Source organism: Moschus berezovskii, chromosome 15, assembly GCF_049115385.1.
Source record: "Moschus berezovskii isolate FMDL1 chromosome 15, NW_MosBer_1.0, whole genome shotgun sequence".
NCBI lineage: Eukaryota > Metazoa > Chordata > Mammalia > Artiodactyla > Moschidae > Moschus > Moschus berezovskii.
In genome coordinates this window covers 23,050,279-23,160,417 of record NC_142474.1, presented here as the reverse complement: position 1 = coordinate 23,160,417, position 110,139 = coordinate 23,050,279, and the positions used below count along the sequence as shown (strand labels likewise).

At 49.0% G+C, this 110,139-nt stretch overlaps 3 protein-coding genes across 13 annotated transcripts; 2 read left to right on the top strand and 1 right to left on the bottom strand.

Moving 5' to 3' along the window:
* The first annotated feature begins 19,007 nt into the window (after positions 1 to 19,007).
* ID1 (inhibitor of DNA binding 1) lies at positions 19,008 to 19,996 on the top strand. Its single transcript, XM_055425382.2, has 2 exons — positions 19,008 to 19,548; positions 19,725 to 19,996. Exons 1-2 carry the CDS (start codon positions 19,126 to 19,128, stop codon positions 19,764 to 19,766), a joined length of 465 nt encoding a protein of 154 aa, XP_055281357.1. The 5' UTR covers positions 19,008 to 19,125; the 3' UTR covers positions 19,767 to 19,996.
* A 15,056-nt stretch (positions 19,997 to 35,052) lies between these two features.
* COX4I2 (cytochrome c oxidase subunit 4I2) lies at positions 35,053 to 44,226 on the top strand. 7 transcript variants are annotated; one of them, XM_055435037.2, is made up of 8 exons: positions 35,054 to 35,353; positions 36,021 to 36,670; positions 37,363 to 37,399; positions 39,094 to 39,129; positions 40,231 to 40,312; positions 41,653 to 41,817; positions 42,617 to 42,748; positions 43,987 to 44,226. In XM_055435037.2, exons 5-8 carry the CDS (start codon positions 40,231 to 40,233, stop codon positions 44,121 to 44,123), a joined length of 516 nt encoding a protein of 171 aa, XP_055291012.1. In that variant the 5' UTR covers positions 35,054 to 35,353; positions 36,021 to 36,670; positions 37,363 to 37,399; positions 39,094 to 39,129; the 3' UTR covers positions 44,124 to 44,226. The 7 variants fall into 7 exon arrangements, with proteins under 7 accessions (XP_055291058.1, XP_055291050.1, XP_055291012.1 ...); XM_055435083.2 differs by lacking the exon at positions 37,363 to 37,399 and having other exon boundaries at positions 35,053 to 35,353; positions 36,021 to 36,550; positions 40,189 to 40,312; XM_055435075.2 differs by lacking the exon at positions 37,363 to 37,399 and having other exon boundaries at positions 35,053 to 35,353; positions 40,189 to 40,312.
* Positions 44,227 to 59,368: 15,142 nt separating this feature from the next.
* Positions 59,369 to 109,770, bottom strand: BCL2L1 (BCL2 like 1). Of its 5 annotated transcripts, none has more exons than XM_055434999.2 (3): positions 109,638 to 109,770; positions 107,538 to 108,231; positions 59,369 to 59,916 (listed from the first exon to the last, which is right to left on the bottom strand). In XM_055434999.2, the coding sequence occupies exons 2-3, from the start codon at positions 108,099 to 108,101 to the stop codon at positions 59,779 to 59,781; spliced, it is 702 nt and encodes a 233-aa protein (XP_055290974.1). In that variant the 5' UTR covers positions 108,102 to 108,231; positions 109,638 to 109,770; the 3' UTR covers positions 59,369 to 59,778. The 5 variants fall into 5 exon arrangements, with proteins under 5 accessions (XP_055290974.1, XP_055290987.1, XP_088700006.1 ...); XM_055435012.2 differs by having other exon boundaries at positions 107,538 to 108,213; positions 109,638 to 109,656; XM_088843880.1 differs by lacking the exon at positions 109,638 to 109,770 and adding an exon at positions 108,523 to 108,873 and having other exon boundaries at positions 107,727 to 108,231.
* Positions 109,771 to 110,139: the final 369 nt, after the last annotated feature.

Below are 110,139 nucleotides of genomic sequence, written 5' to 3'. Positions count from 1 at the left end.
ATTTCTGAGTCGAATAAAGGGTGTCAAGTAAAAAAAAAAAAAAAGAAGAAGACCTTAGTATTTCAGGATAAAGGCAGCTTTCTCGTTTTTTCACAGCTGCATGTATATATTCTGTTATATAGAGAGAATGGTCTTTATTCAATCCTCTAGTGATGGACAAATGGGTTTTTTTCCAATTGGTTCTTCTTCTTGGACATACCTCGTTTCACACGTTGAGTTTGTCCTTAGTATACATTCCCGAAAGTGGAAGTGCTGTCTCATGATTTCCCAAAGGCCCATGGTATTTCACAGTGAATTTAGCTATTCTCCTTTTGATGGATATTTAAATTGTTTCCAATTGGGTGCTTTTATGAACAAGACAGCTATGAACACTTTATACTCCTCACAGACCCCTTTGGCAATGTGTTAAAAGCTGTGGATCTTTCCCCCACAAAAAAATACAGTTAATTTACCCAACAATGAAACCCATCCAGGAGCCTCAAATTAAGAAACTCTGATCTAAACCAACTGCTGTCATCCAAACAGAGAAACACAGGGATGGAGATGAGCAGGGGCCACCCCGCAGTACAGGGATAGGAACCTCACAGCAGCTGGATCAGAGTCGTTGAGATTCTGCTCAAGGAGTCAGACCACCATCCTCCTCTGCTCAAAACCATCCCAGGATCTTGCCTCACCAAACTCCTCACTGTGGCCTCTGAGATCCAGCTATGCCTCTGCCCCCATATCTCCATGACCTTCACCTTCTAGCAGCCTTCTCCTTGCTCACTTGGCCAGAGTCTTATTAGCCTCTTGAACATACCAGGCACCTTTCTGCCTCAGTACCTTTGCACTGATTTTGACTTCTGCCTGGAATGTTTTGTCCCCAGTAGCTGAAGGAAGTGCAAGAACAACTTCTTTACTGAGCTACCCACCTTCCCAGAGAAGATTTTTGCCAGCCCCTGAGATTGCAACCTATTCCACCCCTGGCCCTCCCTAACCCCCGCCCCCTTTCCTGACTTATTTTCCTCCATAATATTTATCACCAGGAGAGAGAATATATACTGCATTTACCCTGCTCTTTGTGTGCCCTTCTCCCCTAAATATAAACTCTGCAGGATAGTGACTTCCCTCTGTTCTGTTCACTCTAATATCCCAGTGTGGGCCCAGAGCCAAAGGTGTAGTAGGTGCTTCACAAATATTGTTGATTAAATGAAGAAATGAGGTTGGTAAAGCACTTAGCACACAGGAAGGTAAAGGAGGCATGATATATGGGAACCCATAGGCTTTGAGAAACCCAGACTTCAACCCTAGCCTTGCTAAATTCTTCTTTGACCTTCACTAAGTCACCAGTCATTCAGGACCTCTGTGTTCATCATCCCTCAACTGGAGTTGATGGTTAGAGCATCTCTACTCAGAATGGCTGTGAGAATTCATGAGCTCCTGAGAAATCTGTATGCAGGTCAAGAAGCAACACTTAGAACTGGACATGGAACAACATATTGGTTCCAAATCAGGAAAGGAGTATGTCAAGGCTGTATATTGTCACCCTGCTTATTTAAATTATATACAGAGTACCTCATGCGAAATGCCAAGCTGGATGAAGCACAAGCTGGAATCAAGACTGCCGGGACAAATATCAACAACCTCAGATACACAGACAACACCACCGTTATGGCAGAAAGCGAAGAAGAACTAAAGAGCCTCTTGATGAAAAGTGAAAGAGGAGAGTGAAAAAGCTGGTTTAAAACTCAACATTCAGAAAACTAAGATCATGGCATCCAGTCCCATCACTTCAGGGCAAATAGATGGGGAAACAATGAAAACAGTGAGAGACTTTACTTTGCTGCTGCTGCTGCTAAGTCGCTATAGTTGTGTCTGACTCTGTGCGACCCCATAGACGGCAGCCCACTAGGCTCTGCCATCCCTGGGAGTCTCCAGGCAAGAACACTGGAGTGGGTTGCCATTTCCTTCTCCAATGTGTGAAAGTGAAAAGTGAAAGTGAAGTCGCTCAGTCTTGTTCGACTAGTTTACTTTGGGGGGCTCCAAAATCACTGCAGATGGTGACTGAAGCTATGAAATTAAAAGACGCTTGCTCCTTGGAAGAAAAGCTATGACCAACATAGACAGCATATTAAAAAGCAGAGACATTACTTTGCAAGGTCCATCTAGTCAAGGCTATGGTTTTTCCAGTAGTCATGTATGGATGTGAGAGTTGGACTATAAAATAAAGAAAGCTGAGCACCGATGAATAGATGCTTTTGAACTGTGGTGTCGGAAAATATTCTTGAGAGTCCCTTGGACTGCAAGGAGATCCAACCAGTCAATCCTAAAGGAACTCAGTCCTGAACATTCATTGGAAGGACTGATGCTGAAGCTGAAACTTCAATACTTTGGCCACGTGATGAGAAGAACTGACTCATTTTAAAAGACCCTGATGCTAGGAAAGATTGAAGGCGGGAGGAGGAGAGGACGACAGAGGATGAGATGGTTGGATGGCATCACAGACTCGATGGACATGAGTTTGAGCAAGCTCCAGGAGCTCGTGATGGACAGGGAAGCCTGGCGTGCTGTAGCCCATGGGGTCGCAAAGAGTCGGACAAGACTGAGCAACTGAACTGAACTGAATGATTTAAAGCCCTGATAAGTGTTTAATAAATGTCAGCCAGTATTACTGCCGCTAGGATGATGAGAGGCTTCCCTGATAGCTCAGTTGGTAAAGAATCCGCCTGCAATGCAGGAGACCCGGTTGGATCCGTGGGTCGGGAAGATCCGCTGGAGAAGGGATAGGCTACCCACTCCAGTGTTCTTGGGCTTCGCTTGTGGCTCAGCTGGTAAAGAATCCACCCACAGTGCGGGAGACCTGGGTTCGATCCCTGGGTTAGGAAGATCCGCTGAAGAAGGGAAACGTTACCCACTCCAGTGTTCTTGGGCTTCGCTTGTGGCTCAGCTGGTAAAGAATCCACCCACAGTGCGGGAGACCTGGGTTCGATCCCTGGGTTAGGAAGATCCGCTGAAGAAGGGAAACGTTACCCACTCCAGTATTCTGGCCTGGAGAATTCCGTGGACTGTATTTTCGTTAGGCTTCCCTGATAGCTCAGTTGGTGAAGAATCCGCCTGCGACTGAGCGACTTTCACTTCCCTTCTTCATGATGATGACGGTGGAGGTGTGTGACGGAGACGGGGGTGTGTGCTGACACCTCGCCCCCTAACACCGGAGGCTTGGGGAAGGAGGTCACATGGGGGAGGGAAGTTCAGCCCGGATTCCTGAGCTGTCTTACTGGTACTTTGCAGAAAGAAGACGGAACTTTCGGGGTGGGGGTGGGGGTGGGGGTGGGGGAAGCTAGGGGTAAAATGCTCCCACCAGAGAGCCCCTTAGACGCTGTCGCGGGCTCCCCGCTTCCCAGCTGCCCCTGCCGGTGGCTACACCAGCTGCACCTCGCCCGCCGCCCGCCCGGGGCCGCCTTGCGGGGAGAGCGGCGGGAAGGCAAGTCGGTTTTTCCCAGAGTAGCCCCCCTCCCCCGCGAACATCTGGCCGCGAACATCTGCCCGTAGCCTTTGTCTCCTGGCCCAGGCCGGCCTCGCACCCATCTGCCGCCGCCCGCGGCCTCCGCCCATCTGTGCGCGGCTCCCGGCGCCCCCGCCCCCGCCTGCCCCGTCGGTTCCCACGGGGCGCGCGCAGGAAGCGGGCGGCCCATCTGCCCCGCGCGGCGCTCCCGCCGCCAGGCAGCCCCGAGGGGCGCATCGCCCTCTTTCAGGCAGGTGCGCGCCCCAACAAAAGCTGGGGTGCGGCGCCTCTGCCCTCCCGCTCACCCCGAAGTCACTGCCCGGGCTGCGGATATGAAGGGCGCTCCGGCAGCCCGCCTCTTCGCAAAGCGCTCCCTTGCAGACCTCGCGCCAACCCTGCACTCCCGGGGTCCCCCGCGCAACTCTCCACCTCCAGCCCCCCAGCCTTAAACTGGACCGGCCCTTCTGTCTGGAAATGCCTTTTTCCCTTCTTGCTTGCCTAACATTTTACTTAGTGCGGTGTAGAAATGACGGCGAAATATAGCGATTTACGTTCCCAATACCTTATTCCCACCACCTGGAGCTAACAACCCAGCAGTTTGCTATCTTTGTTCCGCTCACATCTTTTAAGTTTTTTCCCCCTCCATTCCACGGCTTGCAAGATCTGACCTGGGATGGAACCCACGTCCCCTCCAGTGAAAACGTGGAGTCCTAACCACTGGACGCCAGGGAATTACCCCTCCCATATTCTTTAAAGAATAAAACTTTACAGATGCTGTTAGCTTTCCCCTGTAGTCAGTGCCTCTGCCCTTTTCTCCAAGACTACTTGCCACCTTCTCCACTTCCCAGTTGACATCACAAAGTGGCCATGTTTCTTCCAGGCCATGTGTATTTTTTTAAGATTTATTATTTTTGGCTGCTCTGGGTCTTCTGGCTGTCCTGTACCTGGGCTTTCACTAGTTGCCACAAACGGGGGCTACTGTTTCCTTGCCCTGCCGGGCTTCCCATCACAATGGCTTCTCTTGTCGTGGGGCACAGGCTTTAGGCGTGGGGGCTTCAGTAGTCGCAGTGTACAGAGTTGAGTTACTCCAGGGCCTGTGGGATCTTCCTGAACCAGGGATCAAACCCATGTCCCCTGCATTGGCAGGTGGATTCTTAACCACTGGACCACCAGGGGAGCCCTCTTATACTTTTAATTTATTAACAGAAATTTATTAACGTTGTTTGTGGCTTTTTAAATTTACACTTAAAAAACAAATTCTTCTGCATTTCCCCCTAAGCAGCATCATATTTTTGCAGGTATCCAGCAGAATACATACAGGTCTAGCTCAATCCTATTTACGAATGTCTACCACTCCACTCAATGGGAATGAATTTGAGCAAACTCCAGGAGATAGCAGAGGGTAGAGGAGCCTGGTGTGCTGCTGTCCATGGGGTTGCAAACAGCCTGACACAACTTTGCAATTGAACAACAACCACTCCACCATTATTTCATTTCCCTGTTCTCCTGTTGTTGAACGGGTGGGTAGTTTTCAATCTGCTCTGTTGTCGGCATAGCTGCCGTGTTCCTGCCCCATGCCTTTGGCATCTCCAGGGCAGGATTTTCAGGGTATGTCTGTGGGAGTGACCTGCTGGGTCATAGGGAGTTCCCATGTTCACTTTTACTCAATATTGCCAAACTGAGCTCTCAAGTGATCATACCAGTTTACATACCAGTGGCGATTGAGGATTTTTGTTTTCCCACACCCTCACCAATTTACATTATCAGACTTTGAAGTTTTTGCAATTTGATGTGGCAGTTGTCTCCTGTGTACATCCCAGACGTACAGATGTTCAGGCTCAGGAGCCTCTGCCTCGCTCTTCCTCACTTTTTTCCATCTCAGCTGGCATATTACCTTTTCCTACAAGAAGCCCTCCCTGATCTCCCTTAGTTGACTGGGGTATCTCCCAGGCCACACCTTCCACAGCACTTTGTGCTTCCCCATCAGAGCTCTGGGAACTGGGGGGTGTCTGCCTGACCCCCAGGCAGGGATCAGGTTTGCAGGGCCGTTGAGCAGGCTACAAGGACCCTGCAAGTGCTACCGAGAGCACTCCTGGAAGGTTCGTTCCTCTCCAAAGTGCCCCCTTTGGAAGGGCAGTAGTTAACTTACTGGTGGCATCTGGGTCCCCAGCATGTGGACACAGCATCCAGGAACCAACCGCCTGGCTCCCTGATGGCATCAACTTGTACCTTGTTCTTTCAATGCTGTGCCTAGAGTTGGTGTGTGCCAATTACAGTATGAATGGTTGGCATTTCATGCGACCCCATGGACTGCAGCACACCAAGCTCCTCTGTCCTCCACTATCTCCTGGAGTTTGCTCAAATTCATGTACATTGAGTTGGTGATAATAATAATAACTAGTGTCTATTGAATGCCAACTTTGCTAGGCACCGTTCTAAGCTCTTTATGTAACTGAACTCATTGAATCCTCATAGAGAGGGGAACTCCTGTCCCCAGTTTCACAGATGGGGAAACTGAGACACAGAAAAAATGAAGTGACATACAGACTCGTAGCTTATAAGCAGTAGACGAAGATGCAAATCCAGACCTCTTTTCACCTAGGAAAAGGGCCCCTTTCTCCCTTAAGTGTTTCTGAAACGTCAACTTCTTTTTAACCAGAACAGTTCTGCTTTTGCATCAGCAAAAACTAATGAGACTTTTTAAAAGACCTGAGAGATTGACCTGAGTCACAGTATTTGAGGTGTATAGCCCCACCCATGACCTGAGGCAAGGGTGCAGTCAGAGGGTACTTAGGGTTGGGGTGAGTGGAGAGGGTGGAACTGCTTCAGGCTTTTGGGGTGGGGAGGCACCTGGGCAGGCCCTGAGAGACACACCTTCAGCCATTTCCGGGTTCCGGGCCCCAGGGTAGGAGGGGGTACCAGGTGTACGGGGCAGGTGAGTCAAGGGAGGGCCCTCTGCTAGGCACCAGGCAGGAGCGGGGATTTCTGCTTCCGGGAGGGGGAGCTCTGGGGCCACCAGTGCAGTCCCAGTGGGCATAGGGGGAACTTACTAAAGCCCGGCACCAGAAGGCCCTTGCCCAGTCTCCCTCCTTCCACCTCCATGGGCCTGCTGGGCCTTGCAGCAGGGGAGGTGGTATCTGCAAGCTCTGCGGACGGTGCCCTGACTTGGGGCATCCCTGGCGGGTGGCATCAGCTTCTATGGCTGACAGGATCAGACCAGCTCTCATGCAACTGCCCTTGGCAGAGCCCAGTTCTACATTCTGAGGCATGAGTTCCTGGGCACTGGGTGGGCATGGTTGAGTGCTTGTGTGTCCTCAGGACTTATGCACAATACTGAAGTGTCTGTGTGTATATGTGTGTGTTGCAGGAGGTGCCTGCATGCTCAGTGGCTTCAGTCATGTCTGCCTCTTTGCAACCCAATGGACTGTAGCCCATCAGACCCCTCTGTTGATGGGATTCTCCAGGCAAGAATACTGGAGTGGGTTGCCATGCTTTGCTCCAAGGGATCTTCCCAACCCAGGGATTGAATCTGTGTCTCCTGCATTGCAGGCAGATTCTTTACCCACTGAGCTATCTGGCAAGTCCTGTTGGGGGAGGTATCTACATCTAAAAAGACTATGGGGGAATTTCCCTGGCAGTCCATTTCACTTCTTGGTGGCTCAGATGGTAAAGAATCTGCCTGCAATGCAGGAGACTTGGGTTTGATCCCTGGGTCAGAAAGATCCTCTGGCTAAGGGAATGGCAACCCACTTCAGTATTCTTGCCTGGAGAAGTCCATGGACAGAGCAGCTTGGCAGACTGCAGTCCATGGGATTACAAAGAGTTGGACACGACTGAGGGATTAACACTTTCTTTCCAGTGTTTAGGACTCCACGCTTTCACTGCCAAGGACGCAGGTTCAACCCCTGTTTGGGGAATTAAGATCCCTGAAGCCACCCGGTAGGCCAAATAAATAAATAAATACAACTTTAAAGGCTTTGGGGGACTTCCCTGGTGGTCCAGTGGTTAAGACTCCATGCTCCCAAGGCAGGGGCCCCAGGTTCGGTCAGGGAACTAGATCCCACAAGCCGCCACAACTGAGAGTTCACATGCCACAACTAAAAAAGTCCTGCATGCTGCAGCTAAAGATCCCACGTGCCTCAACTGAGACTTTAGGAGTGGTAGGAGGCAGTATGGGGTCTTTGAACTGGTGAAGGTGGTGCTGGTTGGGCATGTACACTTCGGGGAATCAGTGCCTGGGGAAGACGGCTTGTGGATTTGCATTTGATTGTTTTCTGTAAGATGTGGGCACTGTGGGAGCTGTGTGTCAGCATCTTGATGTGAGCAATATTGATCTGGGTGTAAGTGTCTGCTGTGTTTGGTGAATGTGTGTTGTGGTGTAGTGTGTATGTCTGGGTTGTGCTTTTGAGGGTGCTGTGGTGTAGTGTGTATGTCTGGGTTGTGCTTTTGAGGGTGTTGCTTTGGTGTGGTTCTGTTAGGTGTGACAGTTGGGTGTTTCAGTGTGTTGCCTCCATGGTCTCTGTGTATTTACTGACGTGTTGGTTGTACAGATTTGGGTTTTGGTTGTGTGCTCTGAGGCCAGCGTGCTAATTGTTCTTATCATGTGGTACTGTGTTGTGCATTTGGCAGGTTGCTTTGTTGGTTGTGTGTTGAGGTGTTGCTGTCAGTCAATATGTCAGTCATGGTGTCAGTTTGCGCACATGTGCTGTGTTTGTCATATAAGTATGTCACTCAGTGTGTGTAGCTGTACTGGTGCAGCTCTGCAGGTTTGGCCTGTGCTAAGTGACCTAAGATGGAAGGTCCCCGGGATCTGACTCTGCCCCTCCCTTTGGTCCTAAGACTCCAGGGCAGCAGTGGTCTTTTGTCAGGTCACAGGAAGGCCCCACCTCACTCCTCAACTGCAGGGGACCCAGGGAGGTGCCCAGACTGGAAGGCTCCAGCCGCCTGTTCATTGTTCTGGGGCCTCTTTGGAAAACAGGATGAAAAGCAAAAGGTGGACTCAAGCCTGGACCCCTGTACTCTCCAACATGACCCAGGAGTCCAGCACAAAACCTCTAGGATGGAGGGGTGGCAACAGGCCTCATTTTATAGATGTGGAAACTAAGGTCCAGAACGGGAAAGGGACTTGGCAGAGGTTTCCACAGCTATTAAGGACAAATAGCTTGAAGTCCCCACACCCTCATACACCCATCCACAGTCTCCTGCTGGTTTGGAGGATTGAAAATTGAGGACCCTGGAAAGACACAAAATTGTGTTCTGGCTCCCATTTCTGAATGTTTTCCAACTGACGTGTCATAACCTTGTGGATTAAGTTCAACTTTTGTCTTCATTTTGCACACGAGGTAACTAAGGACCATTAGGTAACCATTCATCCGACAGATATTACTCTAAATATTACTCTAAGTACTATGCTGTGTGACCTTGAGCAAGTCGCTTGCCCTCTCTGGGTCAAGCCCTGTGCTCAGCTCTAGGGACACAGCAGTGACTGAAGGAGCTCACAGCCTGGAAAGGGTGTGGAGAAGGTGGACAATTACCAAGAAAATGATGATCATTTCAGATGGCAATAAGGTCTATGAATGATGAAGACCAGGAGAACAGGAAAGAAAGTGAATAGCCCAGGGAGGTTTTAAGGTCCCTCAAGAGGAGACATCTGACCTGAGACTTGACGAATGAGCAGTCTTATAAAGATCTGGATGGGCCTTCAAGTCAGAGGGAACAGCAAAGGCAAAGGCCCTAAGGCAGGACCACACTAGGTAGTGAAGGAGGCCCCAGGGCTTGTGAGACAAAGGGAGGGGCAAGAGATGCGTTTGGTGGGGCTGGTGGGGCTGGTGTTGCTGGGGAGGGGCTGCGGGCCTGGAGGAGCTTGGATTCTCTTCTCAGCATGATGGGCAGAGAGGAGTGTTGGCTGAGCACACAGTTCTGGGGGTAGAGCGTGCAGGGGACGCTTGTAGTCTCCCATTACTGGGGGGTGGGGAGCTGGGGACAACCAGAGCCAAAGGTCTCTCCCCCACAGCTCCGGCAGCCCCAGCCCAGAGGCGCCGGCCTGGCGGCTGGAAGGCTGCGCTGTGGGCACATCTGGGGAACAGCTGCCGGGCCAGGGCCAGAGCGTGTCACGTGGCCCAGGCAGGACCGCCCTGGAGCCTACAAGGCCAAGACTCCTGGGAGGGGCCGTGGGGAATGTGCTGGACATGTACACAAATCCATAAGGAGGTACCCTGCAGTGTAGACACACATGCAGTGTAGACACACATGCACTCAAACCACTCAGCCCCTCACAGCCACTCTTTTAGGAACCAGACCACTTAGGTTCAATGCCACATCTCAGCTGTGTGATCCAAAGCACTCAACTTCTCTGGGCCCCAGTGATCTCAGCTGTAAAGGGGACACAGTATTACCACCTAAATCATGAGTCGTTTTTCTTTCATCAACAAATACTCATTGAGTGCCTCCTGTGTGCCAGGCACTGCGCTCTGCTTTGGGTTACAGCAATGACGATGACAGTTGTGGTCCCTGCCCTCCTGAGCTCCCTATCTTAGGTTAAACTTGGAACCAGGCCTGACCCAGAGTGAGCACTTAAGAAATGGGAGCCATTTGCCTTGAGCCCTGGAAGCCAGAGGAAGGATAGTAAAGGCAGAAAAGGAGCCATGATGACAGAGACATAATAACAAAAGACCTTGCCATTCATCACTTCCTAGAATAGCTTGTTTCATTCTCATAATCGCTCCACAGAGACAAATGAGGGTTAGGTCCAGTTTACACTTGGGGAAACTGAGGCACAGTTTATCAATGGAAGAGCCAAGATTTGAAGGTGTGAAGGGCTGGGCCCTTCTCTCTGGGCCCCAGTATTCCCATCTGTGAAATGGAGTATTATATTCACACAGCTGCTGCCAGTCCCAGAGAGCAGCTGTGAAACTCAGAAGTGTGTGTAAAGGCTTTCTGACGGACTAGTGACAGATTTATTTTGGGGGGCTCCAAAAGCACTGTAGATGGTGACTGCAGCCATGAAATGAAAAGATGCTTGCTCCTTGGAAGAAAAACCATGATCAACCTAGACAACATATTAAAAAGCAGAGACATTACTTTGCCAACAAAAGTCCATCTAGTCAAAGCTATGGTTTTTCCAGTAGTCATGTATGGATGTGAGAGTTGGACCATAAAGCAAACCTAACACTGAAGAAATGATGCTTTTGAACTGTGGTGCTGGAGAAGACTCTTGAGAGTCTCTTAGACTGCAAGGAGATCAAACCAGTCAATCTTAAAGGAAATCAGTCCTGAATATTCACTGGAAGGACTGTTGTTGAAGCTGAAGCTCCAATACTTTGGCCACTTGATGCTAAGAACTAACTTATTTGAAAAGACCTTGATTCTGGGAAAGATTGAAGGCCAGAGGAGAAGGGGATGACAGAGGATGAGATGGTTGGATGGCTTCATCGACTTGATGGATATGAGTTTGAGCAAGCTTCAGGAATTGGTGATGGACAGGAAAACCTGGCGTGCTGCAGTCCATGGAGTCTCAAAGAGTCAGACATGACGGAGCAACTGAACTGAACTGAAGGACTAGTAGCGGAACCCTGGGGTGGGACTGTTGGGGGGTCACTTAATGGGTCCTCCAAACTTTCTGGCCAAAAGAGTGGTCTGGGTCTGTTTTCCTGAGCTGGCTTGGTAGTGGGGTTGGGAGGCAAATACTCCCTTAATTCACACTACCAAGGAGAGGGACCAAAAAATGCCCATTTGGCAAAAATATAAACAAGCAGTCTTTATTCCAACTCCTTGTCAGACCTTAAAAATGCTGGAGATAAAAACCAAAGTCTGGAAGTACTGAAAATTTTCTGGAGTGAAATGAAGCCAGATATTTTTGACCCACAGGCTTAGGTGTGTGTATAGGGGAGTGTCATTATTTCAACTGGCAAGTTTGAAGGGAGCACAGTGAAGGGAACATTTCAGGGGATCTGAAAGCTCACCTTCCAGAGTTCACTAAAAACTGCTGGGAGCTAGGACTTCCCTGGAGGTTCAGCAGTTAAGATTCTACGCTTCTAATGCAGGAGGCATGGATTCGATCCCTGGTCAGGGAACTAAGATCCCACATGCCCTTTAGCATGGCCAAAACATTAAAAAAAAAAAAAAAGGGAGCATAATTGCAACCAAACGGTTCCCAGAGAGCCAGGCCTAGACTTGAAAAGATGTGTTTACTGTCTACTGTATAGTAAGCATCTAGTCTGTGCCAAGACCACAGTAGGAGCTTTGCAAAGCTTAATCTCAGTGACTCCTAGAAATAGCCTAAGGAGTTAGGAAGTTCTATCATTTTGCCAATGAGGAAGCAAAGGCTCATAGAGGTGAAATGTCTTGGTCCAGGTCACACAGTATAACAAAGATTTGAATCTTGAACTGTTGGACCCTAAGCCCTAGCCCTTTACACTATTCTGTAGCCAACTGTCTCTCCTCAAATGATCAGACCTTTACAGGCCCCTTAAATGTCTTCATTCAGGCCTTATCTCCTTGTGCTTTCCCTCATAAAGTATCTAGAGGATAAGTCACCTCCTTTCCTCCCTGATTTCCTCCAAATAGGACTTATCCTTTGTGTGGCTAATGCACATAGCAGGCAATTTGCATAATATAGTCTTGATACAGCTAACACAGGACCTGTCAGGAGGTGGATGCTCGTGAATGTGGGGTACACTTAACTATTGGTAGTCCTAATGGTATGTTGACTTTCTCTCCTCTGTCTGCAAAGGATCTTTGAGATTCTACCTCGTCCTAATCAGCAGTCAGGTCAGAGGGAGATATACTAAACGTTTGGAGGTGGCTTTTTTCTTACATAAGGTAGTACATGAATACACTTCTGTTTAAAAATATATTCAAGGGGACTTCCCCGGTGGTCCAGTGGTTTAGAATCCACCTTCCAATGCCGGGGATGTGGGTTCAATCCCTGGTCAAGGAACTAAGGTCCTATATGCCATGAGGCAACTAAGCCCACATGCCACAAGGAAGACCCACCCCAGCCAAAAAAAATATATGTGAAAGTGATAATCACTTAGTCATGTCCAACTCATTGCGACCCTATGGACTGTAGGCTGACAGGTTCCTCTGTCCATGGAGGACATATTCTTGTTTCCAGGCAAGAATACTGAAGTGGGTTGCCATTTTCTTCTCCAGGGGATCTTCCCAACCCAGGGATCCAACCCGGGTCTCTCACATTGCAGGCAGTTTCTCTACCATCTGTGCCACCAGGGGAGCCTTATATAAGAAAAACCTAGTGTAATGGATACATAGACCTAAAGCTATAAAACTTCTGGGAAAACAAAAGAGAAAAGCTTTGTGATCTTGCGTTAGGCAGAGATTTTTCTTAAATATGACAAAAATGCATGACTCATAAAATTAAAAATTGATAAATTGAACATCAAATTTAAAGCTTCTGCTCTTCCAAAAGTATTATTAAGAGGATAAAAAACCTAGACACATACTGGAGAAAACATTCATAAATCATTTATCTGACAAACAATCTATGTTCAAAATTTTTGAAGAAGTCTCAAAAGTCTACAACATGAAAACAAACAACCAAATTAAAAGAAATGGACAAAAGATGAAAGGGTGGCATGAGGGAGCCTTATGATGGAACTGCTCTGTGTATTCACTCTGGTGATGGTCACACAAGTCTACACATGTAATAAAAATGCACAGAACTAAATACACACACATTAGTGCATGTTCAGTTCAGTCCAGTTGCTCAGTAGTGTTTGACTCTTTGCAAACCCATGGACTGCAGTACACCAGGCTTCCCTGTCCATCAGCAACTCCCAGAGCTTACTCAAACTCATGTCCACTGAGTCAATCTCATCCTCTGTCATCCCCTTCTCCTCTGGCCTTCAATCTTTCCCAGCATCAGGGTCTTTTCAAATAAGTCAGTTCTTCGCATCAGGTGGCCAAAGTATTGGAGTTTCAGCTTCAGCATCAGTCCTTCCAATGAATATTCAGGACTGACTGGTTAGATCTCCTTGCAGTTCAAGGGTCTCTCAAGAATCTTCTACAGCACCATAGTTCAAAAGCATCAATTCTTCAGTGCTCAGTTTTCTTTATGGTCCAACTCTCACATCCATACATGACTACTGGAAAAACCATAGCTTTGACTAGATGGACTTTTATTGGCAAAGTGATGTCTCTGCTTTTTAATAAGCTGTCTAGGTTGGTCATAATGTTTCTTCCAAGGAGCAAGCATCTTTTAATTTCATGGCTGCAGTGCATGTAAATCAGGTAAAATCTGAATCTCACCAGAAATCAGGTGAAATCTTGCTGTGATATTGTACTGTAGGTAGGCAGGTTTCCCATTAGGGAAACTGGGTAAAGAATATAAGATGTCTCTGTTATTTCTTACGACTGCATGTGAATCTACAGTTACCTAAAAATAATTTATATGAGCAAAAGAAATGAATATCTACATCAAAGGAGATATACGGGTAGCATACAGGCATATGAAAAGATGCTCAATGTCTTTAGTCATTCAGTTCAGTTCAGTTCAGTTCATTCGCTCAGCCATGTCCGACTCTCCGCGACCCCATGAATCACAGCACGCCAGGCCTCCCTGTCCATCACCAACTCCCGGAGTTCACTCAAACTCATGTCCACAGAGTTGGTGATGCCATCCAGCCATCTCATTCTCTGTCCTCCCCTTCTCCTCCCGCCCTCAACCTTTCCCAGCATAAGATTCTTTTCCAGTGAGTCAACTCGTCACATGAGGTGGCCAAAGTATTGGAGTTTCAGCTTTAGCATCAGTCCTTCCAATGAACACCCAGGATTGATCTCCTTTAGAATGGACTGGTTGGATCTCCTTGCAGTCCAAGGGACTCTCAAGAGTCTTCTCCAACACCACAGTTCAAAAGCATCAATTCTTCGGCGATCAGCTTTCTTCACAGTCCAACTCTCACATCCATACATGACCACGGGAAAAACCATAGCCTTGACTAGACAGACCTTTGTTGGCAAAGTAATGTCTCTGCTTTTTAATTAGGAAAATACAGATTAATACCACAATGAGACACTGCAACTCATCTTTTGGAATGGCTTTTAGCTTTTATTAGCCATTCTCATAGACCAGCATACAACTCTTAGAGAACCCATGGAGGAAAACGGATGGAATGGGATACTGATGGGAATGTAAAATGATGCAACCACTGTGGAAAAGAGTTTAGCAGTGTCTTTTCTTTTCTTTTTTTGGCTGCAAGGCTTGTGGGATCTTAGTTCCTGGACCAGGGACTGAACTCATGCCCTCAGCAGTAAAACTGCGGCATCCTAATCACTGGACTGCCAAGGAATTCCCAGCAGTTTCTTATGAAGTTAAATAAATATCTACTATGTAACCCAGTCATTTCACTACTAAGTGTCTACCTAGAAGAAATGAAAGCATAGATTCATAGAAATACATGTATATAAGAGTTCATTGCCACTTTATTTGTACTAACCAAAAACTGTAAACAGGGACTTCCGTGGTTGTCCAGTAGTTAAGAATCCGCCTTGCAATGCAGGGTACACAGGTTGGATCCCTGGTTGGGGAACTAAGATCCTACATGCCTCAAAGCAACTAGGCCAGCAGCTCACCGCCCTCGCACAACTAGAGAGTCCGCAACCGCATTGATATAACAAAAATCCATCGAAGATTCCCACCTGCCCCAACTAAGACCAGAAGCAGCCAAACGCAAAACAACTCAGTAAACAACTCAAATGCTCATCAACAGGGGAGCATTTGGTATATCCACAGCCTACTTACTACTCAGCAATAAGAAGTAATAAACATTCTCAAAATAATTATGCCAAGTTGGAGGCCTGGCGTGCTGTGATTCATGGGGTCGCGGAGAGTCGGACACGACTGAGCGACTGAACTGAACTGAACTGAACTGAAAGAAACTAGGCTGAAAACATTTTTAAGAAATTAGGGAATATACTGTGTACATTATATATTGTACTTGGGTGTATAAAATTCTAGAAAATGCAAACTGATCTATAAAGTACTTGGGCACTGGGTGGAAGAGGCAGGAGGGAGGGATTTCAAGGGCAGATTAAAACTTTTAGGGGTGATGAAGCATATAATTTTCCTAAACGTGGTGACGATGCATGGGTTTATGTGTATGTCAGACCTTATCAGATTGGACAGTTTAAATATTTACAGTTTGAGTATGTCAGTTATACTTCAACAACACTGTTTTAGGGAATTCCTTGAAGGTCCAGTGGTCAAGACTTGCGCTTTCACTGCTAAGGGTGCAGGATCAAGCCCTGGTTGGGGAACTAAGATCCCAGAAACGAGTGCTACACCACAAACAAACAACAAACAAAAAACATTGTTTGTGGGTTTTTTGGTTTTTTTGTTTTTCGCAAAAAAGGATGAAATATCTCTGTGAAGATTACAGTGAAATTATTATTTCATATTGCTTCTCTTCCCTTCTCAGGTAATCTTAATAATTTAGTGTCTACCCTAGTATTTTTTTAAAACTTTCTTATATTTTTTTTATTGAGGTGGAGTTTAAATACAATGAAATGCACAAAAGTATATAATTTAAAGTATTTTAACTAACTCATACACTGTGTAGCCTACACCTGTAACCTGCATGACATGGACCATTTCCATTCCTCTAGAACGATTCCCTAAATTCCTGGCAACTCTCACTCTCCACTCACAGAGGCAACCACCATTCTGATTTCTTTCCTCTAGATTAACTGAGCCTATTCTAATCTATTCTTCATGTAAAAGAAATCGCACAATGTTGTGTTTGAATTTTTTTTCTGTAGCATAATTTTCTCTCCTGTTTTAAATTCATTTCCAGATCCACATGTACTTGGGATCAGTAAGAGAAGTCCTGCCTTGACCCCTGGTCTGAAACTTGCTTTCTCCACCAACAGTAGAATCTAGAAATGTCTCAGAGCCATGCTTCCCACCTGCTGCACAGCCAGGTCACGGGGTCGATGTCTCATTCATAATTTCTATCATGTTGATGGACATTTACATTGTTTCAACTTCCTCCCTTGCAAGTAGCACCTCAGTGAAACATGTTGAACAGACATCCTTTGTGCCCATGTGTAGGTTTCTCTGAAATTGATTCCAGCAAGTGGAATTGCTGGATCAATTAATAAACACTAGGTAATGAAATTCTAATTTCAGCAGCTTAGCAGCACGTAATGAATAAATATTCTAATTTCCTCTGGTCGGTCCTTCCAATTCTTTAGCAATTCTTTTGCACAGCAAAATGTTCTCTCCAATCATTAGAGGGGGTTCCAGGTGGCACAGTGATAAAGAATCTGCCTGCCAATGCAGGAGACACAGTTTGATCCCTGGGTCGGGAAGATACCCTGGAATAAGAAATGGCAACCAGGTCCAGTATTCTTGCCCCGAAAACCCCATGGACAGAGGAGCCTGGTGGGCTACAGTCCATGGGGTCACAAACAGTCGGATGGGACTGAATCGCTGAGCACACACACACAAACAAGACCTAGGGGGTTGGGAGAGTTCGGTGGTGGTGGTGGTGGTGGTGGTGGTGGTGGGGTGTTAAGGGCATGGATGGAGGAGTCCAGTTAATTAATTAGTGATCTCTCTCCTTTGAAGCTGGTCTCAGGGATCAGTTTTCCTGGTTTCCAGATGTGGAGGCAGGGGGCCGGTTTATCAGCCCCTCCCCCGAAACAGTGGGAAAAGGAAACTTGCTGATACTTGGTGAATTAATTGCAGGGGGAGAAGGGGCCATAACATCATCCTCTCCTTTGTGAGCACAGAATTTTAGCCTGGCTAACTCTGTGTGACTTAGGGGGGGCTATTCCAAGCCTCAGTTTCCCCTCCTCTAGCCTACTCAGGGTTCTTGAGACGGACTGCCTACCCTGGCAGGAAGGCAGGGCATGGCAATCAAGTGCCCTTGTTATCATAATGCAGCCATTACAACAGCTCAGGCTCCTGGGAAGCTTTTTGAGCCTCAGTTTCCTTCTTTGTATAAAGAAACCAAAGGTGTCTCTGGTAGCTCAGCCATAAAGAATCCGCCTGCCATGCAGGAGACCCCAGTTCCATCCCTGGATGGGGAAGATCCCCTGGAGAAGGAAGTGGCAATCCACTCCGGTATTCTTGCCAGAAACCCCATGGGCAGAGGACACGGCGGGCTACAGCTCATGGGGTCACAAAGAGTCCGACACGACTTAGCAACAACAACATAAAGATGCCGGGGATCGGGTAAGGTTGATAAAGCAAACTCTTCACACAGTGCCTGGCTGGAACGGAATATTATTCTTATGAACGGAATAATTCATCACCTTTATCATTACCTAAATACCAGGCAGACATTAGGGCTCAGAGAGGGCCCGAGAGGGTTACTCAGCTAAATTCACCCAGAAGCAAAGTTGGAATCCAAAGTCTTTCTCCAGGCGGGAACTGGGAACTAGAGAGGTGGGGAGGGGGGCGGTGAAGAAACCTCTCAAGCGGCCGAGCTGTGGGCCTGGTGGAGAGATTCCCAGGTGTGGGGCCGGGAGGTAAGGTGACCCTTGCTCAGCGACCGCGCCCGCGAGGAGCGCATTCCCAGGCTTCCCACCCGAGGTCTGCAGGTGACTGGTCGGGCTGGGGGTAGCTAGGGAGCGCTGAGGCCCGGTTTGCCGTCTCCATGGCGACCGCCCTCACGGCGCCAGCCTGACAGCCCGTCCGGGTTTTATGAATGGGTGACGTCACGGGCCTGGCGTCTAACGGTCTGAGCAGCTTGTTGAGACGCTGACACAGAGCAGCCCCGGGAGTGGGGGTTTGGGGGAGGGTGGGAGGGGGACGACGAGAGCTCCGCAGCTGCCGCGCCGTGGGAGGGAGACCCTGATCCCAGCGGTCTTGGGGGGGAAGAAAGCCAAAAAGGGAGAAAAAAATTTACTTACTTAATGATGCAGTTTTGGGGCTGCAAATTCAGGGGAGAAATCAGGGAAGACAGCCCACTCTGGGTGCCTTTTTCTTGCTCAGGTCCCAGGGGCCCAAGCCAGAATTAATTGCTCCCATCCTGAGGTGCATGGGTAAGCCAGCAGCGTTCTCTGGGAAATGGGAAAGGAGAACGTCCCCCTCCCGGGGAGGTGAGGGGGCAGACAGAGTGTAGAGGGCCAGCTTTAAATATCAGCTCAAATATTGGGAAGATCAGAGGCCCAGAGGTAATCTTCCAGTAGAGTCCAGATGCCCAGGCTGCTTCTCCATCGGGACCTCAGTTTCCCTCATCTGTAAAATGGGGCCGGAGAATTGAGACCATATCCCTGAGAAAACATTCTTGGAATCTTTTCGTGATCAGTAATAACCGGTTTCGCCTTCTGGGCAACCCTCGCCTCCACGAGCCATCTTGTCCCCCGCCTCCCACTCTCTCTGTTCTTGCGACTCGAGTCACTTTTCCACGCGGGTGAGGGTGCTCGCGGGGAGCAGGAGGCGGGACCCAGAAGCCCTCCAGGCCACGCCCCTAGGCCTTCCATTGGCTGTTTTTGAACATCTGAGCCCGCCCCCCGAGGAAGGGGCGGGGAGGCGCGCGGCATCTTTATAAAAGTCGGGTTGGGGTACTCGAGTTGCGCTTTTGCACGGCAGTCCTTCTCGCGTTCGCGATTCTTTTCCCCACCAGCGGCGTCCTCTTCCTCCTCCGTCCGCTTCGTTTTCTCCGGACGCCGGCATCATGAAGGTCGCCAGTGGCAGCGCCGCGGCCGCCGCGGGCCCCAGCTGCGCGCTGAAGGCCGGCAAGGCGGCGGGCGGCGCGGGCGAGGTGGTGCGCTGCCTGTCCGAGCAGAGCGTGGCCATCTCGCGCTGCGCGGGCGGCCCCGGGGCGCGCCTGCCGGCCCTGCTGGAGGAGCAGCCGGTGAACGTGCTGCTCTACGACATGAACGGCTGCTACTCGCGCCTTAAGGAGCTGGTGCCCACCCTGCCCCAGAACCGCAAGGTGAGCAGGGTGGAGATCCTCCAGCACGTCATCGACTACATCTGGGATCTGGAGTTGGAGCTCAACTCGGAATCCCACGTCGGGACCCCCGGGGGCCGGGGGCTCCCCGCCCGGGCTCCGCTCAGCACTCTCAACGGCGAAATCGGCGCCCTGGCGGCAGAGGTGAGGTCCGAATTGGAGTAGGAGATCACTTTTTTTCTAAGGAAGGGGGACACTTGAGGCTCAGAGCGTGAGGGGGTGCCTGACCCTATATTCGCCCCATCCTTTTGGGCACCTAGGTGCTCAAGGATGCCCAAGTAGATCGTTAAAACAACAACAACTCTTCTCTCTTTTCACAGGCGGCGTGTGTTCCAGCGGACGATCGTATCTTGTGTCGCTGAAGCGCCGCCCTTGGGAGCCGGCAGACCCCAGCCCTCCCAGGGGCGAGAGGAATAGGGCTCTCTGGTCCTTCCAGGCGCCTCGCCGGAGCTAGGGAGGAACAAGACCGATCGGCGGCCACTGGGGCGCTTGCAGGATCCAGCCCGGGTCTGGGGGACTGACAGGGCAGGCTGACCCTCTCCTCACCCACCAGCCACCAGAGACTTGGGGGGAGTCCCCCCTCGTGTGTTTCTATTTTTTGAAAAGCGGACATTTAAAAAATGGTCACGTTTGGTGCTTCTCAGATTTCTGAGGAAATTAATTGCTTTGTATTGTATATTACAATGATCACCGACTGAGAATATTGTTTTACAATAGTTCTGTGGGGTGTTGTTTTCTTTTTTGGTTGTTGTTATTAAACAAATACTTTAGATGGTGATAAAGCTGCAGTGACTTCTTCGATTGATGGGAGGGACCTGGGCTGGTGGTGACCCCTGACCCTTTTCACAGCTGCTGCTGGGGGAGGGGACGGGAAGGCCACATCTGGACGGTCGCTTTTACCGACCTGAAATGTTTCCGGTGTCTTTAAAATCTATTCTTCCCTCCCACCCCGCCCCATCCCTGGCCATTTCCTCGCTCCCCGGTGTCATAAAATCAAATCCTTCAGACTTTTAGGGTTTCTCAAAGTGGTCATGGGCCCATCTGGGTCACCTGGGGAGGTTGTCAAATGCAGATCAAACTTCCAAGGCTCCCTCTGGGTTGAAGAGTATCAACAAGCCGGTTACTTAGAACCAGGTCACTGGACCTGCATGTTAGCTTAAATGGGATAGTGAGAACCTCAGCTTGTCAGGGACAAGACTTCCAACTTGCCCCATTCCCCAGGAGGAGTTGCCTCCCCTCTGGGCCACCAAACCCTGGATCCCAGCAAGCTGCCCCCAGGCTTCAGCTTTGTCCAAGTGGGTGAGCAAGTTGGCAGGACCAGACCAGTCACAGCTGCTGGGCCACCTGCTCTTAGGTCTGGACTCTGCCCCCTCACCCTGACCAGGCTGTGCCAGCAGCCCAGGGCTCCTGTGTGGGCTATGAGGAGGAGTGGGCGAGAAAGTCCACAGCTCCTGAGCCGGAAAATGGTGTCGTTGGCAAGGACCTATCTGCCTGGACATGCGTGTGGGTTTGTACTCATGGGGGAGTGCACATGAGTGTCTGGGCCTGTGTGACATGAGTGAGCTGGTAGTTACCCTGTGGGGCTGGGTCATCTGTTGGTGTGCAGGCCTGGGGGTGTGGATGAAGATACACGTGGGGATGTGTGCAGAAGGGCAAATGTGAGCACATGTGTTCTGCAGATAAGTGAGCCAACTCCAGCTGTTTGGGCTTGTGGGCTCTGCTGAAATGCATGGTGGCACCTCTGCCTGGATCCGGCTTGATGGTTGGGTGTGAGTGTCTGGGGACTGCAGAACTGCACTGGGTGTCTAAATGTGTTCTGTAGATTGGCTGGCATTCCTGGGTCTCTGCTGATCTGGGGGTAGCGGTGAGGGGTAGCTTTTCATAGGCAAACGCTTCCTCAGAAGTTTAAGTACTAACTTTCTGGGCAATTGTTAGAAGGAAATGGCAACCCACTCCAGTACTATCGCCTGGAAAATCCCGTGGTTCATGGGGTCGCAAAGAATTGGACACGACTGAGCGACTTCACTTAGACCCTTGGGGACACTAACAGTTAGTACCCTACCAGGCAGCTGCCAGGTATTACACAGGGAGAAACTGAGCCCCAGAAAGGGCAAAGAACCTGTCCCAGAGAGGGCAAGGACTGTTAATATATTTTGTCAATAAAATAAATAGCATCTAGCACCATGAGCCTGACTGTACTCTCAGCCGTTTACATAAAGGATTTTGTGGATCCTTGTGGAGCTAACAGCAGGATTGCGAATAACAATAACAATGAAGGCTGCCTATTGAGCACTAACCCTAAGCCAGCTACCACCTCCTCCCCGAGCACATTCTAGACTTTATCAAAGGGAACAATATTTGGAGGTGAATCGTGTGCTTTGGTACTGCCCACCCAGCTCACCACGGGCTGCTGTTTGACAGCATCAACTTCACAGAACTGCTGTAGAGAATAAATGAAATAGAGCATTTAGCACGCAGTGTTTGAAAGCTATAAATTATCATTATTAATTGTCGCCTGTGCGTCCTTGGAGTGTCCTCAGAGTCACACGTGTGCACTCCCTCCCGCGGGCCCCCCTCCCAGCCGCCCACCCACCGGGCCGTGGGCGTGTCCCCGCGAGTACCCCCTCACGGCAGGGCCCTTTTCCAGGGGAGGAAGGGGCTGTGCCGAGCCGGGGGTAGGCGGGCCACCTCCTCCCCCGTGCAGGCACACTCTGGCTTCCACGTTTCCCTCTTTTCCCCTTTGGCCCAGGCCCAGCCCATCTGGAGGCCGGCTCGGCGGCGGCCTGGGAGCGTTTCCATCAGCTGGGCCCGAGGAATGCGGAGCTATTTAACCTGAGCATCCCCAGGTGTACGGAGGCGCCTGGCTGTCTGGGGCCCGCCGCCTTTGGCACGGCCGCGCTAGACAAACAGCGCGCCGCCCCCGCCCTGCCCCTCCGCCCGCAGCTGCAGCCGGGCCTGGGAACGGGCGGGCGCCGGCGGCTTGCATAAGAGGCTCGGGCCCCGCGCAGGGAGGGGGTGAGGGGGGACGGGGCCGCCGCGGGGTGGGGGGTTGTGAGAGCTAGAGGGTGTGTGTGCACGTGTGTGCATGCGTGTGTGCTGCACACAAGACCCTGCTCCTTTTGGGCCGCCACTTGGGAAATCATTAACTCCTTAACTGTGTTGGACAGGGCGCGGCAGGAGCTGGGTGGGGAGAAGGCCGCAGAGAAAAACCGGGACAAAGTTCCTTGCACACTGGACCTTGCCTCACCAAGACTGTGGGCCCCAAGACCTAAAGGATTTCTTTTTCTTTAACAGACACTTCTAGAGCGCTTATTATGTACCGGGTACTATACTAAAGTCTTAAAATTAATTTGGTTAAGCCTACTTACAGCTGTATGGGGGCAGTGCTATCATATGCTCGTTTTAATAATAGCAACGACAGCAGCACATAGTAATGGGAAGATAAACGTTTTAGTAGGTAGGCTGGTAGAACACAGCCTCTGAAGCAGCCTGGAGGCTTCCCAGGCTGGGAATGGAGGCCCTTCCCTGGAGGCTTCGCCTGTCTTAGCCTCCACTTTCTCATCTGGGAAATGGGCTCTAGAACCTCAGCCTCAGAGATCTATTGAACGGCTGCGAATGGGAAGCTTGGCACCTGGGCTGGCTCCGTGTAGACTCTAGGTTACGTGTTGGTGTAAAGTGTTTGAGCCCTCACCAAGGGTATTGGCTCATGAGCGTGTTAGGTGTAAACCCACTGCTAGTCCTACTTTTCAGATGAGAAAAGGGAGACCTTGGAGAGGTGACGTGACCCACACAAGGCCACGTGGGAACTCTGACTTAAACTTCCTGGAAACTAAGCTTCTGAGGGGCTGCTCTTTGCCACAAGAGGTCCAATCTAGCTTTTTCGTCTTATTTCCAATTTAAATCACACCAGGTCATTATGTATGTTTGTTTTAAATGTGTAAACTGGAAAAATGCAAGGCATAATTATATCCCAATTTTTGCAACTTAAGTTTTTCTTAATTTAAAAAAATCTTAACAAGAGCCTAGAAAGACAGGACTCACCCAGGCTCTCTTGTCCTCTAAGAAGTCCTAGGCCAGGTCCTACGTGACCTGGCTCTGAGAGGACAAGTGGCACAGCGGGCACAGGTCTTGAAGCAGGTAGAGACCAACCGAACTGTTAACATATTTGCTTGAGGGACGCCTGGTGGCGAGGGATCACTAGGCTCTGACCTCTGGGTGCACACACCCCTCTCCACAAGTGTCAAGGGGACTTCCTGGGCAAACACCAACCTTATACCTGCCAATCTGAGTCACCCAGACCTCAGAGTGCTCCTGGAGTCCCTTTCCCCCACCCTATTGCCTCCTGAGACTAACACTCAAGGGTGAAACCTTTCTTCATACCAGCTACTCTTATTGAGGCCCAGGGACTGCGCCCAGGGAGGACTCCCCACTGTCCAGGTCACAGGCTGCAAGGCTTTCCAGTGACAGGCGGGCCTGGGAGCCCAGCCTGGCTGCCAGAGGGAAAGGAGGTGAGTCATGGCCCGGCCAGGGTCCGGGCTCTGCTTTCCGGGAAAGGGAAGGGAAGGGAAGAGAGGAAATCAAAAAGCTTGGAGGCACACAAGGGGGTGGGCCGTTCTTATCTTCTCGGGACCCACCCTGGCTGATGCTTCCTGACCCAACTCTTGCAAAATCAGTTTCCCAGCGATGCCCCCAAGAGAGGCACCATGGGCCTTACAGAGTTGCATCAGAGCCTTGTGCAAGGGCTAGCTGATGGGGAGGGTGGTGGCTGCAGGCCAAGAGCGGGCAAGGGAAGGCAGACTCAGATTCTAGGCTCAGTGCCATGTCTCACGGACACTTGCCACCTCCCTGGACCTCAGCAAACTTAGCTTTAAAATGGGTTATCACAGCCACTGTTCTGAGGTTTCAGTGACATCATCCTTGGCCCATCCACTCCTCAAGCCCCACCCAGGCCAGGCCTCGGTCATCCCTACCTGGAAAACTGTACCAGCCCCAACTAGTTCATTCAGCAAGCACAGTTGGCTCTTGAACAACATGGGTTTGAACTGCACTGTGGTTCACTTATAAGCGGATGTTTTTCAATAGTAAATACTATAGGACTGGGTTTCCCAGGTAGTGCTAGTGGTAAAGAATCATGCCTGCCAATGCAGGAGACGAAGGATTGATCCCTGCGTCAGGAAGATCGCCTGGAGGAGAGCATGGCAACCCACTCCAGTATTCTTGCTTGAGAAATCCTATGGACAGAGGAGCCTGGTGGGCTACAGTGCATGGGGTCGCGAAGAGTCGGACCCAACTGAGCGGGCGCACACACACACACACACACACACACACACAGGATCACATGGATGTGGGGCTGGCTGAAACCACTGATGCAGAAGCGTGGATACAGAACCCAGGATAAGATGGCATGACTATAAATTTTATGCAAGTTTTCACTGCATAGGGTTGGTGTCCCTAACCCATGCATTGTTCAAAGGGTCAACTGTAGTTACAAAATTTCTACACATGCTAGGAGCAGGTTGCAGAAGCTAAGAATTTAAATAAAAATCCGTGTCCTCTTGAAACATACATTCCTAGTAGAAGAAGACAGTAAATAAATATGCTTAAGCATAATCAGAGGTTACCCTGAAAAAACTGAACCTTAACCTTCAAGCCAAAGAGCTCCAGCAATGAGGTGGTTTTGTGTGTGTGTGTGAAAAAGTGTAAGTATTAGTTGCTCAATCGTTTCAGACTCTTTACAACCCCATGAACTTCTCTGTCCAGGCTTCTCTTTTCATGGAGTTCTCCAGGTAAGAATACTGGAGTGGGTAGCCATTCCCTTCTCCAGGGATCTTCCTGACCCAGGGATCGAACCCAGGTCTCCTGCATAGCTGGTAGACTCTTTATGGTCTGAGCCACTATTTTTGTAAAATGTGCAAGATGTGCCTAGATTTCAAAAATCTAGGCCCCATGACACTTATTCTCCCCTTGTATAGGATTCAAGCTTGAAGGTAGGGCTGCTGGAAGGGTTGCAGAATCATATCTACTCAGCTGTTCGTTTTTTCAACATGAGACCCCCCGCCAGCTCTGAGCAGCAGGGAAGAACTTTATGGATCCGTGCGCTCCAGTGCAGCTGAGTTCACTCTGTGCCCAGCAAACCTGGTCGCCCTGCCGATCTCCAGCCTTCCTCGGACCACTGGCGCCCCCTTCCGGGAAGATTTGGAACTGCGCCAGCGCCCGCGAGAAACCAAGGCCTTATTCCTGAGGGCGGCGACGGCTGGTGCCTTTGCGACCTCTAGTGGACTATCTGGGAACTGCACCCATGACTGTGAGTGCCTTAAAAGTGTGTTAGTCTCTCAGCTGTGTCCGACTCTTTGAGACCCCATGGCCTGTAGCCCACCAGGCTTCTCTGTCCATGGGACTCTCCAGGCAAGAATACTGGAGTGGGTTGCCATTTCTTTCTTCAGGGAATCTTCCCAATCCAGGGATCCAACGTGGTTCTCCTGTATTAGAGGCAGATTCTTTCTGAGCCACCAGGAAAGACCTTGAGTGTCTTGGAAGAGTTATTTCTGTATCTGGTATGTGACTGTATGTTTGTATATGTGTATACAGCAGGCGACGAATCAAAAAATCACCACCCTCTTCTCCTGCTCTGATCAGGGCCTTAGCTACTCTTTCCCCTGTTCTCTCATCTTCGTTTGCTGTATGACAGCCCCCTCCAAGCCTCATGACCTCGTCCCCAAGAGGAGGAGATTTTAGGCAAATTCTTGACCTTTAAAAAAATTGTAAAATGTATTTTACACACAAAAGGGTACATATCACGAATGCATACAGTTTAAAGACAATAGTAAACACTTAGGTCCCAGCCACCCTGCTTGAGAAATAGAATATTAAATCTTTCAGTGCCCTTCTGAGTAGAATCCCCACTCTCCTTGGAAGATGTTATCACTATTCAGAACTTTGTGTTATTTAATCATTTGTATTTTATATAAATAGAATCATACTAAAAAATAAATACATAGAATCATACTGTGTGTAGTTTTCTACACTTGCTTTTCGCATGCATCATAAATTTCATTAGAGCCATTCACACTGATGTGTGGTCTTAGGTCACTCATTTCTGAGTAGTATAGTATTCTACAATGTGCTTCATGTACCCAGTCCCCTACTGATGGACCTGTGGGTTGTTTCAGGACTGTTCTGAATGCCCTTGTGCATGTCTCCCAGTGCAGCTGTGTCATCACAGGGCACGTAGTTTAAATGCTACGAGGTTGGACTGGAGTCTATTCTGATTAAATAGAGGAGTCCAAACCTGGAGTTCCCTTACTTATCACTTAACCCAACACACTCACTGTAAGAGATAAGAAAAGGAAAACCCAGAGAGCTTAAGTGACTTGCCTATAATCCCCAATCTTGGTCTCTCAGACTAAGATCACAATTTAGGAAGTAATTTTGGGCATGGGCGAGGAGAACATATTTCCTTCCCATTTTGAGGATTAGCAAAACTCGTTTATCTTTAAAATTGTCCTCTGGCCTGGTTTTAGAATTCTGGACAAAATAGAAACAAGGATACTCCTTCAAAACTGTTCCACAGATACACACACACATACACATTTACTCCATGTCCAAGTACTGCCAATTCTAACCCCTGAATGTATCCCCAATCCGTGCGTTTCTGCCCGTCCCCCTGGTTTCCATCGTCTCTCACCTGGACATTGCAGTAACCTCCTCAATGATCTCCCTGCTTCTAGCATTGTCCCCCCGACTCCAACCCCATTCTCCACGTGGCAGTCAGAGACATCATTCTAAAATGTAGGCAGACCACAAAAAATAAGATCCTCACCCTGGACTGCTCGTAAGGCACGGTAAGGCCTGGCTCCTGTCTGCGTCCATGCTACTGCCCCGCACTCGCCTCACGGTCCTCCCGTCACTTTGGTAAACTTCCAGTTACTCTTCCCCATCTAGGAGGCCTTTGCATGTGCTGCGCCTGCTGCCTGCAATTCTGTGCCCCGCAGATAAGCCTTCTTGTTACTCAGGTCTCAGCCCAAACGTCCCCTCAGAGGACGTCTCTTCCCTGACCATACCACCTCCTTCCTTTCTTTCTGCTCTTTGGCCACTCCACTTACAGGATCCTTGTTCCCTGACCAGAGATTGAACCCGCCAGGCCCTTGGCAGTGAAAGTACAGCATCCTGATCATCAGACTGCCAGGGAATTTCCACCATCTCCTTTTTTTTTTTTTTAGTGGAAGTATAGTCGATTCACAAAGTTGTGCCAGTATCGGTTGTACAGCAAAGTGACTCAGTCACACACATATGCACATTCATCTTTAAATGTTCTTTTCCATTATGATTTATCACAGGATATTGAATATAGTTCGCTCTGCTATACAGGAGGTCCTGGTGTCCCACCATCTCCGTTCACTCTCTGCCTTTCACTCTGCTTTTTGTTTCCTTCTTAGCACCATTCATTCCGGACAATTCATCCGGAACTGTCCTTGGGGAAAGCTGCTGAACCTCCCTGGACTTGTTGCACTGAGAACAACTTATCCTTGTGGCATTTTTTTTTAAACGGCCACTGTTATTCCTTCTATCGAAAGGTGGGTCTCTGTTCCCTCCCTGTGATTCTAGATGGGATTCTGCGACTGATTCAACCAACATTTTACAGGAAGTAATGCTACATGACTTCAGCGGCTATATCATGAAAGGCCAGCTTCTGTCTGGTTCTCCTGGAGCGTTCGCTCTGGAGGGAGCAGCCGCCAGGTAAGCCTGCCGTGAGACTGTCCAGCTGGCAAAGCTGTGCGCAGGTACTCCTGAAGACACTTCTAGCTGGGCTCAGCCATCCAGTCATTCAGGTCTGTGTGAAGCTGTCCTGGATCCTCTGGACTAATCTGTCGGTCAGCTGAGTCCCACTGAGTGACCACCGATGACGCCACAGGGAGCAGAAGAATTGCCCAGTTGCCCAGCCAAGTCCTGCCTTAATTCCTGATCCATAGAATCTGTGAAAGGTAAGAAAATGGCTATTGTTTTTCAGTCACAAAGTTTTGGAGTATTTGTTGCCAAACAATATAAAACCAAAGCAATCTTGTGCGTTTGTTCCCTTGTTAATTGTGTCTCCTTTCTCTAGGACGGGTGTTCCGTGGGCTGTTTTGTTCTCTGCTGTGTGACCACCGTCCAGCACAAAGCCTGGCAAACAGTGTGCTCGGTAAATACTCGTTGGATAAGTGACAGCATGGATGAATAGATGTATGCACACTCAGCTCTATCTCCATTCACCCTGCTGGGTGGGGTTTTGGGGACAATCCTACGGATATCTTGGCATTGAGAAGGGGGTACCCAAGCTCATGCCATCCCCTGGCAGCCCACTACCTAGCTCTGGAAGGGAGTACTGAGAGTTGCTTTGGTCACCAAAGCCCACTAGGGCATCAGGGCATCTCCATTAAGTGCTCACCCACCTTGGCCTCTCTTCTGTGGTCCAGCCTCTGGACTTTGCATAAGTTCCTTCCAATATATCTTCCAAGCCTCCTTCATCTGAAGTCGCCTCCTCCCAAAATTGGTCCAGTTTGGGAACTCTCCTCAGGCTGTCCACCTGACCTCCAGAAACAAGTACCCTCAACTGCTTATTGATCACAGGCAATTCTCTTAAGATCATTCCCGCCCCGTGCCTGCAGAGCACCTCCTTGCTCCATATCATCATCTCCCAAGGAGCACTCACAGCACTCTCTCCCATAACCCAGTCCTCGGACATCAGCCCCATCCCAAGATACCTCAGCTGGGTGTTTTGCTGCCAGGATCTCATTTCAACACCTCCACAATCTAGTGAGGTCAGATTCATAATCATCTCACTTATGAAGAAGAAAGCTGAGATTCCAAGAGGAAAAACGGTTTCCAGGTACATGACTGGCAAATACTCTTCTGGGATCCAGTTCATCACCACCATCATCATGACTATAATTTCTTAAAGTACTGACTGTAAAGGTAAGCAGATTCTTTACCATCTGAGCCACCAGGGAAGCCCTAATGATCCCCTGAAGGACACTACATTTAATGGGTCAAACTTTAAGCAGAAATGGGATATTTTCACAGTTTCAAAGTATCTCCCTTAATGTATTTAACAATTACAAAGAGTAAAATATTAATTTTCATTTCAATCCAACAGATACAACCCTAGACGGGTGATCAAGGTGACATCACCAGTTAAACATATCAACCTCACGATGTCCTGGGGGAGGGCAGTGCACAGAGGAAAGCAAACATCAGTTCTCTGGTGTTTCCCCCAAAAATGCATAACCTCAATATGATCACGAGAAAACCTCAGACAAGCCCGCACTGATGGACATTCTACAAAAGAGCTGGCTAGTACTCTTCAAACGTGTCAAGACCATAAAAGAGACGGAAGGATGGAGGAACCGTCACAGATCAGAGGGGGCTAAGGAGACAGGACACCCGATTGGGGTCCTTCCTGCACTGAATTCCAGGACAGAAAAAGGCCATTGATAGGCAAATGGATGAAACCTAAATGACTTCTGTTGTTATAACTTTAGTTAAGAGTAATGAACCGAGGCTAATTTCTTAGTTTCGATAAGGTTTCTATCATTCTGGAAGACGTTGACAAAAGGGAAAACTGGGAGAAGGACGTTCGGGAACTCTGTACTATTTTTGCAACTTCTGTAAGTCTAAAATTAACTCAAAAGGAAGGAAAAGAAAAACCTTAAAATAAAGAGGCAGAATGAAGGCTAAGCTAAAATAAGCCTCCTACAGGCCATCTCTCCCACTGGTTGCAACTCAAAACTCTGGACAAATATTTTAAAAAGCAACTACTTAAGAAAGAACACGGTTAAGTAAATAAAAGAGAGCAGATTGGAGTGAAAAGTCAAAATTCAAAGAATAACCCACAAAGCAGGTGAGTGAAAACTCACTACCAGGTGAGTTTCCTGGTAAATGTTTTTCCTGTATCTTCTTGCTTAGACCCAGGATACTTTAAATCAGGAAACCGCATACCTGGTATAGGCAGCACACACTCCCACAGAGAAGCCCAGCTTTCTGGTCAGAGAAGAGGAAAAATGGACCTCCAGAAGCTGGAGAGTGTAATGAAACTCCTTGATATTATTTTTATTTAATCATTGCTGTCAACTAGCACTGCTGCAGGTCAGCCCCAGTCTGCTGTACAGTTCCAATGCTTCTGTGAGAAAAGTCTGAGAAAACCCACCCCCTGGAGAAAAGAACTTGGAAGAGAACCCCTGAGTGTAAATAGTGTGGGGCAAATCTTCATTTTTTCGTCTTTTGGTTTTTTGATGTTTTGCTCTGAGGGTAAGCCCAGTGGTGAGAAATTGTATGACAGTGCTGGTGGTTAGAATTCTGAGAGAACTTCATGTTTCTGACCAGAGGACCAGAAAAACAGGCCTGTGGAGCCAGAGAATGTACATATAATCCTGGTGGCCAGAGAATGCATAAAGGCAATCCTCCAATTCTGTGTTGAACCAGCACAAGTCCTGGGCTCAACCCCAAGCTGAGCCGATCTGGAGGACACTCTAAAAAGGGTGAGAAAATCTTTTGAGTATTGACACCATGTAAACACTCGATGGGCATGAGTTTGTGTGAACTCCAGGAGTTGGTGATGGACAGGGAGGCCTGGCGTGCTGTGATTCATGGGGTCGCAGAGTCGGACACGACTGAGCAACTGAACTGAACTGAACTGAACTGAACTGAAACCACTGCCCAAGTCCCAGGCTAACCTTTCCATCAGGCAGAACCAAACCACATAGGAAAGCTTTGAAAGTAAAACTGATACTAGAATCACTGCCAGTAGAAGGTGACAAAGAACATGCAGTCTGAACCTATCCAATTTTGCCTGCTACTAAAAAAAAAGAAAAATTCCAGAGGTTTTTACCAGTATCTAGAGTCTCATAAGATAATATTGAAAATGTCCAGGATACAATACAAAGTAAGGCATATCTAACCAATTCTCAAAGCAAAAGACAATCAGTAGATTCCAACCATGAAAAGACCCAGATATTGGGATTGTCAGACAGAGACTTCAAAGCAGCTATTATAACATACACTGTGAGGGAGAAATGGATACTTTAGAATGAATGGGAAAACAGACGTTCTCAGCAGAGAAATAAAAAAACATTAAAAAAAAAAAAAAGACAGTGTTGGTCAAAATGTACAAAGCCTCCATAGCACAAGACAAACAAGTTCTGGAGTACACCACAGGACCTGCAGTTAATATTGTTTTGTATACTTAAAGACTTGCTGAAAGGGTAGGTCTTATGTTAATCGCTCTTACCACAATAAGGAAATCAATATTTTTTGGGGGGAGGGCAGGAGGAAACTTTTGGAGGTGATGGATAAATTTATGGCCTTGATTATTGTGGTGAAGGTTTCAGGGGTGCATACTTACCTTCAAACTCATCAAATCATATACATTAAATATCTGTAACTTTCTGTATGGCAATCTTAACAAAATGATTTTCAAAGAATCATTGAATTATACTAAAAAAACCCTTTTTTATACTAAAAAGGGTCAAATGACCAAATGACAATTTTAGAACGTAAGAAATACAATATCTCAGATCTTAAAAATGCACGGGATAGTCTCAATAGTAAAGAGAAGTGACAAAGGAAAGGCTCAGAAAACCTGAAGCTAGATCAACAGAAGTGGTCCAATCTAAAGAGGAGAGAATATTTTAAAAACTGAACAGACTTACGGACATGTGGGAAAATATCAAAAGATTTAATATGTATGTCATTTCTGTACCCTTAAAGCTGCAAAATAATAATTTTAAATAATAATTTCTCAAATTTGGTGAAAAACTTAAATTTACAGATTCAAGAAACCGTGGTCGCTCACACAGTAAGGAATCTGCCTGCAATGCAGGAGACCAGGGTTCGATCCTTGGGTCTGGAAGATCCCCTGGAGAAGGGAATGGCAATCTACTCCAGTATTCTTGCCTGGGAAATCCCATGGACAGAGGAACCTGTTGCGCTACAGTCTATGGGGTCGCAAAGAGTCAGACACGACTTAGTGACTGAATAGCAAATATTGATTCCAAATAACATTTGGTTACATTTCCAGTTACTACTGTTGCATGACAAGCCACCTGAAAACAGTGTGTAAAACAGATGTCTGATGTTAATGGATTCTATGGGTCAGGAATTCAGAAAGGTCACAGCAGAGGTGTCCCATAATGTCTGGGACCTTAGCTGGGAAGACGCAATGGCTGAAGGGGACTTGGTGACTAGGGACTGGGATTGTCTGAAGATGTACATGGCTAGAAGGCTGTAGGCTGGCACCTCAGCTGAGCTGCAGTCAGACCACTGACATATGACTTCTCCATGTGTTCTCTCCCCATGGGTTAATTTGGCTTCCTCACGGCATGGTGGCTAGGTTTTAAGACAGAGTATCCTGAGAGAGTCCATGGCATCTTATGATCTAGCTTCGGAAGTCACACAGCATCACTTTTACCATGTCCTATGTTTAAGGCTGTCAAAAAGGTGCATTCAGCTATCGGGAATGGGGACACAGACGCCACCATTTGATGACAAGAGGGTCCAGGTCACATTGTAAAGAGAGCATGTAGAATTTGAGATACTGTTACAGCCACAATAATTGAGATGCTGGTTTGTAAACCATAGTCTAAGTCTGTGGGTGAGGAGTGAGGTGTGTTGCTCCAGTAAGGCCTTCTCGCGTGGAAATATGCAAGTGGGAATAAATGAGTCTTGTTCTTGAGAGGAGCATTTCGGCAGAGGGAGGCGCAGTTACAAAGGGCCTGCCGTGGGCAAGAGTGGAGTGCGTTCCAAGAACTGAAGGCCAGCATGCCTGGAGTGTGAAGGGAGAGGAGGAGAAGTTGAGGAGGAGGCTCTATTTGTGGAGTTTGGGAGAGGGACCCTTAAATATCAGGTTAAGGAGATTACTGGAAGGGCAGTGAGTGGTAATGGAGGCTAAAGGATGCCAAGAGGCTGTCCCCACAAAGACCAGGCCACATGAGGGGGCTTATTCCCGTGACCATGAGACTGGTGAGTTTGAGTTCAGGACATGGCCAGGGGCCCTTAAGCCCTGCCCTGTGCACCTTCTGTTTGGCCCTGGAAGATCAGGAACAGAAGCTGAAGACCATTCCACATTAGTGTGGAGCCCACATTAGTGTGGATCCCAGATCCACTGGGATCGGAAGGGACCAGTGCCTACCCTGGAGTTGATTTGACGCCCTGCACCACCGGGATCCCACTGCTGCAGCCCTTTGCCAAGTTGGACTGTTCTCTAGTGGTCAGAGCAGAGCACTGGGTTGGACCTCAAGGCAATGTCCACACTGCCCATAGCTCCATCCAGAGCTTGGCTCATGTGTCACAGCCATGGGTGCCTCTCAGAGAAACCCCGCTTTCAGTTCAGTTTGGTCACTCAGTTGTGTCTCTTTGTGACCCCATGGACTGCAATTTGTCAGGCTTCCCTGTCCATCACCAACTCCCAGAGCTTGCTCAAACTCATGTCCATTGAGTCGGTGATGCCATCCAACCATCTTGTCCTCTGTCGTCCCCTTCTCTTCCTGCCTTCAATCTTTCCCATCATCAGGATCTTTTCCAGTGAGTCAGTTCTTCGCATCAAGTGGCCTAAGTATTGGCGTTTCAGCTTCAGCATCAGTCCTTTCAAAGTATATTCAGGACTGGTTTCCTTTAGGATTGACTGGTTTGATCTCCTTGCAGTCCAAGGGACCCTCAAGAGTCTTCTCCAACACTGCAGTTCAAAAGCATCAATTCTTTGGCTCTCGGCTTTCTTTATGGTCCAGCTCTCACATCCATACATGACTACTGAAAAAACCATAACTTTGACTGTACAGACCTTTGTTGGCAAAGTAATATCTGCATTTTAGTATGCTGTTTATATTTGTCACTGCCATGGGTGCCTCTCAGAGCAGCCCCCACTTAGACCATCACATTCACCCTCCTGGTCCCCAAGCAGAGCTTGGGTGTGATTGCCGTTACAGAAATGTGGAAACCAAGGCCATGGAGGCAGTCAGGAAGAGAGGCTGAAACCAGCAGAGGATGGATCTGGGACTAGAAGCCCAGAAGTGGGCCTCCCAAGCGCTCAGTTTCACTGTCCCTAATATTAACCACGAGGTCCTTTGCATGTCGTTTGTATACACCTGCCCAGCTCACAGGTGGTGGTGATGAGGACTCAGGACCCTAGGCCCCGGGATTCCCATGCAGCAAGTTCTGACCAAACCCCACCCCCGCGCCCCATCTCCTGGCCCAAGGCAAGTTCGTGTGCCCTTCCTGCGGTCAGAGTGTGAGAACTTCGGTGCCCGGATCGGGGAACGCCTTCGCCTACCCTGCTTCTGCGATCGCCTGCAACGTGGGGTCTCCAGCTTGCACCTCAGGGACCACCTGGTTGGGGGAAGGACCTGAGCAGGCTGGAGGGGGCGGGGCCCCGGGGATCAACGGGGCGGGCCGGTGGAACAGGTAGCGCTAGGCACGAGCGGGCGCGCACCGGAGGGGAGTGGCAGACGTCGCAGGGCCTCGGGGGCGGATCTAGGGGAAGGAGGCGGGGTGTTGAGGGGCGGGGTTTGAGTGACTGACAGGGTGGGGGCGTGACTGGCGCGTGCTGCGGAGACTGCAGTGAGGGCCGGGCTAGGGAGGGGGCGGTACTACAAATGACCGAAAGAACAAGGCAGGAGCCAGGGCGAGGGTTTAGCGAGTCTTGGGAAGGCAGTGCCAAAATGACTGCCTGGGCAAGGGGCTGGCCCGGGCTGAGCGATTGAGGACGAGCCTCAGGGTAGGGGCGAGGTCGGCGGGCGGGCTAAGCTAGGCGAGCCGGGCACCGCCAGGGAGAAATGACGCGGCTGGGACAGGGCTGAAGATAATGGAATGCTAGCCTACGAGGTAGAGTCCAGGAGAGCGGGCACGAAGACTGCCCGAGGGACCAGGGAAGGATGACTGGCAGCTCCAGGACGGGGAAGGAGGGAGGAGACGACGGGCGTAGGTGAGTAGTGTGAGTGACAAGACAGGTGGCGGGACCTGGAATAAAGGCCGCTTATGGGTGGGGCCAAGGGGCCGTGAGTGACAACCGCATGGTCCCTCTGGGTCGGCCTCAAACATCTTTCCTGCAACTCTGAGAGGAATTGCTCTTCCAGCTGAACATACAGGGCTTCGTGTAGTTCATGCCCCAGGTGTGGTGCAGAGACATCAGACCTGCCGGAAGGAGGTTTCCATCTTCCAGGCCACCGGTCCCAATGAAATCCAGCCAAGGGCGTTCACTTGCTTCCGATTGCGCCTTGTGGGTCTTTCCTAGGGCCAGGAAACCCGCCACTAGCGATTATCCCCTTGGTAGCCCTGGTTCACGGAGAAGGCAGTGGCAAGCCACTCCAGTACTGTTGCCTAGAAATCCCATGGATGAAGGAGCCTGGTAGGCTGCAGTCCGTGGGGTCGCTAAGGGTCGGACACGACTGAGCGACTTCACTTTTCACTTTCACACATTGGAGAAGGAAATGGCAACCCACTCCAGTGTTCTTGCCTGGAGAATCCCAGGGAAGGGGAGCCTGGTGGGCTTCCATCTATGGGGTCACACAGAGTCGGACACGACTGAAGTGACTTAGCAGCAGCAGCAGCCCTGGTTCGGCGCGGTTCTGACCCGGCCTGCCTGTCCACAGTTGCAGAAGCGCTGTCTGGACTGCTTCCTGGTGTATCTCCGGGTCTTCGATCGACAATCTCCGAGCCTGAGCTGCTGCCCGGTGCCGCCCGGGTCCCTGGAGGCCTCAGTGTTCCTGAATTACAGTGTCTGCTGGGAGTTGGCGAGTCAGCCGGCATTCCAGCTGGAGAGAAGGATAGGGATCGGCTCTTTGTCGTGACCACGCCTCTCTGTTCACTGGCCCCCTCCCTCCGCCCAGCTGGCCCCACCCACTTAGTGCCTCCGCCCCTGTTCTTCCCTGGCCAGCCTCTAACTCGCAGTGCCCGCCCCTAAGGATAAACCCCATCCACTCCCACTCTCAGACTCCGGCTACCCGCCATCTCCCGCCCAGTTCTTGGCCTCGTCCCGCGCCTTTCCCCGTCATGTTCAAACGGCTCCAGGAACTCCCCAGGGGCTGGGAAAAGGAGTCCGCGACGCTTTGTCCAGCACAGCTCTTCTTATTTTCGCCTTCGGGTGCTTTCTCGGTATCTCCTCCGGGCTGGGAGAATGAAGGTGGGCCTGCATGAAGTCTGAATTGAGCCAGGGGAGAAGGTCGTACCAATGGGATGCTGAGATCGTGGCTCAGGTCTTTGTGTCTGGGCAGAATCTCAGGGACTTCCTGAATCTGATCAAGTGAGTGAGAGCTGTTCCTTTCTATAGTTTGGGCTCCCTCCAGGAGGGTTGGAGCCGCAGGGCCTCTCACCTCCCGGTCCTGCTGTTTCCGAAATCTCAGCCTGCATTTGCATAGAGGACCCCTTACCCTGAGTGGGCTGTAATACTCTAACTGGAGCCTGCCTTGTGCCCACCAAGTTTCCCAGGGAAGACTCCTACTCCCTGGCCCTGACACCTCTGAGTGATCTGTTTTATGGAAGAGTCTGACTATTTCCAGGTTCCAGGCCTTGAGACACTGCTGGGCATCACCCCCCAGATGGTCCTACTGCCCTTTGTCAACCTAGAGCCGCCTGGAGCCTGCCACCATCCCATAACCCTCAGCCTCGGGGCCAGCTTCTCAAACAGATGTTCTTTGTCACAGCATCGCCCCACATCTGGAGACTGGAGTTCCCACAGAGGCAGGAGTGGGAGACGGTAGAGGAGAACAGAGGGTCAAGTTCTCCAGATCACTTCTCTTGGGAGGTTTGTGAGCTGTGGGGAAACTGAGGCTCAGAAATGGTGCTGCTTGGTCGCCACTGAGGCAGCAATAGAGCTGCCACTCACACATCAGCTGCTCACTCCAGTGCAACCAGCCTGGAAAGGTCTGATGAGACTCCAAGTGTATCCTTCCCAGGCCGCCTGAAGGCGGGTCTTGCCTCTTCTTTTGTCCGTAGGCTCACTCTTCAGGACATCCTTGACAGCATCCAAGAGGTGAGGCGGTCCTCTTGGGCTTCTCTCAACTCTGGAATCCCCTTGATCACGGGGAAGGGGGAGCAGCAGTCCCCAGGAGTAAGTAGGGCCAATCCTGGGCTCTGGGGTCTCTTAGACATCCAGGAGACTCCCACACTGCCTTCTCATCTCCCAGAACGGAGGGGGCCTGCATCCTGCCCACTGTAGCATCTCTCTCTTCAAGGCTCATCTGCCTCCAAAGCAGTAAGCCCCTTCTTCCAGGCAGTGGCTAGAGTGGGTCTCTATGGCCTCACTGGGCTCTAGGAACCCTGATGGATGGGTGGGTCTTCAGTACACCTCACTGGACCATAGCTTGGACACCTGGAAAGCTCTGGCCCCAGGCCACAGAAGGGACTCATAGCCTTCACCCATCAGTCCAGCATCAGTATTCTAACAATCCCAAGCCACATTTACTGAACTCATGTTCTACTCCAAGAACCACATCACTCCCCTTTTTACCTTTGTTGGCCTCCCGTCTTTAAAAGGAAATCTGAGATCCACACCATGACTTCCAAAGCCCTGCTTGGTGTTCCAGTCTCTCTCCAACTTTCTCCTTTGCCCATTACAATCTGACCAAGATGGCCTCTCTCTATTCTATGAACACATCTGTGTTTTTCTGCCTTTGGGTCTTTGCCCAGGCCTCTCTCTACTTGGAACTAGATTGTAAGCCCTATAATGGCAAGGACTGTGTTCAGTTTTGTTTATCTCTAAATCTTCACGCATTTAGACGATAGATAATAATGCCAGCTCTGCTGCTGCTGCTGCTGCTAAGTCACTTCAGTCGTGTCCGACTCTGTGTAACCCCACAGACGGAAGCCCACCAGGCTCCCCCATCCCTGGGATTCTCCAGGCAGGAACACTGGAGTGGGTTGCCATTTCCTTCTCCAATGTGTGAAAGTGAAAAGTGAAAGTGAAGTTGCTCAGTCGTGTCCGACCCTTAGCGACCCCATGGACTGCAGCCTACCAGGCTCCTCCATCCATGGGATTTTCCAGGCAAGAGTACTAGAGTGGCTTGCCATTGCCTTCTCCGAATAACAGGTCTTAATAAACAGTCCTAGAATTAATGTGCCTGATGCTTTTCTATTGACGTGTTTAATCTTTACACAAAGAAACTCAGGGAGGTTTAGCCATTTGTTAAAGATCACACAGCTAAGAGTTGAACCCCAGAGGGAGGCGTTTTCACCTGTCATTGTGATTGGGGGCATGAGTGCCAGGTGGTATACCACAGGCCATCCCCAAATTCTGGATGCTTGTAGCTTCCTGCAGCAGGAAAGCTGCAAGACTTGGGTCCTCAAAAGCCCTCCGAGAGTGTTCCAGGTAGAAGAAACAGCGGTGAGCAGAAGTGCAAAGGCAAGAAGATCCAGCTCCTGGGACAATCAGACTCAGGGGGCTGGGCCAGTCCAGGACACACAGCTACCTGGACCCAGGGCTCTATCAGCTGGTGGTCTCCAGAGGCCAGACCCCGATGGGCAGGGAAATTGAGGCATGGTGTCAGTGTCACTGTGCAATCCCTCTCCCCAGGCTGTGGGTGGGAGCCCTCAGGGAGGCAGGCTGGGCGCTCACAGGCAGGACGTTCCCACGCAGGGGCGGCCCTGGGGAAGGCTGTGGGGCGGGTTCCGGGCTGGCGCCAGCGATCCAATCCCTCTGCAGCCTGTTCTCTGTTACTTGCTCTGCAGACCTGAGTCGCGTTCTGGCTCCCTCCAAGCCGCAAGGTAAGTGAGTGGCTGGGGAGAGCCCCAGCTGCCCAAACATGGGCAGGTTGGGGATGCAGCTGGGACTCTGGCTTTCATCACCCCATCAGGGCCTGTGGGGTCACTGCTATGGAGGAGGATCTGGGGGCTGGGGGCTACTGACAGCTCAAGGGTGAGGGGAATTTTCCTCTGTCCATATATGGGGCACTATCTCTTTCCTCAAATGTAGATTACTCCTCCCTCTCCCCACAGGTGGGGCTCTGTCACCCACTTATCACTGATGGGGAGCCCTTCCTTTCCAGATGCGGGGAGTCTGTCCACTTTCCACATATGGTACACCCTACCCTCTCTCTCATTATTGGGTGCCCTTCTCTCTCTCTCTAGATGTAGGGGTCCTTTCAGTTTCCAGAAGTGGGACACCCTCTTCTTCTCCCCAGACGTGTGCCTCCTCTTCCTACCTCTGGCCCAGTTTTGTCTTTGTCCCCCTCTGAATCTCCTCCTCACGGCCCCCTCACCCCCCAACCCCCGCCACCCCAGGTTGCCAAATCCTGATTTTCCCTGGGGATGGGGGGGTTGGGCTCGCCTGTCCCTCTCTCACACCAGGTCCAGCAGAGCGGGCTTTCCAGGCACGTAGGCAACCAATTACGGCGGGGGTGGGGGGAGGGCAAGCCATCTGCAGGAGACCTTGGCAGATGGCCCTGTAGCAAGACAGTTATCCCAGGAACTGCTCCCTCCCGAACTGGACTCCCACCCCGTTTCCTCTGGGGAGCAAATAGCTGAGGGAGCTTGTTAAGCTAGTCACCCACTGTGAGCTGAGGCTGGAACTAGAACAGAGGATCCCAGATCCAAACTGTTCAGGCCCTGACTTAAGAGTTAGGCCTCGTCCCACTTCTCAGATGGCAAACTGAGGCCCCATAAGGGGGCTCCAAATGTCTAGAAGCCCCATCTACCCCTCATCATACAAACTTAGAAGGGGGCAGGGGCTGGAGATGACCTTGATATCCTGGAGACCATGCCCTTCCCAGTCACCATACCTGTGTAAACCCTGTGTCTCTGTCTGGGTCCTGCGGGGAAGAGCAGAGGGCAATGTGAGGGCAGGACTCACCCCAAACCACGCCCCAGATGTCCTTCAGAGCTGCCTGGAGCTTGACCCTGAGGAAAGGGGGCCTTGGAATTCGAGGGATCCACAGCCCAGGAAGCACCGGTAAGATGTGGACATGCCCTCCCTTGCCTAACTCCGAGGCTCGGGGCAGGGGTCCTGTCTGCAGGCTGCCCCGGTCCCTTCCATGCTGCTCTGGGCCTGTCCTGAACCATTTCCCATAATCCTGGTCCTTGGTGGGGGGCCACGTTCCTTCAAGAAATAGACAGCAGCCCCTTCCCCTGAAGCATTCTCAGGGCCTGACGCCTGTACCCCAGGTTCCTAAGGCCTTTGTGTCCAGAGGCAGAGGGTGCTGACAGAACCTTCCAGATCTTTGTGTCCAAGCCAGTCGGAAGAAAGAGGCCTAAAGAAGGGGAGACTTGAGCCAGATAGACGGGCCTTCTTGATCCTCTGGAGAATGATAACAGATAACATTTATTGAGCCCTTACTGTGTGCCCTGAGCTGGGATCGATGTTTTGCACAGATTAACACATTTGGATTTCATAGCAGCCACGTGAAGTGGACACTGTGCCATTATCTCCCTTTCTCAGATGAACAAACGGTCCCAGAGCCGGGACTCTTTTTCCCAAAGCAGTTCCCACGCCATCCAGGCAAGGTGATATCAATGCCCTCCTGGAGGGCATCCCAGGTGACAGTATACAGAAGAAGCTTTACTGAGACTCTTCCAGGGCCCAACCTTGTTCTGGACACTCACACGGAGCCCTTGAGGGCTAGGCTATCAGGGAGAGCTTCCAGGCATGGAAGTGAGACGTGAAACCAACCTCTATCAGTGTAACTTATGTGTGTTGGGCCCCTGGCATTATCATGAAGCTTCCACAACAGTGTGAGATGGGATTGCTTACTATCCCCACTTTCCAGATGAAGACATGGAACACAGTGAGGTAAAGAGGGATTGTCGGAGCTGGGGTGGGGTGGAGCTGGGGTCTCACGACTCCAAAGCCATGCCCGTGACCACTCATTAAGGGCACAGGTCTAGTGCTTTCCAGTTTGCGGAGCAGTTTCCCAACTGCCATCCCAGGTTCATCTCTTCAAGCCTTTCTCCGCCCATTGCCTTTGCCTGATGTGCCCTCCCCACCCCAGATCTTCCCAGAGGGCACAGGGTCTGGAGCCAGAGGGGCTAAACTGCCGCCCTGGCCCAGCTCCCTCTTGCTCTGTGAATTTCAGCAAGTCCCTGAGCTACTAAGTTTCTTCCTCTGTAAGATGAGAATAATATCACTGTCTCAGAGCCACCCCAAGCCAATGAGTCAACTCACCCAAAGGCCTTAGCATGGTTCCTGGCACACAGTTTAAGTGCTCAATAAGTGCTACCCTCTTTGTTAATCTTACGGTTGGTGCTGGGATGTCTCAGGGGCAGCCTCATCTCAGCTCCTCCCTGTGCCCACAGCCCACGGCAAGGAGAAGATGCCCCCCTACACTAACTACCATGCCCAGCGCTCCTACCCCATGCCCGAGGAGCCCTTCTGCATGGAACTCAACGCTGAGCAGCAGGCCCTCAAGGAGAAGGAGAAGGGCAGCTGGACCCAGCTGAGCCACGCCGAGAAGGTGGCCCGTAGGTCTCAGGGTGGGGATGGGGGTGATTTTGCAAAGAAGGGCCTGGCCTGTGAGAGAGCAGCCGGCAGGGAGAAACCCTGGCCAAGACAGCCAGAACCCACTCCCCCAAATACTCAAATGCATACCTGAGTGATGTAATTCATTCTTTTGTTCATTCATTTTTTAATTCACTATTTGAGCACAGCCTGATGCTAGGTGATGCTGGGGACACAGAAGTGAATCACGGGGAGGGTTCCTGCCCCTAGGGTGCTCCCAGTCCAGTGGGGGAACCAATGCAAACCCAGAAAGCTGTAATAGAGGATATGCTACTGGGTAAGGTGTGTTCTTGGGGCTGTGAGAACCCAAAGGAGAGAGTAAGATGCAATCCTGGTAGGCTTTCTCAAAAAAGGTTGTTCCAGCTGGGCTTGGAGGCTGAGGGGGAGGGGCTGCCAGGCAGTGGGAACAGCATGGGGAAGGATTTGGGAGCTGGAGAGCATGGAGAGTCCTGGGCTTCACTGAGTGGTGTTGGGGGGAATGGAGCAGAAAGAGGCAGGTGAGTTGGGTGGGAGAGCAGGGGTCTGGTGCTCGGAAGCAGGAAGGATGTGTGATACCAAGTGCTGCCCCCCAGAAGTGCCCCCGGGAGCCTCGAGCCTCATCATCAGCTCCTAGCCATGCTTTGCACACAGTAGATGCTCAGTAGGGATTTGCTGAAAGGACAGCTTCTGCTGCAGCGGGGGGGTGGCTGGAGGTCCCCGAGGCCAAGAGGTGGCCCAAGAATTGGATGTATCTGAGGTCCGCCCCCCGCCATCTGCCTCCAGTGTACCGGCTCCAGTTCCATGAGACCTTCGCGGAGATGAACCGTCGCTCCAACGAGTGGAAGACAGTGACGGGCTGTGTCTTCTTCTTCTTTGGAGTCACAGGTCTGCTGATTTGGTGGCAGCGGGTCTATGGTGAGTGGCAGTGCCTCACCCAGCCACAGTCCTCAGCCATGCCCTGTGGTCACAACCATCAGCCAAGTTTTGATAAGTGAACTAAGCTGGTACTCATCTGAAGGGTTTTTGAAAAGTCCTCCAGAGTGATGTAGGGTGAAGGGCGGAGCATGGCTGGCCTGGGTTGGAAATTAGGGGCTCTACCTCTCTGGGTTTCAACTCCCTCATCTGTAAAATGGGAATAATAGTGCCTCCATCTCAGGGTTCTTGTGAGGAGTTAATGAGAGAGCTGTAGGCTACTGCCAGGCACACAGTTATGAATGGTGTTGTTACTGATTGCTGTTATTAGCCATGAACTTTTCAACATATTGTTTCAGCTGCTGTAACAAAGAGTCTCCAACATACAAGAGCTTAAACAATATAGAAGATGGTTTCTTATGCTTCCCCCTTCCTTAACCCCAATAAAGCTGGCCGCCCTCAACTTCTTCCTGAGGGGAAGCATAAGAAACTATTTCATCCTGGATGCTCCCCAAAAAGTTGGAACAAACTCAGTAATTATAACTATGGTGGTGGTGGTTTAGTTGCTAACTCGTGTCAGATTCTTGCGACCCCATGGACTGCAGCCTGCCAGGTTCCTCTGTCCGTGGGATTCTCCAGGCAAGAATACTGGCGTGGGTTGCCACTTCCTCCCCCAGGGGATCTTCCTGACCCAGGGAGCGAACCTAGGTCTCCTGCACTGCAGGCAGATTCTTTACCAACTGAGCGACCAGGGAAGCTATGGTAGCTATCATGTATCAGGAGCTTAATATCTGTCCCGTATTCTGCTAATGGCATTATAAACACTAACAAATTCAGTCTCCACAAGCCTAGTGGACAGGATCTGTTTTTGACAGGTTAGGAAATTGGGGCTCAGAGATGAAGTGACTTGTTCAAGGTAACGCAGCGAGGGAATGGTGGAACTGAGATTTGGACCCAAAAAGACTTCAAGTCAGTGTTCCTCCTATCCTTGGGTCCCAGAGTAGATGAGGAAACTGGGCCTGAGAAAAGGAAAGGACCTCGCCCAGTTCCCCCAGTGAGTCTAAGGCGGAGCTGGGGACAGAACCCGGGTGCAGCTTTAGTGGGGAGTCTAGTGGGGGATGGAGAGAGTGGAGAGGGGGCCTCAGTGCGGGGCATCTCGACCCCATGCCTGGACACCCTGACTCAGTGGGAGGGGGTGGGCTTGGCAAGGTCCCATATTCTACCTGGTTCCTTCCCTGCAGTGTTCCCTAAGAAGCCCATCACCCTGACGGATGAGTGGAAGGCCCAGCAGCTCCAGCGCATCCTGGACATGAGGGGCAACCCCGTGCAAGGCCTGGCCTCCCGGTGGGACTATGAGAAGAAGGAGTGGAAGAAGTGACATGGAATCCCGGTGGCTCCCCCTGCAGCTGCACCCTCGTCCAGAGCCTGTGGAGGCCCCACCCCTCCCTTAACCCCAATAAAGCTGGTGGCTCTCATCTGCCTTTAGTCTCCACCACAGTCTCTACCTGCCATAAAGCCTACATTATACCTAAGATTGGGCAGGACAGTAAGTGAGGGGCAATAAGCCACTTGCCAGGACCCCACTTATCAGGGAGGGCTTCCTGGAGAAGAAGGGGTTAGGGTTGAGCCTTTAGTGATAGGTGGGATTTGGAATGGCAGGAGGGAGAGGGAAGGCATTCCAGGTGGAGGGAATGGCTTGAGCAGAGGTAAAGACACTCCTTTATTCTGTCAATTAGCAAAGACTTACTGGGTATCTGCTGTGTGCCAGGTACTAATCCAGGCCCTGGGGATGCAGCAGTGAACACGACACACAGTCTCCGGCCTCCTGGAGGAGGCGTTTCTTTACGTGTGTGTGTGTGCGCGCGCGCGCGGTGGGGGAGACAGAAAAAGGAATAAGTACAGTACACAGCATGTTAAACCACAGTCAGTGCTATAAAGGAACAAAACAGAGCAGGATAAAGGGGCAGAGCTAAAAGGGGTTTGGAGGGTGGTAGGTGAAGCCTCTTAGATGAAGTGGCAAATGAGAAAACAAAACAGCAAGTGAAAAGATCTTGAGATAGGGTTTTAGTTTGTCTGTGGAACATCAAGGAGGCCACAGTGATTGGAGCAGAATGACTTGGAACATTGTAAGAACGTGTGTGCTGAGGGAGAGGGCTGGTCTTGGAGCAGAAAGCAGATTATATAGGAATACATACACACACACACAAGAACCAGGAAGAGAAGACTCCTTTCTTCTTGGTTTGTCCCCTCCAGCACCCTCTCCTGGCAAAGTTCAGCATCTCACTGTATAGGGGACAATGCTCAGAGACAGGCTCATTGTCTTAGAGCAGGCATTGAGGGGTGAGTTTGGAGGGGAGAGACAATACATTGATAACTGGCACAGCATCTTTGAGAAAGTCTTGACCAGGCCAATAGGGAGCTTTAGAGCAAAAAAGGAGTCATCTTGTATTGGGAAAATCTGACCCATCCCTAGAGCCCCACTGTGCTCAGACCTTGGTTAGGAGCAGCCTGGGGGGACTCTGGCCTTGGCAGGAATACTCAGGAGCTCTGAAAGTGTAGCAGCCAGAGATGGTCACACACCTACCCTCCTCATAGCAGGTTCCCTTGAGAGACATCTTAGCAGCACACCTCCGCGGACACCCTGGATGCAGATGGAGGGACTCAGCAGAGCAGCTGGGACAATATTCATTCAATCAACAAATACTGTGCAGCCTCGACATGCAGCCTCTGGGGAACACAGTGAATGAGACCTCATTCCAGTGTTATGAGTTCCGGTCCTCATGAATCTGAAAGTCTGTAATTGTCACCCTAATCAATTACAGAACAAATGAGTGCTAAGAAGGGGAGGTACGTGGTACTGATACTTGGACTGACCTAATCTACAGAAGTCGGGGTGGGCTTCCCTGAAGAAATGTCTTCATATTGAGATATCGTTGCCAAAATTCAGCCCCTGTACAGTGGTGCCAGATTAAACCTCAGAGATGGAGTTTTGAGAGGAGTAGGAAGAAATAGCTTTATTGCTTTTCCAGGCAAAGGGGGCCACAGTGGACTAATGCTCTCAAGACTATGACCTGCCCTGAAGGGGACAGTGAGGAGTGCTCGTGGACATTGCTCTGATTGGTTGGTGGTGAGGTAATTGGGAGGCAGCATCATCAACTTTCCAGTGCCAGCCCATCTGGGGTCTACATGCTTGCGGGTCGCACAGAGTTAACTTCTTCCACCTGATGGGTGTTTCAGTGTCCACAAAACAGCTCGAAGGACATGGATCAGAATATTATCTACAGTCCTTGAGGAAGGACTAAAAGGCCTTGACTTTGTTTAATGGATAAAGTATTATTATTTTGTCTTACTTGACTGTTTTCTTTCTGCATTTTCTCACTTCTCTGATTAAATTTACTCTTTGACTAAAGTTTTTCCACAGGAAAAAAGGCAGCTGGAGTATACAGGCGGGCATCTGTTCTGGGAAGGCCTCATGGGATCCTGTTTGGTTACAATATGAAAGATGACTAGGTATAAACTAGGTGAAAGGGGTAATGGATCAGCATTTGAGGCAGAGAAAAGCATGTGCAAATGCCCTGTGATAGTGAGCAGCATGGCATGGAAGAAGAAATAAAAGAAGCCAGTTGGAGGAGAAGGAAGAGAAGGACAAGGGGAGACAGGGAAGTAGAAGACTCACCTGGAGCCTTGGGGTCTCTGCTTCCTCTTCTGAAGAGACAAATCTGGGGGAAAGCAGGAAGGGATGGAGCTGAGGGAATATGTGGGGGCCAGAGTATGGGGAGCCTTGAACATCTGTATTTTCAGTTCAGTTCAGTTCAGTGTATTTTAAAATAATCTTATTTATTTATTTTTGACTGTGCTGGGTCCTAGTTGCTATGGGAGATTTTCTCTAGTTGTGGCAAGCGGGGGCTACTCTCGAGTTGCAATGAGTGGGTTCCTCACTGTCCGTGGCTTCTCTTGCTGCAGAGCACAGTCTCTAGGGTGTGTGGGCTTCTGTAGTTTCAGCTCCCGAGCTCTGGAGCACAGGCTCAGTAGTTGTCGTGCACAGGCTTAGTCGCTCCTCGGCATGTGGGATCTTTGTGATCAGGGCTTGATCCCGTGTCTCCTGCATTAGCAGGCCAATTCTTTGCCACTGAACCACCAGGGAAGCACCATATGATTTTTTTAATATTTATTTTTGTTTATTTATTCTATTTGTGCCCGGTCTTTGCTGCAGCATGTGGGATCTAGTTCCCGACCAGGGATTGAATGCTCTCCCCAGCCCCCTTACCCCCCGAATTGGGAGCACAAGAGTCCTAGCTGCTGAACCACCAGGGAAGTCCCCATCCATTTAATTTTTATCTGAGAAAGGCAGCTGTCTTGGCACCAGTTTCTGTCTGGTATAAGGGATTAATCTTTTAGTCACTTATCATGAAAGATGCTGGGGATACAGACATGGAGCAGACAGGAGCCCTGGCCTTCTGGTCTCCTGGCCTGTGGGCAGGACTGGCATAAACATGGCCAATCAGAGACTAAGGGAATAAGAGCTATAGAAATTTCTGATGGAATGTTTTGACCCCATTGTTTTGTCCTTTTGCTAGCAGCAGGAGCGGTTTGGACATAACTGAAGATGTTGAACTACGCAGGTGGTAAACTTTGTTTAGATCAATAAATTGCTAAGGAATTATGTCATGGGTAATAAAGAAAATTGTCAAAATGGGCCTAGGGGAAAATTTTATTTTATTTTTCCTAGTCATTTTTTCTTCTACAATAATACTGTGTAACAAACACCCCCAAAACTTGGTGGCTTATAACCTTGAGCATTTATTTCTGTCTTTCTTGGGCTTGTGAGTTGGCAGAAGCTCTGCTGGGATCCACCAGGTTTAGTTCCAGGCTCTCCGTTGGTATTTTAGCTCCCTAGGGCTGCCATAACACAACAACAGACAGGGTGGCTTAAGCAACAAAAGTGTACTTTCTCATGGTTCTGGAGGATAGAAGTCCAAGATTGAGGAATTCCCTGGTGGTCCAGTGGTTAAGATCCCAACACAGGGGGCGCAGGTTCAATCCCTGGTTGGGGAACTAAGATCCCACATGCCGTGCAGTGTGGTCAAAAAATGAAAACAAATAAAAAGGAAAAGAAGCCCAAGACAGAAGCGTTGGTAGGACTGGCTTCTTTGGATGCCTCTCTCCTTGGTTTTTCCAGTAGTCAAGTGTGGATGTGAGAGTTGGACTATAAAGAAAGCTGAACGAAGAAGAATTGATGCTTTTGAACTGTGGTGCTGGAGAAGACTCTTGAGAGTCCCTCAGACTGCAAGGAGATCCAATCAGTCCATCCTAAAGGAGATCAGTCCTGGGTGTTCATTGGAAGGACTGATGTTGAAGCTGACACTCCAATACTTTGGCCACCTGATGCAAAGAGCTGACTCATTTGAAAAGACCCTGATGCTGGGAAAGATTGAGGGCAGGAGGAGAAGGGGATGACAGAGGATGAGATGGTTGGATGGCATCACCAACTCAATGGACATGAGTTTGGGTGAACTCCAGGAGTTGGTGATGGACAGGGAGGCCTGGCGTGCTGCAGTTCATGGGGTCGCAAAGAATCGGACATGACTGAGTGACTGAACTGAACTGACTCCTTGGCTTGCAGATGGGTTCTTTCTCACTGTGTCCTCACGTGGTCATTCCTCTGTGTGCATGTCCATGGCGTCTCCATGTGTGTCCAGATTTCCTCTCCTTCTTTTGAAACTGTTTACTTATTTGGCTGCACCAGGTGTTAGTTGCAGCATGTAGGATCTTTGATCTTCATTATTGCACGTGGGGCCTTTTAGTTGTAGCATGCAAACTCTTAGCTGAGGCATGTGGGATCTAGTTTCCTGACCATGGATCGAACCTGAGCCCCCTGCATTGGGACTGCAGAGCCTGAGCCAGCGGACCACTAGGGAAGTCCCCAGATTTCCTCTTCTTATAAGGACATCAGGCAGATCAGTGAGGGCCTTCCCCAATGACGTCATTTAAGTTTATCAACTTTTGAAAGGCCCTGTCTCCAAATATGTCTTCTCTTGTGGCTCAGCTGGTAAAGAATCTGTCTGCAATGCAGGGGACCTAGGTTCAGTCCCTGGGTTGGGAAGATCCCCTGGAGAAGGGAAAGGCTACCCACTCCAGTATTCTGGCTTGGAGAATTCCATGGACTGTACAGTTCGTGGGATCGCAAAGAGTCAGACAAGACTGAGCGACTTTCACTTTCACTTTCGTCTCCAAATACTGCTACACTGGACATATTGGGAGTTAGAACTTTGACATATGAATTTGCAGGAAACACAAGCCAGCCCATAACACTTGGGTTTAGGGTTATTCATGTGTCTTCTTGTTCTGACACCAGCAGGCACCCAGCACGTGTTCTTCTCATGACAGAACTCAGAGACTCCTGAGGGGGCAGAGAGACAGTGGGGACCCACGGTACTCTGAAAGCCCAGGCTCAGAACCATACACAAAGAGCCAGCACCACATTCCAGTGGCTAAAGCAAGTCCTGTGGTGGGTCTGTTACAACTGCTACATTCCAACCCCCCTTAAAACTTTTTTTTTCCCAACCACCCTTAAAACTTAAAAGCATGAAACAACCATTTCCTTAGGCTCACCAGTTCTGTAGGTCAGGCGTTTAGGCAGGGCACACTGGAAACTGGGCTTCCCAGGTGGCTCAGTGGGTAAAGAATCTTCCTGCAATACAGGAGACACAGGTTCAATCCCTGGGTCGGGAAGATCTCTTGGAGGAGGGCATGGCAACCACTCCAGTATACTTGCTTGGAGAATCTCATGAACAGAGACTGGCAGGCTGCAGTCCATGGGGCTGCAAAACTTTCATTATTGCCAGGTAGGTGTGGAATTCCAGGCTCCCAATGTGGTCTCCACTGGCACTGCGGGGAGAAGCGGTGGTAGGAGAGGGCTCATTAACCGGCCAGCGGAGATGAAAAGTCCTGCTCCCTTGGCCTTACCTCACAACACCCCACATTGACAGTGGGTAGCCGGGGCACCCTGAATCAGGGCGGAAGCCTAGGGTCCCCACTCACCCTTTGTTGATGTAGTTGGCCATAATTTTCATACTTTTTTTCCTCTTCCCAGTGGTATTTGGCTGGAGTAGAGCTGCGATCGTCTAAAACTTCTATCTTGCTAGGATGTTTCTCTCCTAATCCTCTGAATAGACAGAGCTGGCTTCAGTTGGGGCTGTTTTTTCTTTTCTGTGCCCACTGGCTTTTTTTTTAGTAGCCTGCTACAACTTCTTCAACCCCAAGTCTGGGGAAACCCAGAGAACTCACCACTGTGTTGTTCCTCAGGTTCTCGGGTCCCCATTCAGCCTGCCTTCTTTTTACCTTTCAGGGTTTTCTTATGCTTGTTGCATATACAACGTCCATGGATTTTAGTTTTACTTAGCAGGAGAAATAGAGGAAAGCGCATCCTCTCCATCTTCCCGGAAGCAGAAGTATAGAAGAGGCGTCATCTGTCCTGAGGGGTGTCCTCCAGGTTGCATTTTTCTGATTGCCCTCCCATGTATCACTCACTGTGTTCCTCTGTCTCCTGGATTTTCCATTCAAGGGTGGTCACATTTAGAGATGTTGGTCAGGTACAGATTTAACTTTTTGGCAAGAGTATTTCGTGAATGTTCTTTTGCCAGGAGGCACACATGATGCCTCGCCGTCTTTGTGGGCCATTTGCAGCCTTCACTGGTCATTGTGTAGATTCATTAACTCATTAGGGGTACAGATGGCTTCCACATTATCAAAAGATGTCAACCTCAATTAGAGGCTTGAGAATGAAATTTTAAAGTATGGGATACAATTTTTCCATCGGCCAGATTGACAAAGATCAAGGAGTGTTAACAAGGATATTGGCAAGGGTTCAGAAGACAGGCAGTTTCACAGGATGCCAGTTTTGGGTGTCTCCGTCAAAATGACAAAAGGCCTGGTAATATTACTTCTATAAATAGCCCGTGGAAACGGTAACCCACTCCAGTATTCTTGCCTGGAGAATCCCACGGACGGAGAAGTCTGGTAGGCTACAGTCCACGGGGTCGCAAAGAGTCGGACACGACTGAGCGACGGAACGGAACGGAATGGAACACATGAACATGCTCAAAATGATGGATCCGTGAGGTGGCTCAGACGGTAAAGAATCCGCCTGCAAAGCAGGAGACCTAAATTCGACCCCTGGGTCAGGAAGATCCCCTGGAGGAGGGCATGGCAACCCACTCCAGTATTCTTGCCTGGAGAATCCCATGGACAGAGAAGCCTGGCGGGCTGCAGTCCATGGAGTCACAAAGAGTCAGACACGACTGAGCGACTAACACTGCTACTACACATGTACATGTACAAATGCTAGATCCGTGAGGCTGCTCACTGCAGTATGGTTTGGATTAGCCAAAGTGGAGAACTGCCAGTGGTGCCTCCCTCAAGCAGAATTTTCCAACTGACGTGCTACCAAGTTTTCATAAGCTGCGGCAGATGTGGTGGTGCCCCTCAGTGTGTCTTCAGACCACCCTCAAAGGTCATGTGCAGCTTTGGTGGACAGTTTTCATTCAAGAAACAGGTGCCTGGGTCTTCTTGATCTTAGGTATATGCTTGGCAGGTAGGAAGTGCCAAGTACTGAGGAGAAATGACCTAGGAGCTGCCCTAGGCAGATGAGGGATGGGAGTTAGTGTATAAATGCCTTGTGTTCTTGCCTCTAGAATGCTCCATGGGTCTATCAGTGGATCCTCTGAGAAGCAGCCCCATTGCCTGAAGTGGCAGGTTACTCATCATTGTATCTTCTGTTGATTTCCAAAATCCCTCCCTGATCACCCCCTGATTCACTGTCCCCACTGCCCTGGGATCACCATTTAAACTATTTAGACTTAGTGTGCATACTCAGTCATGTCTGACTTTTTGCGACCCCATGGACTATAAGTCCATGGGGTTATCTTGGCAAGAATATTGGTTGAGCGGGTTGCCATTTCATACTTCAGGGGATCTTCCTGACCCAGGGATCGAACCCATGCCTCTTTTGGCTCCTGCACTGGCAGGCAGAGCCTTTACCACGGAGCCTATCTGAATCCTTATTTTAGGCTTTGCCTTTGGGAGGTATCCATGATAAGGTTAGAGCTTAGCCCCAAGACTAGTCCTCTCACCAGTCCCTAGAGCACTGGTGGTGAGGGGTGGGAGGTCTGACAACATAGCCTGATAAAGTTTATATAATATTTATGGTGCCAGAAACCCTTCTTAAGCACTTTACAAGCATAAAAATTTGCACAAAATCTGCATTACTACCCATCAGGTAGGTATAATTATCATTTTACAGATGAGAAAACTCAGGCACAGAGAGGTTAAATCACTTGTCCCAGGGCTCCCAGCTAGCCCTGGCAATCTGGCTTTATAGGCTTGCTGCTGCTGCTAAGTCACTTCAGTCGTGTCTGACTCTGTGCGACCCCATAGATGGCAGCCCACCAGACTCCCCCATCCCTGGGATTCTCCAGGCAAGAACACTGGAGTGGGTTGCCATTTCCTTCTCCAATGCGTGAAAGTGAAAAGTGAAAGTGAAGTCGCTCAGTCATGTCCGACCCTTAGCGACCGCATGGACTGCAGCCCACCAGGCTCCTCCATCCACAGGAGTTTCCAGGCAAGAGGACTGGAGTGGGGTGCCATTGCTTTCTCCTATAGTCTTGCTGCTGCTGCTGCTAAGTCACTTCAGTCGTGTCCAACTCTGTGTGACTCCATAGACGGAAGCCCACCAGGCTCCCCCTTCCCTGGGATTCTCCAGGCAAGAACACTGGAGTGGGTTGCCATTTCCTTCTCCAATGTGTGAAAGTGAAAAGTGAAAGTGAAGTCGCTCAGTCATGTCCGACCCTTAGCGACCCCACGGACTGCAGCCTACCAGGCTCCTCCATCCATGGGATTTTCTAGGCAAGAGTACTGGAGTGGCTTGCCATTGCCTTCTCCGATAGTCTTGCTACTAACTGCTATATAGCCCGTCTCTCCTCCGGCCCCTGCTGCTCCACCAGAATGAGATGAACCTGGCCAAGTTTGGGCTCTTCCTTCTTGGACATCTAACTGCAGTGGTCACCTGCACAGCACACGACCACCCATCTGGGAGGGCTGTCTAACCTCCACAAGGACCCTTCACAAAGGCCATGAAGCCACAGGAGGAGTTTGCTTTCCAGGTGTGCAGGGAGCTTGGCATGAAGCCTGGGGGAGATTGTTGTTGGTAAAAGTGATGGCCAGCCAGTTGTTGAGGAATGTTCCACCTTATCAATGGTTTGCAGATAAGGGCTTTATTATTGTTGTTGTTTATTGTTATTATTTTTACAATGCAACTGGATGGGGACACAGCTGTTTTCTTTTCCTTGGGCAAGTGCAGGGGGTTGAGGTTTGAGGGCAGCATTTTCACACCAGCGCAATTTAAGCCAAGCTGATATGGGCACTGGTCATTTCCCACTTGGCAGCAAATTTATAAACCATGAAAAACATGTAAGACAAATGTAGTGGACTAGGCCACTACATCATGTTATATACATTAAAATTTTACTCTTAGAAGACTGTTTTATGTCCATATTCTCGGTACCTTAGTGTTTTAAGATTGACTCCCTCCAACTTCAAGACGGAGTTGTTAAAACTCTGTGATAAGACCATTTAAGTTGATAAGAATTCACAAGACTCCTTATCATGAAATTATTCAAGTTAATTATTCATGTGTGAACCTACTGAAATGAGATGGTTTAAATAATTTAGGAGGAAATTAATACTCCATATGCCCTGAATTCTAACATTAGTGCATGGATATCTATTAAAAATCAAAGAAGACAAATTAGTAGGGATCATATATGTTCATTTCTATTATTTATTATAGATTAAGAAAAAATTCTTGTTTTTTTTTTCCCCCTGATTCATGACAAAGGCTGTGATGGTGGAGACAGAAAAATGGAGAGCTGGATATTATGTAATGAATTTGATCATAAGTTGACGATTTTTCTCAAAGATTTGTTAACTTTAAAAAATTGCACAAGCAAAGCACACAATCATCTTAAACTTTTTTTTTTTCATTATCTTAAACTTTAAGAAATTCAGAAGGGTATAAAAAAGTGAAAGCTAACTTTCAACTCTTAGCTTGATAAAATATTTTTAAAATAATAAATAGGTGTTGAATTTTACAAAATACTATTTTGATATCTACTGAAATACCATAAGGATTTTCTTTATTAATGCTTCAGTACAATTACACTGAAAGATTTCTTATACTGAGGCAATCTTATTTACCTGGAATAAGCCCTACTAGGTCATGAGGTATTCTTTTTATATTTTGTTGGATTCCATTTGCTAATATTATACTTAGACCTTTGGCTTGCATGTTCCTAAGTGAATTGGTTTAGAATTTGCTTTCCTTTCCTTCTTTCTTTTCTTCCTTTGTGCTGTACAGCCTTGCTCAGTTTTAATAAATTATATAATTAAAAAAAAAAAGACTTTGAAAGCTTTCGGTCATTTCCTGTGTTCTAGAACTCACAGCTATTTTCTTAAATACCCAGAATGAAAAAGTTCATTTGGATTTGAAATTCACTTGATTACAATACTGTATTTGTCAATTTAAAAAAGGGAAGAACAATTGGAACATTAAAAATATAATTTCAATTGTTCTGGAATAGTTTAACATTTTCTTCTATCACCTACCTGAGGTGACAAAGTGTTATAGTGCTGACTACCAAGAATTTGAAGAGATCATCGTTAATCTTGATCAAGAATTGTGTAAACCATTTTGATCATAAAACTTCTTATATACAAAAGTTGCAAAAATTTTTAAGAAATGAATTAGACAAAAAAAGTTGCATTCACAGGAACAAGATCAAGTTTTTTAAGGAATATATTTTAAATAATATATTTAGATATTTTAGTCAAAATTAATTTTTCATACCCTAGGACATGTTATATTGCTTTATTTTTCTCATCATAAAAACATATGGAAATGAATTTTCCCCAGGACCCACACAGACGTCCAAAATCCCTTCCGGCTTTTCCTGTGTGCAATTCCAATATTTTATGTGTGTGCCACACCATGTTTGGGATTCCCTGGTGGTTCACAGGATAGAGTCTGCTTGCAATGCAGGAGACCTGAGTTTGATCCCTGGGTCAGGAAGACCCCCTGGAGAAGAAAATGGCAACCCACTCCAGTATTCTTGCCTGGAAAATTCCATGGACAAGGAACCTGGCGGGCTGTAGTCCATAGGGTCGCAAAGAGTCAGATAGGACTGAGTGACTTCACTTTCACTTTATACGCCATGTTTAAATCACTGAATTCAGGGTCTGGTTAAAACATGTGTGGAATATTATACAGCTAGAAAAAAGAATTAATCTGCCATAAGTCAATTGCTGAAGCTGTATAACAATCAGGCATTCATGTATGAACATGGAAACTTCTATAAGATAAACTATTTAGTCAGAAAAAACCAGGCACAGTGTATCTGTTACTCTTTCTGTAAAAAAACGGATCAGAATATAGTTACATATTATGTGAAAGGATTGATGCTTTCAAATTGTGGTGCTGGAGAAGGCTCTTTTGAGAGTTCTTAGGAGCCTGGTAGGCTGCAGTCCATGGGGTCTCAAAGAGTCGGACACGGACACGACTGAGCAACTTCACTTTCACTTTTCACTTTCATGCATTGGAGAAGGAAATGGCAACCCACTCCAGTGTTCTTGCCTGGAGAATCCCAGGGACGGGAGAGCCTGATGGGCTGCCGTCTGTGGGGTCTCACAGAGTCGGACATGACTGAAGCGACTTAGCAGCAGCAGCATGACTGCAAGATCAGTCAATCCTAAAGGAAATCAATACTGAACATTCATTGGAAGGACTGTTGCTGAAGCTGAAGCTCCAATATTTTGGCCACCTGATGTGAAAAGGTGACTCACTGGAAAAGATTTGATGCTGGGAAAGACTGAAGGCAAAACGAGAAGAGGGTGGCAGAGGATGGGAGAGATGGTTAGATAGCATCACTGACTCAAGGGACATACATGAATTTGAGCAAACTCTGGGACAGAGTAGAGGACAGAGGACCCTGGCATGGTACAGTTTATGGAGTTGCAGAGTTGAACACGACTTAGCGACTTTACAACAACACAATTCTGTAAAAAGATATTTCTGGAAGAATCTCAAGAATCTGGAGAGGGGCTTGAGTGGTTAGGTTACCGGCCAGGGGCATATCCTGGGCCTAAAGAAGCCTGGAGGCTTTGGAGAATGGTGACCCTGAGCCAGGAGCCATGAAAAGCTATGAATTCGGTACCTAAAGGTTGGAAGTGTAGACGTCCTTCTGTTCACCAGGGCAGATGGGACACAGCGGAAACCTGGCCAGTCAGGAGACGGGTCCTCTGGGTGGGAGTGGCTTTCAGGCGGAAATCCCTGGCCACCAGGGGGCAGTCAAGCTCGCTCCTGAAAGCAGACGGGGAGGAGCGCCCCCCCCCGCCCCCCCCCGCGACTTCCCAGCTGGAGAGCCCGCCTCCCTAGTCGGAGGGCCTGCCTCTGGAGTCCTGCTCCTTTTTCCAGACCCTTCCCGGATCTCCGGCCACAGCCACGTTGAACTCCCTGAGGAGCACCTCCTTCTTCCTTTTGAGGGTCTTCTTGATGGCAGGGTCATCGCTGCATCCCCCCTCAACTTCCAGTTCACCCAAGCTTTGTTGGGTTATCTCTCTTTCACTTTTGACCACTATCGTTTGAGATGGGTACTGCAATCCTACCCATTTCACAGATGGGAAAGCTAGGACATAGGCTAGGTTACTTGACCAGGAATGGAGACCCACGATACACACCTGGCTGATCACCCTCAGAACTGGAGCGTTAACCGAGCCATGGCTTCTCCACTCTGCTCTCCCTCCAGAGCCTTATTCACATAGCAGCCAGAGGGCGCTTTGGGGTCTAAGTGGTTTATCACTCCCTAAAATGGCAACCCACTCCAGTGTTCTTGCCTGGAGAATCCCAGGGACAGGGGAGCCTGGTGGACTTCCATCTTTGGGGTCACACAGAGTCGGACACGACTGAAGTGACTTAGCAGCAGCAGCAACAACCTTCCTCTGGCTCTCACTGCCCTTAGGTTCAAATCCAGTACCCCATCCCACCTCTCTAGCATCATATTGACCCAGGGGCCCCCAGACACACCAGCTTTCCTTCAACCTTAAGAAAATTCTTGCTCGTCTTGTGCATTTGCTTCTTCAGCAGGACCACTCTTCCTGCCTCCCCGCTTCTTTTGGAGAACTCTTACAGACTCTTCAGCCTCTGGTTCTGACATCACTTCCTCCAGGGAGCCCTCCCTGACTCCCAGACAAGCTCAAGTTCCATATTAAATGCTGTTAGAGCATTCACTATGAACTTATTGGCCTCAGATGGGTGCTTCACTTTGGGATTATAATGGTATCACTATTTCAAAACCTTGAATCACCCATGGTTCCTCTCTCTAGAGCTCTCTCCAATCCATCAGCTGATCTTGTGGGATTATCTTTAAAATGTTATGACCCCTTCTTATCTCCTTCCCCACTAGGTCTTTCATGTCTTGCCATGCTTCCTCAGTCATTCTGTTTCCACCTTTGCCTTGCAACAGTCAGAGCCATCCTTATATTCATCTCCCTGTCTCCCCGACCAGAATGGAAACTCCATAAAGGAAAGGGCTTTGTTCTCTGCAGAATTCCCAGTGCCTAGGGCTGGGATTCGGAGAAGGAAATGGCAACCCACTCCAATACTCTTCCCTGGAAACTCCCATGGACGGAGGAGCCTGGTAGGCTGCAGTCCGTGGGGTCGCTAAAGGTCGGACACGATTGAGCGACTTCACTTTCACTTTTCACTTTCACACATTGGAGAAGGAAATGGCAACCCACTCCAGTGTTCTTGCCTGGAGAACCCCAGGGACGGGGGAGCCTGGTGGGCTGCTGTCTATGGGGTCACACAGAGTTGGACATGACTGAAGCGACTTAGCAGCAGCAGCAGCAGGGCTGGGATTGCCTGGTGCCTGAGACAGTAGAGAATCTGCCTACAAGGCAGGAGACCTGGGTTCAATCCCTGGGTCAGGAATATCCCCTCGAGAAGAGAATGGCAACCCACTCCAGTATTCTTGCCTGGAGAATTCCATGGATGAGGAGCCTGGTAGGCTACAGTCCATGAAGTTGTAAAGAGTTGGATACAACTGAGGGAAACAACACTTTCACTTTCTTTCAGGACTGTGTCTACACAGAGCAGGGCTCAGTAAACACTTGCCAAGTGGCCACTTGACTGTTTCTCCCACTAGAATATCAACTCCTGAGGGCAGCGACTGTGTCTCTCATGTTCACACACAGTCCCAGTGCCATCACACAGCAGGTGCGCAAAAAAAAAAACCCAGTGTACAGGTGGAGAAATTCAGGACGAGAGAGAGGAAGAAGGGACTTGTCCAAGGTTAGGGCAGCAGAGTCAGCACAGGTACCCAGCTCTCCTGCACCTCTTCTGCCAGCCAAGCGCCCCCTCCCGGAGCACACAAAAGCCCAGGCCCTTTGCTCACGAAGAACACATTTTATTACTGAACTGCACCTTCACTTTCACACAGACTATTTCAAAGAGCTGGAAAAAGTGTGGGGTGGGGGTTGGGGGAGGGACAGGTGCCTCTCAGGAGCCAGGACCCCCGGCTGGCTTCCCCAGACCAGGGCGGGGGGTGGGGTGGGGTGGGGTGGGGTGGGGTGGGGGTGCAGGGAGCATCAGGCTGTTCGATCTCCGGGCACCAGCTCTCCACGTGCACACGCACTGCAAGCCAGCAGCTCCTCACACATAAATACAGACACGCTTAACAAAAATAGTATATCATCTTCACAAGGAATAAAAACTAGTTTCAAATATGTACAGCAGAGAGCCCGGGGTGGCCGGGGCTAGGCCTGGACCCCCAGGGATGAGACAGGCCATGGGTGGAGCAGAGGAGAGAGAGGGAGGTCAGAAGAGCTCCTGGCCATGCCATCCTGACCTTGGCAGCCCGGCTGCTCAGGTTGAATGGGGGTGGGGCACAAATTGTTCAGGCCAGGCAGGGCTGGCCCCTCCGGCCAGTCCCAGCTCCACCCCATGCACAAGGCTCTCCTTCCTGCCCTTCCTGCCTGAGGTAGGAAGACCCTAGGGCTCCCACAGCTGCACCCTGTAGCTCCCCCTCACCTCTGGGCCGCCCCTGAACCCCAAGGGCAGCAGCCCAAGGCAAAGACGCCGCAGGTTTATCTTCTTGCAGGAAGTGAGGCAGCTGAGGCCATAAACAGCTCTGCGGCACCTATCTTGGGGCCAGTTGGTCCCTCAGTCATGGTCACGGAGCCAGGGAAGGGGGAGAACTGGGGTGGTGCTAAACTGCAAGGCCACCCCAGCTTTGGCATGGGGTGCTTCTGCAGCTACAGTCCCTCCATCTTGGGTGAGGCCGGCCTCTAGCCAGAGGCCTCCAGAGGACACTGGGATTGGGGGGAGGGACTTTGGCCGGGTCAGAGGTGGGGAGGGGGTCCTGGTCCTTATTTCTTTATCCCAAGCATCCTGAATCCCTAATTAGTCAGAAGTGGGCCCTAAGTGGCTCTTGGAGGGTGGGGATGAATGGACAGGGAGCCCAGGGCCCGGAGGAGGGAGGAGACAGGAAATGATCAATTCTGAGGCCACAGACATCAAAATGAAGGCAATCTATTGTCTCTTTCTGGGGAAAAGGGTCAGAAAACTTTCCAGCTCCCTGGCAAGAAAGCATGCTCAGGGACCCTAAATGCAAAGGGGGATCCACCAATCGGGTGGGGCACTCTGACCCCCAGTCACAACCCCCACACCTGTTAGCTTCCACCGGGGCAGATTCTAGGGAATTTCGTGGGTTTTGACGCCACAAGAATTGAGGAAGGCGGCTCTCACAGAAGCATGTAAATTCTAGAAAACTAATTGCGGGGGACCAGGTCTAGGCCCAACCCTGTGATGTGTGGGTGGCTGTGGGCTCCACGGAGTGGTTCTCCTGGTGGCAATGGTGGCTGGACGGAGAGATGTGGTGGGAGCAGGACGGGGGTGTGTGGGTGAGTTGGTGGTCAGTGTCTGGTCATTTCCGACTGAAGAGCGAGCCAAGCAGAACCACACCAGCCACAGTCATGCCCGTCAGGAACCAGCGGTTGAAGCGCTCCTGGCCCTTCCGGCTCTCAGCTGCTGCGTTGTTCCCGTAGAGTTCCACAAAAGTGTCCTGCAGGGAGACAGAAGAGAAGGGAACTGTTTGAGTTCTCAAACAGGAATGTGGCTGGGACAAAGCGGGTGGTCGGCATGTGATGACCTTGCTGAGTTGAAAAACTGCAGCTGTCCATGCCCTCTCTGGGCCAGATAAAGGGTTAAGGGCTGCTCTTCTTCCTGACCCTCAGCTGGGGATAACCAACCCATTTTACTGCTGAGAAAACAGGTGCAAAGTGGGGGAAGAGTTCTGTCCAAGGTCAGCCAGCTAGGAAGTGGTCCTTCAGAACCTGAGATGGCAAAGAGATAGGCAGGGAACTGAGGGAGGCCAAGGGGCTGGAGCAGGAGGGGAGGAGATGAGCCTGAAGCGGTGAGTGAGAGCTGGACCACCTGTGGCCTGGAAGCGTGGAGGAAGCTGGAGTTGAGCCTGAGGGCAGTGCAGAACTACCAGGCCTCAGCCTTTGCGCTGCTGCAAAGGAGGCAGAGACGGAGGAGAGGAGCGAAAAGAGACAGGGGAAACTCCCAGAGTGATTCCGGGGCAGGGCAGGGCTGGAGGAAGCCTCTGACCAGGGCAGGCGGATGGGTGGGCAGGTCCATGAGGCCCTGTCCCCCACCCCAGGGGGCATGACCCGGGGCCCAGGAGGAGGTGAGCAACAGTCCTCTGCCCCGAAGCTAGTCAGGAGGGAAGCATGTGATACCACGCAGGAGGGGCTGAGGGCCGAATGACCCAACCTAGGGTGGAACCAATCTGTGGGGCACGCAGAGGGGAGTTTGGAGAACCCTTGAATGAGGGCGCCTTGCACCCTATTTGTCCTTTAATCCTTTCAACAACGCAGCAGTGCGGGCTGTCTCTCCCCACTGGCAGACCAGGAAGCCCGGCCTCTGAGTGTAGAGGAACTTGATCAGGTCACCCAGCTTTGTGGAGGAACCGGAATCTAAAGCTGGTGTCTGGCATCTAGAATCAGTGTGTTTTGAATGCCCAGGGAGGGAACAGACCACTGGCTGGTTCCAGAGACTGTGTTCTTGCTTCTTCACCATGAAGTCACACCGTGGGCCCACACTCTACCTGGGCCAGAGTGGCTGAGCCATGGGGTGGCCCTCTCAGACCATGCCTGCCATTTCTGATTGGCTCCACGTCCCACCCGGACAGTTTGCTCGCTACGATATCTGCCGGGCCCTATGACGACACCCCTCACTCCATGCCAAGATTTTTTTAAACATAGGTCAGAGTGTGGCACACCAACAGCTTTTCCTTGCACTTAGAATGACAGTGTCATGTCCGTTCATGTCCCTGGTACCTAGCAGAGAGGGTCATATACACTGAACTGACAACCTGACTCAAAGAATCCTCTCTATATATTAAGCCATTAGGGAGGCAGCAGTGACGCGTGAGCCAGAGCAGAGTCCCTCTAAAAAGGGAAAAGGCATTGGGAAGGGAAGGCGGGCAGGTGGGGAAAACCCCACCACTGAGCGCCTGTCACTCCACGCTCTCAAACTCTCCAAGGCTCCCCATCACACACGGAATCAAGTCCTCACCAAGGCCAGTGAGGTCTGGCAGGCCTCAGCCCCTCTGCACTGCACACTCTACTCTACTTGACTGGCCTCCCTGCTGTCGCTGCAACATCTGCTGAGCTCAGGACCTACTGCCTTTGTGGCCTGGAGCACTCGACCCCAGGCTCCCTCATTTCACTCCTGCTGCTGCTGCTGCTAAGTCACTTCAGTCGTGTCCGACTCTGTGTGACCCCATAGACGGAAGCCCACCAGGCTCCCCCGTCCTTGGGATTCTCCAGGCAAGAACACTGGAGTGGGTTGCCATTTCCTTCTCCAATGTGTGAAAGTGAAAAGTGAAAGTGAGGTCAGTCAGTCGTGTCTGACCCTTAGCGACCCCACGGACTGCAGCCTACCAGGCTCCTCCATCCATGGGATTTTCTAGGCAAGAGTACTGGAGTGGCTTGCCATTGCCTTCTCCGCATTTCACTCCTAACTCTGTTCAAATGCCATCTCCTCAGGGATGCCTTCCCTGGCCACCTTGTCTAACATGGTACCTCCTACCCTGATCTCTCGCTACCTACCCCCTCGCCTTGCTCTATTTTTCTTCTTAGCACTTTCCGGAAGCAGAGCCTGCCCTTCTGGGTCTTTGCTTTGACTGATCTCCTGCAGTAGTCATGGCTTGACAAGGCATAGAGGCTTTCCTGTTTCTATATACCCAGAACCCAAAACAGTGTCTGGCACAGAGTCAGTGATCAATAAATACATGAGGAGAACAAAGATTTTACATGCCTCCTAAGTTCCAGACACTGTCATCCCCTTCACCTTCATCAGAATCCTCAGATGTAGCGATCTGAGCCCCATGTCAACTGAAGTACAGAGTTGGAAAGACCTTGCCTGGGGTCACTCAGCTAACAGGGGGCAGAGCCAGGGTCAAAGCCCAGGACTGCCTGGCCCCAACCTGGGTGCTGCTGTGAAAGTGAAAGTTGCTCTGCGACCCCATGGACTATACAGTCCATGGAATTCTCTAGGCCAGAGTACTGGAGTGGGTAGCCTTTCCCTTCTCCAGGGGATCTGCCCAACCTAGGTCTCCTGCATTTTAGGGGAATTCTTTACCAGCTGAGCCACAAGGGGTGCTGCTACAGCAGGACTATTCCCTATGTGGGGGCTGGGGTGGAGGGGGCCTTGGACCTGGGAAGAGAAGGGCAGTGGCAGCAGCCAGCATCCTTACTCTTTGGCTTTCATCCTGCTTAGCCTCCATGGGTTTCTTGTTGGACCAGAAAATTCTTACAGGAATTGAAATTTTTTTGATCTGTGATGAGGGAGAGTCCTGGGCTGTGAGGAGCATGGGAGAGGAAACCATGGCCAGAAATTATCCCAAGGGGCCAAATGTCCCACAAAAAATCAGGGACACTGGGCTGCAGCCAAAGTGGGAGAGGCCTGGCTCCCTCGATGGGAACTTTCCTGAAGTAGAGGGCTGGCAGCCACAGGAAATTTTCGGCTCTGGGCAGAGCTGGAATAAACAGGCCCCGTCCCTGCAAGGGCACAAAGCACTCACTGTCCAGGAACAGTCATTCCAGGGTGGAGGGAACATTCTCCTGTCGGTGCCACGGAGACAAGTCTCTGACCCGCCCAGCCCCCACCCGTGCATTCGCGTGCTTGGACAATCTTCATCTCCATTTCAGAAGCTCCTCCTAAGGAGGGGGAGAGGATCCTGGGGATTGCTTTCACAGAGAGAGCAGGAGCAAAACGGGGCGTGCTGTTCCAGGGCGGGTGCCGGGGAGGCAGTGGTGTGGGTATATTTAGCCCACGGTTCACACGACACACTTGGAAACAAACACAGCCATTTTCTCAGCAGGCGGCTGCTCTGGATAAACAAACAGGATTGTGGAGCTGCCCTGGTCTGGAAAAGCAGAGATAAGCCCCCACTGCTGCTCAGTGGCTCCCACTGGTTTGAGCCAGAGCTGCCATGGTAGACAGGGGGTCAGATGTAAGGTGGGCGGCAGGGAGATCAGTCTCTGATGTCCCAGAGGCTTTCAGGAGACCCAGCCTAAGGGACTATGTGCATTCTCAGTGTGGGGCAGGGCAAATGGGGTAAGCTTCTCTTTGTAACTGTGATCGCTACCATGGGATCCATGTAGGGGTTTTCAGGACCACTGGGGATAGGTGGTGGCTAATGACTTCCATGGGATTCCTAGGCTACAGATTCACAAGTCAACAAGGCCCACCTACTCACCCACTCTACAGTTTCAAAGAGCCAGTTTGTGGGAGAGCTTGGACTCTACCATCTAGCACTGGGGCCCTTCAGAGTGGTTAGACAAGAACCAGGGTCCCCAGGACAAGTAAGGCTGGGACCACTTTCAAGGTCCTGCCTCCAGCAGTCCCAGCCACCTGCATGGGATGGCCGCAGCCCCACAGTCCAGAGTGCTTCAGGCCCCTGAGCCTTGGCCAGTTCTGAGCCCTCTAACTGCTAACCCTCCCTACTTTCGCCGTCCTCAGTCAGCCAACCCTACCCAGCTTATGTGACCACTTTGGAGTCTTGTCTTCCAAGACTTCCCTATTTATCCTTCCTTCAACTCAAGCAGGAACATCTCCTTTGTATTCCCAGAGATTTTGGACCTTCATTCATACCATAACTACTCGGTGTCTACCGTGCCTTGGGCCCAACACTGAACAGGACAAATAAGGTTCCTGCTCTCACAGAGCATATGTTCCAGTCCATGCATTCTCCATGGGGGTGGGGTGAGAACATAGCATAGAAAGAGATACACAGTACAGCTGTGGTATTCAGACTTATGCCAGGGCAATTAAGATAAACATGTCTAAAAACTAAAAAAGACTGCTTAGTAGGGAATGGTGAGAAGAAAGATTGAGAAACACAGTCCTAGAGAGGAGCAAAGAGAATAAGAAGCAAGACAATTTCAGATATGTTGGGGTTTTGAAGAGAGAGTTGGTGATGGACAGGGAGGCCTGGCGTGCTGTGATTCATGGGGTCGCAGAGAGTCGGACACGACTGAGCGACTGAACTGAAGTCCTAGGCAGGTGGTAAAGAATACCAGTGGACTGACGCAGGTGGAGTGGTCAGAGAAGGTCTCTCTGGGGGAGGGTGGGGAGCCTAAACTGAGTCCTGAATGACTAGGTGTCAGTGGCCAGTTCAGTTCAGTCGCTCAGTCGTGTCCGGGAGGATCAAAAATCTTGGGTGATGAGATTTCCTCAGTGGGCCAGTGGCTAAGTCTGCAGTGCCAACACAGGGGGCCCAGGTTGGATCCCTGTTTGGGGAACTAGATCCCAAGTGCCACAACTAAGACCCAGTGAAGCCAAATGAAAAAAAAACCCAAAACCCTTGGGTGAAAAAGAGCATGTTCCAGCAGAAGTAACAAGTGCCAAGACCCTGAGGGGAGAAGGAGAGGCAGCGGCGTCTCCAGGTTGAGGCCCTCTGTATGGTGGTCTTGCCTGTCAGTCCGGGGACTCGGTATAGGCAGGGATCAAGACTGACAGGTCTGAAGCCAGGGGCTCATCCAGACAGGCACAGACTGGCTTCAGCTAGATCTCTGCCCAGAGAAAGTCAACTGAACGATGAAGGTTACCTTGCAGCCACCTGCAATCCTGCAGAAGGCAGGAGAAAGGCTGGCACAGCATTGTCCTTGGGCAGTGGTCCAAGTGCCAGTGGACCACCTGCCCTGCCAGGGGCTGGAGTGAACTTCCTGCTTGAACCCAGTCAGTTCTTCATTACTCACCCTTCCCTCTCACCTCCCACATCTCCATGCTTCTTCCGAGTGGACTGGCTTTGAGCAGGTTACTTCACTTCTCGAGCCCATAGTGTCCTCACTTTCTAAACAGTATAATACCTGGGACATCCCTGGTGGTGCAGTAGATAGAAATCCGCCTGCCAAGGCAGGGGACATGGGTTCGCTCTGTGGTCTGGGAAGATCCCACATGCTGCGAAGCAACTAAGCCCACGTGCCACAACTACTGAGCCTGTGCTCTAGAGCCTGGGAGCCGCAACTACTGGAGCCCGCGACCCAGGAGTCCATTCTCTGCAACAAGAGAAGCCACCACAATGCCCACACACTGCAACTAGAGAGCAGCCCCAGATCACCACAAACAGGGAAAGTCTAAGAAAAAGCAACGAAGACCCAGTGCAGCCAAAAAGAAAAAACAAACAAAAAACACAGAATCTGTTATGAGGGCAGCTGACCTTTATATCACACAAGCGAATGTTTTGCCTGCTCCAGGCACTGAGCTAAAGCACTTTACTCATAGGAGGCCGTATTCCCTGGGCACATGCACAGTCACATTCATCTGAGTGAGTGTTTTTGGTACTCTCTTCCCAACTAGACTGTGTGTGGTTTTTGTCACTTGTACCTCAAGAAGCTGGTGCTGTACCTAGAACACAGCAGGTGCCGTTCTAAATGAATCCATTTGAGATGAACAAATGAATGACTCTGTTCAGTCAGCCCTCAGAACATTTATCGGAGCCTCATTCTACAGATGTCAAGATGGCTGCTTCAGTGTTCTCCCATAATCTCTGTCCAGCAAGTGGTAGGTCTGGGATTTGTCTGAGTTCTGGCCTCTTGCTCATTCTGAGGTCCAATCCTGCCATCTTGGGTCCCTGCTGTCTCCACCCACAGAGAACTAGGCTCCTCAGTGGCGGCAGCAGCAGCTGACATTTCCAGAGCACTTACCGTGCAAGACCCTCTCCTTGGTTCTTTCTGTGGATTGGTTCATTAAACTGTCTCTACACTCTGTGGGCCAGTGGGTTCTACTGTTAACCTGCCATATAGCTGATAGACCTGAGGCCCACAGATAATGTGTGACTTGCCCAAGACCACACAATGGTCTGGTGACATGACAGGGTTGCCTGCACCAACAATCTGGCTCCAGTGCCTTTGCTCCTAACCTCTACCCAATACTCTGCTCACTTACAAAAGGACAACTGTTCTCAAGGCCCCACCATGGGCCAGGTGCATGCCCTATTACTGAAGGAGGTCCTCACTCTAAGCTCAGGTAGGACGGAGATACTGAGAGACCTGTCTCAAGTGGGTAACTGAAGAACCAGCTCATATTCTGGGGCCAGGCCTATAGCCCTGGGTCCCTCTAGGAGGAGGAAGGTGGCCTGAAGCACCAGCTGAATGAATGAGTTCTGGCCCCAAGCCAGCTGAGGGGAACTGGGTGCCACAGGAAAAGGATGTGACGAAGGCCAGGAGAGAAAGTGAAACCCTTCCGTCCTGGCTTTAGTGGAGAACAAGCACTGCTGCCAGACGGGCCCTTCCTTCCTCTAGTGTGACTCTGGAGGGCCCAGGCCCACTGCTTCCTTCCTGCTTGGTTATTTCTGGAAAGAGGTAGGTGGAGAAGAGGAAGGGGCTCCTAGCAGCCCAGGGAAAGTGCCAGGAACATCAAGAATGTACCTTAGCCGGCCTCATCAAAGCCCTGCACAGGCAGGCCGTGAGTCACTTTCTGCTCTTGGACTCAGTTTCCCTGAGGGAGAGGCTGACAAATGCCAACTGAATAGACAAATGAGGCCTTGCTAGAAGATCTCATGGAGATGGCAGGCAAGTGGGCAGTGGGGCAAACGAAGAGGCCTTATCACTTTCTCGGCAGGGAGCTGCAGGCGGAGACTCGGAAGAAGTGAGGTTTGTGGTTGGAATCCACTTCCCTTGGCCTTCCCGGGGGGATGGGGGGTGGGAGGGGTTGTGTGTGGGCTTCAGCAAAATGAGAGGAACACAGCCTCTCTCCTCCACCCTGGGGACCACAGGCCTGGATGTGGGCAACTCAGAGAGGTGGCTCCATGGGGTAGGGACAAAGAGATAGGTGGCTAGACAGCTGGGCTGACACCTCAGCTGAGTCAGCCCAGCTGGTGGGTGGAACAGTGGGCCTCTCTACTTCTGAACCTCAGTTTCTCCTGCTTTGACCTCACAGGCAGTGATGGTGAGAAAAGGGGATGAAAGCCCTTGGTAAAGCAAAGTGACCTTGGTGTTATGGTGGAAGAGGGTGGCATGGGGAGCCCAAGCCATCCGGGCTGTCGGGGCTATTTGGAGGCATCCTCACAGCAAACTTCTTGGTAATCTTTCTTTAAGTCTACCCTTGTCAGCTGCCAGCCTCTCCTCCCCCGCCTCCTCCCCCTCCATTAGTTCTAAGAAGCTAAGCCTGACAGATGTGCTCGTTTCTCAGAAAAGGAAGTGGTTGTGCCGGGAGGAGATAACACCTCCGCTAGGGAATTGAGAAAGCTATCAGGCCCAGCAGTGCAGCACAGGCTCTCCACCGCTGTAGCTCAGAAGCGGGGTACCAGTCTTGGAGGCAGAGAGAGGTAATTCAGAAAAGCATTTACCGGGGGCACAGATGCTCATTTAGGGGCTCTCGATCTCCTTCCCAGGGAGTGATGGCTGAGATTTACTGAGCACTTACCAAGCACCAGGCATGGTGCTAAGAGCTTCGCTGTGTATGTAAATTCACTGAATCCTCATAAGAACTCCATGAAGTAGGTGCTATCATTACTCACCATGTTACAGATGAGGAAACAGGCACGGAGAGGTCAAGTGACTTCCCAAGCCATCCAGTTCATAAACGGCAGAGCAGGGATCTGAATCCAGGCAGTCTGGCTCCAAAGCCCAGAGGTTTAATGGCTCCTGGGAAGCTGCTACCTGCTCATATGCATTCATTCCCTGGAAATCTGAAAACTCCCCTCATCTCAACCTTATCTCATCCTTGGTAACTAACTCCCTATTCACTTTTTTCTAGGTATTTTTATTTATTACTTATTTTATTTTTGGTTGCTCTGGGTCTTCATTGCTGTGTGCAGGCTTTCTCTAGTTGCAGAGAGTGGGGCTACTCTAGTTGCGGTGCATAGGATTCTTACTGCAGTGGCTTCTCTTGCTGCGAAGCACAGGCTCTAGCATGGGCTTCAGGTGTTGTGGCACACAAGCTCGGTAGTTGTGGCTCATGGGCTCCAGGGTATGCAGGCTTCAGTATGAACTCCCTATCTTTCATGAGTAGATGGCCACAGCTTTTCATTCTTCTCGCAGTGTCCAGGGTGAGAAGGACCAAGGCTCAGCCTTGAAACAGAATCAGACTCAAAAGTAACCTTAAAAGATGCCCATCCAACCTGCCACGTGATGCTCAAGCTCACCCCTAACATCCTCACTTCCCAGTTGAGGTTCAGATAGATGGAGTACAAATCTATAGATTCAGTGCAATCCCTATCAAAATATTAATGGTATTTTCCACAGAATTAGAACAAATAATCATAAAATTTGTATAGAAATACAAAAGACCTCCAATAGCCAAAATAATCTTGAGAAAAAAGAAGAAAGCTGGAAGTATCATGCTCTCTGATTTGAAACTATACTACAAAGCTACAGTAATCAAAACAGTTTGGTACCAGCAGAAAAAACAGACACACAGATCAATGGAACAGAGAGACCAGAAACGAACCCACACTTACATGGACAACTACACGAAAAAGAATCAAACTGGATGATTCTCTCACACCATGCACAAAGATAAATTTTAAATGAATTAAAGGCTTAAATGTAAGACCCCAAACCATAAAATTCCTAGAAGAAAACACAGGCAGTATGTTCTTTGATTTGTAATATGATATTTTTTGGATACATCTCCAGAGGCAAAAGAAACAAAAGCAAAAATAAACAAATGGGACCACATTAGACTAAACAGCTTTTGTATGGGGAAGGAAACTATCAACAAAGCTAAAAGGCTACCTACTAAAAGGCAGAAGGTGCCTTTTAGAAGCTAAAAGGCAGAAGATATCTGCAAATGATATAGCCGATAATGGGTTAATATCCAACATATACAAAGAATTCATACAATACAACATCAAAAAAACAAATAACTAGATTATAAAATGGGCAGAGGATCTGAACAGACATTTTTCCAAGGAAGACATACAGATAGCCAACAGGTACATGAAAAGATGCTCAACATCAAGAAACATTAGGAAAAGACAAACCAAAACCACAATCGGCTAACACCTCACACCTGTCAGAATGGCTGTTATCAAAAAGATAACACATAACAATCATTGATGGGGATGTGGAGAAAAGGGAATCCTCCTGTACTATTGGTGGGAATGTAAACTGGTGCAACCATTATGGAAACAGCATGGAGATTCCTTAGAAAATTAAAAATAGAACTACTATATGATCCAGCCTGCCTGCTAATGCAGGGGATGCAAGTCCTATCTCTGGGTCAGGAAGATCCCTGAGAGAAGGGATCTTGGCAACCCACTCCGGTATTCCCACCTGTAAAATCCCATGGACAGTGGAGCCTGGTGGGCTACAGTCTATGGGGTCACAAAGAGTTGGACATGATTGAGTGTGCATGCGCGCACACACACACACACACCACACAATCTAGCAATATCACTCTCTGTATATTTATGTGAAGAAAACAAACACACTAATTAGAAAAGATAAATGCACCCCTATGTTCACTGAAGCATTATTTGCAACAGCCAAGATACAGAAGCAACCTAAGTGCCCATCATCAGATGAATGGATAAAGAAACTATGATACAAATACACAACACTAAACACTAGCCATTAAAAAAGGATGAAATCTTACCATTTTGTGACAACATGGAGGCATCTAGAGAGTATTATGCTTAGTGAAATAAGTCAGAGAAAGACAAATACAGTATGGTTTCACTTATAGGTGGACTCTAATCCAACACAAATGGAAAAAAAAAAAAACCAGAGATATAGATACAGAAAACAAACAGGTGTTTGACAGAGGGAGGCGGGTAGGGACAGGAAAGAAATAGGTGAGGGAGATTAAGAGACACAAACTTCCAGTTGCAAAATATATGAGTCTTCATGAGTATAAAATGTACAGTGTGGGGAATACAGTCAATAATATGTAACATCTTTGTATGGTGACTTATCTTAACTACATGTATTGTGGTGATCAGTTTGCACTGTATAGAACTGTTGAATCACTATGCTGTATAACAGGAACTAACATAATGTTGTAGGTCAATTATATTTAAAAAATCAAACAGGGACTTCCTTGGTGGTCCAGTGGCCAAGACTTCATGCTCCTAATGTAGAGGACCAGGGGGCTGGGGGTGGGGGGTTCAATCCATGGTCAGGGAATTAGATCCACATGCCACAACTAAAGATCCTGTGTACCCCAGTGCAGCCAAATAAATATTCTTTTAAAAAAGAAAAAGAGATCAGATTTGTGGTTACCAGAGGCAGGGTTTGGGGGGATGGGAGGGGGGAGGAAGAAGGTGGCAAAAGGTATAAACTTCCAGTTATAAATTGATACTAGGGATGCAATGTACAAAATAAATACAATTAACACTGCTGTATATTATATATAAAAGGTTTTAAGAGAATAAATCCTAAGAGTTATCGTAAGAAAAAAAAATTTTTTTCTACTGGATTTTGTACCTATATGAGATGACAGATGCTCCCTAAACTTACTGTGGTCATCACTTCATGATGTATGGAAATCAAAACTTTATGCTGTAAACTTTAAATTTTTATGGTACTGTGTGTCAAGTACGTTTCAATAAAACTGAAAGAAAAAAAACAAAAGGAAAGCTGGAGCATCCTGATTACACAGTAGGTCTGTTTCACTCCAGATGGTCCAGAACCATGGACTTATCTACAGGGCATTGTCTGCTTACACATTTGCAGTAAAGAATTGGCCTGCCAATGCAGGAGATACGGGTTCCATCCCTGGGTCAGGATGCTGCCCTGGAGAAGGGAATGGCAACTGACTCCAGCATTCTTGACTGGGAAACCCCATGGACAGAGGAGCCTGGCAGGCTACAGTCCACGAGGTCACAAGAGTCAGATGAGACTTAGTGACTAAACAACAACACATACACACTTGTGAGAAGGGGCTCCCTTCGTCCTGTGTGGATCATTTCATTTTTGAACAGCTCTTTTGGAAAACTTTCCCTTTGATCGCCTCTAATGGAAAACTTTTTGCCTCTTTCCCTCTACCGCCTGTCCTAGCTGGCCTTAGTTCTGGTTCTCTCTCCTCTGCTGCTCTCTTCCAACTCTCCCAAGGGCTAACCAAGAAGGTAACAAGAGCTAGCAGAGAAAGGTTAAGGCCCTAAGCCAGGTCCTGCTGCTCTCTGAGTATCAGTTTCCTCATTTATAAAATAGCAGTGCTATATAGATGAGGCCAAGGATGGTGACAAGTTATCTTCTTTTTCTCTACCAAGGTGGGCTCCTACAGCAAAGGGCAGGCAGGGACCCAATAAGTCTTGCAATGAGACTAAGATGTTTAGCTTTGGACCTCATTAATAATATGGGAATTCAAGATGTACTTATTTCACAAGAACATTGTGAAAATTCAATAGTAATTCATATAAAGGACTTAGAACTGTATGTGACACCTAGTAGATTTGCAGTAATTTGAATAATTATTACTGTTCTTAGTATCAGACTAAGGCTCAGCTTGAGTCTCATAGCTCTCTCCATGGTCTGCAGGGTTTCTTCAGCTTTGTCTAGGGCCAGGCTGCTTACTCCTCACACACCATGATCTGTTCAGCCTCAGGATCTTTGCTCACATTGGTTCCTATGCCGAGCTCTCTCCTACTTATCTCTTAGGTCTCAACCTGCAGACCTTAAGGAGGCCTTCTGCTCTCCTGCTCCAAGTCTCCTTCAGCTCTCTCACCCATTTGCTGAGCTGCTCATTTCTGACCATGAGCTCTGTCTCCTAGGCTGAGAGCCCAGTGCTGGGCCCAGAGAAGACGCTGCTGAGTAGGCTGACTGGTGGGAAGGAAAGAAGGCCAGTTCCCTCTCTCTTAAGCCCCACCTTCATTGCCTGCAAAAACTTGGAGGAGGCCCCAAGACACCAGGTGACTGGCAGGGTACCTGGGGCTCCCCAGACATCAAGTTCTCCCAGGTTCAGGAGAAAGTTCTGGAAAAGACATCTTCTGCACTGTGTTGACACAACAGGCAGGAGGAACTAGAGTAGCAATCTGTAAGGAACAGAGGTTTGATCTCTGGGGCCAACCCCCTTCCTAAAACCCTGCTGCCTTCTGGGGTCTGTGCCTCTAAGTACTCCACAGTCCAAAGCAGCCATTCCCTCCTCCTTTCTGCCCAGAGCTGCCCTACTCTGACACTGATCAATGCTGCATGCTGTGAAGAGCAATGGGCTGAGCATCAGCAGGTGTGGGTTTTGTGTCCCAGCGCTGTCACTGGCTTGCTTGGGGGTGAGTCCATTCTGCTGTCTGGTATGCTGGGAAAGTCTGGGACTTTCCTCATCTGTACAATGAAGGCGATCCTCTCAAAGGACTCTCATTAGTGCTGCAGCGTGAGGAAGATGAAAATAACTCACACATGGGCAAATAACTGACTACCTGTGTTCTCTCTCAGGGTTATTTGAAAGATCCAGTCACTTAGTGTGGAAGGTGAGAGGCAACATTCTGGAGTAGAAGGACTTGTTGCCTCCACTTCAAAGCCTGCTGAGCCTTGCCGTCCAACCTGCAGATTCCAGGGCAAAGGGCACTGGGCATATCTGTGACCAGGGCCAGCTCCTCAGAGGGCCTGACCTTGCCAGGCTCTGCCCCAGTGGCCTCAACCCCCTCACCCCAGCACCACCTCCAACTAGTCCAGACAAGTCCGGGTATTTTCAGCCACCTTTATCTGATCGGAAATGTTTGGAATTCCACAGCAGAAGGCAACAGCTCTGGAGGATTTGGGGACAGGAGCAAATCCCTGAAACCCCTCCCTGCCCCACACCACATATGAATGCTCTCACATACAGCATGTGAAACTTGCTCAGTTGTGTCTGACACTTTGCGAACCCGTGGACTCCTCTGCCCATGGAATTCTCCAGGCAAAAATACTGGAGTGGATAGCCATTCCCTTCTCCAGGGGATCTTCCCAAGCCAGGGATCAAATCCAGGTCTCCCACACTGCAGGCGGATTCTTTACTGTCTGAGCCACCAGGGAAGTCCCTCACGTACAGCCTTGTAACCAAAACCTCAGTGCTGAAGGCTCCCTCAGGCTGCAGCCTCCCCATTTCATCTTCATTGCAGTCCACCAGACCCCTCAAGGCACAGAATAGCAAGATGCCTGAGACTGGTGTCAGGAAAGCTGGAGGATTCTGTAGCCATGATACCGAGGGAGGGGCCACCCGGAGGTTTGCTGTTCACAGTCAATGCCCACAGCACCAACAAACTGCAGAAGACCACCACCACCAGCACGTTCAACCTCTACTCTAACAGATGGGAAACTGAGGCCTGAGGAGGTAAAGGGACCCCTCCTCTCTTGACTCCTAGAGTCCAACATGTGGGTTCTAACCCCAGCTCTGTGACTGCCGGACCTGGGGCAAGATCCTTTATCTCTCAAAGCCCAGGGTACTGTCTGCAAAGTGAGAATACTGCCATCACAGCCTCAGCAGCAAGAATTAAAAGGTCCATGGAAAGTGCTCAATAGTTGTTAGCTGTTGTTTTCTTATAGCTAAAAATGAATGGCCCCATTTGTGCTTCTCATACTGTAGTCTCCTTACTTACAGCTACAAACAACAACAAACCCCCACAGCTCGTACTGACTTAGCCCCTACGTGAATTCGCAAAGTCTTCCAAGTAGGCGTTGTCCCCATTTTACCAAAGAGGAAACTAAGACTCAGAGAGGTGAGGAAACTCTGTTTGAGATCTGGTTACCCAGTGAGGGTGTCTGACTCCACAGCACGTTAAGTCTGCCAGCGCAATAGGACAGATGCAGAAGGATGTGACTAAGCTCTTCCTTCCTTCCCTTCTCACCCACCCAATGCCCACTACTTGCTGAGGATCTTAAGCCTTGGATCAGAGACTATTTTGAGGCCAGGGCAGAGGCATGTTCCTTGGTACCCCCCTGGGTTTCTTGGTGGAAAGAAAAGTATGCAGATGGCTGCTCTGTGCTTCCCTATTGTCTCCTAACCCAGCCCCTGCAAGGCCAGTCCTTGAAGAGACCCCCTCCCTCCATCTGGTCGTTATCTTGGAAACAAAAGTCATGCCTAGTAGCTTGGTGGCGAGCTGTTAGCTGAGTTCCAAGATAGACCATGACTCCTTTGTGGGTTGACCTGTGGGGTTGCAGGAGGATTTCCTGCTTAGCTCTGGACAGTCATTCATTCTACAAATCTTTATTAAGAGCCCACTAAACGCCAGGCACCATGTTAAATGCTAGAAATAAAACAGCGACTAAATTAGAAGAAAATTCCTACCTGCGAAAGTTTATAATTTAATGGGACGAGACAGGAAATAAACAAATGTCAGATGGTGGTTAAGTGCTAAAAAGAAAACTAAATGACAGAAGGGGTTAAAAAGAAACATTGAAGAGGGCAGAATTAAAACCCTGGTCAGGGAAAGCTTCCTTATGAGGTAACATCTGATCAGAGTCCTGAATGAAGTGAGGAAAGGCAGGGGAAGAGCAAGGGCCAGGCCCCAAGGCAGGAACACACTCAGGGCACTCCAAGAACAGGGAAGACGTCAGTGTGGCTGAAGCTGAGTGAATGAGGGGAGAATGACAGCGTGGGGTCTGGTAGTGGCCAAGGGTCAGAATGTGCAGGGCCTTGAAGGCCACTTAAAGACTTGAGCCTGTCCTTTGAGTGAACACTGCAGGGTTTTGAGCAGGGAAGAGACATGATCTGATTTTGATTTTAACAAAGGCTCTCTGGTTGCTGGGTGGAGATCTGCAGGGGTAAGGGACTGGAGATGACCTGATGCAAACAACCATCTGGGAAGAACATGAGGATGGCTTAACCAGGATGGTGCCAGGGAAGCTGGAGAGAAGCAGTCAGATTCAGAATTTATTTCTTAACAGTAAAGCTGAAGGGATTTCCTAATGGATTGGACATGAACCATGCGAGTTGCTTGCTTCTCTGGCCCTGTTTCTCATCTACAAAAGGCAGGGTAAAAGGCCTTTGAGGATTTTTTCCCAGCTTGATAACTATGGGAACCCTGTGGGAGAAAAAAAGAGAGAAAACCACTTCTGCTGTCAAAGCCGTTTGCTCACCTGACCTCCAGGCACATGCAGGATCATGGAGTAGCCAGACCCAGGTAGGGGTGGGCATAACTTTATTGATAAGGGGAGGGATGGGGCATTAGAGCTGTGCTATGTGTATCTAGGGCCCGCTAGGCAGAAAGTGCTCAGTGTGAGTGAATGAGGCAACGCTGGGAGGCCAGGATGTGTATAAGAACGTTCCAGGTCGTTCCAAATTAACAAAAGAAGCCTGGCCCAAGGGATTCCTCTCCCGGCTTTCCTTTTGCATCCATTACATGGGCTGAGTCTCAAGTTCCCATTCTTCATGAATGGGAGACTTCGATATCTGAAATCACCAAAGGAGAATTTCAGGGCTGGAAGGAAGCAGAGACACATCTGGCCCCCTCTATCCACAATGTCAGCCATCACTGTTTTTGAGTTTTATTTATGTGTCATGATTATTATGAACATTTTCCTATCAACTGACTTTTTATTTTCATTAGAGTCCACTCTTTAAAAAAATTTTTTAAATGGAGATAATCGCTTTACAATATTGTGTTGGTTTCTGCCATATATCAAGATAAATTGGCCATAGGCCTATACACATGTCCCCTCCCTCTTGACCCTCCCTCCCACCCCTCTAAGGGGTCGCACAGCCCCGGTTTAAGCTCCCTGAGTCAGAAAGCAAATTCCCACTGCCTATCTGTTTTACATATGGTAGTGTCTTTGTTTCCATGCTACTCTCTCCATTCGTCCCACCCTCTCCTTCCCCCACTGTGTCCACAAGTTTGACTCACTTTTTAAACACTTAGATGTACGGAAAAGTCTTAACTTACTCCCCAGCTTGTTCTTTCTGCATCTTTCCTCCTTTTACTGAATGACAGTGGATTCATCTGTCCAGGGATGGAAGTCTGGAACACCTTGCAGTCATCCTTAGGTCCTCTCTAGCTCTGATCTGTCAGCAAATTCCTCTGAATATATATTCAAAATTTATGCAGAATTTCACCACTTCTTACCACCCCCACTGTCCAAGCCAACATCATTTTCTGCCTGTGTTGTTACAACCACATCCTTCCTGATCTCTCCATTTCTTACTTCCCTCTCTGGTCCTTCACACCGGAGTCAGCAGAAGAGTCCTCTAAAAGCAGTAGGATCCGAACCTGTCTGCTTAGAACACTCCCCTGCCTATCCGTCCCCTCTCTCACAGGGAGAGCCACTGTGTCTCACCGTGGCTTGCACAGACCTCTGTCTTCTCCCACCCTCCTTTGCGCACCCTGTTCTAGCCACACTCATCTCTGGTCTTCCTCAAACATGCCAAGCACACCCTTCTCACCTTGGGGCTTCTGCACCTGTTCCCTCCGTCTAGAAGGTTCTTACCACAGACTGTCACATGGTTTACTCCCTCAGGTCACGCGGATTTCTGCTCGCATGGCTCCTCCTCAGAGAAGCCTTTCCCAATCACTCTTTATTAAAACAAATACCAAGTGTTACCTAGCCACTTTCCATCCCAACCACCATTCCCTGTCTCTTCTGAATGTAAAAACTCCATGAAGGCAGATTTCCCTGGTAGTTAGAATGGTGCCTGGCATAGGCAGACACTCAGTAAGTATTTGCTAAATGAAAAACTGGAATGAAAAGGCAACATATTATTATTGATATAAACAGAAAACTAATATCATTTGCCACAAATGAAAATCAACGTAAAATAAAAACACTATTAAAATTTTTTAATGTTTATTTGCATGTCATCTGTAAGTTATCTTGAAGATAACTGGTACTGATCCTGGTCCCACATCTTTATAAAGGAGATACATGAGGTCTCCAGAGGAGAAAGCTCAGGAAGAAATCAGACAGTCAATTAGAGGCCAGTTCAGAGCAGCCACACAGGTGCCCTTTCCCTGGCTTGGAACCACAGCCCTGCCCTCCAGAATGCAGGCGAAGAGACTGAATCTTGGGATGGGCACAGCTAGAACCAACGGAGCCTATCTGAGGGGCCAGGAAAGCTCACCCCTTGGACAGGCACAGAACTGGCAGCTCTGCTGAAGAGAACAAAGGCCACGCTGGAGGAGGCTCGTGGGGCTGCACCGTGGGGGACGGGCATGCATAAACCTGTAGGCAAGGTCCATGGAGACCAGACAGCTGAGAGCAGAAAGGAAAACAGCTAGGTCCCAAAGGGTGGTAGCTTCAATCCCGTAAACACCAGAGAGGCGTGGGGGTTCGGGTGCAGGCCTAGGGGCCCAACTGAGCCCGGGGGAAGACAAGACCTTCCCAGTCTCCTCCAATAGCGACGATGACGCCAAGCTGCCCTGAGCAAAGCACTGCCAACCCTGCTACTACTAACCACAGCAGGCATTCGACATTAGCAGGGAAAGAGACAGGGACACGCTCCTAGTCCCCACATCCAGATAGTCTCTCCCAGCACCCTCCTAAGTCCTAGCCAGCTCCATCTACCTGGCCCTTGAGGACTGGACCCCTGTTTGGAGGGGAACATTCTTTTCCCATTCCACAGGGCAGAGCACACATGGCTGCAGGTGCAGGGGGTAGATCGAGAGCTGTTATAACTGCCAGGCCAGCAACGCCTGGCCTACATCTCCATGGTTGGTCATGCAAAGAAAAATACCAGGGATTTCCGTTGGTGTTCACCCAATGCAGCTGCCAAGGGAAGGCTGGGCCTTTTGAAGGCCTGTTGTGAGCCGGGTGGGACAAGTGGTAAGCTGGCTGGGACAGGCTAGGGGCTGGCCTCTGAATTATTTCCTGGCTTTGAGGACCTCCTTAGCTTTCCAAGAATCTATCAAATTTTTACCTTTTTTCTACCAAGGTCATCTACTGAAGCTCCCCCTGCTCCCCCTTCTAGTATATCACCCTTAATAAGAATTGAGAGAGAAAGAGAAAATGAGAATGAAATTCTATCTGGGAAAAAACTGCCCAAACTAAACATTTGTTCTAACTGTAAGCTGTTGGCATCTGAATGGAGGCTTTAGGTTTGCATAGAAAAAAGGCAATTTGGAATTCAGTTTTGCAAGGTAGTGCGAAAACAACCTGGGACCCTCAGCATCAGGATGCTGGGTTTATTACTGTTCTGTGATGAGCAGAGACCTATCTGGCTGTGGACAAGTCAGTTAAGCACCCTGGCCTCGCTATTCTCATCTGTCAAGTGTATAGGAAGGACCAGAGGATCTCTAAGGCTCTCTCTTCTGCTCCAAAGTGCTTTGATCCAATCCCCGAGGCCTTCCTCTGGCAGGATTGCACCCCACCCCCACTACGGTAGGGGAGCAGCATCATGTAAGAAAAAAGTAAGCTCTCTTTGGTGACAAGAGACCAGAGTTCTAACCCAGTGTTGCAATTTATTAACTCACGGTGTAGTCCTGGGCAAGTCACTGCAACTCTGGGGGCACATCACTTTTTTCACATGTAAATCAAAGACTTGAAAGTGGGTTGAAAAAAGCACTACAGAAACTCTGGTGTTATTGTGCCTCCCTATGTCATTGACCCTTTAGCATACACCTGCCTCCTAAAGGGCATGTTCTTCACCTGCAATTGCCTCAATCTGCAAAGCATAAGACCGCAGAGACACAAAACAGAGGGAGGGTGTTAGAACCCCCCTCTAACCCCCTTCTATCTGACTGCAGAGCTTGTGTTTTCCGACTACAGAAATGTGGAGGTGGCATGGATGGTACTTGGGATTTGGAGTCAGTAGACCTTAGTTCCCTTCATGGTTGAGAGGAAGACCTCCTCTACACCTCCCGGCACAATCAGAGGCTCAGTGAGATAATGCATGTGTGCTCAGTTGCTCAGTCATGTCTGACTCATTGTGACCCTTTGGACTAGAGCCCGCCAGGCTCCTCTGTCCATGGAATTTTCCAGGCAAGAATACTGAAGTGGGTTGCCATATCCTCCTCCTGGGGATTCTTCTGACCCAGGGATCGAACCTGCATCTCTTACACTGGCAGGTGGATTCTTTACCGCTGAGCCATATCTGGAAGCCCCTGTGAAATAATATATGGATGCAAAGCAGCACTGGACAAAATTCATTCAATGACCCTGTGTTATTACATGTGACCCAAGCCTGGCTTTCCCCACAGAATGAAGGAGAGCGGAAGGCACAGCTGTAATATCTTAGGGGTGTTAACAGCTCCACTTTTCAGTCTTTTGTCCCAAATACCTTAGCCTCTCTCTTCTTAGCCATATCTGTCCATCCTTCCAGACTCCCTTTACCTGGAGTCTCCAGGCCATCCAGCACAGAGCCCACAGTGCTCTCCCTGAGAGGCTGTGGAAGGGCTCAGAGTCCTGAATCTGACACTAACTTGCTGTGCACGCTGGGCTGGTCACTTAAACTGAGTCTCAGGGTCCTTACTTATAGGTACCTGCAGTCTCATGACCTAAGTTTATACTTTATAAAGTATACGCCTATACTTTATACATCTCTTCTCTCCCATGGGAGCAGTGAGCATGCCACAGGTGTGCAAAGAGCACCTGTTATATGACTGGGAGAAGGGTCCTTTCTGAGGCAACATCAGTGGGAGACCATTGCCTGCGACCACTCACCAATCCTCGGGCATCACACTGCAGCCCACTCTTTGCCACCTTGTCCTGAACGGTGGGGACAGGGGTGGGGAGTATGAGGTAAAGGGGAGCTGTAGACCCTCTCCTCTAAAGCAGTCACTGTGAAGTGGAGAAGCCAGATTCTCCATCTGAGAAGGCATCAAACAATACAGAAAAGTGGAAGAGGCAGAGAGCCAAGGGATATCCACAGACACTACAGCGAGTGAGTGAGGGTATCTGAGTCTACTAGATTGCACTTGGATTCTATCCTTATTAGCATCTGACCTGTCTTACTCTCAGATCACTAATCTGGACAACAGGGACAGTATGTTTCCCAAGCAGGGTTACTGTGAGGGTTTAAAAATACAACACAGTGCACTTTAAAGCACCCTGCCCATAACAGGTACGCAATAAATGTCAGCAACTATGTTTCACTAGTATATTCATCACAGATGGGTTATGCCAATGGGCCCCTCCGCCAGCCAAGAACCAATAAGACTTATGGCTCTCTATAACAACTGGAGCTCTGGATGGAGGAAATTCTCTCGACAGAACCGTGATTAGATTTGGAAACTCTATAGAACTCTCAGCTCAAAACAGACCAGAGACCTCAGCTCAGACATATGTGAGTCTCCCCTGAGGACTCCACAGCTTCCTGGCTGTGTGTTCTTCAGGCCAGTTACTCTGAGTCTGATTCGTCATCTGTATTAGACTCTGAGACCATGTGTTATTCCTCCTGAGGGGCAGTCAGGGTGTTATTTAAGAGCACAAGTGTTAGAGAATTTAAACCTGTGTTTGAATCCCAGCTCTGCAACTTACTATTCAGTTCAGTTCAGTCGCTCAGTCATGTCCGACTCTTTGTGACCCCATGAATCACAGCACGCCAGGCCTCCCTGTCCATCACCAACTCCCGGAGTTCACTCAAACCCACGTCCATCGAGTCGGTGATGCCATCCAGCCATCTCATTCTCTGTCGTCCCCTTCTCCTCCTGCCCCCAACCTTTCCCAGCATCAGAGTCTTTTCCAGTGAGTCAACTCTTCGCAACTTACTATTAGGTTGGTGCAAAAGTAACTGTGGTTTTTGCATTATGGAAATTTACCTTTTAATATTGGAATACATCCTAAATAAATGTGGTTATGTTGTACATCATTTTAATGTGCATTTCTCGCTTTATTTATTTTTTTGCTAATGACTTATTGGGGAAGGAAACAGCGACCCACTCCAGTATTCTTGCCTGGAGAATCCCAAGGACAGAGGAGCCTGGTGGGCTACAGTCCATGGAGTTGCAAGAGTCGGACATGACTTAGCAACTAAACCACCACCACTGAAGACTTATTTATCACTTGTTATTTATATTTATTTTAGACTATGGAAATGATATTAGACAAAAAACCAATTTGAGCGATTTCCTTATTTGAGTTCAAAATGGGTTGTAAAGCAGCGGAGACAACGCGAAACATCAACAACATATTAGATCCAGAAACTGCTAACGAATGCACAGTGCAGTAGTGGCTCAAGAAGTTTTGCAAAGGAGATGAGAGCCTTGACAATGAGCGCAGTGGCCAACCATCGGAAGTTGACAATGATGACTGAGAGCGTCACTGAGGCTGATCCTCTCATAACTACACAAGAAGTTGCCAAAGAACCCAAATGTTGACCATTCTACAGTCGTTTGACATTCGAAGCAAACTGAAAAGGTGAAAAAGCTCAGTAAGCAGCTTCCTTATCAGCTGACCGCAAATCAAAAAAAAATCATCATATTGAAGTGCTGTCTTCTCTTATGCTATACAACAATAATGAACCATTTCTTAATCAGATTGTGGTGTGTGATGAAAAGTGGATTTTGTACAACAACTGACAATGACCAGCTCAGTGCCTGGACTGAGAAAAAGCTCCAAAGCACTTCCCAAAGCCAAACTTGCACCAAAAAAGGTCATGATCACTGATGTTCTGCTGCCGGTCTAATCCACCACAGCTTTCTGAATCCCAGTGAAACCATTACATTTGAGAAGTATGCTCAGAAAATTGATGAGATGCACCAAAAATTGCAACTGCAGCCAGCAATGGTCAACAGAAAGAGCCCAATTCTTCTCCACAACTCCCAACCGCATACTGCACAACCAGTGCTTCAAAGGTTGAATGAATTGGGCTATGACGTTTTGCCTCATCTGCCATATTCACCTGACCTCTTGCTAACCGACTACCACTTCTTCAAGCACCTTGACAACTTTTTCAGGGAAAACGCTTCCACAATGAGCAGGAGGCAGAAAACGCTTTCTAAGAGTTCATCAAATTCCAAAGCATGGATTTTTATGCTACAGGAATAAACAAAGTTATTTCTCTTTGGCAAAAATGTGTTGATTGTAATGGTTCCTATTTTGACTAATAAAGACATGTTTGAGCCTAGTTATAATGATTCAAAATTCATGGCCCAAAACCGCAATTACACTTGCACCAACCTAATCGTTTGGGTCACTGACCATAGTACACTACTAAACCTTCCTGAGCTTTAATTTTCTCATCTAAAAATGTTCCTTGTTGGCTGGTTGTATTATTGGGTCTGGCACATAGTAACAATTTCACTTGATACATGAAAGTGTGATCTTTGTATCTAGACCCTGGCATGGGAAAGCACTCAGTAAGTATGCTGAATCAAGCCCTGACTGCCCCGGTGGGAGGGTACAGGGAGGAAGATGCTCCTGTGAGCTGGCACTGCTGCTACTGGCCCACGTTGGTGATGTCTATCAAATCACAAGAGCACACACCCTTTGACCCTGCAACTGCACTTTGAGGGATTCAGTTCAGTCGCTCAGTCGTGTCCGACTCTTTGCGACCCCATGAATCACAGCACACCAGGCCTCCCTGTCCATCACCAACTCCTGGAGTTCACTCAAACTCATGTCCATCGAGTGGGTGATGCCATCCAGCCATCTCATTCTCGGTCGTCCCCTTCTCCTCCCACCCCCCAACCTTTCCCAGCATCAGAGTCTTTTCCAATGAGTCAACTCTTCGCATGAGGTGGCCAAAGTATTGCAGTTTCAGCTTTAGCATCAGTCCCTCCAATGAACACCCAGGACTGATCTCCTTTAGAATGGACTGGTTGGATATCCTTGCAGTCCAAGTGACTCTCAAGAGTCTTCCCCAACACCACAGTTCAAAAGTATTAATTCTTCGGCGATCAGCTTTCTTCACAGTCCAACTCTCACATCCATACATGACCACTGGAAAAACCATAGCCTTGATTAATCCTCCACAAACACCCTGTAGTCACACATGGGCCAAATGACAAATATAGAGGACTGTTCAGTGAGCAGCCCTAATGGGGCTGAAAAACTGCCTCCCAAATGTCTACCACTAGGAACTGGTTCAATAAAGGACAGTACTGTGTATGGAATACACTGCAGCTATTAAGAATGAGAAAGTTCTTGATGGACTGATATGGAATGATCTCTCAGAGACACCGTTAAGTGAGAAAATCAAGGTACCAAACAGTATTTATAAGCACATAACTGTTTGTCTATCAGGGGAAATATATGTGATTGCTTATGTCTACCGAGTCCACTCTCCCAGGAAGGGAACTGGGTAGCTAGGAGAAAAAAGTGGAAAGGAGACATTTGTTCCTTTCAAAATTTTAACCCCATGAATATATTATCTATTCCAAGAAAACTAATAAAAAGTTAAGGGCAGGATGGTTTGAGAGAGGACAGAAGACAGAAAGAGAAATGAATTCTCCCATAAGAAGCAGTTGGGACTGCCCAAAGACCGACCCTGTGGCCAGATATCACACTATCAGAAAAAAGACAATTCAGGTATTTGCGTCCTGTGACACCAAAATAGCACCACTACTGTATGACCAGCTACACCGGGGCTGCCCTCATCACTGACCCTTTCGCCCCAGGAAAGGACCAGGAGCCATGCTGAAGTTTCTCTGTCCTCTAGGTTAAGTCTGTCCAGGTAGAATAACAGGGAAAGAAGGTTCTAGTTAAAGTAAAAATTATCCCTGATAGTCTCAGGAGAAGAAAGGAAAAAGTGGGGACCTAGTTCTGGAGGAACATGGGCAGTCAGGCTCTAGGGGAAGGGCTTGCAAGCAGGCCTGAAAACCCTTCTCCTCCTCCCACCTTTCTTCCTCTAAACCCCCAACCACTCTTTCTCCTCCTGTTTTCCTTAACAATCTGCCTGCATGCTAAAAAAACACTCTATCAGGGACTCCTATAAGTAAATGGAGACCCAACTGGCTCTGGAAGAAATATACATGGCTAATAAAATGTAAGAAAAGATGCTTTACTTCATAAGTAACCCTGGAAATAGTCCTTGGATGTTTTTAACTTTTGATTATGAGAATATTTAAACATGTACAAAAGTAGACAGAATGATAAAATGAACCAGCACCACTCAGCTTCAACAATTACCAACTTCACACCGATCTGACTGCGTGTGTTTCCACTCTCCTGTGCGTGCAAGCATGCCAAGTCGTTTGTTTCAGGTGTGCCCAGCTCTGTGACCCCAGGGACTGCAGCCTGCCGGACTCCTCAGTCCATGGGATTCTCCAGGCAAGAAATTCCGGAGTGGGTTGCCATGCCTTCCTCCAGAGGATTTTCCCAACTCAGGGATCAAACCTGTCCGTGTCTCCTAAATTGGTAGGTAGGTTCTTTACCACCAGCGCCACCTGGAAAACCCACTCTCCCTTACCCCTGTATTATTCTGAAGCAAATTCTAGACATAGTTTAATATGTACTTCTAAAAAAGGAAAAAAAATTCCATAATTGCAATACCATTATCGTATCTAAAATTTGAAGAAATCCAACAAAAGTCATGGAAGGGTTTTAACTGTGATCAAAACTTCCAAAGAGGGCACCTTTGTTCAACATGAAATATTAATGCAGTGAATATAATAAGCTCTAGGTACAACTCAAGTTATAAATAATTCAGATTTATAGATGTTTAAAGCCTATTGAAATAAAGGTATTTCACCAACAAAAATACTAAGATGACATGAAAGTCAATTCTAGATCAATTAAAGACTTAAATGTGAAAGGCAAAACTTTAAAACTTTAAGGAGAAAATACAACTAACTGTCTTTAGGACTACAGATTAAGGAAGGATTTCTTCAACATAACACAAAATGTGTAAATCGTGGAAGAAGAGATTCAACTACACTAAAATTAAGACATTCTAAGGAACTGGGAGGGTCCTCCTCCCTTGCAATCCAGAGGGTACAGGTTCGATCCCTGGTCAGGCAGCTAAGACCCCACATGCCTCGGGGCCAAAAACCAAACCAAAACACAAAACAGAAGCAGTGTTGTAACAAATACAATAGACTTTAAAAAAAAAAAAGATATTTCAGTAATCAAACGATATCACATATAAGGTGAAAAGGCAAAATGCAAAACTGAGAGCCTACATTCACAACACATGTAGACAAAAGATTAACATTCAGAATACGTAGAGAATGTCTACAAATCCAGAAGAAAAAGGCATATCAACAGAAAATAGAGCAAAGAACTGTACAGATATTTTACAAAAGAGGAAACATGAAAAGGTCAATAGATGTAAGGCAAGATTCTCCACTCCACCTGTAATCTGAGAAATGCAAATTAAAACCCCAAGATACCATCTCACACCCACCAGCTATATAAAAATTTTAAAGTCTGACCGTATCAAGTATTATTAAGATGTAAAGCAATGGAAACTCATATGCTTCTGCTTGCAGCATGAATTCTCACAAACACATAAGGAAACATCTGGGCATTACCTTCCATCAAGCAATTCCACTCCTTGGAGCAATGTTTCCCAGTGCGGTCCCACGACCCGCAGCAGCAGTATGGCTTGGGAACTTGTTAGAAATGCACATTCTCAGGGCCCCAGTCCAGACAGATAGAAACACTGTAGGGGTGAAGTCCAGCAATCTGTGGTTTAACAAGCCCTCCAGTTGACTCAGATGAGCAGCTAAGGGGTAGGAACCACTGCCCAAGAGAGATGCTTGAACATGTGCATGTGAGGGGTAGACACACACAGATGTTCAAAATCATACTGTTTAAAATTGCAAAAACAAGGGAACAACCCAAATAATCACTGACAACAGAATGGATAATTTGAGACATAATGATACAAAGGGACATGAAAATGAATGAACTACAGCTATACACGTAACATTAATGGACCTCACAATATTGAATGAAAAAAGTAAACTGCAGATGAATACACACAGTATGACATTTAAATGAAATTTACAAGTGTGCAGAAGCGCACACATACACACACACTAAAACTTTAAAAAAAGGCAAGGGAATGGTAAACACAAATGTCAGGAGAATGGGCAGGGTGTAGCTGTAACTGGAGGGGCACACAGGGGCCTTCTGAGGTACTCTTAAAAGTTTGATTTCTTAAACTTGGTTTTGAGTTTACAGGTGATCATTTTCCTACTGAAACTTTACATATGCATAAGATACTCTCTGTTGTATTTATGATAAATTTCTTTTTTTAAAAAGGAAAAAAGGTATGTTAAAACTGCAATACTTGGAGTCAGAACTGCAACCATTCACTCTGGCTACATGTGTGGTATCCAAAGAGTTAAGCCTGTTTCTGGCCTGCCAGTGGGAGGGCAGGCAGCAGCTGGGGCACAGTGGGAGTCCCTGGCTCCAGCTGGCTCCAGCCTAGATCTGCTTGGATCAAGCACCACGCCCAGGAACTGGCACCTGTGTGTGTGTAGGGGGGCAGCCTCCGGACAGGTGGCACCTGAAGCCCTTGATGACCTGTCCGTTTAAAGAACTGGGCCCAGTTAGAGGGATGGTAGCCTCCTCCTCCTTTAGGAGCCCTTCCATCTGGTAAGAAAGTACGCTGGTGGCAGTTCAGAGTTGGTGAGGAGGGGACGAGGGTCTGGGACTCAGGGTGGGCTGGGCTCAGATATCACCGGAGGCTGCTGGGATTAGCACCTACTGAGAATGAGATTAGGTTTCTTGGGATAGGCTCATCTCTCTAAGGTCCCCCCCGCCCAAAGCTGTCTCCCTGTGGCTTTTCTCTGCTGGACAGATGGTGTCTGAGCTGTCTTTTGGAGGGTGGGCTCCTTGAGAGGGTGGTGGAGGTGGGGTGGGAGCTGATGCCTGCTTGGTCATGGGATTCCCTGTCTTCCACAATAATAATGATCAGAGCTCTTACTGAGGTCCTACTATACGCCAAGTACAGGCTTGGTAAACTTAAACACTTGCCCAAAAGTCAAATAGTAAACAAACAAGGCCTTGCATGCAGGCAGCCGTCTCAAGAAACTACTGGCCATGATGACATCTTCGCCTTCTCAATAAACGGCAGCAAGCTTCTTCCAGTTGCTCAGGCCAAAACCCAAGACTCTTTTCTCTCTCACACACCCCTTATCCAATTATTAGCAGATCCAGTGGACCTGACTTTCAAATTATACTGACACACTGACCACAGCTCACCACTTTGACCACGCCTCCACACTCGTACAAACCACCCTCATCACCTGCCCAGCTTCTCACCGGTCTCATGCTCCCACTCTTGCTCATATAGTGAATACAGGGACTTTGGTTTGTTTAATGCTGTATGCCCAACCTATTACTCAACACCTAACACATGGCAGCCACTCAAAAATATTTATTAATGAACAAATGAATGAATGACCAACATCTCTCAGGAAATGACTCAGATTCAGAAGGGAGGAAGGCCTGAGTGTCCTTAGTTTTCTCAGCCAAAATGACCTTTGGTACCCCAAGGCAGTGGTCAATGTCCTTCCCTATTATGAAATGTCCTGGGTGCAGAGCTCACCGCTGTGTCATCTACTTGTGCCTGCACACATGAACACACACACTGGGACACAGGAGCTGGGAAAGAGCTACTTCTGATTAGGAATGTGTCTAGGGGACTGTCCCTGCACTATATACATGGTGGTTTCTATTCTCATGAGTGCAGAGTCACTCATCGGTTCACAATGGAGGGTTCTGAAATGAAGAATGACAGGATCTGATCTCTACTTTAGCAGGATCGTGGCCGCTATTTGGATAATAAATGGTTGGGGGTGGGGGGGAACACAAGGGCAGAAGCAGGGAGGCGGCTGTAGAGCTGTCCAGGTGGGAGAGGGAATGAGCAATTGCTCTGCCCTCTCACCTCCCACTACTGGCCTTCAACCAGGCTAAGTTCTCCTGCCAAATGAGAAACAGTGACAGCATATGCTGGGTACTTCCTCAGCAATTTCACTTATGAATAAAGCACCTCATTAACCCCCTAAACAGTCCTAGTGAAGCTGGTTCTAGCAATACCCAAGTTTTACAGAGAAGAAAACGAAGGCGCTAAGAGGTAAAGTCACCTGTCAAGATGCTACAGCAGTCTGCTTCCAGCCAGCATCCATCCATAGCCTAGCCAGACTCCAAAGCCCAGTTCCCAAACTTGCTCAATGGCCTTTTGAGGACCTGTCTATAGGGCTACCATTCACTGAGTATTCCCTGGGCGCTAAGTGCACTGCTGAATGCTGTACCTGTGTTATGTAATATTCCAGTGATCAAAGGCGTCACATACCCTAGTGACTTCCATTTTACACATGAGAACAGCGAAGCTGAGCGGCAAAAGTCACAGAACAAGTAAGCTTATTGTCCTACTCACCTGTCACTGAGCCATCATTTTATTATTTTTCTTTTTCTTTATTTTCTTTTCAGTCACTGGGTCAATGGAAGATATTCAACAGATCATAGTGTGGTGGATGCTCTGCTCTAAAATATCAGCTGTCTTTTGTCCCCTTGACCTGATGTTAAATGCCTTAAGGTCAAAGTCCACAAATAACATTTGTTTGCCCATCCTACAACACTGGACCTGAGCCTTGCACTTGGGCAAAGGAGATGACAAGGGTCAGGAGTTCTTGTCAAAGTCACAGGGCTAAATGAAGGTGGAGGAGAGGGGCCGGCCTGTGAATCCTACACCTTGAGGGCACAGTTCCTTTAGCTTGAGAAGCCCTGAGGACACTTTTGTCTGGGAAAATGTACCTTCCAACTCTTTAAAAGTGGGGAGCACTGTTTCAGCTAACACCCTGCAGACAGGTGGAATGTCCGTACCCTAGTCTTGTTCTGAAGAGACTTGCGGAGTGGGAAGGAAGGGGCAATGACTTTCAGTTCCCGTTAATGTGTCTAGAAGCAGCAGCTGATTCAGCTAGATGATGTCACCTTCCCAAACCTCCTGACCAGCAGCTGAGATGGTAAAAGCAGGAAACTGGAGGCTACTCAGCTGGCTAAGCCCGAACATGCCTCTGGCAAAGGCCAACAGTAACCCCAGGCTCTGGAGGCACCCTCCTGCAGTTGAGCAAAAAGAGTCCTCACAGGTGACAGGACAGTAGGTGTCCTTCAAGGCTGTCATGCCAGGATACTGCCCTAACTCTCCTTTTGCTCAGCAGCTTTCTGCACATCCCGAACTAACAATGCTTCACTTATTCGAGGGTGGAGCCCTGGAAAGAAGCCTGGGTTTGGAGGCAGACCATGCTGGAGCTGAACCCAGGTTCCACCATGTACAAGCTGCAGGACCCTGGGCATGGAACTTCATCTCTTTCAACCTCAACTTCCTCATGGAAAAGAAACGGGGGTTAACAGCCCACTTATCACACAGGACGGGTAGGAGAATAAACAAGACAATGGCCACAGAGTGCCTGATTGGGGAAAGGTGCTCAGTAAGCGATGGCTGCCATTACTCCCTTTGAGTTGGAGTGAAATACCAATACCATAAAGGGAAACCAATGCCCACACTGGACCCACCAGTGTGAGAGCCAAATATATGCGTGGGCCCAAAGCCTGGACGAGCCAAGTTTAACCTGCCTTGCTTTTCTGTTTGCAAAAATCTTTGCTTCAGATCTTCTCAGGCTGGCTTTCTCCTTCATCTACACTCTGGTCAAAAGTCACCTTCTCAGAGAGGCCTTCTTGACCTCCTCATCTAATGTTGCTTCCCTAGATTCCCTGAGATTGCATTATTCAGTCTCATTTTCATCTGAAATCATCTTATTTGTTTCTTGGGGTAGCTGGCTTCCTAGCTAATATAATAGTTCTGTGAAAGCAGTGTCCTTGACTGTCCTGTTCATCACAGCATCCCTGGCCCTTAGCACAGGTCTGGCATGTACTGGTGCTCAATAAACATCTGTTAGAAGGAAATGGCAACCCACTCCAGTGTTCTTGCCTGGAGAATCCCAGGGAAGGGGGAGCCTGGTGGGCTTCTGTCTATGGGGTCACACAGAGTCGGACACGACTGAAGTGACTTAGCAGCAGCAGCAGATCAACAAATGAATGAATGCACCTGCAACGGCCAAGGACTAAACTGACAAGGACCCCACACTTACTCCTCTGCTGTCAGGTCCTGGCTCTCATTCCAGATGCTGGCATTGCTACCTGGGAATAAGTGAGTGGATCAACAGGTGGCCAGGATGGGCATCCATACCTGGCAATAACTCATATATTGGGATACCAGGACTGCTGAGGAGGGCCTCATACTCTCCTGCAAGTCTGGCTTCAGCTGACCTTTTGGTCTTTATTACCTAATAAGCGACCCTTCCAGACACACTCCAAAACAGACTTCCACTCCCATGGGTCTCTCCCTCCTTGAAAGTCCATCCCAGTTTGTACAACTGAGGTCATGTGGAGCACCAGCCCCTTTTTCCCTGTCTCTGTAGTAAGTTCCAGCACAAAACTCACCTCTTCTGTGAAGTATTGCTCTTATTTGGCTTTTAGCATTTATTGTTGGTTTTCTCAAGATCGCTTTGTCATGTTCATAACATCTTTGCTAATTCAACTGGAAGTACTTCAAGGGCAGAATTGGCTCTTCAAATGGTGATATCTCAATTAATAAATCTGGGAAAAAGCCTCTCTTTGAAACAAAGCCTGTTGGGTCCAGAAAGGGTTGGGGAGTGGGCCAGGCTCCCTGCTGGCCGGGCCCCTTTGGTGAAGGAAGCGGAAGAGATCATCATGCCACCTTAGCCCAGAAGCAAGGGAGCCAATAAACCCCAGACAATCACATGGAGTCTGGGATGATCCCAAGGTCATGTACATGACTGGATTTTTAAAATATACCATCATTTTCACAAGTCTGGGCATAATTTACTTACCAATCATAAATGATGGAAAAACTCTGCTCAGTTCCAAGGACTTAGTGGCATCTGCTTCTGTGAAGTAAGCTTAGTCCTGGCCCTCATCTTATCCATACTTTCCTTTCCCTTGATTCCTCTCACGATTTTATCCTTTTGATCATATAAATTTTCCTAAGTTGCCAACTAAGTTTCCAACTTTTTGTAAAACAGAGTAAGGCTCTAATAAAATATGACTTGGTCCATTTCCCTTTTAAATGCTACAATGGTACACAAAAACAACATCCCAACACTTCATTATGACACAGATGACTGACAAAAATAATACATGAATCACTAAGTAGAGTACTTGGCACTTAGCGAGCATTCAAAAGGTTAAGTTGAAAGACCCTCACAATTCTTACTAGCTTCTTTTCTCTGGGTTGACTCAGTTTTCTCCTGTGTAAAATAAAAACAATGTCTTAGGTTTGTTCATTTGTTCAATCATTCATTCCAAAATCATTTACTGAATGCTTACTATCTACAAGGAACAGTTCTAGGTACTAGAGATAAAATGTTGACCAAACTAAAGTCCTTGTAATCATGGGGCTTATATTCTAGTAGAAGGGTGACTAAAAATCAAGTAAACAGAAAATTTCAGACAGAGGTTGGTGCTGTGATAAAAATACAAGAAGGTAAAAGACTAGAGAGTAATTAAGTAGTACAATAGCTTGGCTACTTTAGATCAAAGGTCAAAGAGAACTGCTCAGAGGAGGTGACCAGTGAGCTGAGTCAACTGAAAGAACCAGCAAGGCAAACACCAAGGGCAGAGCACTCCAGGCAGACGCAACAGCAACTACAAAGACCCTCCGGCAGGGACAGGTTAGTCTGGAACAGGAGCCCTTAAGCTAGGAGTGCAGAGAGAGAAAAGAAGTGGTAAAGGATGGAGAGGCAGCCAGTATCAGATCGTGCAGGCCTTAGGAAGGCCTCGGTAAGGACTCTGGGTTTTATTCCAAGTGGGTGGAAGGTTGTAAGCAAGAATGTGACAAGATATGAATTTGGTTTCCAAAAGACCATTCTGCCTGCAGTGTTTGGGAAGAAGTGATTTTTTAAGGTAATCTTTTAGCTCCAATACTCCCTGTCATTCTAGGCTCCCATGAATTGGTTGCCTGATCCTCCACAAGAAAGAGGAGCAAAGAGAAGGAGTAGTTTCAGCCCTGGGGCAGAAGCAAAGAATCTGTGTCACCTTGTTCTGCAGATGGAGGGAGTGGCCCAATTAGGGAGGGGTGGGAATCCCAGCTTGGAAAACAGCATCGCCAAGCCACCTGTATTGTTTCTGCCTCCTGTGTGGAAGTTTCTGCCCAATGACACAGTGCTGTGGAATGCTCTCCCCACCCCCACACACCCAATCTTCCGTTTACAGAGGCCAGAATTGTACTTTGCATTCCTCCCAGGATTTAGCTCAAATCTAGCCTACAGGAAATGGTCGATAAAGAGCTACTGATTGATTAATGATGAAAGGGAATATTCCCAGCCATTAGGCAAATATTAACGAGTATTATGAGTACTATGTTGGGTCTCTGGAGATACAAGGGGATTAAGATGAGTTTCTTGCCTTTATTGAGTTCAGAATTCAGCAGATGGACCAAAAACCAGACAGCTACAATGATGGATACAAGAGTAACAGCAGCAGCACTGAGGAGGCCCTCTATCCAGAAGTAGAACTCTGTGGGCTTTGGAGCCAGACGGAAGTTCCAATCACCACTTCACCACTTACCAACCTAGCATCTTTCCACAAACCCCTTAACTTCCCCTATGTCTCACTTTTCTCCTCTGTAAAATGAGAATTATAGTAAGAATGCCTACTTCAATGGTATTGTTTGAGAATTCAATGAATACATATGAAACACTTAAGGATAAGTGCTCTGTAAATGTTAGCTATTATTAAAATTGGGCTTCCCTGGTGGCTCAGATGGTAAAGAAACTGCCTGCAATGCAGGAGAGCTGGGTTTGATCACTGGGTTGGGAAGATCCCCTGAAGAAGGGAATGGCTATTCACTCCATTATTCTTGCCTAGAGAATTCCATAGACAGAGGAGCCTGGAGGGCTACAGTCCATGGGGTTGCAAAGATTCAGACACTACTGAGCGACTTTCACTTTTTCATTATTAAAATTACTATAACATCTGTGCCAAGCTCAACATGTATGATCTCATTTCATCCTATAAAAACCCTACATATCAGGTATTACCGTCTCCATTGTTGAGACAGGGGAACTGAGGCTCAGAAAGAAGAATGAGTTCAAGATCAAACAGCTGGTACTTGAAGAAGCCAGATTCAAACTCACCTCGGTCCCACTCCAGAGCCCATACTTCTGATAATGAAATGATCTCTCTTCGAAAGCCCCCAGCACAGTACGATGCCCCAAACATAGCAGAGGCCTCTGGTTATCACTCCATCGTTCCTGAAGATCTTCCAGCAGGAGGTGCTGTGATGCCCAGTGGAAGCATTTCTTTCACCTTGAAGGGGTTTGAGAAGGGCTCAAAGGACACTGACCTGGGGGCCAAGTGTAGACTTTGCCCTGGAGTTGTATGGGTTCTCCATACTGAAGCTTGGGGTACTAATTTGGAACCCTATCTTCCACCACTAAATCAGACCCAGAAACTGCTCCCAGGTGCCTGGACACCTGCATGGACAGGCAGGCAGTTTCCTCTGGGCTGACTTCTTGTCTGGCCCTACTTGTCTCTCAGTTTCATCACTTAGCCACCAACCTGGGGCCTCCTGCCTGCACCTGCTGCTGGACCCAGTCCCAGGGGACCCTGCCCCGAAGGGCCATTTCTCAGAGATTCCCTGGGGACTTCCTTGATACAGTAACCCCTAAGGTTCCATATGAATGTGGGTGTTGTGAGCAAAGGGAAATTTTTTCTCACTGAGTAGCAGACAGGGAGTGGGTAGAACAAGGGGTGGTTTGTTCTTGTTTTGAATCAGAGGTTAGTGTGGGGTGAGGCCCACTGGTGCCTCCCAGTTTTATATTTAAGCAGCACTGATCCTGGCCAGTCAGAGTTCCCACTCAGCAGTCTGGCCAAGGCGGGTGAGGACATCCAGGGGTGAGGAGTTAGTAGTCATTTCGCCTTCCCATTTGAGTATTACTCAGAGGTCTGGCCTTGCTGGGTAGTTAAGACTGCAGAAGGCAACCAATGGCTGAATCAATGAATGACCAAACTTCACTGTGAGAGGAAAAGGAAAGACCCTACATTTGGGGAGCTTTTACTCCATACCAGGTTCTGTGCCAGGGCACTTTACGTACACTGTCCATCATTATGAATATTCATCAACTTGGACACTAAACACTCAGCCTGGTAGTAGCTGATGGCAGTGAATGGGATGTGGTTTCCACCCTCAATACGCTCAGAGTACCGGCTTAATCTTTCTCCCAACAATCCTGTGAAATGATGATGAATTCCATTTTATAGATGTCCAAGCTTAGAGGAGTAAAGTAACTTGTCCAAATTCATGAAGTTAGATAAGCCAAACAGCCAGGATATTGCTTCCACCCAAAAAGTGCCTGGTGGTTGAATGAACGAATGAACGAATGAATGACAGTTATGGTCTGACCCCAGTCAAGGCAGGAGCAGCAACAAGACCACACATTCATAGCTCTCAAAGTGCTTGTTCACCTATCATCTCCTTGAGCCTCTTAGCTAGCATGAGAGCGAGCCAGGGTGGGTGTTATCTTTCTCTAGCAGATGAGGCAACAGGCTTACAACCACACAGCAAACAAGGAGTGAGGCCACCCTGGAAAATGCCAGAGTCCCCACAACACTGTTTAATCACTGAGACACAAGTCAGGCACCTACTATGTGCTAGGCATGCGCCTATGCTCTTTATTCAACTCAATAAGTCTTGCCTTAGTCAACAGATGCCTGTCTTCTATGTTTCAGGTTCTGTGGCAGGATCTAGGGACAGAGCAGTAAATAAAGCAGAAGAGGAGATCCCTGCCTTCCTGGAGATACTTGGCAAAGATAGAAGAAAATAAGCCCCATTACCAAATGCCCAGTCAGCAACACTGGCCAAACCCCCACAGTGTACAGCATGACTAGGGGCCCTTGTGGAGGAGATGAGGGACAAGGTTACCCCCACAGTGTACAGCATGACTAGGGGCCCTCATGGAGGATATGAACAAGGTTAGGAGCTGCAGTCCTCAGCTTCAGGAACCTTAAAATCTCCAAGCTCTTGGTTCAAAGGGTATCCACACACTCTGTTAGCCTAAAAGTTTGCTCCTGGAGAGTAGCTCTAATTGTGATCACAACTTCGTGATCACCTGTGATGGCAATCTGCTAGTAACAGCTGTAACAGTAGCTGTCATACTGAGAAACTACACGTGCTAGGCTCCATGCTAAGTGCTCCATGTATCTTATCACATATTTTCATGATCAAAAGAGGCTTTCAAGAAATACATTATTTTAGCCTTTTTATAGATGAAGAAACTAAGGCTGAGAGAGATTAAGTAATTTGTCCAAGGGTAACTAGCTACAGAGCAAGTAGGATGCAGCACTGGTTTGTCAAATTTTGGCTCTTAACAGGGATAGAATTTCTCCCAGGGAAACACTGAAGAGGCAAACATCAAGAATACTAAGAGCAGCTCCTTCCTAGAAGGGCTGGGGCCTCAAGAGCCCCCAACAGATTCCTCCTCACCCTCTTTTATCGGGTCTGAACATCAGCACGAGGAGGAAAGGTAAGGAGGCAACGGTTAGGTATGCTCAAGCTATCCCTAGGGCAACAAGAGTCTCTGCTGAACCTCCAGGGAAGAAGTCTGTGACCTTCATTTGCTACTCACTAACCCCTCAGAGAGAGACAGAAGCAGGGGTGGTGGGGAGGAAGGGGCAGGGGAGTCTTTTCCCTGGCTTGGGGAGGGGTGAGGCCCACCTGGGAAGAAGCCTGACTGGTTCTTTCCTCTCTTGGACAAGAAGTCTGCACACGTGATATGGTGCATCTTGTGCACATGGACACCCCTCAGGGGAAATGCCAGGGTACCTTTTGGACCCAAGAAGCCTCAGAGAGCAGAGACTGGCACAGCTCTGAACTGAAAGCTAAGCTAACAATTTCTAAGCATTGTAACTAGGTCATCAGGTTCCTGGAGAAGCCAGCTGTGACTGGGGGGTGGGGGATGGGAGGGAAATTTTGCAGCCTACCAAGATCCCTACTGCCCTTCAGGCCCCGCCCTCCCTGAAATCTGCACCTGCTCCCAAACTGACCCCTCCCCCCAGCTGGGCCCAGCTGTCAACGGCTCCCAATGCCCCACCCCTGCCTTCCAGGGGCTGGAACCACAGGGTCCTCTTGGACAGGAGGTACCTTATTGCTACCTGAGCCCTTTGGAAAGGAAGCTGTGGGGCAGGGAAGCAGTGGCCTCTCCTAGGGGGGATTTCTTATGCCACGAGGGCAGTAAGAAAGCTGGGCCCCTTTGGGCCTGCCCAGAGTACCTTCCTGGCATTGCTGCCACAGGTGGCAGAAGACAGGTGATGTTTACCCGGCTGAGACCAGAGTTGCCAAAAGGCTTCAATCAAGCCTTTGAATTTGCACCTGGCCCAAAATAACAACCAGCACTGCCTACCTGATCCACAGGTTGCAGGTGCCTCTGGCTTTTTTTCTCCCTGCAGCGCTGTCTGCTGAGCCCTGGTTGGCAAGGGATCCTCTACCAGTGATGACTAGGGACCTGGCTGCGGCACTCTGGTGCTGGGCCTCTCCCCAGCTGGCCCACCTCAACTGTCAACTATCCCGTCCCTCTGTCCACAGGCCCCCACCATCAGTCACCACTCCCTTCTCCCTGACCAGCTTTACAACAACCTAGACCCTCTTCTGCCGGTCTGTCCCCTCACTATCGCCCAAATGCTTCCTACACATTTCAGCCTTCAGCTCTGTCTGGACTGCTCTTACCTACCAAAGCTGCCCTTGCCACATTCTTTTCCCCTACTGTAAGTCTTCATGCTCCACATCTTCCTCGGAGGCAATAATGACGCCTAACTGAGCATACTGTATTCGGGCACTGTGCTAAGTGGGCTGGGTCACTCACTCCTCCAGAAAGTATTTGCTGAGTGGATCCCTTGTGCCAAGCATTATGAGAGATGCTGGAGATGAAGGAAACATGAGACAAAACTCCTGCACTCTGGGAGCTTAGGTTTTACAGGAGACAGACAGTAAGGAGGTAAACACAGGTGGCCTCTGGAGAGGTGATATTTGAGTTGAGACCTAAATGCTAAGACAGCCCTGATCAGATCTAGGGGAAGAGTGATTCAGGCAAGCCCAAGCAAAAAAGATCACCATTGCTACCTTCATTAAGGGATGACTACTACCTTTCATTTTAAGGATGAGGAAACTGAGGACTTGGGGTGAACTGCACAAAAGCCCTACTGCTGGGAAAGCTATCATTCAAGCCTCTAGTGAACCTTCTCCTTCCTGACACTTTCCACTGTTGGCACAGAAGAGGGTCTGAGCTGGCGGTGCAGCTGGCAAGGGAGAAGGTGCACAGGATGGTGCAGGCTGAGGGTGGCGGCCACTGGGCCGAGTCACCAACTGAGCAGCTGATTTGGAAGTGGGTTGGTTTGGCAAAGGTCCGGGTACCCGTGGGATGTGGCCAGCGGGTCTGTCCTCTTCCATTTCTGGAGTCTACACTACAGATTTGGCAGTTTGCCTGGAGCCGTTCACCCAGGGTTGTGAGTCTATTCCTACTGCTTTAAATGAGTTTGCTCCCTTAAGGACAGAGACATTTTTGTAGCCTGCTGCTAAGTCGCTTCAGTCGTGTCTGACTCTGTGCGACCCCATAGATGGCAGCCCACCAGGCTCCCCTGTCCCTGGGATTCTCCAGGCAAGAACACTGGAGTGGGTTGCCATTTCCTTCTCCAACGCATGAAAGTGAAAAGTGAAAGTCGTGTCCAACTCCTAGAGACCCCATGGACTGCAGCCTGCCAGGCTTCTCCATCCATGGGATTTTCCAGGCAAGAGTACTGCAGTGGGTTGCCATTGCCTTCTCCGTTTGTAGCCTAACCTGCTTCTAATAATAACAACCCTTCATGTTCATTGAGCAAATCCTGGCCAAGCCTGTGCCCAACCCCAGGCCCTGTGCCAGGTACTTGGGGTGAAATAAGCCAGTCTGGGCCTGCAAAGAAACAATGACGCTGTGGTTTGACGGTAGGCTTTAGTATCAGATACAGCTGAGTGCAAGACCCAGCTCTGCCTCTTACAAGGTGTGTCTCTTTGCACATGTTATAGAGCCTCTTGAAGCTCTGAATTCTCCATCTTCACGCCAAAGCAGTTGTGAGGACCAAAGAGGATGATTATGTCAGGGGCATAAACATAGCACCTGGCACAGAGCAAGCACTCAACACACAGCATCTGTCGTTATTACTAAGGAACACTTTTGCGTTTCACTTTCTCATTTGAGCCTTGCTTACTCTGCGGGGCTAGTACTATTCTCTCAGACGTGTGGATGAGGCTGGAAAGCTGATTCGCATAGTGCTGCACCACCAGCGAGAAATTAAGCTAAGCTTCAAATCTGAGTGCAGAGTTTTATCTAAGGTTTTGTAGAAAGTGATCAATACATCCTGTAACGAGCCTTGCCGGTGTGTCTGGGAGCTGAGGGAACGGTTGGGCGCTGGACACAGCCTGACTCAGATGGCAGAAGAACACCAGCATGGCCCAAGGTGTGGGGCATGGAAACAGATCATTGAGAAAGGGCACCCAGGCCCCCTCACTGCAGTACCCACAGCATCCCCAGCACTTAGCACAAATAAAGCATACACCAGTATTTGCTGATTTAACAAACGAAACAAAACTCAGGACAGCTCTGAGCAATGAATCCAGACTTACTAAAAGCAACATCGATAAGAGTACGTTAAAAGAATTCTAAGCCATTTACTGTGGGATAAGACCCCTGCCGTAGTATCCTCCCCGTAATGGGATTGAACATACCCACATCACTCAGCGCACTATGAAATGATGTGTATAAAGATGTAAATTATGAAGTGTTATCATGCACATAAAAACAATTATCACCATGCTACAGACCACTAAGGCAGTAAAGTGTCGTGAAGACACGCACCTCAGGTTTGAATCCCAGATCGTCCTGGAACTAGTCCGTGAGGCTCCAAGCATGCCACTTTTCTCTGAGACTCAGCCTTCTCAACTCTACTGTGAAGATGACACCACCTACCCTGCAGGGTTTTTAAGATGGTTTAGAGATAAAGAACACAGGCTTGGAGTAAGACAGACATGGCTTCAAATCTTAACTCTGCTTCTTACTAGCTGAGTCCCCCCAAATCTCATTGTCCAGTAATGCTGAGGTTGTTGGACAGTAACACAGAAATGAAGCTGGGGAAAGCCCTGCCACATACTAAGCACTGGATAAATGCCAACAACCATTCAGACACAGTCGGGGAAGGGGGTGCAGTGTAGTGTTGAAAAGGGGGAGCTTGGAAGTTACCCTCATAGGCTTTGTCAATTACTAACCGTGCTACCCTGCATAAGCTGCTTAACATCTCTGTACCTCAGTTGTCTCATTTGAAAAACAGGGATAATAATAGTAACAACTTCAGTATATTGTCTACGAATAGAATAAATTAATACATGTAAAGCATTGTGAACAATGCCTGGCATAGAATAAGCACTTGATAAATGTTAGGTGCTATTAACAGTAACATTAACAATAATATTAATCACCAAGTGGAATAAGAGGGAGGGACTGTATAATCCTGGGACACGGGCATCCTGTGGAAGGGTTCCAGGGAAGTCCCCGGGCAGCTGTTTGTAGGCAAGTTCTCAGCCTCTGGCAGAAAGACTCTTCTATGGAAAGGATATGAGGCTGAGGGCTCCTGAGCAAAAACCTCAGTCCTGCTGACCAGGAGGCCAGCCTCTGGGGAGGCCAGTCAGGCTCCTTGGAAGGACACAGTGTTCCCGGCCCCGCCTGACTCGGGGGAACAAAGGCACGTGTGTGTGGCCAGGGAGGAGGGAGGGGAATGTTTCCCTTTCAAGAGCGGAACAAAGGATCTGAGGCATAGTTGAGTGCGTTCCAATTCCCTCCCAGGCTAGCTCCCATTCCTCAGATGATTGTCCAACAAGGTTTTCAATCTTTTAGCTTCCTCCTGAAAGGTGACCGCAGGGAGGGGGTGGCAGGCTCCACTCGACCCTCTATCAATGGTCTCTTAGAGGTAGGATTTCTGCATGCCAAACCTCTGAGGAGTCCCAGGCCTGTGCAGGGGGTGGGGTGGGGACCCCTGAGGGTTAATGGATGACATAGGGCACCGCAAGTGACAGGTTTTATGTCCCTCTAGGGCAAGTCCAAGACTAAAACTGCTACTTAGTGTGGAGCCAGGAGAGAATCCAGGAGTTTGGACAACCCCCCTCGAAGGGTGGGTGGAAAGGTGTGACAGAACTCAGTGGAAATGCATCTTCTAAATCCGAAAGGGATGATCATGAGCTGGACAGAGAAGACAAGCGAAGGGTCAAAGGGGAGGGAACAAAGAAACTGACAAGAGGAAAGGGAGAGACGCGGGCAAAAAAGGAGTCTGTCCATGGGGAGAGCCTTCAGGAATATTACTTTCCAATTTCCACACTCTAGCCAGCAAGAATCCGGCTACAGGGCTGGGACAGGAAGCAGTCCATGGAAGTCACTGCAATGGCATTTCCTGAAGAGGGAGAAAAAAACTTCTAGTTCCGAGGGGAGCTCTGGAGTCTGACCAAAAAGCCCTGCAGCGTGGAGCCAGTCTTAAAGCTCTAGCTTGGCCTGAGTCTCATCGGGGTGAAACCATGTAGCAGAAGGTCCCAAAGGCAGTTTCTTTCTGCAAAAATACTATTTACAAAAATCAGTATGTAATAAATTGGAAGCCAGGTGATGTGATTGAAGGAACCCTAGGATGTGACTGCTTATACTAACCATCACTATGCAGAGCCATACTAGAGGAATCAACTCACAGAACCTTCAGAACAAGGCACCATTATCACAGCCATTTACAAGGTAAAAGACTTGCCCTAGGTCACACAGCACACAAGTGGTCAAATCTAGATCTGAAAGCCCAAACCCTGCATCTTCCTCCTGATGGGAAAGTCACTTCATCTTTCTCAGCCTGATCTCCCTCTGCTCACCTCCCAGGTTGTTGGTTATAAGCATCAAAAAAGGCAAGGTGGGGGGAATTACTGGCGGTCCAGTGGTTAGGACCCTGAGCTTCCCACTGCAGGGGCCATGGGTTTGATTCCTGGAAAGAGCCATCCTACAGCACAACTATCATGAAATATGCCACAATGGTGGAACCCACCACAAGGCCTAGGGCCATTGAGAAGCAGGATTCCTAGACTCAGCTTCAAACCTCCATCTTATAGATGGGAAACTGGGGCCTAGAAGTGATGTGGCCAAGGTGAGACAGTGAGCGGAGGCAGATTTGAGACTACAACTGGAATCCTAACAAAGACCAGCATTTGACCGACATGGCAAAGGAGCACTACAGAGCTCCTGGCAGGACAGGAACACTGCTGGGGCCTGCCTGCCTGCCCTAAGGATGTGCCAGAAGGTCACTGTGGAGTCCAAACAAGGGAGAACAGATACTACAGATTCTGTGAATAGGTCTCTGACACGACCTCTGTGCAAAGATGGTCAGAATTACGATACCAACTACTGCCAGACTCTATGCATCTCAGGCAGATCTCGTTAGGTCTTTGTGAAGCAGGTAATACCTGCCCTAAGGTTCAGAGAGTTCAAGAAGCTTGCCCTAGGTCACAGAGCTAGACACAGGTGATCTGGGACCTCAATCCAGACATGGTACAATTATTCAGAAGCAAGAGTGCTAGAGGGAAGGACCATTCAGGATACCACATTTGAAGAGACTATCTCCAAAGAACATCTAGCATACTTAAACCTGATTGTATGATTGCTAAGCTAAGTGGTTAAAAAATGTGGCTTTCAAAAAGGTGGTTGGACCCATCAATACGCCATGTGAGTCTGGTCTTATTCCTTAGTCCCTTTTCACGATTTCCACCTCTATCTCCTTATTCAAGCCACTCTTCTTTCTCACTTGACTGCCGCGCCAGCCTCTTCACTGGGCTCCCCTGTGGAATTCAGAACTCGTGGAACTCATCCCTGCTCCTGATCTTTTCCTGGTCTCTCATTCAACCAAAGTCAAGTCCTCATCATGGCCTGTAATACGATATGAGATTGGGCCCCTGGCTACTCTGCCCCCTCAATCCCACCCACTCTCCCCTCTGACCACTCTCTCTCTTGCTGTATCTTCTCCAGCTGCACTGGCTTTCTCTTTCATCCCTGAGCCTGGCCAGCACACTCCCTTCTGAGTCCATCCCTCTGCTTATAACACACTCTCTAAAGGTACCCACATCAACCACCAACTTACCTTCTTCAAGTCTTGCTCAAATATTACCTTTCAGTGATGCCTTCCCGAGGCACTCTTTTAAAACTGCAGCCTTATCTCCTTTGCGAGTCATGCCTTGTACCTCAATATACTTTATTTTTCTTCATAGCACTTAGTCTCAACTGATATATGTTACGTATGTATATAACTGGGGCTTCCCAGGTGGCTGAGAAGTAAAGAATCTGCCTGCCAATGCAGGGGATCTGGGTTGGATCTCTGGGTTGGGAAGACACGCTGGAGAAGGAAATGGCAACCCTCTCCAATATTCTTGCCTGGGAAATCCCATTGACAGAGGAGCCTGGAGGGTTACAGTACATGGAGTTGCAAAGAGTTGGACACAGCTTAGAGACTAAACAACAACAATTACATGTTGTCTGTTTCTCCCCATTAGAATATGAGCTCGCGACATAGAAACATAATTTTATTTAATGCTGTACCACTAGTGCCTAGGACAGCCTGACACACAACAGGAGCTCAATTAATACTATCTGAATCAATGCATGAATAATTAGATAAAGGGCAATTCCCATTACTATTATTCTGGTTTGATAAGTGTCTGTTTCTTCAGAAATTTAGTGGGCCTCTCTTTCATTACATACCTGCTATGCCTAAGGCCTCTGCTCAATGCCAATTAAACAAGTATTGACAAGACATGGACTCTACTCTCAGGAAATGCCTAAACCTGATAGAGGTATGGTAGTGTTAGAAATGTCTTTATACTAATTTAAACTCTATCAATGTGATTTACCTAACCAAGTTCTCCTGTACTATACTAATAAAAAAGGCTTAGCCCCTCTTCCTGCAGATACTTGAAACCAGTGATCATGGTCTCCTGGGTCTTCTTGTCCCCAGGCTAAACAAAAAACCCATTGGGACTGTCTGACTCAGATCTACCAACAGGGAACAGGGAAGACAGACTGTCGGCCAGGGAGACAGAAGAGAAGCGGATCCAGGAGCAGACTGACTCCTTCAAAGAAAAGAGAGGGAGTCCTTGGGGAGGACTCCACAGAATTAGGTTGGAGGTTGGGGGTGGGGACAGAGCCCTGCTAATTAAGGCAGTAGGAGATTATGTTTCCGTAGAAGAGCAGCTCACTGGGAATTACCCCTAAATCTATCCACGGTAAACCCAGACAAAATCATGGCTGCTGAAAGAAAGCCCTGTGATGGAAGGCTGAGGGCACCGGAAAAAACCAGGAAGGATGCTCAAGCCTCTAGCCACCGGACAGATACCTGCTGGGGAAGGGACAACTAACAACTGCACCTTCCGGTAGCCCACACAAAAACCAAGAAAACCCTGAAGGTTCCTGAAAAAAACCTGGGGTGATTTTCCACCAGAAGCTGAAGGGCTCTGTGGGGCTACTGCGGAAATCAATCCTAGGAAGCCTGGAAAACACTGTGATGGTGATGGAGTTTTAAGGGCAACTTCAAATGTACCTCCAGAAGAAGCGGGTGTTTTGAGGGGTAGCCCCTGAGACACTTCTACCTCACTTTGGGACCTGAATGAGATTACTAAAAATTTCCACGTTTGGGGTTTCTAATGGGGTTTCCCCAAGAAAACCGCAGAATTGCCAACAGCTGCTGAGATCTGCAATGGTTGCTGAGGTGCTTCAGCAGAGCATACATCAGTGCCAATGAAGCCAGAACAGTCAAGAAGAAACCTACAGAAACTAGAAGACCACAGAGCCATGCAGCCTGGGGAAAGGCCAAATGATGTTTTCTTCCCCCACCCCCCAAAAACTGTTCACCAATGGTGTTTCCATCAAGCTAAGGGGTTTCCCAGGGACAGTGATCCCAAAATGGCCCGGCCCACCTGGGTCCTACCACCGAACTGTCCACATTCCCACTGGAAAGCCCCAGAAACACTCAGTCTCTACTATTCTGCTTGAGTATCTCAAGGGCTGGCTTTGTGTCTCGAGAAACTCTGGGGGCAAAGTTCAGTTTTTGGAGGCAGGTAGCCCGCTCATTAAAAGAAGTGCCTCCACCATACAATTAAGGCCCAGGAGAGCCTTTGTTCTACATCATTTACTAGAGTCAAGCTATGGCAGGTGGCTATCATTAGTTCATTTTACAGGTGGGAGAGATGAATGGACAAGAGAGACAAACAGGTTCAGCATCTTGCCAGGGGACTCTAGGTAGGCAGTGGTGTGGCTATACAGATGAGGAATTCCAGTCCTTGGGGCGTCACCCACAACTAAGTAGACATACCTGGAGCAGGCCATCTTCTCCCTTTATGCACACAATTCTTACCTACCGGGAGGGCCAGAGAAGGTTTTAACAAAAAATTAACAAGAAGCCCACTCTCACTAGGCAAAATCCTGATACTGACTTGAGTTTTACCAGTGACAGAATCTAGAAGCTACATACATGCTCTTCTGGAAGCCTGTTACTGCCAACACAGGTGCTGTTCTTCCTGCAGTTCCTGAACAAGGCCAGCATCACAGACTCAAGTGAACACCTCCACAGGCATGTTTTGCTTGGCCCAACAGTGTCTCTGGCTCACGTTATTACTCCAAAGACAATGTGATATGGAGGGGAAGAGATTATAGGCTTTGGAATCAGGCCCACCTGGGGTAAATTCTCACTCAGTCACTTAACTGGCTGAGGAATACCGGGGGCCAGTCATTTAAGCTACCAGGAGCTTCACATATAAACTGAGAATAAACCTACCTACCTTAGAAAGTTATCGTGTGGAGTATATGAAATAGCATGTCATTTCCATGAGAGAAAAGTACCATATCTGGCTTATAGCCAATACCTAGCACATGCCTGCCTCACAGAAGATGCTCAGTGAATTTTGGCTGCATAAGTAAAAGACCTAATACAATGCCTCATGCATAAGATATACTCTGTAAAAGCACATTTCCTTTTCCTTTCCTGCAAGGATGCTAAATTTAGAGCATATCCCAGAGTGGAATGGTCCATAATTCTTACATTCATGGATCCCCCAGGCACAGCCTCCAGGAAGGTTATGAGATGCCACTGCGGTAGCCAGTGTGCAGCTCAAATAGAATGGTCCCTGAGAGGAAGTGGGCGGGTACCTTCTACCCAAAGGATCCCAATGTCACATGTTCTCTATCTCCTGGCCTTGGGAAGAACACGTGCCCAGAAATGGTTCTGACATAACTGGCTCTTCTGCACACATCCCCTCTGTCCACCAAGAGGAAGTAACATATGGTATGCTGTCCAACGGGCTCTGATAACTCTTGGGCAAAGAGACAGCAGAAGATGGAATGTCAATCCAGTGGTGATCTAATGATCTTGCCCAGTGTTGCTGTGTCGAAGACCTCTTTCTGCATGCAACACTGGGTGACTAACAACTGTCTGGTCCAGGTGGCCCTCTTAGACACTGGCTGGCAGGCCAGGAACCTCTCCCACGTTGCCTTTTGTTAACAGTTGGCCACAACCCACATGGTATTAGGACCACCAGCCAGAGAATAACGTGAGGGGCAAATGGCCCAAGTCTCTACTTAGGTCTCAGAGGGTGTGTCAGAAATGCTGGAATCCTGTCCCTCCTGTAGTAAGTTAAACAAATATTTGCCCCTAAAGAAAATCAAAGCAGGAGGGAATAAGAGAGGTCATCACACAAACCAACAGGAACTATTTAATCATTTATTCCCCTAGGGAGTTCATTTACTGAAAGGCTTTCAAGTCCGGTCAGTCATAGCCAAAGAAAGCCCTCCACCTTTACCTTCCCAGCCCCACCCCAGTCATCTGACCTCTACTCTGATTTTTACAAGAACTGGCAGTGGGAAGAGTTGATGAAGTTGCAAAGAAATGGGAAATAAGACAGGGGGTGGTGTACCTGGAGGTCCCTTGCTCAGTGGTAAACTGAAGTGGCTGCCACACCCTAGGCCCAGCCTCTGGATAATTGCATTCTTAACATTCCTAAGTCCATGGTGCGTGGCCCTTTCCACCTCAGCTCCTTCAATAGATGACTTATTTTCCACAGCCTGCTCAATTTTCTGAAGGACAGAATGAATACCTCTCATAAGCCCTACACCTCCCGGAGGCAGGAGATAATCGAGGAGATATGACTGAGTTCACTGCAAAAGAGCAAAAGCTGCTGACAGTGACCACAGGTAAAGAATCCCTCCACACCAGCTCATTCTGACTTGGTGATATCAGGGCAAGGGAATTCTCTTCCTTGGCAAAGGAATGAGGCACGACTCGGGTTCAGAAAGTGTACCTGGATCTGACAATAACTACTAGAGCAAACTTCCTGTCACTGCTCACATCAGCTCCAAGATTTACAAGGACTGCAAGGCAAGAGGGTTGGCCACATTTTTTTAGTGGAAGAACCTGAGGCTCAAGGTAAACTGGCCTGTCCAAGGTCACACACCTAGTTAAGTGACAGGGCTGGGACTCACACCTGTGTCAGTTTGTTTCTGAAGTCTGTCACTGAATCTCAATGTCCCAAGGAGCCCCAAAGACCAGGTTCTTGCACTGCCAGCAAACAGTGCTCAGTGAAGAGGCCCCAGGGCCGTGGCAGAAAAGTGACAAGCATAACAGCTGGAGCTCCCCAACCAACCCAGGCAGTGAGGTGCAAAGTCCCTGGGTTTATGCGTGACACAGCAAGCGCTCCGCAAACTGGCCAACCACACAGAAAAGTTGCATACTTTAGAGCCAATAAACATGGGGCACAGCACAAATACAACTGGCCCACTGGCACAGCTTACAACCTAAAATCAGAAAATCCTCAGCCATCCAAGTCAGAGGGATGCAAAGCCAGGCCATGCAAATTCCGAAATAAAGGGAACTTGATTTGGAGGAGGGAAGCCCAGGACAGGATTGACATCTCAAGGGAGTAAGACTGAAGGGGCTGGTGGGTCACTGATATTCACTATCTTCTCCAGGCATTCCACTCATCACCCCTTAACGTCGCGAGCCATTATGTCAGGGTGAGGGGTAACCTGTTACCTTTGCATTCTCAAAGGCTTGGGGCCAAATGAACACACAGTCTACGTTATCTTCTGCAGAGAAACTGGAACACAAGTATGACAGAGTAGGGTCACGAGGAAGACCAGAATGAAGATGTCTGGTCCTCACAGAACTAGGTCATCTGTATTTCAGAATAGTTAACCTCTGTGATACAATGAGACCAGTTATGTCTCCTTAACAAACAGTAATAATCACTCAGCACAACAGACACAGGGGAAAGGTTGTTGGGGATTTGACCAGAAGCCAAGGAAAAGGAATATACAAGGGGCGTGGTTCTTACCCAGCCGCCGTTCTCCTGGATCCAAGGCTCTAGGTGGTCATTCAGGTAAGTGGCCATCCAAGTTGCGATCCGACTCACCAATACCTGCATCTCCTTGTCTACGCTTTCCACGCACAGTGCCCCACCGAAGGAGAAAAAGGCCACAATGCGACCCCAGTTCACCCCGTCCCGGAAGAGTTCATTCACTACCTGTTCAAAGCTCTGATATGCTGTCCCTGGGGTGATGTGGAGCTGGGACGTCAGGTCGCTGAATGCCCGTCGGTACCTCAGTTCAAACTCATCACCTGCCTCCCTCAGGGCTTGCTTCACCGCTGCCATGGGGATCACTTCCCGGGCATCCAAGCTTCTGCTGTGGCCAGTGGCTCCATTCACCGCAGGGCTATCCGCCAGGTGCCAGGATGGGTTGCCATTGATGGCACTGGGGGTTTCCATATCTGATTCTGTCCCTTCTGGGGCCTCAGTTCTGTTTTCTTCCACATCACTAAACTGACTCCAGCTGTATCCTTTCTGGGAAAGCTTGTAAGAGAGAAAGTCAACCACCAGCTCCCGGTTGCTCTGAGACATTTTTATAATAAGGATGGGCTCCACCAGTCCATTGTCCAAAACACCTGCTCACTCACTGGGTCTGGTCTCTGCTTAGTGGGTCTCTTCGAAGATCCAAAGCCAAGACAAGGTTCTGAAGGGAGAGAAAGAGCTTCAGGGGAAAAAAAAAATGAATATGCAAGCCATTTACCTACAACATCCCATTCCCCACTCCAGGTACCCGAACTGGGTTCTTTGACGCTCTTATGAAGATCTGGGTCTAGCTTCCCAGGTACTTCAATGAAGTCAAATTGAAAGCACTAGTGGGCTCTGAATCATCACACCGGCCTTTTTCTTCCTCCCCTTTTATCCCAGCCACCCCCCTTTTCTCTGAAATGTCTTCCTCGAAAAGTCACCCCTATGGGCAGTCTGCCCCCCACCCCCATACCCCCTCACCACCTACATTCAAATCCGTCTCAGGCGACGGCAGGCAGGTGCAGCCCCCGGAAGATCTTTTGTATCATAGGTGGGAGAGGAGGTGGCAACGGGGATGCCGGTAAGTCAACCGGCCTCGCGGCGGCGGCTGGCAAAAAAAGCAGCTCCGGCTGGAAGGATCATGCGACCCGGCGGACTGAGAGCTCAGGAGGCGACACAGGAATTACGAAGCTCAAGAACCGGCCCCCTCGCTTGCTTCCTCCTCCATCGCCCCGATCGAGGGCGGCCGCTCAGCAGCCGCGGCCTCCTGCCACCCGGGAGCCCAGCCCCCTCGCTCTTGCACGCCCCTTGGCTCTCCGCCTCCTACTGGGAGCTAGGAGAACTCTCTCGGAGGTGGCTGGTGTGAGGTTTAGTTTTTGTTTTTTTCTATTTCAGTATCAGCCCTGGGTGAGGCTTCCGAAGAAACCCTGAAGGGACTTCTCGATGGGGCTCAAGGTTTCGATGAGAAACAGAGGGAGGGGAACACTGCTTTGGATCTGCGGTCTGAGTTTGGAAAGGCCATCCCCGGGCCTTTCTGGGAGGTTGAAAGCCGGAGACCCCCCAGAAACGCCGCTGGCTTTCTTTGAATTCCCCAAAGGCCCTGGTCGTGGCGGTGGCGGTGGGGGATTGCCGGGTCCTCCATTCCCCTCACGGACACAATGGCCGCCGGCGCCCTGCACAAAGACCCGGCGAGGGTGAGGCGCCGAGCCTCTCCACGGGTCAGAGACAAGGGACGAGGCCTGCTCGAGACCCCCCACAGCTGAGACTACGTTTTCCTGGGGACAGGCCCAGGCCGGCTTCTTGGCACCCCCGGGAGGGCTTAGGGGCCCGGGGTTGCACCTCTCCAGAGCCCGGGGTGGGTGGGCTGCGGCCTCGCGGCTTCCTCCGCGCGCTAGGCCGGGTACCCGCCTGGCCACCGCCCCGTTGCTAGGCAACCGCTCTCCCTCAGGGGCGCCCCCTAGACCTTTCTGGGAGGTGGGATCTCGCCCCCGGCGGCCCGCCCCGGCGTAACCAATCAATGAGCCCAGGTAGCACGGAAGCAGAACGGCGAGGGCTCCCATTGGGCGCAGCGCCTGCCACGCACGGGAGAGGCGGCGCTCTCACCTGCGAGCCCCGCGAGCCGTGGGGGGCCACATACCCCCTTCATCGGCCAGGTCGTTTCCGGACGCGAGTGCTCTTCGCGGCCAAGTTCCGCGCCGCGGACCGGGGCCGGCCTACCTGGCTGACGGCTCGCGCTCTCTCTTCCGAACGAACCGGCCTCAGTTTCCCTGAAGAGACCGGGGGAACTTGCAAGCTCAGTCACTTCCGGTGCCGCGGCAGCGCGCGCGAGCCCGAGACGCAGAGGGAGTGCGCGCCTGGAGGACTGGCGTCAAGAACTGGGCAAGAGCGCCCCCTGGCGGTAGATCTGAGGATTCCGGACACACAAGGGAAAAAACGTTTACGTTCATATTGCCATTCATTCCTTTGGTCAGTTTAGTCCACCGATCAGTTTGTATATCGAAAAAGCGTTGCCTTGTGGCTAAGAACCTTGTGTTTGGGATTCTAGTCTTGCCGATTTGGCAAGTTACTCAACTGCTGCGCGCCTCAGTTATCCTTAACTCTAAAA

Excerpts from the sequence above, each read along its gene's own strand:
- BCL2L1 (XM_055434999.2), bottom strand. The coding sequence starts at position 108,101 with ATGTCTCAGAGCAACCGGGAGCTGGTGGTTGACTTTCTCTCTTACAAG. Across the intron at positions 59,917-107,537 it reads TCCAGGAGAACGGCGGCTGG|GACACTTTTGTGGAACTCTA; the intron begins GTAAGAACCACG and ends GTCTCCCTGCAG.
- COX4I2 (XM_055435083.2), top strand. The coding sequence starts at position 40,231 with ATGTCCTTCAGAGCTGCCTGGAGCTTGACCCTGAGGAAAGGGGGCCTT. Across the intron at positions 41,818-42,616 it reads CCACGCCGAGAAGGTGGCCC|TGTACCGGCTCCAGTTCCAT; the intron begins GTAGGTCTCAGG and ends ATCTGCCTCCAG. Across the intron at positions 42,749-43,986 it reads TTGGTGGCAGCGGGTCTATG|TGTTCCCTAAGAAGCCCATC; the intron begins GTGAGTGGCAGT and ends CCTTCCCTGCAG.
- ID1 (XM_055425382.2), top strand. The coding sequence starts at position 19,126 with ATGAAGGTCGCCAGTGGCAGCGCCGCGGCCGCCGCGGGCCCCAGCTGC. Across the intron at positions 19,549-19,724 it reads TCGGCGCCCTGGCGGCAGAG|GCGGCGTGTGTTCCAGCGGA; the intron begins GTGAGGTCCGAA and ends CTCTTTTCACAG.